Source organism: Eumetopias jubatus, unplaced genomic scaffold, assembly GCF_037043125.1.
Source record: "Eumetopias jubatus isolate StellerSeaLion01/CBP00866 unplaced genomic scaffold, mEumJub1_p1.0 scaffold_1, whole genome shotgun sequence".
NCBI lineage: Eukaryota > Metazoa > Chordata > Mammalia > Carnivora > Otariidae > Eumetopias > Eumetopias jubatus.
The window spans coordinates 148,952,772-149,096,950 of NW_028274807.1; the positions used below are offsets into that span (position 1 = coordinate 148,952,772).

The 144,179-nt window shown below is 42.1% G+C and overlaps 1 protein-coding gene across 5 annotated transcripts; it reads left to right on the forward strand.

Moving 5' to 3' along the window:
• Nucleotides 1–7,395: 7,395 nt before the first annotated feature.
• Nucleotides 7,396–100,452, forward strand: SCN10A (sodium voltage-gated channel alpha subunit 10). Of its 5 annotated transcripts, none has more exons than XM_088021408.1 (27): nt 7,396–7,665; nt 8,925–9,052; nt 12,071–12,151; nt 29,282–29,410; nt 29,981–30,072; nt 32,041–32,262; nt 32,661–32,724; nt 36,382–36,523; nt 36,664–36,861; nt 37,578–37,748; nt 40,972–41,265; nt 43,588–43,699; nt 53,485–53,723; nt 56,723–56,896; nt 66,826–67,185; nt 68,697–69,143; nt 70,524–70,661; nt 72,341–72,464; nt 73,520–73,674; nt 76,753–76,926; nt 81,053–81,175; nt 82,435–82,719; nt 83,436–83,489; nt 84,343–84,480; nt 86,844–86,948; nt 91,812–92,082; nt 99,239–100,452. In XM_088021408.1, exons 1-27 carry the CDS (start codon nt 7,396–7,398, stop codon nt 100,450–100,452), a joined length of 5,904 nt encoding a protein of 1,967 aa, XP_087877534.1. The 5 variants fall into 5 exon arrangements, with proteins under 5 accessions (XP_087877534.1, XP_027962894.2, XP_027962896.2 ...); XM_028107093.2 differs by having other exon boundaries at nt 32,041–32,232; nt 32,658–32,724; nt 70,521–70,661; XM_028107095.2 differs by having other exon boundaries at nt 32,041–32,232; nt 32,658–32,724.
• Nucleotides 100,453–144,179: the final 43,727 nt, after the last annotated feature.

Consider the following 144,179-nt stretch of genomic DNA (forward strand, 5'->3'; position numbering starts at 1 on the left):
TAACTCGAAGTCTCTAAAGCTGACTCAATCCACCATCCTCAGTTTCTAAGTCCACAACACTGCCAGGAACTTTTGATGTGATAAGGAACTTGTTTTTCTCCCTTAGTGATGAAAATATTTTTCCTCCTTCTAATCCCATTTTCAGCGGGTTGGGGGAGATGGAAGGGAGGCAAATATCATTCACAAAAGAATATTTTCCTCCTCTTTAACTTCATTTGGATATTCATTCTGTTGGGTAGAGATGTTTTGATTAAATGCTTTTGGGGCACTTTCTTCCCAAAACTCCCAGATATCTTTCTTCCTTTAATTATTCCTTTCTTCCATTTTAGCCCCCACAGAAACTCAGTTTTCTCAGCATTTCAGCCTGGCACACCGATTCAGCATTACAAACATATCAGTTATTCACCACACCTCACAGAAAACCATTCCCACTCAGCTCTCACCCATCCCCACTGGTCTTGTTCAGAACCACGGACAGCTCAAGATCATACCTGACAGTCTTGCTCTTTCAGAACCATGGACAGTGCATGTACATTCTCCCCCTCCAGATATACTTGTACTCCATCCCTGGACAACAGATTAGCTAGCTATTATCTCTGAATTATTTGGACGTAAATTACGTTCAGCAAGGATTTCCATAACTCCATTCTTTTAGCACCAGGGGCAACTCAGGACTATTCAACTTCAAAGATGGCTTAGTGATATTTTCCTGGTGCCACAGATAGCCGAGGCTCAATCTTTGCCTACTGGGCAGGATCATGGATAATGTGGTCTTGCTTTCATCACTACAAACAGCTTATTACACTTTCCCAGTGGCATAGTTACTTCAAATTCTATCTCTTCCCTGGCCAACTTGCTCACGTGTCCAGTGCCCTGTTGCTCCAATCAGGTTCCTAATTATTAAAATTTTCAGGGTAATGGGTGGTGCAGATAGGCACATGTCAATATCACTGATGATCTAAAATGCTGACATCTCAGGGACTTTTCTAAGTCTTGACTAGTCTGGCCACATCCCCCCAAACAGGGACATTTAATTCCATGCTCCCATTAGCTTAGAGAGTCCAGCAATAGCACCAATGCAAAATCTAGCTTGGTTGCTCATTCCATGAACTAGAGAGCCTAACCACACTCTCAGCACCATGTGCAACACAGTTTCACTCAAATGTGTCAGTAGCATGGTTACTATTTCTCACCACCAACTCATCATTCTCTCAATCTAGTGCCATGAAAGGTCCAACTACATTCTCAGCCTTAGTGACATACATGCTTGCTGTTCCATCAGGCAGCCAAGTCATGGAAGCAGAAGATGGAGCAGTTCATTCTCACGGTCCTGTTCTTTGGGTACCCCATGTAATTAGTTTATTCAAGTTTACAGTTACACCCATACCCCAGTTAGTCTCTTTCAACAACTCAAACAATCTAGTCACATCCTCTCAACTCCATGGTATTATTTACACTCTCCCTGACTAAAACCATTCTCAGTACTAGAACAAAGCTCAGCAGTTTTTAAAACTTTTCTTCCTACTATTTCTATGACACCAATATTTCCTCGTTTTTCTTCCTTTTTGGCTACAGCATCTCTATAATGTTCAGTGCTTCTCTGCCCCCACAGCCCTCCAGGTTCCAGCCTTCATTTTTCTCCTCTAACCCTGGAGAACAAATTTTATCCAAATCAGGGTGGGTTTTAGGAATCTTAAACCTTAAGTTGCTATTGAACAGACAATCTTTTTTCTTTTTTTCCCAGCAACATGGAAACTGGTAGTTTCTACCCACTCTGGTCTCACAGTTGTGCTTGTTTTACCCAAACTCAATTCTGCTTGCCAATGAAAATCTAGCAATGTTCTGTAAATATCTGATACCCATTCGGGATCCCTTGAGTTTATTCATTCATGTAATCCACAAACATTTGTTAATCATCTAGTATGTGCTGAGCATTGTTCTCAGTGTTAAGAGTTCAACAGTTAAACAGACAAAATCCATACTTTCGGGAAGGAAAAATACTAGTTTAAGGAAATAGTGAATAAATAAAAATGTTAATATTAGTTAAAAGTGCTTTGAGGAAAAGTGAAGGGAGGTAAAAGCATAGAGACTGTCCAAAGGCTGCTGTTTGGGAAAGAATGGTCAGGGGAGTCTTCCCTAACAGGTGATATTTGAATGAGCCCTGTGTTCATAAATGGGAAGAGAATAGTAGGCAGAAAGAATAGCAAGTCCAAACACCTTGAGCAAGAGTGTGCTTGTTGTGTCCAATAAACAGCTAGGTGGTCTATGGGCCTGGGTTTCAGTGAGCAAGGGAGAGAATGATATGAGGTGAGCTCAGAGATGAATTTTATGGAAATACACTTCAAAGGATCACTCCTATTGCTTCCAAAAGTGTAGGCTGCAAAGATTTGAGAGAATCCTAGCAGTGAAACATGTTGAGAAGATAAAATAGTGGCCTAAGAAGGACACGACAATGGTTTGGGCTATGGAGGTAGCAGTAGTTTAGACCATGACAGTAGCAGCAGAGGTGGATGACAGTGGTTTGGACCATGGATGTAGCAGTGGAGGTAGTTTGTACTATGGAGGTGACAGTGGTGGCAGATGATAGTGATTTGGGCTATAGAGGTAGCCTTGGAAGTGGGTCTTGGTGGTTTGACCATGGCAGTAGCCATGGAGGTGGATGATAGTGGTTTGGGCTATGGAGGTAGCAGTGGCTGTGATAAGAAGTAGACAGCTGTACTTCAGATGCAAGATCATTAGAGTTTTCTGGTCATCTAAATGTGAGATTTGGGAGAGAGAAAGTGAAGTAACGGATAATTCCAAAGTTTCAAGACTCAGGGTTTGAGCCCTTGGAAGGATGAAGTCTCAATTTATTGAAATGGTCATGACAAAGGGAAGAGCACATTTAGGATAAGGATATCAATAGTTAGGCTTTACACATCTATCAGACATCTTTGTAAGGGGTAATGAATGGTTAGCTAAATATAACAATTTAGAATGTAAGTGAAAGGCCTCGGCTGGAGATATAGATTTAGATTTATGTTTCCAGTGTGACTCCAGACTTCCCATGATGTCATCATAATTTCAATCTTTTCTGGAAAGTCTCTCTCTAGGAAGCTGGCCTAAGTTGGCTGAGTCCCAGAGCTACATTTAAGCTCCCAAAAGTCTATAGTTTTTTTTCATTGCCGTATCCGTGGAGTCGAAAACAAAAGGGAGGAAGACTTGTAGGCAAAAGAGGCATAAAGAGGGACCCCTAAGCTTCCATTCTGGAAAAATGGTTATGTAATTTATTGAGATAGGAACAAGGAGGAGGAAAAGTTGGGGTGGAGAGAGGATGGAGATATCATGGGGGACAATGACTTTGAGGTGTCTATGGAGCATTCAAAGAGATATATGTCAAAGATACTGGATTAGCGGGTACAGAGCCCAGAAGAAAGGTCCAGATTTAGGACTCACATGCATAAAAATGATGTTTTTGTTGTATATAAATAGATGAGAACAACCATAAGAAGCATGAGAAGATGCAATCCTACATGGGATGGGGGTGATACTTTCACCTACTAATCAGGTTCTGGAAAAATTATAATTATCTGTTTGCTTACATCATATCTGCCCTATAGAGACAAAAGCTACATTAGTGGGGAAAATCCTCCATTGGTTTCTTAAGAGCATCAATGAACTACATAACACAAAGAGGCTGTTCTCTGAGACCCCTTGAAACTTCATCAAATCTGAGTGCATTCAGATCAATCCATACCTCTTAAGACCCAGAGCCCTCCATTAATGCCGCAGTCAGTAAGATTCCAGAACTGCTCCAGCCAGTGGGACCCATCCCAGAAATAGGAGAGCACTGGGTATGGAATCAAGACTCAGAGACAAGCTTGTTTAGTCCAAAGATATCTTTATAACCTATGGTAATCACTGGTTATAAATTGTCTTGTATGTAAGAAAATGCCTTCTACCTACTCTATAGGATTTTTGTTGGGATTAAAAGAGATAATTGTAGGGGTGCCTGGGTGGCTCAGTCGGTTAAGCATCTGACTCTTTCTTCTTAATTTTTTTAAATTTTATCTTATTATGTTATGTTAGTCAGCATACATCATTAGTTTTTGATGTAGTGATCCACGATTCATTGTTTTCGTATAACACCCAGTTCTCCATGCAGTACCCATCACCAGGCTAACCCATCCCCACAGCCCCCTCCCCTCTAAAACCCTTAGTTTGTTTCTCAGCATCTGGCTCTTGATTTCAGCTCAGGTCGTGATCTCAGGGTTGTGAGATGCAGCCCCGTGTTGCTGAATATTCTCTCTCTCCCTCTCCCTCAGCCTCATGCTCTCTCTTTCTCTCTCTAAAAAGAGAGAGAGAGATAATTGTGCCCACTCTTGTCACTGTGGATTGGTAATTTAAGTAACTCTTCTCATGAGGCTCAGCCATCTTTGTGAGCAACTCAGACTTGGGCATGACCATAGAAACATTTGTTCTACTAACAACAACAGAGACTGGAAGAAAGAACCCTTTGTCCTGCTAAGATGTTCTAATACCCAATTCCAATGTGTGTTTGTGTATTGGTGATGGGGGGAAGGGTTCCCACTCCACCAAGGTGCAATTCTCCAGCCACCAGCTGGGTGTTCTGTAGTTCAACTAGCATCAGATCCCACAGATTAAGGGCTCAGTTTTACAAGTCTGCCTCTTGCCCACATACACAAAACTTCAGATGTCAATTGCAAGCCCATGTTGTTCCCTGTGCTTCTGAACAATTGGCTATAAATCAGAGGTTTCCGTGACCTCCTCCTTGGGTTTAATTTACTAGAATGGCTCACAGAACTCAGAGAAACATTTTACTTACTAGATTAGAGGTCTATTATAAAAAGAATAACTCAGGGACAGCCAGATGGAAGAGATGCATAGGGCAGAATATGGGGAAGGAGTGTGGAGTTTTCATATCCTCTCTGAGGTTATGAGATACATACAATACAAATCTCTATGTATTCACCAACCCAGAAGCTCTCCAAATTCTGTCCTTGTGGGTTCTTATGAAGGCTTTATTACATAGGCATGACTGATTAAACCATTGATCATTGGTTATTGAATTCAACTTCCAGCCTCTCTCCTCTTCCTGGAGGTCAGAGGTGTGGTGGGGAGCTGAAAGTTTCAATCCTCTAATGTTTGGTTCTGCTGGCAATCAGTCCCCATCCTTAGTTGACTTTCAAGAGGTACCTCATTAACATACAAAAGACCTCAGTTTGGAAATTCCAAGTGTTTTAAGAGCTCTGTGCCAGAAATGGGGACAAAGACTAATACTTATTTCTTATCATAAATCATGATATCGCATCTGCCCTGCCCACTATAATCTCAAGGAAACCCTCATTTGTACCCTTTTTTATATTCACCTCCATTTAGCAGCCCTGAGTTGGCTGGCCTGCCTAGATCATAGATCTTGATTGAAGACTAACCAGTTATTTCCATCACCAGTGAAATGACAAATGTGAAACACCTGTTGTCTGTTCAATCACCTTTGGTCCTTCTTAGAAACTGCCTACCACCAGGGCTCAGAAATCCAAGTTAAGATGCCTTTATGGCCCATCCAGAGGAGATCCAGTAGGGTTTTGTAGCCCAGAAATTCCAGATACAGGACAAATACCTACAGAAACTTAATCCTCAGAAACAACCAAATTCCACTCTTTGTTCCCATCCCCTGAGTATAAGCTCCCTGAAGTTTCTGGCCAGCAGTTGCTCTAAATCTGATAATAGAAGGGAGGAGATCCCAAGGACTGCCCTACCAAAACCTGTGAGGAGTCAGTTTCTTAGGATGGTCACTTAATAAGAACACCCAGCCACTTGATGCCAGGTCTCTTCTCTAATCCAACCAACACTGGCTTCTGACTTGCCTTTAGAATCCAGGAAGACGTTCCTCCAGATTCTAGAGCTGTGGGAGCAGGTCATCAGATCTTACTCTGATCTTGTAACCCTGACCTTCACTCCATCTCATGTCCACAGTTGCAGTGGCTTCCACCACCTCTCAAAAGTAGAACACCTTCAACAGCTTCAGCTATGAGCCTGCAAAATGCAGGTTCCTAGATCTCACCTTAGAAGAGGGGTCCAGCAATCTGTATCTTAACTCACACCCCCTGTGACAATGACACAGCTGGTGCAGCACCACACTGTGTACTGGCATTTGAAGATCACTGCACTAGAGTAGGTGGGAAAACTACATTATCCAGAGATCCAGTGGTGACTGCAGAGAACTAAGAGGATGGATGCTTGTTACAGACTTCAGATCAAACTTCCCTAGAGTAAGTCAGGAGAATGCCACATAGATACTGCTCTATCCATCTGTGATGGCAAGCTATCCTGTTTGCCTCCAGACTAGTGCTAGGGGTGATAAACTTCCTGAGAATATTGTAGCCCATAGAAAACCTAGTCATTGGAGTGCCTTCCAGGCTTTGTTATGGACCATGGTGGACCAGAGTCCCAAAGACCCTGTCTGGCAGCATTAGAGACCATGTATTAGATCAGGATTTTACAAGCTTATGAACAATTTTTAAATCATCATGACCTGTTAAGTCATCGATAGGCTGTCAGGAAATGTGGGTGCACTTAGATTAAAATAAGCTGCAAAAATGGGCCCATGAATCAATCATTTGAAAAAGGAAAATTCAAAATCTTATTCATATGATTTTTTAAAGAAAAACTTTACATTAGAAGAAAAAGCAACCAGTTAGGAAAATTAAATAATGTATTTTATTAAGAACAACAACAAAAAAATACAAATATTCTGCCAAGCTTAGAGCATTCAGCAGACAGCACACTCTCAGCTGGCAAGTGCAGCCATGTGCTCAAGGTCCTGGGCCTTCTCCTCTTTCTTGCTGTTATGTCCAGGAATGGTTGTCACTTCTTAAAAGCATATCATTGCATAATAAAAGAATAATAAAAATGTTAATGCCTTCCACACTTTTTAACAAATGCTTTTCAATGGGGAAAATTTTACTAGCATTGTTTTTGCCACAGACCACATGAAGAGTCTTTGATGAATGTAGGAGAGTACCTGTTGCTCAGTGGTCATAGAATTGAGAAGAGAGGGCAGTATGGCTAAATCTGGTGGTGGTGGTGGTGAAGGAGCAATAGATGAAGGAGCCATGCCTTAGAAGCTCATGGAGAACATAGCTCAACCCCGAGGTGCCTGGAGGAGGATCGAATAAACAGCTTCCCCTGAGAGTGCCACAGGAGCAGTGAGACTCTGGGGAGAGCTCAGTGTGAGTTAAGGAAGGAAATGGGTTGGGGGGGTGCTATTCCATCAGGGCCGCGTGAGTTAAGGAAAAGACCTGGAGGGAGAGGGCCAGTGGGCAGGCTGTTACCTCTCTGTGGTGATGTCCACTTTCATAAGAGTATAAATTCTTCCTGAAGAAGAATGAGAAGATGGAACTCCCCTTTGGGTCCCTGGAAACTACCAACTTCCATCGATTCACTCCGGAGTCCCTGGTGGAGATTGAAAAGCGAATTGCTGCCAAGCAGGCAGCAAAGAAAGCCAAAGATAAGCACAGGGAGCAGAAGGACCAAGAAGAGAAGCCTCGGCCTCAGCTAGACTTGAAAGCTTGCAACCAGCTGCCCAAGTTCTATGGTGAGCTCCCGGCAGAGCTAGTTGGGGAGCCCCTGGAGGATCTGGACCCCTTCTACAGCACACACCGGGTAAGGGTGATTGGCTGGGAACGCTATTCTCAGCTCTGGGAGAGGAAGCCTCTGCACCACTCAGCCTAGGGAGTTCTCCTGACCAGGATGATGTGGCTGTGAGCTAGACTCAGTTAATGACAAATATATCCAACTCACCTCTTTGATATTGTCTTCACATTTTTATAATATTTATGGTGGAGACTAATTAAACTCAAATCCTCAAAGCAACAACAACTGCTATGAAATTTTTAGAGGAAGTTGGCTGTTCTCTTGGATGACCACTAGCCCAGGATCTCCAAAGATGTTGGCTGTCTTTGCAAATGGGGAACAGAGATCCTGAGTCTGGGGGTTGGGGATAGAGTAGAGAAGGGGAACAAAAATCAGGATGATTTAACGAGTGGTCCTCAAAGTATGATCTCAGAACCCCTGGGGTTCCCAAAACCCTTTTAGTGGGTTCAGGAAGTCACACACACACACACACACTCTCTCTCTCTCATACACACAGTATAAGCAAAAGGGTATAAACAGTAACAAAAATTCTTTGAGGTCCTCAATAATTTTTGAGAGTATAAAAGGGTCCTGAAATCAAAACATTTGAGAACCACTAGTTTAAGTGAGAGCTATTTCATGACAATTCCCCCATTTGTATTGTGTCCTAGATGGTCCACACAGCACCCCCCAAAAAAATGATGTGTGCATTTTTGGATGTTGGGAGGGATAGGAATCAGCTGTCTCAAATATGGTTTGTAGAGAAAATAAAAAGACACCAAAATGTCTTTCTCCCTCCTCTCACGGGTCAAGAGCCCTCACCTTCCTAGATGCTCAGAGGGAGCCAGTAGATAGAGGGCTTAAAAGGGGAGACCTAGAAGGTGGAAAGCAGAGGGAGCATCCCAGCACCAGGAATGATACACTAATCAGAAGAGGAAGTTAATGCAGCCAGAACCTTATCACCCTGCTGCCAGAATCCTGGCCCTGGGGCTGATGCATCCTACCAGCCCCAGGTCAGATTCCTGCCCATTGAGTACTCTCAGTGGGCTCATCTTGATGCACAGTCACTGACAGGGCCTGGGGTTTTGCTAGGAGGGTGAGGATATGGCTCCCAGTCCCTGATCCTCACTAACTCTGCCCCTCCACTTGGCTCTCCACTGATGGATTCATGGTTCCCAGAGCCCTTCTTGCTCATAAGCCTGAAATGATGCCATTTGTGCTCAAAAACATGATTGTGTGAGGATATATGCTTCTCACTTAGGTCCACCTTCTGCTTTGTTTTGTTGTAGACATTTATGGTGCTGAACAAAGGAAGGACAATTTCCCGGTTTAGTGCCACTCGGGCCCTGTGGTTATTCAGTCCTTTCAACCTGATCAGAAGAACAGCCATCAAAGTGTCTGTCCACTCATATCCTTTGCACTGTTGCTTCTTCCACATGATTCCTTTTAGAATCAGGCTTTGTCCACTGTGCCCAGTACCTTCTTCAGAGGTTAGCAGAATACATGTCCTCTAATTGAATCCTGAAACAATGAAATCATTACATTGAAAGAAAAATGTTTGTGGCTTTAATGTGTCCAACACCTGAAAGCAGTCCCAAGACAGGGGAAGGGCTCATGCAAGCCAGAGGTGGGTTTGGGTTCACCTAGACTAGTCTGGATACACCTGTGCATGCACAACCTAAAAAATGTCCTCCTTATGAATAAGCTTTGCTGATGCACCCGGGTACACTCTTACCATATGAGACCAGCTTGTCTCACAACATAATAACCAATAAGAGGGCCCCAAGGCTTCTTTGGGCAGATGAAATAGGCATGAGTTGTTACTCTGTTACATCTAGCCATGATGAGAACTGGCTGTTTATTGGGCAAAAGAGCAGCACCTGACAGAGGACAAAGAAGACAGACCACAATGGGCAGAGCAGAGATTGTCTTAGCAGGATCACATTGGTCACAGGCGCTGCCAATATCCCAAGTTACCCCCAACTACTAGCAGGTTACACAGGTCAGTAGTCCAAGAAATGTTAATAGTTCAAGGTTCGTGCCACTGGGGAATATAGTAATGATCAGAGACAAATCGGTCAAATGTCTGTATTATATCAACGGCTTTAGGTAGCTTCAGAATCTGCCTTCAGTTTTTGTTTTATTTTGTTTTGTTTTTCAAGGCAAGCCAAACTAGGACAAAAAAGAGACTTTGGCTTAGTTTCCAAGGATCTTCCCTGGTGACTGTCCAAATTGGAAGTTCCTAATGACAAATTCAGCCCTGGCTCCCAGGAGGTTGATTTGCAAGAACAGCCTTGCCTCAGCTGCCTGACAGATGGTAGCCAGACTCTTCTTGGGAGGCTCCAGTAAAAGGAGCTCTCTCCCCCCAACTCTGGGGAAGCTTGCTGGTTTGCTGGACGGCACTCAGTGAGCTGGTAGCTCTGGCAAAGAGTCATCTCAAAATGAAACTGCACTGCTCCATGTAGTTTCATTGCATTTTCCTTTTACATATTTTATCTTTATGGCCAAGCAGTGGGAGTTATATTTTCTTAATTCAATCTTGGATTTTCTGATCCTATAGAAGGATATTTAACGATAATAGTAAGCTACCGTTTGCTAATACCTCCAAACTGTCATCACTGTCATAGGTACAGAAACCTTTGAAGAAGGGATTTGCATCCCCATCTTACAGATGATGAAACTGTTACTCAAAAGCATTAAACAAATTGTTCAAGGTCACAGAGCCAGTTAAGAGGTCCAGCCTGCACCCTGCTTAGAACAGTATCAGCAATAAGGAAGTAGGCAGTTAATGGAAATGAACCGAGGTAATTTATTCTCTCAGTATGTCATCTCTACTTGGGTGTTTTTTTTTTTAAATATATCCAATTATATAAAAATTACAAATAAAGAAAAATAGCATATATACAAACTCCTCTCCACACATCCTGGTTGAGTTACATGCTAATTAGCTTTAAGAAACAGCTAATTAGAAATAAAATCCCTTTAAAGAACCAAGTGACCAGTGAATATTCTTTTCATCTTGAGATTTGATGAATCATAATTGCTGGATGGAGTCATAGCCGGACAGAAAAGCTGTTAGGTGTCTTCTCACAAAAGCCTGCATTTATATATTTAAATCTTATGAACTTGGTAGCTCTACTCCAAAAGATATTCTTCAAGGTATGGAATTCTCAGTGTCCTATTATTAATATTTCACCAAAATTATAATTCTAATCAAATTTGCTATGAATTTTTCCACAAGTAATATTGTATGTAATATATTATTTTTAAAGGTTTGTGGAGTTGGAGATATGATTTTAATTTAATCCTTGGGTTAACATTTTCCCCCCATGTGAACACATTTCTTAATTTAATTGCAAGTCAACAGGAAAATGTGGTTTAATTAGCAGAATTTCCCTTTTCAAAATAGATGTGTTCCTAAGTAACTGTAAAACAGGGCACATTAAAGACATTTACAGAAAACTAAAATAGATTTAAATACTTCTGCTCAAACTGAAATTATGAGAGATGAGTGGTTCACTCTCTCTGTAGGTCAAGCTTATCTTCAGGTTTTGTTTTTTTTTTAGGACGTAATTGTTAGGAACCCAAGCTAGTCCTGAGAAAAATGTCCAGTGGGAGAAATGTCTCTTTGGGTTTTCTCCACCAACATTTCTTCCCATCAGTTTACCCCTTTCCACTCACCTTCTTCAGTGTCTCCTTCCCCCTGTGGTAATCCCTTGGCTCAAGCTTGAAAATTCTTCTCTCTGATTAGACGGAGTTCTCCACCCCAGCCTAATTCCATCTGGAATTTTCTCCTTGAGCCAGCATTTTACTTCCCTGTGCCTGCCCCCACCATTCCTAGCCAGGGGCCCATTTCCTCCTCAAAGTGACTGATCTCAGCTAAGTCGGGAAAACAATCGGACTCAACTAATTCCCACGACAGCTGGTAACCCTCCCTTTACCTCTAACTTCCTAGAAGTTGTCTCTTTGTTTTTTAGGAAAAAAGAGACACTTGCTGGATGAAATTTCAGGCTACATTGTATAGTGAAGTGAAGGTGTCAGCGCAGAAGGACATTTTGGAGAAGGGATTCTTGTTTCCTTCCATCTTGCTGAGGGTTCTGTTATCAATCTGAGGTCACATCTCAGCACCATAGCTGACTAGCTTGTATGACCTTAGAAAAATTATTTAAGTTATTTTCAGTCTGTTTTCTTAGCCTGAAAAGTATAGATAAAATATTTACCTGCAGGTCCAGTTGTATTAGAAATAATTTGGATGAAGTAACCAGCCCAGGTTAGGCACTCAGTAAATGTTAGCAGCTGTTATGTGACAAGACCGAAAAGCTGATCCTAGCTAAAAGCTATGAATTTAATCTTAATCATTCAGCGTCAAGGTGATCATAGGTGACATCAGAGAAACATGGCAACTCTTAGCTTTTCCTTAACACAGTCCTCTCAGGTGGTTCAGTTTATTTATTACAGTCACTATTTTGGTCAATTGTGTGGGCATGACCCAAACTGAGCTTCCAGAAGGAATCGAGTAAGTAGATTTGCTGTCACTGTCATTCCTGTGCCTCCTCTTTCTGTTCTCCTTCTCTTCCTTCACCTGGCAGCTTTTTTCTTTGATTTTTCTTTGGGGTGGTTAGATATTTCCTTCTCTGTGGACTTTGGTGCATAGACACACATATTACTTTCAACTGAGGAGAACTATCAGTAGTGGTTCTCAACCTTGGAATCCCTTGGGGAAATTTTAAAAATATTAATGCCTGGGTCTTGGTCCCAAAGGGTCTGATTTCATTGGTCTGGGGTAGTCTGGGCAGATGCGCTTCCCCCATATACCCCCACATTCACCTGCTAAGCGCACACATGAACCAAGTTTAGGGACAGCCTACTCTGAGAGGCAGGAGCAAAACTGAGACAGAACTAAGAACAAATGGTTCTGGAGCATATTCAGAAAATTATCCAGAATAAAGCTCTTTATGTTATAATGGCTCATATACTTCAAAGTGACCTTAATATTCCCAAGAGAATTCCAATTCCCTGGGTTAGCAGATGGAACCTCTGTACTTTTGGAACATGGGGACTTCCCCAAAACACCTGCACCAACACATCCAGGAGAGGTGCCCCCAGCTCAGGGCAAGACTGATATACCTTTGCCTCAAGAATAGGAACTCTGTAGAATTTTCTCTTTTTCTACCTTTTAAATTTTAAAAAACTTTTTTTGCTGATCATAACATTAATACATGCCACAATAGAAAATATAGTTGACCCTGGAGCAACATAGGTTTGAACTATGTGGGTCCACTTTTACATGGATTTTTTCTAAAAATAAATATGCTACAGTACTGTAAATGTATTTTCTCTTCCTTAGGATTTTCTTAATAACATTTTCTTTTGTCTAGCTTATTTTACTGTAAGAAGACAGTATATAATACATATAACATACAAAATATGTGCTAATTGACTGTTGATGTTATCGAAAGGCTTCCTGTCAACAGTAGGCTGGTAATACTTAAGTTTTTGGTGAGTCAAAACTTATATGTGGGTTTTTATTGTATGGGAGGGGTCAGTGCCTTTAACCTCGGAGTGGTTCAAGGGTCCATTGTAAGTTGTATTTCTATTAATAAAGAAGAATAATCATGTGGTCACCTTAATTGATGCTGACAAATTGTTTGATAAAGTTTGATATCTGCTTGTGATTAGAAACACCTAGAAAAACAGGAATAGAAGGGAATTGCTGCACTCTGATAAATGGTAATTACTTTGAAGGAGGTAGCAAATATCATGCTTGATTGTGAAACATGGCCAACTTTCCCTTTGAGATCAGAAACAAAAAGAAAAAAAGGAAAGATATCTGTTTCATCAGTTCTATTTAGCTTTGTAAAGGACAGCCCAGCCCGCATAGTAAGGCAAGGAAAAGAAAAAAAAAGTATAAGAATAAGAAAAATAACAAAGATGCCATGATTTACAGTTAATACAACTATGTGATACAACAGCCAATATAATCTAGAGATAAACTATTAAAGTTAACAAGACAGAATAGAAAGGTAGCTGGGTACAAGTTAATATACCTAAATTAATTGCATATCTATATACTGGCAACAAACATAAAATAGCATGGTTTTTAAAAATACCAGTTACACTGGCATTTTAAAATATCAAGTATCTAGAAACAGGATTATCAAAGTATGAGTAAGATCTCTACAAAGAAAATTATGAAAAATATTGAGTAATATTACAGAAAACCCAATAAATGGAGAGATGTATTATATTCCTGGATTTGAAGTCACAATATTGTAAGACTACCCAAAATGATTAATAAATTTAATGAGCCCAATCAAAATCCCAATAGGCTTTTTTTTTTTTTTGCATTACTCAACAACCTGACTCTAAGATTTATATGAAAATGCAAAGCGCAAATTATAGCCGAGACACTTTTGAGGAAGAAAAACAAGGTGGGAGAAGAGAACTGGCCCTACGGGATGTTAGGATGTACTGTAAAGCTCTAATCATTGAAACTGTGTGCGACTGGGGTAAGATCAGTCAGACTAGCGAGACAGAATAGTTGGCTCATCAACAGGCCAGTACACACGCAGACATTGAATTTGTGCTGAAGGTGGCACTGTGGATCAGTAGGGAAAGCGCAGTTCTCAATAAATGATGCTGAAGAATTAGGAATCTCAATAGAAAAATTACTTTGCTTATCACAACAAGTGTCCTTAATGCCCATCACCCAGCTCCCCTCCAGCAACCCTCAGTTTGTTTCCTAGAGTTCAGCGTCTCTTATGGTTTGCCTCCCTCTCAAATTTCATCTTATTTTTCCTTCCCTTCCCCTATGTTCATCTGTTTTGTTTCTTAAATTCCGCATATGAGTGAAATCAAATGGAATTTGTCTTTCTCTGACTGACTTATTTCACTTAGTATAATACCCTCTATTTCCATCCACATCATTGCAAATGGCAAGGTTTCATTCTTTTTGATGGCTGCATAATATTCCACTGTGTGTGTGTGTGTGTGTGTGTGTGTGTGTGTGTGTGTGTGTGTGTGTGTACATCTTCTTTATCCATTCATCCATCGATGGATATCTGGCCTCTTTCCATAGTTTGGCTATTGTGGACATTGTTGCTATAAATATTGGGGTACAGGTGCCCCTTTGAATCAGATTTTTGTATCCTTTGGATAAATACCTAGTAGTGCAATTGCTGGGTCAGGGGTAGCTCTATTTTTAACTTCTTGAGGAACCTCCATACTGTGTTCCAGAGTGGCTGTACCAGTTTGCATTCCCACCAGTTGTGTAAGAGGGCTCCTCCTTTCTCCGCATCCTCACCAACATCTGTTGTTTCCCGAGTTGTTAATTTTAGCCATTCTGACCAGCATGAGGCAGTATCTAATTGTGATTTTGATTTGTATTTCCCTGATGCCAAGTGATGTTGAGCATTTTTTCGTGTGTCTATTAGCCATTTGTATGTCTTCTTTGGAGAAATGTCTGATGAATCACTAAATTCTACCCCTGAAACTAATAATACACTATATGTTAACTAAATTGAATTTACATTAAAAAAAGAAAAATTACTTTGAACATCAAACTTTATGCCACATACAAGAATCAATTCTAGGTAGATTAACATCTAAATTTCTTTGTGAAGGACAAAAACATAAAGATTTTAGGGAGAAAAAAAGAATTTCTGCATGACTTCAGTTTAGGGAGAGATTTATTACATGTGGCACAAGAAGCAATAACCATAGAGGAAAAAACTGATACATTTTAGCATACTAAAATTAAGTATTTCTGTTCATCAGAAGACAACTTTGTAAGAGTGAAAAAGCAAGCCTACTGAGTAGGAGATATTTGCAACACATATAGCTAAAAAGTGTTTATATCCAGAAGAGTGAGCCCCTACAAATCAATTAGAAACACATCAGAGCAACTAATTTTGAAATGAGCAAAAACTTTGTATAGATATTTCACAAAAGCAGAAACTCAAATTGTCAATAAACATAAAAATATTCTTAATCTTTTTCTTAATCAAGGAAATGTGAATTAAAATTACACTGAGAGATTATTATATATGCATCAGATGAGGAAATTTTTGAATTGTGACAATACCAAGTATTAGGAAAGATATGGAGTAACAGAAACTCATACACTGCTGTGGGAATGTAAATTTGTACAACCTCTTTGGAGATCGGTGGATATCATCAAATACAGGTGAAGACACACATATACTGTGATTCTTAATTATACTTATAGGTACATACGCTCAACAGAAATATGTGTGGGTACCAGGATATGGCTATGAGAAAGTTTACGAACACTGCCCATAGAAGGCCCCAATTGGAAACAACCAAATGTCCAAAGATTTTTGAATATGTTAAATATCTCTCTTACATTCTTAAAATGGGATAATGTACAGCAATGAAAATGAATAAGCTATAGTTCTACAAAACAAAGATGAAAAAAGCCAGACACAAAAGTTTGTGTAAGTATGATTCCATTTATGCAAAATTCAAAAACAAGCAGAACTTAACTATTTTGTTTAGAGATGCTTACTTAGGAGGTAAAAAATATAAATAAAACCTCTAGGGCAGAGGAAAGAGGACATAATTGGGAAGGGGTTTGTGGGGTACTTATAATGTTCCATTTAGTGACATGAGTAGTTGCCACATGGCCACTATGGACTGGATTATGTCCCCCCAAATCCACATGTGGAAGGTCTAACCTACGTGACTCTACTGGCCTTTAAGGATGGCACTATGGTTCAATAAAGTCATAAGGGCAGAGCCGTGATCCAGTAGAACTGGTGTCCTTGTAAGAAGAGGAACGGAGTCCAGAACTCTCTCTCTCTGCCATGTGAGGACACAGCAAGAAATCAATCCTTAGCAAGTTAAGAAGAGGGCTCTCGCCAGAGCCTGGCCAGGAAGCACCCTCATCTCCAATTTCCAGCCTCTGGAACTGTGAGAAGTCAATTTCTGTGCTTTAACCACTCAGTCTATGGTACATTGTTATGGTAGACTGAGCTAATATACAAGTGTTCGTTTTACAGTGAATTTATGGTGCACATGCATTTCTATTATGCACATTACATATCATAATAAATAGCTTAAAAACAAAATGATTTTTGGGGTGCCTGGGTGGCTCAGTCATTAAGCGTCTGCCTTTGGCTCAGGTCAGATCCCAGGGTCCTGGGATCGAGCCCCTCATCGGGCTCCCTGCTCGGCGGGAAGCCTGCTTCTCCCTCTCCCACTCCCCCCGCTTGTGTTCCCTCTCTCACTGTGTCTCTCTCTGTCAAATAAATAAAATCTTAAAAAAAAAAATGGCCATTGCATAAAATGCAGACTACTGAAAAATATAAATCAGAAGAGAGTAACTAGGTAGAGAAATTGCTTTTGGTATTTTAGCTTATTGTCCTCTCTCCCTCTCTTAGTCTTTCTCTCTCTCAATCTCCCTCACTCTTTCTATGTATATAAATAGATATATACATCTATCTATCTATATGTATTTGAAGATTTAATTGGCTTTATCAAATGATTCATGCACCAGGCAGCAGCCCATCTAGCAGGTAGAGAAGCATTGAGAGGAGTTGTACAAAATGGAGGGTTTTTATAGGTAGGAGGGTGGGGGCAAGAAAGTTGTGAGCAAAGGAAAAGGGTTCTTCCAGAGGGGTCAGTTTGCTAGGGGAAAAAGCAAGGTGTCTTCTCATGCAGACTACCTCATCTTTCTTTGGGGGATGGAGAGGACCCAAGTGAACAACTCTTTGATTTCAAAGGAAAGAACAATTTCCTGACTGACCAGTCAAGACCACATTTCCCGGGGAGGCTGAAACTGCCAATAGATTGGGTTTTAAGCCCCCGTTTGGGAACTCGGTCTAAGTGGCATCACTTTGGGTCTGCAGTTTTCTTAACTATATATAGGCTGAGATCATATAGCATGTAAAATCTCTATCCTTATTTTGAACTTTTAATGCAAAGCATTTTCTCTCAAAAGTAAGAGTTATTTGGGGATTCTGGTTAAATATGGAAGATAGCATGCATATGTTTTACCCCAACCCTCTCAGAACGCCAATAAAATGACAGCATGGGAAAAGAACGGTATAAATATACAAGAACAAAGAGAAGGAGAAAGAAAAGCGCAGAGGACAAAGATGTCATAACAATCTCGGAAGGCCAAAAGTGGGCGGAGGCCTGGTAAATGACTCAGCACATCGGGGCTTGTTAACCGAGGTGCCTGCAGAGAGAGATACAAATGATGATCAAGGCATTTTACCCCTAAAACCTCAGAGGCCCTGAAAATGTGGACATGATACAAATAGCAATAAAAGGAAAGTGGAAAGAACGTGGGAGCAGAGTATGCTCACTTACTGCTGCTTCTATAATAGCAAGGAGTTAAAGAGTATTCTTTAAAGTAGATAAATCAAGGAAAGGAAAATAATTATATTTAACAGTGCAAAGGTTAGCACGAGAAAGATACAACTAAGTACAATCAGATGATGCCTAAAACAGAGGGGAAAAGAAAATTACCAAATGGAATGTAAAGAGATAGCACACTAAGGGCAATACATTACACAGTTTTAGTTATAATTACGAATTTATACTTATAAAGGCAACTGCTAGAATTAAAATAAAAACTGTTCTAAATTTAGAATCACACACACAAAAAGCAAATAAAACATACCAGACAATGAAATATTTTTTAAAACTATTAAACACATAACTTAAAGTTATATAAACAAAGATCAAGCAATTCTGTCATGTTAATAAATATAAATGGATTGGACTCATCTGTTTTCAGAAATTCACACATATTCATATATAACAAAGCAATATCCAACTTTATGTTGAGCAAAATATACTGTTATGGAAAGGTCAAAATTAAAGAATGGACAAAGATAGAAGCCAAGGCACACAGAAAGAGAGCAGGAAGTCAGATGTGAATATCAAAGAAGGTGGTATTTAGGTCCAAAGTCATTAAACAGGATAAAAATGACACTTTGTAATGCTAAACAATCCAAAACAGTAACGTATATCTTTGCAATAAATAATATGGCATAAAATATGCTCATAAATTGAAAATCATAAGAGTATAAGGGTAAATAGACAAAAACATTACAGGGATTGGAAAGTGTAATTAATTTCTTTCAGTTCATGACAGATCAAGTGTATAAAAAGGTATGTAAAGATATAGATCACCTGAATAATTGACACATCTGATTCATCTATATCAAACCTGTATTCCCTAAAATAGAGAATATACCTTCATACAAACTGACCAAATATTAAATCACAATAAAACCTCAATCAGCTCCAAAAAGTAAAAATAATACAGGAAACATTCTCTGATCACACAGCGATAAAGTAAAAACAAAATTAGAGGGAAAAAAAGCCCTTTCCATTTGGTAATGTTAAAAACCTTTCAACTCTTAAATAAAAAAATACTACAAATTAAAATTATAGAATTTCTAGGGAAGAAAAAATTTAAAAAGCACTTTAATCAGAACCTATAGAATACAGTTCAAGATGTGTTGACGGGACAATCCGAATAAATAATAATAAAAATAATAATCTGCATTGAGACAGAGAATATTTATTTCAGTACAAAATGAAAGTAATTATTTAAGCACCTAATATAAAACTAGAAAAAGAACAATAAATGAAAGGAAAATGGGAAGAAGAATTAACAATTTCAAAGAAAAACTTAACACGTTAAGAAATAGAAAAACAGGGGTACTGGGTGGCTCAGTCAGTTAAGCATCTGATTCTTGATTTCAGCTCAGGTCATGATCTCAGGGTCCTGGGATCAAGCCCCACCTTGGCCTCCACGCTCAGTGCAGAGTTGGCCTGGGATTCTCTCTCAACCTCTTCCTCTACCCCTCCCCTTGCTCATGCTCTCTCTCTATTTCTCTCTAAAAAAATAAATAAAATCTTAAAAAAAAAGAAATAGAAAAACAGTAGAAATAATGAATCCAAAAGCTGTTAGAAAATATATGTGCAAGACTTTTATGCTGAAAGATAACAAAACACAACTTAGAGAAATTTTAAAGTATCAAATAAATTTAGCGGTATCTTGTGTTCAAGGATTAGACAACTCACCAGCTGTTTAAATGCCAGCGCTGCCTAAATTAATCTATAGATTCGATGAAATCCTAATGAAAGTCCTAGCAGCCGATGTTCTATAGAAATTGAATAGGTTTCACTTATATGGATGAAGCAAAATTTATTTAACTATTATCCTCTTGATAGGCATTTCTGTTGGCCTTAATCAACCTAATCCTCATATTCTTCAATCATGATTTTTCAGTGAGTATCCTTCCTTACACACACATCTTTGCACACATAACACGGGTACCTGTGAGAGATGAATTCTCAGAAGTGGAGTTGCTGGGTTAATTTTTGACATATTACCAAATTGTTTTCCAAAGCTGTGCCAATTTCCATTCCCGCTATTACTAAATTCATTCTTCATCAGATTTTATATGAACTGAATTGTTGACAAAATTTGCTTTATAAACACACTTTGAAAAAATATAAAAGATAAAAAATCTACCTATCTGGTCTCATTTCTAGAAATGTATGTGGCAGTTACTGGATGATGTTCAGCATCTTTGGCCCCATTAAAATGATCAGATTCTTGGTGATCACAGCTTTGTAATATAGCTTGACATTGGGCAATGTGATGCCCCCACCTTTGTTTTTCTTTTTCAACATTTCCTTGGCGATTTGGGGTCTTTTCTGATTCCATACAAATTTGAGGATTGTTTGTTCCAGCACTTTGAAAAATGTCATTGGAATTTTGATCAGGATGGCATTGAAGGTATAGATATATAGACCAATGGAACAGAATAGAGAACCCAGATATGGACCCTCAACTCTATGGTCAAATAATCTTCGACAAAGCAGGAGAAAACATGCAATGGAAAAAATGACAATCTCTTCAATAAATGGTGCTGGGAAAATTGGACAGCCACATGCAGAAGAATGAAACTCAACCATTCTCTAACACCATACACAAAGGTAAACTCAAAATGGATGAAAGACCTCAATGTGAGACAGGAATCCATCAAAATCCTAGAGGAGAACATAAGCCGTAACCTCTTTGACATCGGCCACAGCAACTTCTTCCTAGAAACATCTCCAAAGGCAAGGGAAGCAAGGGCAAAAATGAACTATTGGGACTTCATCAAGATAAAAAGCTTCTGCACAGCAAAGGAAACAGGCAACAAAACAAAGAGACAACCCACAGAATGGGAGAAGATATTTGCAAATGGCACTACAGATAAAGGGCTGCTATCCAAGATCTATAAAGAACTTCTCAAACTCAACACCCAAAAAACAAACAATCAAGTCAAAAAATGGGCAGAAGATATGAAAAGACATTTCTCTGAAGAAGACATACAAATGGCTAACAGACACATGAAAAAATGTTCAGCATCATTAGCCATCGGGGAAATTCAAATCAAAACCACACTGAGATACCACCTTACACCAGTTAGAATGGCAAAAATGGACAGGGAAAGAAACAACAAATGTTGGAGAGGTTGTGGAGAAAGGGGAACCCTCTTACACTGTTGGTGGGAATGCAAGTTGGTACAGCCACTTTGGAAAACAGTGTGGAGGTTCCTCAAAAATTTAAAAATAGAGATACCCTATGACCCAGCAATTGCACTCCTGGGTATTTACCCCAAAGACACAGATGTAGTGAAAAGAAGGGCCATATGCACCCCAATGTTCATAGCAGCAATGTCCACAATAGCCAAACTGTGGGAAGAGCCAAGATGCCCTTCAACAGATGAATGGATAAAGAAGATGTGGTCCATATATACGATGGAATATTACTGAGCCATCAGAAAGGATGAATACCCAACATTGGCATCAACATGGATGGAGCTGGAGGAGATTATGCTAAGTGAAATAAGTCAAGCAGAGAAAGTCAATTATCATACGGTTTCACTTACTTGTGGAACATAAGGAAGAGCATGGCGGACATTAGGAGAAGGAAGGGAAAAATGAGGGGGGGACATCGGAGGGGGAGATGAACCATGAGAGACTATGGACTCTGAGAAACAAACTGAGGGTTCTAGAGGGGAGGGGGGTTGGGGGATGGGTTAGCCCGGTGATGGGTATTAAGGAGGGCACGTACTGCATGGAGCACTGGGTATTATATGAAAACAATGGATCGCGGATCACCACATCAAAAACTAATGATGTATTGTATGGTGACTAACATAACATAATAAAATTTTTAAAAATGATCAGATTCCAGATTTTATTTTTGAAAGGCAAACTGATAACAGCCATTGGTTGTTTACTATGTTGCTGGGAGCCCAAAGGAAAGGAGTAAATGTCCCTGGCACAGTCTGGGATTACAAAGATCATGCTATGTATTCTTGAGTAGAAATGAGATCACAGCCAGTGAGGAATCAGAAGCCAGTCCTATCACCATGTTCTTGATACAGTGTTTTGGACACAAGCAGTTCCTATCCCTTACTTCCCCTCCCAGCCATGATCGCTCCCTGAAACATTAGCTTTGCACTGCTACCTGCCTCTCTGTCTGCTTGTGGGAAGATTTCATATACATATTTCATTTTTAAATCCCTTCTTGGGCTCTGAAAGAAACTAGAGATTCACTGCAGCCAAAGAAGGGAAGAATATATCAGATTGGGCCCCAGCTGGAGATGAAAAATGCAGGGGGGTATCCCACCATCCCCATCCCCTGAGCTCACAGAGAATCACCGAAGCGGCCCTTTCATGGCCCTAGGACACTCATCACTAGCCATACTGAGAATCTGGAGAAACATTTGACAAAATACAGCAATTTGGTTGCAGAGAAAAGTGCAGTGGAAAAATAAATTTTTTCTCACCAGGAAAAGAACACATGAAATGAAATGGAACCTGTGGTGAACAGGGGAAGGGGTACCTGGCGCTGCATGCATAAAGTAATGTTTTGAGGGGCGCCTGGGTGGCTCAGTCGTTAAGCGTCTGCCTTTGGCTCAGGTCATGATCCCGGGGTCCTGGGATCGAGCCCCACGTCTGGCTCCCTGCTCCACGGGAAGCCTGCTTCTCCCTCTCCCACTCCGCCTGCCTGTGTTCCCTCTCTCGCTGTCTCTCTCTCTCTGTCAAAAAATAAATAAAATCTTTAAAAAAAAGTACTGTTTTGTGTCTTTTCAAATATATATGAATGACATCATATTGTATGCACGCTCTAGCTGATGCTTTTTAAAAATCAATATTGTGTTTTTGAGATCGGTCTAAGTGGATACATGTAGACTTATTTCATTCATTTTTTACTGCTATATAATATTCCATAAAGGTTTTCTGTATTTTCTTCTAAAAGTCTTAGTTTCTTTCTACATTTAGATATCCCATCCCCCCCCCCAAGACTTTAGTGTGTATGCACATGGCTTGAGACAGGCTCTGATATTTTTCTGTATGGATTATCCCACCATTTTTAATGGATCATCATTCCCTGAGTGATTCCTTCTACTACCTCTGTCATGCACGAGATTCTTGTGCATACCAGGTCTGTTTCTCCTGGTCATTGATTTGTTATTCCATCAGTCAACACCACACTGGTCTAAATGTTTGATAATAAAATTTGACCTGTTGATTAGAACACCCCTCCTTATTTGCCCTCTTGAAAATTATTAGTCCTTCTCTTTACTCTTCTATATCAAATTAAGGGTCACATTTTCAAGCTTTTCTCTTATTCTGTTGAAACTTTGATTGTAAATTTACTGAATTTATTTATTACCACTGGAAGAATTGCCACATTTATGATATCAAGTTTTCCCTCACATCAGCATGGGATATCTCCCGATTTATACAGGCCTTCTTTTATATTCTTCTGTAATATTGTCTTATGTAAAGTTCTTACATTTCTTATCCCTAGGTACATTATAATTTTGGTTATCCTTTTGAATATTTATTTTTATTGCTAAAATATGTTAGTGTTACTAATGTCTACATACTGGTTTTGCACCCAGCAACCTTGCTGAACTGAACAAGTTCAACATTTTTCTATAGATTCGCTTAGTTTTCTATTTTAACAATTATATCATCTGCAGATAATGATGAACTTGTTTCTTTCTTTATGCATCTCATATGACTTTTTTATTTTTCTTATCTTGTTGAACTGGCTGGACATTCAGCATATTGCTGAATTGAAGCTACAATAGCAAGCATATTTCTTTTGCCCTTGATTTTAAAGAATATGCTTCCAATTTTCACTATTATCAGGATGACTAAAGGAATCTCATAATTAGCCTTTATCAAGTTATGGAAATTTCTTTCCACTCTTGGTTTATTAAGAGTTTTATTATGAATGGGTATTGGTTTTTATCAATATTTCTATTTCATTAAGATTATCATGTCGTCTTTCATCTGTTAACATAGTAGGTTACATTAATAAATTTTCCAGTCTAGTTTTAATAGTTCCAGCTTGATCATTGCTGGATTCAACTTGCCAGTATTTCATTTGATCTGTCTTGGTAAATGAGGCTGATTTATAATCTTCTCTCATAAATTGTCCCTTTGGGTTGCTTTTCTACCTCTCTGCCTCACTGTCTTCCTTCTGTATTGTCCCCAGAACTCCAAATTCTTCTCTGTTTTGCATAGCAATTCAGGTATCTCCCTCTCCTACAATGTTTCTCAGTAAGTTGTCCAAGGATCTCTATTGGTCCCTAGTCTCTCAGTAGCCTCTATATCATTTGACAGATACAGAAGGAAAAACAATGCAAACCTTTCATGCATAGATAGTTTAAAAATCTGAAATGTAAGATTGATCATAATTTTCATAGAATTTCTGATTTTTTTATGTTCTTAAAAGCAATGTATGTGTTTCAGGGACTGACAGTTCATAGTGGTTAACATGAAGTTAGTCATACGTAGTTTATCCTACCTAATATGCTTTATTGTCACCTGACAGTTCCTGTTTACATTTGTTAAACTTGCATTTATCACTGTTACCATTGAATTGCATAATATCACAGTTCAAAAAAAAATGAATCCTATCAAAAGTGGTTTGCAGAAATACAACAATGGTGATGAAAGTAGAAAAGTAAACCTCACAATATGAAATAAGGTCACAAATAAAAATAATAAATGGACTCTCTCATAAATACAAAGCTTGAATCTGAGACAAGTCATGAGACAGAAGTAAAGAAGTTCTGGAGATGGATAGTGGTCGTGGTTGCACAATATTGCGAATACACTTAATGCCACTGAATTGCATACTTAAAATGGTGACAGCAGGGGCACCTGGGTGGCTCTGTCATTAAGCGTCTGCCTTCGGCTCAGGTCATGATCCCAGGGTCCTGGGATGGAGCCCCACATCGGGCTCCTTGCTCAGCAGGGAGCATGCTTCTCCCTCTCGCACTCCCCCTGCTTGTGTTCCTGCTCTTGCTATCTCTCTCTCTGTCAAATAAATAAATAGAATCTTTTATAAAAAATGGTGACAGCAGTAAATTTTCTATTATGTATATTTCACCACTCTTGGGGAAAAAAGAAAAGATATGTTGAACTGGTATTGAAGAAGCTCCAGCCATGGGGTCAGCAAGGAAAGGCATCACAATACAAATGAAAGATGCTGCTTCCCAATGTACTACGTTCCTCATTCGTGGAAAACAATGGGGGTCCATAGCATGCCTTCAGACCCTGAATTGCCTTTGAGGGACACAGTGGAAATTGTGAATACAAACTGACTGTGGCCGCTTAGTATGAGTCTCCTCAGCCTACAGGGCTGAGATGAAAGTGAGTATAAGATGCTGCTTTCCCACACTCAGTTGCTGTGACTGGCAAACAGAAAAGGCTTATAGTGTTTAAAATAAGGAATAAAATATTTTTAAATTCCCATTTCTGCTAATACACGTAGTGGGTCTCAGTGATACATTCAGGATTTTGAACAGTATGGATCTTTGACTTTGGGGCCTAAACATCAGAATTTTTTCAGGATTAGACACCAGGATTTCTTAAAACTGAACAGTGGGGCAAATGGCTTGATGGCTGAGAGTTTGACTTTTGCTCAATACCCAGTGATTTTCTTCCTCCGTCAGGAGTGTCTTTTGCATATTAAAGATCGCATGCAAACATTGCAACAGAACATGAAAAAATACCTTGTGAGCCAAATGCCACCAGAAAGAGGATGTGACTGTCAGCTACTGTCCCCCGAGTTGAGACCTTTAACCCTCCAGCTTCAGGTGGTGCTAAAGCCTCTGCTCACGTCCTCTGGTAAAACACTGAAAATAGTCTTCAGAACTCTCTCCATAATTTCTGGATCTGCACTTGATCTGAAAAGCCAGAAATATCCGTCAAAGCTTCCCAACAACCTATAATTCTGAGTTAAGATTTTCTAATTTAGAAAACATAAAGAGTTGGTGGGGGGGGGAACCAACAAGATATGAAAGCTGACAGCTCAAGCAGCCATCCAGCCAGATATAGATATCTTCGTGAATAATTTCAAACACTATTTCCCTCTCGCAGATATGAAAAGACATCACTGCTATTCTCTCTTTAATGTGATTTTTACTTTTATATAAGATATACAGGTTTATGATTTAAAAGGTCTCAGAGTTCTACAAAAATCCTAACGAAAACAACAATTTCATGCTTCTCATCCCCTCTCCCCTAATCCTGTATTTCCAGAGGCAAATGCTCTCAGCTTTTTTACCTCTTTATTCTGATCCTTCCTCCTCTCTGATAAGATACTCGTACTATATATTTTATTCTTCCACTTTAGATATTGTCTATTGGCTTTCTGTTATGGAAAAAAAAAGAATTAGGTGCACATACCCACACACAATTCCGCTCACACTTATCTTCATATTGTAGTTATACTATCATTTTGGGTTAGGTAATCAGATGATATGTACGTCTTCTGACTACATACAGCTGTGCCATGCAATGTCCTTTGAGTACCTGCTCCTTTTTGCTTTCTCTGGAGTTAATAAAGATCTCATTGCTTCATTTTCTTCATTTTCTCTGTTTTCTATGTCTTTACCCTAATTTTTTCCCAACTCTTCTCCAGAGTTTATTCATTGCTTCAATTTAGTCAAACATATCAGGCTATCCATCAGGTTCCATTTTTCTTGGGGAAATCACTCCTGGAGTCCTCCATCTCCTGACTCAATATGACGTAGGTGTTCTTGAGGCATGATGCACAGCTCTTTTCTGGAGATTTTCCCTTCTCCATTTTCTTTTGGATTCCATTTTCTCTCCCCTGCATCCCCAGATCTTCCTCTTTGTTGGTTACTTTCTTATTTGGGTGGAGCATCCTATGGTAACTTTCTCAGAAGGGTAGATGGAAAGTACATTTCTGAGACTTGGTATATCTGTAATTGTCTTTATTTTGCCCTCATTATAACAGTTTATCTGGGGGAGAAATTCTATATTAAAAATTATTTTCCTTCAAAAAAAATTTTGAAGGTATTTGTTCCATTGTCTGATGCTGTCCAAAGTTGCCATTGAGAAACCTGATGATATTTTGATTCTTAATCCTCTGGATGTAACCTGTGATTTTCACTCCCTCCAAAAAAGTTAGGGTCTTCTGTCTGTGTACAATGTTCTGAAATTTGGTGATGTTATGCCTTGACATTCATTCTTTTTCCTGAACACTTCTGAGTGTTTCTAACTGAATTCTTAGATCCTTTAGTTTGCAGAAATTTTCTTGAATTATTTCTTTGATAATTTTCTCTAGTCTCTCTGTCTATTTCTAGATCTCCTATTGGTCAGACATTGTACCTGCTGGTCTGACTCTCTAATGTTCATGCTTATAAACTACCTCTCATCATTTTTTTTGGTCCCACTTCCTGTAAGATTTCTTCACCTTTTTTTTCAGCTCTTATATTAATGTTTTATTTTGCTATCACATTTTTCTTTTCAAAAGTTCTGTTTTGTTCCTTGAATAGTCTTTACAGCCTTCTGCTCTTGTTCTATGTATCCCATATCTTCTCATCTCTTAACTCTCTAAAAATATTCATGATGATTTTTTCCTAACTTTTCTTCTGCCCCCTGCATTGTCTCTTGCTTTTCTTTCTTTCCTGTTTGGTTGCTTTGGTCTTTGGTGTTAGAAGCATCCTTCCAATTCCTGATGCTCATTGCCTAGTGGTTCACATTAAGAATACAGCATCTTCTTGGGCTATTAACCTGACTGCCAGGCTTCTAGAAACTAACTGAAAGGCAGAAGGGAGTAGGTGGTGGAGGGTTGCCTGCCCTTCAGTGTATAAAGTGTCCCTTACACTCCTGTTTCAGCATGTAACTCTCCCTCTTGTTCAACTCTCGAAAGAATGAACATCCAATCTATTTCCAGAGCAGAGGAGGCAGTTCTTCACTGAATGGGTTCCTCAGTGAATAGCTGTTTCTTGTAAAGACTTTCAAGCAGTATTCAGCTCCACCTGACAACCTCTCCCAAAACCCCACTTTCAGAAGTATTTAGTGTCTCTACGTCCTCAGCAGTCCTGCAATGTGGGTTGGCTTGCTTCTGGGAACTCCCCACTTTCCAGCTCAGGTTTTAGCTTTCTTGGGTCTGCTCTGTCAGTTACTACCCATCCATCTGCTTCCTAGTTCCCAAAATGCTGTTGTTGTGTTCTCCATTATCTCCCTCCTACTGGGTTTATGCTTTAAAAAAAATAAAAAAGGAAAAATCCTTCTACTAACATTTAAGAAGGATTTCAGAAAGGATAGAGGTAAATACATATGTTCAATCTGCCATATGTAATCAAGTCTTTCCATTTTTAATACCAGTGTTTATGTTTATGATTTTTAATTTAAAAAATTAACTGTACCCAAAATTATGTGTGCATCTGAATCCCTTTGGTTCTGGAAGGGTAGTTCCCTCTGGCCAGCAGCATTAGCATCAGCTGGGGAATGTGTTAGAAATGCACACTCTTAGGCCCTATGCTTGATTTACTAAATAAGAAACCCTGGGGGTAGAACCCAGAAATCTATGTTTGAACAAGCCCTCCAGGTGGTTCAGGTGCTTGCTAGAGTTTGAAAACTCCTGCCATAGGTGACTGAGGGATTCTGAACATTTGAGAAACACTACCTTACTCTCAACCTCAGCTCTAGATCCATCTCTTCACCTCCAAAGCCACAAAGTGCCCAGCAGACTCAAAGGACTGTTTGAGATGACTTCCTCTGGCAAGACCCATCCTCAAGAGAAAATGTTTAGGTGGTTTTTTCTTAAATGACACCTAGTTGTTTCCTGCCTTATATGGCTATTAGACTGGGATTCCTGAGTCCAAAAACACTTGCAGACCAAGGATGGTGGGCAAAGAAAAGACAGTTGGAAGTAGAGAAGTTTGGAGAGGAAGGACATAGCAGGGCCTCCACCTCTTTCACATGTCAGCCAACAGCCGGTTGGGAGAGGAGCTTTCAGCTTCCCCCTGGGCAACTTAGCAAACAGGAGCATCCTTGTTCTGAACCTTCTGGTGGTTCTGCACCTACTATTGCCCTCTACCCACGTTTTCAAGCCAAAGATGCTGCCAACTTTCTCAGCTGCACACATCCGTCTCCATCTGTGTGACTTCTCTGAGTTCCCCAGTCTTGCCTCCTTACCTTAACTTCTTCCTTTTCCCCACCTTGCTGATGATCTTTGCACATTTCCCTATGGAGCCATCCTAGTAGCTCCCCTCTGAACTCCCTCTATGGCACAGTTAATACTCCTTTCCCCCTTCCCTCTCAGGTATGTCTTCACTGTCATTTACACCTTTGAAGCCTTGATAAAGATACTGGCAAGAGGATTTTGTCTAAATGAGTTTGCTTACCTGCGAGATCCTTGGAACTGGCTGGATTTTAGTGTCATTACCCTGGCGTGAGTATTTCTCCATGCTGATGTGTATGTCTGCATGGGGCTTCTGGGTGGCTCACAGTCTGAGGATGTTTCCTCATCTCTATCCAGCTTCCTCATATGAAACTGCATGACCTGGGGTTTCCTTGCTTCTAAGTGTCACGTTGATGGTCACTTTAGGATTAGTCCCATACCTTCAGGTAGAAGTCAGAGACCTCAACTCTGAGCTAATAAACAGCCTGTCAAAGTGAGCAGACAAGGCTTAGCCTTGCACCTACCTGACCTGAAGGTCTTTGCCTGAGGAACCAGTGTTTGAGGAGACTTGTTGGCCAAGCCCACATGCTTGAATGCCCATCCATACATGTAGTGCACAGAGCCCTCAGGATCATAATCCATCTTCTCAAAGGGGCCATTTTAAAAACTATTGCAATAATTAAATCAGTGTGTCAGTCTATAGGTGGAAGTGCCACTAGATTTTGTGTCTATTCTGGATCCTTCTTAGGCTCTTATTACCCAAAATTGTCCTTATTTATGCTGCATACATTCCCAGGACCATTTCCTTGCAGAGATACTGACCAACTTCTGGTCCTACAGATACATTGGTGAAGCGACAGATCTCCGAGGGATCTCAGGCCTGCGGACATTCAGAGTTCTTAGAGCTTTAAAGACAGTTTCTGTGATCCCAGGTGAGCTCCTTTAACCATTACATGTTTTCATAGATCATATGCTGGTTTACACAGCCTAATGTCCTACTTTGATTTTTGCAAGAGTCCTATAAAGCTCCAGGGCATAAATTGTTGTCCCCATTTAAAAGACAAAGAAACTGAGGCCCAGACAGTAGAAAACACAATCCCAAGTCCTCACCACTAATGAGGCAAAGTGTCACCTGGAGATCTAGTGTCCCAATTCCTAGGCCAATGCTCTGTGCATAATACCTCATGACATCACCATAATAAATGACAAGAAGGTCGTGTCCTCATTTTATGTTCTTGTTGTGGGGTTCAGGCAAAACTCCAGTTGGAGGTTCTCATTTATACCCTAAACTAAAGGTATAAACTTGAATATAAGGAGGAAGAGTGTAGACAATCCTAGGCTCTTGTGAGTGTCTTTGCCATTTCCATATACCTGAAAGCTTGAGCCTCACTCTTATCTTTGGACCCACAGAGGAGAAAAGAATTGGGCAATTCTTGATTACAAATCAAGATTACAGAATTCAGAAACAAAAGTGTTCCACCAGAGTTTATCTTATCAGTCCTTCAAGACTTCTGTTGGCACCAGTAAATCAGGGATACACCTTACCCCCCACTGGGTTGATGGAAAGGATGGTGAGGCCAGAGACCAGGCAAACCATTGAGACAACTTCCACCTTGTGGCCTGATGGATTATCTCCTTTCCCTTACCCCTGAGAATCCATGCTTTCATCTGGAAAACAAAAACAATCAAGCCATGGGGGAAGTCCTTTCTACCATTCCATGTCTGGCTCTGCAGTGAAGGACTTCCACTGGACAAGCTTCCTCATGAAGAGAGCCATAGCGAGAAGTAGTCAGTGCTGCCACCTGTTATCTCTCTCACCTAGTCTTAGCCAGGAAGACCCTGAGTCTTGTTTATAAGACCTGTCCAGTCCAGACTCCCTCTCTAATCTCATCTCTCTCCTCTACATGCTTTGTATCTTGTTCCAGAATCTACCTGTGGTTCTACAAATAGTCCTTGCCTTTGCTCATCTCCCAGGCTTTGGCCATGCTGCTTCTCTACTAAGAGAGTTCTTTGTCTCTTCATTCAACTCATACTCATTCCTCAGGCCTTTGCTAAGTTTTGACCTTCTCAAGGAGACTCCCTGGTCTCTCCCAACTTCCTCACATTCCACCCCATCCCATCCCCACCCTAGGCTTCAGTTAGGAGTTGCTTCTATGTGTGCCTACTTGCTCAATAATGCAATGGCATTCCCCCTCAGTTGTTAAACAACCCCATCACATGCCCTTGCCTAGCCCCCTGCTCAGTTCCCAGCCCAAGGACCAACAGAGCTAGTGCACAATAGGTTATTTGTTAACCAAAATGACAAAATGACTGAGATCAGTCTCAGACTGCTTCCCTGTTCAGAGACCTTTCTGCTACTGTGAATCTGCTCTCTGAAAGAAGCTGATATTATTCTCCACAGTTACAAATCCTCCCTCCTTAAACAAGCAGAGACCCCCAACTTTACAGCCAGCTGTGCTTGTCCTAATGCCTCTCATGGTCTCATTCTATTGCTGTGTTTGTCTCTCTGTGTCTTTGTGTTTCTGTCTCTCTTTCTCTGTCTCATTCTATCTCCCTTGCATATCTCTCTCTCTCTCAACACACACGCTGAGGTCCATGTGTTTCCATCCTCAAGCTGCCTCCTAGGACTGAATCATTATTAGCCTTACAATGATAAGAAATACATCATCTGTGTATGTTGTCTCATTCTTGCAAGGAATAATAATCTCTGTCTCCATCTCAGGGTTACTGCAAGGTTCAAATGGGGAACTATGCTTGGAACTGCCCTAAAGTTTGTAAAGTACCTCACATCTATATGTAGTGAAAGGATATAATGGTTAAGATGCAGGCATGCCAGACATGCAAGTGTGCTCTGTGTGGTACCTCATCCATGTGGGAGTGTTGTTGTCATCTTCCCACAGGACTGAAGGTCATTGTGGGAGCTCTGATCCACTCGGTGAGGAAACTAGCAGATGTGACCATCCTCACTGTCTTCTGCTTGAGTGTCTTTGCCCTGGTGGGTCTACAGCTCTTCAAGGGCAATCTCAAGAACAAATGTGTCAAGAATTGTGCAACTCTCAACGAAACGGGCAATTACTCCTCTTACGGAAAACAAGAGTGGAACTTCTGCCATAGGGACAAAGGTCTGGTTGGCAAGGGTGTGAAGCCCCTGCATACCTATATAGAAATATATTTTCATTCCTCTTTCCAGCTGAAATGCTTCTCCTGAGCTATGTTTTACTTTTGGGTCCCCATTTTCTGTTGTCCAATGTCCCTTTTACAAGAAAATTAACTATAAATCTAGGGGCAAATCATTCTGCTGGGGGAGACTCAGAGCTACAGTCACTGCTCAGCTTTTCTCTTCCCAGATGGGACTTTCCCACTTCCAAATGTCCCAGCATGCCTGCTGAGAGCACATAGCCAAGGGAACACATCTTGCTCAGGCAGAAGACTTAGGAGATGTTGCCTCCACCACATAAGGCTTGAGCAAGAGGGATTCAGAACTATATTCATGGCTTTCATTTCTTCCTTTCTCCTGCAGATTTCTACTATAATAAGCCTGGCACTTCAGATCCCTTACTGTGTGGCAATGGATCTGATGCAGGGTGAGTGCTCAACCCATGACAAAGCACGAATGCCCAGCAGTCCTTTCTCTTTGTCATTATCATTTTCTGGATAGAGACTGGTTTGCAGACCCCAAGGGTGATATAGAAATTAGTAAGTCATGGCTTTTGCCATCCCAGGCTCATGGGGTGGGAGTGTAGGAGTTAGCTTTTGCTATGTAACAAAGAGCCCCAAGGTTTTGTGGCTTACAATACTAGCCATTTATTTAGCTCAGGATTCTGCACATTAGCATGTTGAACTGAGATCAGCCTGGTGTTCTGGCATTGCCTGAGCTTTCCACACATCTGCAAACAATGGACAGATTAGCAGGGGCCAGCTGATCTAGGACAGTCTCAGCTGGGGCAGTTTTTCTGCTCCATGTGGTCTCATCTTCCAGCAGGCTAGCCTGGTCTTGTTCTCAAGGGCAGAGAGAGGGTTCCAAGAGAAAGTGGAAGTGTACAAGGTCTCTTGAGACCTAGGTTCAGAACTGGCACAATGTCACTTTCACTGCATTCTATTGAACAAAGCAAGTCACAGGCCAGTGCAAATCCAAGGGATGGAGAGATAACATTTACCTCTTGACTGGAGGAGCTATGGCAGTTTTATGGCAAAGGGGTATGGATACAGGTAGGAGAAGAGTTGTGGCCATTTTGGCAAATAATCTACCCCAGGAAGGAACTAATATAAATACGTTTTGTGTCAAATGTTCTACATTTAATCACCACAACTCAATCACATGGGTTTTGTTATCCACACATGACAGAGGAAGAAACACGTGCATCAGCCTTTGCCATTTCAAATTCTTCCAGAGGCTAGATACATAACAAATGAGAAGATTAGGCTGGATGGGAACTAGGCAGTTGATAGTTTGTGCCCCATTTAAAAGGGCCAGCCACTGCTCAGCCCAGCTTTTGGTTGCCACATGGAAATGTGGGTCCACTGCTTCCAGCTCTTCTAACTTTTAGAAAAAGAAAGACAAGAATTCAGATTTTTATGTGAAATCTCCCAACTACAAACATTGGCTACCAATTCCAAAAAATGTCTACATATTGTGGGCCAAACAAAATATTTCTGCAAGCCAAATTCAGCCTGCAAGCTGCCAATTTTTGAGCTCTGATGCATATACATAAAGATGCTAACCTGTGAAGAAGCAGTGCTATGCTAGAGGCTCCATGGGCTGAAGGGACACAGTGAGGTGATGGTGGGAGGCAGTGCAGGAGGTCAGGGAAGGTTTCCTGGAGGTGGTGGTTGAGGTGAGCACTGAAGCACAGGCAGGATGTCTCCAGTTTGGCTGAACAAGAGATCATTTGGATGGAGGCCATTCCAGGTGGCAGAACAGAATGTGAAACAAAGCAAAGGGGTTGATGTCCCCTCAAGCTTGCCTGCTGCTTTGACCACTGGAGCAGGCATGAGCAGAAAGTTCAGGCAACAGATCAGCAAGGCTCATCTTTCCCATCTCCATGTTGGGGGTCTGGAGCCCAAAGCCCATATGACCCCACTCCCTGAATGGCTAACTACCCCCGATTGCCCAAGGGGAGCTGGGTGGGACCTGTATGGAGCTTTGCCTTAATCAGCTCACTAGACAAACAATCTCAGATAGAGCTGAGAATTTGATCAACATAGGGTCCTTGGCCTCTTTCTTCACAAATGCTCTTGGCATTTAGTTCTTTGGTTCAGAGATAGGGCTGTTCTGATGTCGGTTTGCCTCTGACTTAAATCTAAACAAAAGGCCTCCTCAGTGTCTTTTTTCCTGTCCGGATAATGGTATTTCTCATGGCAAGGGCTCCAGGGTAGCCTAAGTGCTATCTGTGGTAAAGTTATGGGGTCCACGCATGGCCCACAACCCAGCTCCAAAATAGGCCAGACATCCTGCTGGGCAGGTCCTGGCCAGGAAATAAGTGTATAAGGCTGGGATGGCAAGGGAGGCCAGCTTAGGGTGATGGGCAGAGTGAGCCCTGAAGGGCATACCATGAAGATGGAAACTGGGTCCTGTACTGGGCCACACAGAAGCCAGAGCCCTGAGCTAAGGCCCTCACTGACCAGTGGCACTGTGGGAGGAAAGTCCGGGGTCTCACAAGCACTAGGAAACACTTATTGATTTCCAGCATTCTTTCACATGTATTTTTCCAGTCCATTCTTTTGGTCCCTTCAGGTTAAAAATAGCAGGAATTTTAATTTGCAATTTACATATAATATTTACTATGCTGAAGGCACCATGCAAGAAGCTTTGTAGTATCATCTCATTTAATTCTCAGAGCAGTTCATTATTGATGTGTAGCAACTGTAGTGGAGTTTAATGGAAGGCATGGAAATAAGGCTACCCTTGAGTTAACTAGCAAACCTACAGGTAATGTGTTGACTAGCTCCTTTGGAGAGCAAATCAAAAGACTGTCTGTTTTTAAATGTGAGTCTAGAGAGTCTAGGAACTCACAAATCTCCAATCAAGATTGGAGATAGAATTGGTGTTAATTATAGTCAAGTTGCTGGGACCCTAATCAATTGTATGGGTCCCAGGACTGTGTGTTTACATGGATGTCTAGAATAAGGACAGCCCCAGAGACTGGTGTTAGTGGAGGCATGCTGGAGTGGTAGCATCCCAAACTACAAGGTATTACTGTTTTCTCAGCAAAGCCATCCCACTGAGGTAGATGCAAACACCTCACATGCCTTTAGCTTAGAGATACTTCTTGACATCAACTTACTCCCTTATCATGAGAGAGTGAAGAGTCAGTCCAGCACTGCCCACCCCAATACTCACCATGTGGTCATCTTAAATTTGGCCTTCCTTCATAAGTCAGTCTTCATAGGCTACTTGACAGTTATATTTCTCCTTTTGAATGAATACATTGGCATCTGTGTGGTTTTAGCAACTGACTTCTTTTCTCTGAACCTCAGCTTCCACATCTGTAAGAAAGGATGGTTCAGATGATTAATTTATAGCATTTGTAAAGCACTTAGGAGAGAGAAAGAGGAACACAGTAAGTGCCCAGTAAGTGGAAAGTGTTGTTTTCATTGTTATATATAATTGGTGAATGAACTTGACTAATGTGAGTCCTCCTTGGATGACAGATTGGCAGATGATGCCAAATGGCTCAGGTTTTAAGTTTGAATTATTGATACTGACTCTCCCTCCCTTGGTGTGAACAGGCAGAGAGTTTGCCGCCTTATGGGATCAGGTCTGGGCAGTCAGCTGGCCTTCCCAGGCCACTCCCCTCTGCATGAAACTCTGAAGTGAAAGTATTATCATCCCCATTTAAATGGGCAAGAGGGGGGCACCTAGGTGGCTCAGTCAGTTAAGCGTCTGCCTTCTGCTTAGTTCATGATCTCAGAGTCCCAGGATTGAGGCCCTTGGTAGGGCTCCCTGCTCAGTGGGGAGCCTGCTTCTCCCTCGGACCCTCCCCCCTCTCATGCTCTCTCTCTCTCTCACTCTTTCTCTCAAATAAATAAATAAAATCTTTAGAAAAATAAAATAAAAAACAAAGGAGCAAAAGGAACTGAGCCTTAGAGAGATCAAGGTCATCCAGCTAACAAGAGGGAAGCCAGGCCTTGAGCTCCAATCTTTACTTCAAACCCTATGGTCTTCCTATAGCCTTGGGCTGCCTTGCCCCCAAGAAGCAGGGGGGCTATGCAATTGATGACCTTCTCTATTCTTGCTGCAGCCACTGCCCTCAAGGTTATCTCTGTCTTAAAACATCTGACAACCCAGATTTTAACTACACCAGCTTTGATTCCTTTGCTTGGGCTTTCCTGTCACTGTTCCGCCTCATGACACAGGATTCCTGGGAACGCCTCTACCAGCAGGTATTGATCTGCATGTCCCCCTACAGATTTGTTTGGAAGCTGGGGAGTCAGATGCATGCCTACGTTTTTCCTGGAGGAGCCTGGCAACGTCAGGGGCCCATAAACTCTGGATACAGATCTCCTTTCTCTTGAATCTGCAGACCCTGAGGGCTTCTGGGAAAATGTATATGGTCTTTTTCGTGCTTGTCATCTTCTTGGGGTCTTTCTACCTGGTCAACTTGATCTTGGCTGTGGTCACCATGGCATATGAGGAGCAGAACCAGGCAACAATTGACGAAATTGAAGCCAAGGAGAAGAAGTTCCAAGAGGCCCTTGAGATGCTCCGGAAGGAGCAGGAGGTCTGTGAGGGGTGGATGCTTTGTGAAGTCTGTTGCAGGCTGCAATTCTGGGGCAGAGATCTGGATGAGCCACTTAGATTAAGGCTGTCATTCTAGGGAATTATAAGAAGATTCATTGTACCTTAAGGACCATCTCAGGTCAGGTTTTCTTTAAAAAGAACCCAACGAAGATCTTGTGCCACTGATTTATTGAGGGGTGCTCTCAGGAAAAGGAGAGAGCAAGAAGTAGGATGGGACAGGAGAAGAATTAAACAAGAAGGTGGCCTCACCTAGAGATGACCTTCAGCCTGATCCCATGGGGAGCTCTGGGGCATGCCTTGTACCGCAAAGTTAGCTGTACCTTGAGGCAAGAGGGTTGGCCTTTTATACCCCCATACCTGCCCCAGCCAAATGTACAGTCAAAGGAAATAGTCTACAGAATACTGTAGCTGTGATCCATTAGCAGCTTACACTCAAGCAGCTGAAGATGAGTATACTGACCTGGTAAAATGGATTCGGTCAGGGCATCAGCAGGGCATACTACAAGGTGTGAATGAAAGGGATAACTCAGAGGTGGCTCTTCCTGCCATGCCTCAATCCCACTACCACCCAGGTTCTAATCCTGACCTCCTCTGTTTCAGATACCCTCATCTCTGTGACATCGCATGTGTAAGGGACACATTCATGTTAAGCTCAGTCACATATTGTTGGCTGCAACTGCTGATCTGTCTCTTCAGGTGCTGGCAGCGCTAGGGATTGACACAGCCTCTCTCCATTCCCACAATGGATCACCTTTAGCCTCCAAAAATGCCAGTGAGAGAAAGCGCAGAATGAGACCAAGGGTGTCAGAGGGCTCCACAGACGACAACAAATCACCCCAATCTGATCCTTACAACCAACGCAGAATGGTAAAAGGCTCAAGTTTGTTCTCTAAAGATTACCCACCTTTGCAGCTGCCATGGACAATGATTGGAGTGGGAAAATGTCTGTAGCAGGGAGACAGTTGGAGGCACAAAGATTAGGAGGATGTTATAGTAATCCAGACAACACACTGACCCCCCACCAAATGGTGGCCTAAACTAGGACAGGGGCATTATAAATGTGAAAAAGGGGTGGATTGTGACTTCTATTCAGTGTAGGGGACAATAAGACTGGAACTGTGGAATGTGGAAAAAGGAGAGAGAAGTCCAAAGTGACTCCCAGTTTCCAGAACTGGGTAATTAGATGGGTAGCGATTCTAAGGCAGGAGCACTGGAGGAAGAACCCAGTTTTGTAGGGAAAGTGGTGAGCCCATATTGGACACACTGACCTTGAGTTGTCCATGGACCTGTGGACATCAAGGGTTAGCTTCCTCCTAACACGCTGATCTGCAATTCTGTCCAAGGTGCTGAAATCATTTACAACCTTTTCTAACCTCATGCCTCAGCCCCCACAACCCAAACTCTCACCTGTTTTTGGCACAGAGGATTCCAGATCCATCTCTGATGCAGTCCAGCCTAGGAAAAACTTCAGTACCTCACTTCAGACCCTGTAACAATTCTGTTCACCACCCAAACCTTCTACATCCTACTCCAAGATTCCCTACACTCACCAAGGTTCCTCCCGCCACCTCACTCTCCCTTGAAAGTCCTGTGTACTCCAAACATGCCCTTTCCAGAGACCTAAGAGATGATAACCCTTTTGTGGAAGAGTAGTTCCCACACTAACAGTATGGAAAAGGGAATCAACATGGCTATTTTTCAGGCCTCCTGACTGTCACTTCCCTCTCAATCTCTTTTCCTATGCTCATCTGAAGGATGTTCTACTTTCTATAACACAGTCTTTGTAGTCCCCAGACTTATGTGTGCCTATATGTGCACAGACATGCTCACATGCACACTGGCCTCAGTGACATACACACTTCAGCATTTATCAGATTCTGTGCCCTTCCCTTCCTTGCTCTGCCTCTTTTGAACAGCACCTGGCATGCACAGGGTACAGATCAGAAGATGTTTGAAAGAGGATTTGACTAGGGCTCTGACAATCACAGAACAGGATGAATCACAGCTTCCATGTCAATGATACTGTGAATTGGGCTTTAATTCCCCTCATTCAGTCAACCCCACATGGATTAGCACCTTGATGTCCAATAATTGTTTGGTGTGTATGTGCTTCACTCTCCAACTAGATTCACCTTCACGTGGACAAAAGAGGAGCTGTGTCTTGTTAATTCAACAATACTAGGTGCAATGGTGTAAAGAGATAACTAAAACATGGTCCATTTCCCAAGGACTTCCATTTGGTGGAGGAGACAGATATAAAAACTATGTGTTATGTACTATATTAGGGAAACATACATGGTGTTTGGGGGATAGAAAAGATACCCTCTCTTATGGGGGTGGAGGTGTATCAGGAAAGGCTGCATGGAGGAGGAGATAATTGAAATGAATAGTAAATAGTGAGTAGGGGTTCCTCCAGTAATTGAGGACTGCAAGAGAGGGGAGGAGGAGTATTTTTCAGGCCTAAAAGAAAACATGTATGTGCAGAGGCAGGGAAGCACTATTTGGGTACGTTTTAATGCTCACTAATGGATTGGAATTCATTCAAGAGGGCATCCCCTTCCTCTTTTCCCAGGTGTGTTCATGTAGTAAATAGCCCATAAGCAGTTTTTATATAAAGTCATTTTCTAACCAGCAGCAGTGAGTGAAAGTTTGGGGGTAGCAACTAGGAGAGACACAGCAAGGGTTTCAGGGAAACCACAGGACACCAGTTGGTCTGCCTGGATGACACATTTTAAGGCAAGTCTAGTGCTTAGATTCAGAGGTCACTGCCACCATTTGTCAAATAGGTTAATTCTGAAATATTAACTGGTGGCCAGGGAAGCAGTGCCGTCAAATATGGGACCAAAATCTTCTTCTTAGTCTCTTCATTGGTTTGTTTAGTGCCCAACTGCAAATAACTCAGCCATCCCATTTTTAATAAAGATTTGCCAGATCTGCTCCTTTACTGCAAAAGTGGGACTGATTTGTGGATTTTTTATGAGTTCCATACTCCTTGGACATATGTTCTAAGTAAAGAGTGCCCTGTTTATAATACTGAGATTGCAAAGATTGTTGCTGAACAGGATTGGGCTCCAAATAATCAAGAAAGAAGACGTCAGTTCCGTGGGATAGGGGGATAAGTAAACAGGACTCTAATGGACAAGATGTCCCAACTTCAGTAGTTTAATAAATAAAATTAAGGAAGGGGGAAACATTCAGCAATATGATCAGAGTTTGCTAGGAAGTCAGTGTGTAGATCTTCAGAAATACTTCATATGGCCTAGGACAGAACTGACAACTTGTTATGGTCAAGCTTCCACAGTGGTCATGGGTACTAGCCAACCCAGGCTCCAGCAGCTCTAGGCCTGTGAATTAGCTCCTTTCCTCTGGCAACTGTAAGCCTCACAGTTCCCTCAGCGGGAGATTTTGATGGGAAATGTTTATTGATTTGGAGGAATGGCATTATTCTTCCAGGAAATTAGGCTGTAACTCTCCCTTCAATCTCTCCATTGTTGACTATTCAAAGTTTGCCTCAAGGGATCCTGGAAGCTCATTACATTACAAAGCTCTTGTCTCCTCCTTTGCAACACAAACTCTCACGTTTATATAGGCTGGATCTAATGAATTGCAGAACCTAATTTTCAGACAATAAAGTGCACTTGTTCATTCCACAACCATTTACCAGGCTTGTTCCAGTACTGGTGTGCATAACAGTCTCCTTAGGTCTCAGCTTTACATGTCGAGCAGGGAATTTAAGACAGCTTTGTCCAGCCCTATGGGCAAATGCTGGTAAAGAGCTGATCCTTCTGGGTGACAAGGTTGTCTTCTGATATTTTTGCCCATCATCACCTATTTGATGATCTTAAGCACCCTATAATCTCTCATCTCTCTTGGCCTTTTCCCAGGCTACATCAAAAATATTCTTCTCCATTCTCTTCCCATGTTTACCTAGAATACCCCTCAGATCTGTGTCTTTAATTTTCTTCTGGAAGTTCATGAGAATAAGGGCAGGGAAATGGGAGTGGGTGGAAGAAGTGTTGAACTCCAGATTTGCCTATAGGCTCAGCTTCCAGCCTGCCTTTATCTCTTGCTCCTTTGGGGCAATGCCCAGTCTTTCCTAGGCCTCACCTCTGGGAGACGCCGGGCTAGCCATGGCAGTGTGTTCCATTTCCGTGCCCCTTGCCTGGATACCTCATTCCCTGATGGAGTCACAGATGATGGAGTCTTTCCTGGAGACCGTGAGAGCCATCGGGGCTCCATGCTCCTGGGTGGAGGTGCTGGCCAGCAAGGCCCCCTCCTTAGGAGTCCACTGCCTCAACCCTCCAACCCTGGCCCAGGACATGGAGAAGACAGACACTCCACATTGTCCACCGGTGAGCTTGCCCCTGGGGGCATCGAAGTCTCGGTAAGTTTGTCTATGCTCCAGATTCTTGGGCTGCTCTCCAGGTAGAGACCAAGAAACCCTGAGTGTCACCCAGGGAGGGATTGGGTTTACCTGAGGTCAAACAGGTTTTGTGGTTTACTCTGCAGTACATAAATACAAATTATTTTCCAGTTGATCTCCCCCTTTTTTTTTTCAGTGTTCCTCTGTCCCCACTCACTATCACTGCTTTAGAGACAGGCCTGCTTGTTCCCTGGATGAATATGAGAAAAATGGAAAGTTCTCTTCTGCCTGTAGCTCTGTGCAAACTATGCTGGTCTTAGCACATGGGATCCAGTGAAATTCTGGGAGTTGCCCTGGACAGATATTAGCAGAAGCAAATTATCCCTTGCTTTACTCAGAGAAGCAATAACTTGCCAAAATGTACAAATTAGGCAACAGCGACTAACTGGCAAGCACTCTTAATAGAATAATGGCAGAGTGTAATGGCAAACCAGGGACTCCTTATTGGATTGTGAGCTGTGATTTAATTTGAGCTCTCCCTTTAGTTTCAGTAATGATGCTTCTAGTGTTTTTCATTTGCCCTCTCTGTCTAGCCAGGGACACAGAGCAGTTTGCAAAAAGACTTGTAAACCGACCATGATATGGCTCTACTGACTTGGATAAGTCCTACCAGGTTACCTTAGCTCCATCTCTGACTGGATGCCATATGATCCCAGCAAGAAACAGATGAACCACTCCAATGGGCAAGTGGGAAGAGTTTATTGAAGTATTTACAGAGGTGTACACTGGGCTCTGAACTAAGGAGGGACAGTGAAGCACTTAGAGATGAGCAATAGTAGGGAGCTGTTACATGCCTAGGCTGAAGAAGTGAGAGGAAGGACCAGAACCAGAACCCAGCAAGAGCTGGGCAGCCCAACAGAACTTGTGAGCCAGGTGGAAGACCATAGCCACTACCCAGCCACAGCCTAGCCGGGAAGAAACCAGGTGACAGCCTACTCCTCTCTCCTTCCAGACTCTGATCTTCTGTCTGTGCCTCCCATTGGCCAAGCCTGACCAGAACAGGTTGGTGAGGGTGATGCTGCTTGTACAGACCACCCTCCGCAGGCACAGAGCAGGGTAGAGAAGGTGGAGAGTGGGTCTCCAGGAGCCAAAGGAGAATCACCAACACAAAGAGGTGCTTTAACACTCTAGAAAATACCTCATTCAAGAATTTCTCCCTAGATTACCACTCTCCTAGATATTCTGACTTTGATTCATTTTAGTTAAATTACTTGGCTGGTGCAAGATTAACTCTTTAAGCCCTTCTGTGTCACAAGGTTGTGGGTTTCAATCACGGGTGTGCCACTTACCAGCCAAGTCACCTGTAACAAGTTCCTTAAATTCTTCAAGCCCCCAAGTCTCCCATTAAAAAGGTTTCTAAATAGCTGAAGCATTAAATAGAATCATAAAGTGCCTGCATCGATACCCATGTGTCTGACAAATAATAATAGCTGCTAGCATCTCTTGTTGAGTCCTCATGGTTGAAAACTTTCTGAATGTTTTTTATATGTATTAAGGCACTTATTACTGTATACCTATGAGCTTCACCTATGGCAGGTGCTCAATAAATGCTTGTTGGATTTGGATTCTGAATGGTTGTGCAGTGCCGAATCAGCTGCTGTGGGCCTCGGACTTCCCACATCCAGGGTAGTGTGTGACTAAAGTTAGGGGAATGGAACCCAGATGGAACTTCCAGTGAAGGCCTGAAGAGGGAAGGCTCAAAGGATTGTGTCAGACAACTAACACTGGAGAATCAAGACACACAAATATTCCCTCAGAAAAAAAAGGACTGTGTGGAGTTTAGAACTGGGTTGTATGCTGGGGAGGGAAATGAGCCTATTAGAAAGGTCAAGAAAACCTGTCCTGGAGAGGAAGTCTTTGTGAACCCATATGCACAGCGCAAAAGAAGTCTTAGAATGACTGCTTGGTCCACTGTTCCTGCAGCTCTCACTTACCTTGGGTAGAAACCCAAGGTAAGTGAGATAGCCCTCATCCCCACCCTGGTGCCCAGGGACCTGTCCTCAAGCAGGAGTTTGCAGAGTCTCAGGTGAGCCTGGGTTATAGAATTAGCTACAAACCTAGACTCTGCTTGCACCCCCAACTCTGTGTCCTGGTCTTCATGCCTAAGCTCTTACCCCAAGTTCAAGAATCAGCCCCATTTCCCAAAGCACAACTGCAGAGGATCATAGCTTCACCAGGCAACTTGTGACCACACAAGACTGGCCAATAAGAGGCTAAGTGACCTGTCTTTGCCACTGATGACTTCAAGTTGGAGGAATATCCTGACTGTTTGTGTCCCAGCAGGCATTTGATGCAGGACAGAAGAAGACTTTCTTATCAGCAGAATACTTGAATGAACCTTTCCGAGCCCAAAGGGCAATGAGTGTTGTCAGCATCATGACCTCTGTCCTTGAGGGTAAGTACCACTCATTGGAATATCCAGCCACTGTGCTACAATGAGTCTGCATTTGAGCAGCAGAGGAGTTGCCCCAAATCTGTGTCAAAGATGTCACCCATCTGTGTCCTTGGATCCTAAATACTGCTCCTTTTTATGCCCTTGGTCCCATTACCCTTTATCAATGTGTTTTTTTTTAAAGTATGGATAATTTTTTCAAAAACAATAGAATCCAATGAGTTTTTAATGCCCTAGTTTCATCTCTTGTTCAAATTTACATCTGCTTCACATGTATTCACAAAACGAAATTTGAGAAAGTGATCTGGCAGGCACCAGAGAATTTCAAGCTACTTCAGGTATGCAAGAAATTTTACAGTCCTTAATTTTCAAATACAGCAGAATTATCCTGTCATTTTTCATGGTTGTAACTTTTATGGTTATAGCTTAATTTTTGTCTCAAGCCCCCATTATGCTGAGCATTGGAAGATAATTTAAGTAAATTAATCAGTCAATTTAACTAAATTCTTGTTAATTCAGGGCTCCATCAATCAAATGGGAATCCACTTAGCCTCCTCAGGGATGTGTTCCAATTGCTTACACCAAACCAGGAGCTGGAGGAAGACAGTGGCACTGGTTCAAGGCCACCTGACACTCAAGTTCCCAAAGAGCATGACTGCACCCTCCTTACCCTGAGTATAAAGCCTTGTCTTCTTATCCAGCCTTTATTTTGCCTCAGGGTATGGAAAATATGGCCTTTGTCCTGTCCAGTTACTTGTCTCCCCTAGACAAATTTAACATGTACTGGGCTAAAGGAGGGAGAGGAAGCTTGGATGCTGGTGTGTTTCTAAGAAAGGGCTCTCTGTGTGCTCCCCCACCAGTCCTGGGCTGAATCCTAACTTTGAGGGAGGGCACGACAAAACAAAAAAGGAAACAAACAAAAAAAAGATGTTTGAGGGATTTGAAAACAGAACCAATCTATGCTTTACTTTCTAGGTGAAGCGAGAGGTAGCAAGTCTTAGGAAAAGACCCACATACCCAGCATGGCACAGAAACTGTACAGTAGAGCAGGCAGATAACCCACCTGGGTAGGAAAGACCTGAAGCAGCCCCAGAGAGTGCCCTGTGACCTGCATGGCAGGAGAGTAGCTGGATGATGACCTTGCCTCCACTGAGGGCTGGAGAAGGAAGTGAGTAAGAGGCAAAGAGGGAACAGCCATCTGGGCGGCTCTCCCACCAGAAACCACATGGGAACTACGATGACTCATAAAATACACTTGGCAATGACCAAGGACCAGCTCAACACTCCACTGTTGGTGAACCCTGGGCCCTCCAGAACTCAGACACAACTTAAGAAGGTGAAGTAGTAGCAGACATTGAATTAACTAAAACAAGGTCCCCAGGTTGGGGACTTGCAGTATATATTGAATTCAATCATGGGGGGAAAAAACCTTTAAGTTACATTTCTTGCATATGTGAGTTTTTTGTGAAATGTGTACACATTTCGGTAACAACGGTGTGTACATATTATACATATTCTCTCATATTATTTTCCCTCATTAGTCATTATTTAAAAATCACATTTCATTGTAATAATGTCTGTATGCCTAGCATTTTTCATGGCTGTTTAGAATGTAACCATGCTGCTATGCTTGTGATTTTTTATTGGCCAGGTGTGTTGCTTGGATTCTTTTTTCTTTTTGCTATTAGCCATCAAACAGTTAACGTTAAATACAAACAGCTTGCTTTTTCATTTATTCCCCAGAATTATCAAGCTTCCTCCTTTTTTTTTTTCATTTATTTACTCTTCAACAAGCATTTGTTCAGCACCTACTATATGTCTGGCATTATTCTGGTGCTGGGAAGTCAGTGGTGAACAAGATAGAAGCCTGCACACATGGAATTTACATTCTGGGGACCAGGGTATACAGATAATAAACACAAGTAGATATTTAGGTAGTAATAAGAACTAGGAAAAAAATAAAGTAGGGAAGGAGATGGGGAATAGAGGCCTACAGAGGGGCTATTTCAGATAAGGTAGGTGCAGAAGGCCATTCTCCCTAAGGAGACCAGAAATCTGAATGAAGTAAGGGATTCAGACTTATGAGAACCTAGGGAAGAGAGTTCTAGACAGATGAATGGCAAATGCAATGTATTTTGCAGGAATGAGACAAGAATTTTAAAAATGAGTGTTCCAAACACAGCCCAACTCAGGTAAGAGCAAAAGAGGTCTCAGAATCAATGAGAAACAACAGAGGATAATAGTTAAGAACACAGATCCTGGAGCTAAACTGCCTGGGTTTGCATCCTGGCTCTGCCACATAGGGTAAGCTGTGCAACTTTGGAGCTCCATTAACTGCTCTATGCTTCAATTGCCTCACCTGTAAAATAGTGAAAATGTATTTATCTTGTAATGTTTTTTGAGGATTAAGTGAATTAGCATAAGTAAAGTGCTCAGACCACAACGGGCACTTAGTAAATATTCAGCAGATGTTGGCTATTCTTGTTTACTCAATTGTAAACGAGGGCAGAGATGTGTTTGTTTTGCTCACAGTTAGATTTCCAGTACCTGGAAGAGCAGTGCTTGGCATATGGTAGGCATTCAACAAACAGTTGTTGAATGAATGGTGAATGAGAGTGATACACAAAAGTGACATTTGGGGATGATGCTAATTATAATGACCTGCACTGATAAATAGGAAGAGAATAAGGAATGGTCATATATCCTGAGGTAGGACAGACTCCCCTCAAGGAAGATGCTGTGTGAATAGACTAGGAAAAGCAGGAGACACACTGACATTTTTGAGAAAATCTGGGTAAAGACAACTTCACATTAGGGCAAAGAGGTCAAAGTTGTTTGAGTGTAGGGCATTCTTCTCTGGCTGGACATAATACACACGACACTCACAGAGTACATGAAGGATGCTTGGCACTGTCTGAGTTGTGATAGGATTTACAGAGGCCACCTCTTTGGGAGTGATTGTGCCTGAGAAAGCTTGGCTCAAGCCAATAAGAACTTGGCAATTCACTGAGCTCAGGGTACGTGAACCATCTATGCTTGGCACACAAGCTAAGACTTGACAGTTGTCCAGACCGGAAGACCAGAAGCAGGAGCACAGCAGTAAGTACAACACTGTCTCTGCCTTCATGCTGAGTGGGAGAGAGGGACTTGGAACAAGTTATTACCAGGGTGCTGAGTGTCTTGAAGGAGAAGTGCAGGATGCTAAAGGAAATATGGTAAGTTTAACCTGGAGTTGGGGAAGTATTCCAAGCAGAAAGGACAGCAAAATCTCTGAAGAAGAAAAGAGCATAATATTTGAAGAAATGAAAAATCCTGATATGGCAGGAACACAGAGAGCAAGGAGCAGAGGGCCTCAAAATAAGGCTGGAGAGATGGACCAGGGCCAAACCTACAGAACTTCCTATACCAAATTAAGGATTTTGGACTTCATCCTAAAAGCAGTGAGGTGCCATTAAAGGATTGGAGGCAGGGGAGCTAGATTTGCATTTTGTAAAGGTTACTCCGAATACATGTAGAGAATGGAATTAAGAGGGGAAGAGTGTTGGCAAGGAAACCAGTTGGGAGGAAACCAGCTGAGAGATGGCAGTGCCTGGACTTTGGGGTGGTAGCAGTAGGAGTGTTGGGAAATGGGGGATTAAGAGCTATCTAAGGGACATAAGATTCAGGACTTGGTGGTTCACATGGTTCTGGCATAAGCAACTGAAGGGATACTGGTGCAACAGCTCATAAAAGGAATACTTTAGGGGGATTCACTGGGGAAAGATGAGAGGAAAGATCATAAATTGAGTCTGGGACATAGCAGGTTTCAGGGACCCTTGAGAAATTCAGGTAAGGATTTCCAGTAGGAAGTCAGATTTGCAATAAACAGGTCTAGAACTTAGAAGATGAGGGTGACCTAGAAATACATATTTGAAAGCTGTTTCAATGTAGATGGTAATTTTGGAAAGGTGCAAGTGGATAAAATGACAAGGGAATTGAGTAAGAAGAGAAGACCTGGGTCAGATTTCTAAAGAAATTATAATGTTTAGTGATTGAGCAGAAGAGACAGAGCCAGCAGAGGAAGCTGAGAAGGAATGTTCAGAAATAGGAGAAGACCCAGAAGAATACAACAGAGACCCAGGGGTCTGAATTCCTTCAGGAAGAATAGAAAAGTCAAAAGAGGCAATGCTGTAGAAAAATCAAGTAAAATCAAGCCCAAAAAGAGTCCAGGGGCTTTAGTTACAAGGATGTCTTTGGTGATCCAAGAAGTGAGGATTGGCAGAGTAGGGGAAGAGTTGACGAATGGAGGTGTGGTGGGAGGAGAAGGAGACACTGTATATAGACAACTTTTTCAAAAATTTGTCTGTGAAGGGAAGGAAATAGTAAAACGTCACCAGGGTGTAAGTAGCATTGCTTATTTATTTTCTTGTATGGAGTTTTAAAAAAGTATACTTACATGCTAATGGGGAGGATCTATGAGAATGGAAAAGACTGAAGATAAAGGAAAGAGAGAGAATATTCAATAGACTCCTGACGTGGCAGGAAAGGATGCACAAGTGGAGAGTATTAATAGGAGAAATGGCATCTCTAATTGTAGCAGAAGGAAAGGAAGAAATTTCTTTCTGGATTAGCTTTCTGCAGGAGATTCTTTTAGGGGAAAAGCTGTGATCATGTTCCAAGCTAGCAAATGCATGATTCTCTTAGACTCTGTATCTCCCCAGACATTCAAGATCAGCAATGTGAAGGCTGTTTACAAGGCTGAGTCTTTTCCTGTCCTGCCTCACAGACAGGCGCTTCCTGCCATAATGGCGCATCTGCAAGATTTCTCATGCAACACTGCTTCCTGTGCTTTTTAGTGCCAAAAGAGGTCCAGGGAAGTGCTTGCTTTTGTTTCAACTAGAGATTGTTGATTTTGTCCCCAGGATGTGTCAACTGCTTTAGAAAACTATGCTTTGCCAGTTTACATATCTATCATCTCAAGTGTCCTTTCAGAGCATTCTCCTGTACTCTGACTGACCTGTGCTTTATTTGATAACCTTTGCACAGAACTTATGATTTGAGTTCTACAGATGTTTCCTAGTTTCATCAAAAATAGAGTTTGCATTTCTATTTCTCAGGTTTGATGCCTTTAGTGGTTTCTGGAAGCAGAGGGGCAGCACATTCTTTTATTTCTTATTTTCAGTTTTGGAGGAATAATTGACAAAACTGTAAGATATTTAAAGTGTACGTTGTGATGATTTGATACATGGATATATTGTGAAAGGATTTCCCTATCTAGGTAATGAACACATCTGTCACACCTCACACATTCATCTTTTTTTTTTTAAGATTCTACGTAGAAGTGATACCGTGTAGTATCAGTATTTACCTTGCTCTGTCTGACTTATTTCACTTGGCATAATGCCCTCAAGTTTGAGGGCAAACACCAAGATTTCCTTCTTTCTCATGGCTCAATAATATTCCCGTGTTGGGCGGAGGGGTGTGTATGGGTGGGTGGGTGTGTCTCTCATCTTCTTTATCCATTCATCTATTGATGGACACTTAGATTGTTTCCATATCTTGGCTATTGTGAATAAGGCAGCAATAAACATGGGGAGTGCAGATGTCTCTTTGAGATAGTGATTTCGTTTCCTTTGGATATACCCAGATGTGGAATTGCTGGATCACATGGGAGTTCTATTTTTAATGTTTTGAGGAATCTCCATACTGTTTTCCACAGTGGCTGCATCAATTTACATCCCCTCCAGCAGTGCACAGGATTCCCTTTTTTCCACATCCTTGCCAACACTTATTATCTCTTGTGTTTTTGATGACAGCCATTCTAACAGGTGTAAAGTTATATCTCATTGTGATTTTAATTGCATTTCCCTGCTGATTCGTGATGTGAGCACCTTTTCATGTACCTGTTGGCCATTTGTATGTCTTCTTTGGAAAAAATATCTATTCAGTTCCTTTGCCCATTTAAAAATCAGGTTATTTGTTTTTCTGCTACTGATTTGTAGGAGTTATTTGTATATTTTAGATATTAACTCCTTATCAGATAAGCGGCATGCAAATATTTTCTCTCATTCCATAAGTTGCCTTTTCCTTTTGTTGATGGTTTGCTTTGCTGTGCAGAAGCTTTTTAGTTTGATGTTATTCTATGTGTTTACATTTGCTTAGATGACTTGCTTTTGGTATCAAATCCACAAAATCATTGCCAAGAATTTGCATTTCTATTTCTCAGTCTCCTGGATGCTTTTGTTGATTTCTGGAAGTAGAAAGAGCAGCACATTCTTTGTTCCATTATTTTAAATAAAATCTCTTTATCAAATTTTTATTTAGAACATTTTTGTTTGAATAGGCAATATGTTTTTTTTAAGGTTTTATTTATTTATTTGACAGAGAGAGACACAGCGAGAGAGGGAACACAAGCAGGGGGAGTGGGAGAGGGAGAAGCAGGCTTCCCGCGGAGCAAGGAGCCTGATGCGGGGCTTGATCCCAGGACCCTGGGATCATGACCTGAGCCGAAGGCAGATGCTTAATGACTGAGCCACCCAGGCGCCCCTGAATAGGCAATATGTTATACAGGTTTTAAAACATACTAAAGGACATATAAAAAAGGGGAAATATTCCTCTGTCTATCCAACTCTCCTCTCCAGAAACATGTCCAAACCAGTTTTGTGTTTCCTCCCAAAAATATTCTATTATGTTCAATCAAAAAATATATAGTCTTTCTTCTCCCTTGCAAATGGTAGCATATCATATATGCTATTCTGTGCCATAATTTTTTTCTATGAATATATTTTGAAAACCATTCCATGTAAGTACCCTTATACTTTCCATTAACTGTTAGTATTATGTTGTATAGACATACCATAATTTAGTTAGCCATTTCCTTCTTGATGGGAAGTAAATTCTGCGGTCAATACATCACTTTCTACATGTACTAAAGGTTAAATGCCTCGAAGTGAAATTGCTTTGTCATAGGGGGTAAGCATTTTTAGTTTTGAGCAATGGATGTTCTGCATAAATATATCAACTTTCACCCACCCAAGCAATGCGTGATACTGGCTTTCAATCCACATCCTCCCAAACACAATTTTCAACTGTCTTATCTTTGTTAATCTGTTCTATGAAATAATATCTTCTTATTTTGCATTTACCTCATTTTGAGTATTATTGGACATCTTTTCAAATATTTATAAGCCACTTGAATTTTCCCTTTAGAAACTGTGTAATCATTTTTCTATTGGTTTGGTCTTTTTCTCATTGATTTTTAAGAGTTCTTACATATTAATGAAATGAGCATTTTGTCTATGACATGAGCCACAGTTATTTTTCTCAGTTAATTTTTTACTTTATTTGACAAAATGTTTTGAAGATTTTTAAGGCTTACAAGGATTATAAGTCATTACAACAGTGTGATAGTAAAAATAAATAGTTTGATCTATGGAAGAGAAATGGACACTTGCTTATGAAAGTATATGGGCCTATATGGAAATAACTTATGACCAAAATGAAATTTCAAATCCTTTGGAAAATGAGATATTATGCAATATACAGTGTGGATGTAAATAACCAGAGGTTTGAAAAAAATAAACTGGATCAATATCTTAATCCTTACTCAAAATAAACTCCAAATGCACTAAAATTTTAAGGGAAAGGTAAAGCTACAAAAGAACTAGAAGAAAATGTGAATAGGTATTTTTTTAAATCTTGAGGTAAGAATAGCTTATATGCAAGGCATGAAAGCAAGAAAACACAAAGAACAATGCAGAGAAATTTGACTACACACAATTTTTTAATTTACTTCTGGGAAAATAAAACAGCAAAATTTGGGAGCATATATTTATTTGTATAAATTCCTTTCTTTTGAAAAAATATATATAGCAAAAAAATTCAAATACTACAGATGCATATACAATGCAAACTATGTCTCTCTCCTACTAAAGATTCTTGCTGCTCCCCAGTATCCTAGTGCACTCTCAGTTTCTCTTGTATCCTTCATGCAATATTCTATGCATTCACACACACACACACACACACACACACACACATCACATCACATATATATAGTTTTTTTTTTACGTCTCCATAGATAAATCTGTCTCATCTTTTTTCATAATGGACTTTATCAGTTGTTTCTATTATTATTATTATTATTATTTAGATTTTATTTATTTGACACAGAGATAGAGAGCATAAGTAGGCAGAGCGGCAGGCAGAGGGAGAAGCAGACACCCCGCTGATCAGGGAACCCAATGCGGGGCTCGATCCCAGGACCCTGGGATCACGACCTGAGCTGAAGGCAGACGTTTAACTGACTGAGCCACCCAGGCGCCCCAGTTGTTTCTATTATTATTATTATATTATTTTTATTATAAACAATGGACATCATCTTTCCTTGCCACGTGGTCTGGTATATCTGCAGAGTGCATATCTTACAGGGGAATTTATAGATAGACCTAAAGCTACATAGTTGTCCTCTGTTGAGGACACATCCACATGGAGATTTAAGTGGGAGCAGCTAGAGATGAGCCTGGTACTTAAGGAAAAGATCAGAAACTCGACATATAATCTGGGGGCAGATAGCATAGGGACAGGTTTTTTAAGATTGGGATTACCTAGAGAGAGAAAAAAAGAAATATCAAGGAAAGAATGCTTGAATCTCTAACATTCAGAGACAGGAAAAGGAGAGACAGGAACTTAAATTGAGAAGAAGCAGTCACTGATATGGGAGAAAAACCAAGAGGTTGTGATGTCTTGGAAGATAGACAAGGGATTTCAAGGAGAGCATTACAAATTCTGTCCAATGCTGTGAGAGGCAGAGTAAGGGGATAACTAGAAATTGATAATTTGAGTGTGGAAGAGGTAAAAGTCTGATTCCAGGGGTCAGGGAGGGAACAGAAGTGAGAAAGTTAAGTGTAGAAAACTCTTACAAGGAATTTTGCTGTGAAGGGGACAGTAGATGAAGAATAACAAGGGTTCCAGGGAGACCTTTTGAAGAGATACACTTAAAGCATGTTCATGTGCTGATGGGAATAGTCTAGAGGGCAGAGAAAGGGGATGACAGAGGCCTTGAGCAGGTACACAGGTAAGAGTAGAGTGAGCTCATGTGCTGGGCAGGGTACAGAACATGGGAATGGACTTGTAGATTCCTTGGAGACTCAGTGAAAGGAAGAAGGGGAAGTTCTTTTGTGAGTGATTCTATATTCTGAAGGAAATCAAAAGGAGCTGGTCAGCAAAGAGAGAGTAGATAGGGGGAAGTTGGAGGAGAGAGAGGAAATGAGAAATGTTAGCCTGGAAGACTGAAGAAGTGGACTGAAATGGAGAAACAGCAGGATTTCTGGATTGTGACAAACTGGGGCTCATGAATTGCTAGTGGGACCAGTCAGCATGGTTGTATAGTTTTTCTATATAGTTTTCTATACAACCAGGTTTACATAGTTGGGTGTAGGTGCAGAGGGGGTCTGCATGTTCAGGGAGTGGAGAAGGGCAAAGGAACTGAGGGTGTCTGCAAGGGGGTATATGGAGGGGTGGACGTGAAATCTAAGCCAGGTAAACTGAGAACTAAGAACATGATGTATAGGTGATGGGCAATTAAAAAGTGTAGGGTCCATGTTTTGGGGGACTAAATGGGGACAGAGATCAGGCTGCACTTGCTGGACTGAAGGAGCTCAGAAAGTAGGAAATGGTCATCAGAGCAGGGTGCTGGGGTGGAGACTACAAGTGGTATTAGTATTGACAAGGTCTAGGGGATGAACAGGGGATGGGAGTCTGAGGGGATACATGGCTGACAGCTGTCATCAACCACATCTGTGATACAGAATTCGAGGAGTCTGAATGGAGGTGCCCACCCTGCTTGACCAGCTTGGCTCAGAAGTATCTGATCTGGGAGTGCTGCCCCATGTGGGTGAAGCTCAAGATGCTTCTCTTTGGGATTGTGACAGACCCCTTTGCGGAGCTTACCATCACCTTGTGCATTGTGGTGAACACAGTCTTCATGGCCATGGAGCACCACGGCATGAGCGCCGCCTTCGAAGCCATGCTCCACATAGGCAACATTGTGAGTGCACTGGCAGCCTTGGCCCAGCTGTCATGGAGGGGGGGCTTTGGGTGGGTTGGCAGCGTGCCTTCATTCACTGGAGTGTTGATACAGCTAGCTGAGAGCAGAGGGGTGGTGTTGGACATGTGGTGGCACTAAGAGCGGGAAGTCAAGTCTGGAGAGCCAGGCTAAGCTGGTGCAAATTGCTTTTGGACAAACCAGCACAGGGAAATGGACTTAGAGAGTCCTGACTGAGGGGCAGCTAGCTCCCTCTTTATAGAACTTAGGTCAGGCCCTTGAATTCTCTGGATCTCAGCTGCCTCTATGTTGAAATTAGGATAAATGTCACTTCCCCATCTAAAGACAGCCTATGAACTTGAAGAGTTTCCTCCTAGTTCTATTGCTTTTATGACTGCAAAACACAGTGGTGGTGGTTTTTCAATGATGTTATTTAAGGGCAGACAAAGTGGGGGTGGGGCGGGGAAGACAATTGGGAGGGAGGGAACATGGAAATGTTGCTGTTGTAGCAAAAGCACCAGGGAGTCCAAACTTTTCTTTTGTATCTGGTTTGGACAGTATGCTACTTTAAGTTGTCCTCCATTATTTCTTTTTAGTATTATTTGCTTTTAAAGATAAAACCCATACCGGACTTCACTACATGGCAAGCAGAAGCTAAGAAGGTCGGGATCCTGCCTCCATGTCCCCTGCAGAGTCCACCCCACTAGATGTGGCCATTTTGGTCTGCCAGGATCGTCCCTCTCTTCCAACTCCGATAGGCTATAGACTTAGGTAGAAGGAAGAGTCTCAGGGGAAATGTGACTACTCTTCCCTAGAAACCTCCCGTTCTCCCAGAATCCAGTGATGTGAAGAGGATTCCAGCAGATCCTGGGACACTATGGAACCAGCATAGCATGCCTTATGTTTTGGCAGCACCTGGGCTGAGAGGCCACGTTCTATTTAAAGTTGATATGAAGAGGGGAAGTGGAAAGAGAAGAGCCTATTTTCAAGAAGTCAGCATAGACCACAGAGGGTCTTATGGAAGAGACCTCAAAGCTCACACTCTCATTTTATAGCTGGAGAAGTTGTAACAAGAAAGGAAAAAGGCTTTTACCATTGGGACAGAGCATAGTGCCATGTTTTAAAAAGAAAGCAAGAAAGGCAGGCAGAGTTTGGTGCTTTGTAAGTGTTATCTTTATGACACAACAATGCTATGAGGCTATCACCACTCTCACAGCCCAAAGAGGGCACTGAGACTAAGAGAGATTGAGTATCCTGCCCAAGATGGCACAGCCTGTGATGATGGAGCCAGTTGACCCAGGTCTCAGTAGGACACAGGACCTCAGCGCTACCCTACCACACCTCACTTATCTACAAAGGGCACTCTGTGCATGTTCTTTGAATTACACAGTTGCAGTCTGTGGTATTAGGCAGATCACTTAAACTCCCAGCCTTTCCTTCTCTGTAAAGGGTATGCAACCACCTCTGTTTCCCAGGCTGGTGAGAGGCTTTGCTAAGAGCAAATGAGAGAATAGCACCCAACCCTTCTTCCTTACTTGTCTCCCTTCCCTGCTACTTTTCCCGTGACCTGAGCCTGGGCTTGACCTCTCTCAGTGTCAGAATCCTGTCCTGTTTAAGACAAACTAAAGACACTCAGAGCTGAAAGAATCTTAGAATTTATTATTATTGTTCTAGTTTAACAGCTATTATTTATTAATGAGTTACTATTGGCCAGGACCTTTGCTGAGAATTGCATATGCATTATCTCATTTTATGCCCATTATACAGATGAGGAAATTGACTTGTGTCTGCTTTCACAAGCTCAGACATGGCTAAGTTGGATTTTTATCTGGGTCTGTGTTGCCCTACAATCCAAGGTTTTTTTAAATAACTGAACCAGATTGACTTCTCATTTAGATAATTACATAATAATTATTATCCTAATGATTATCCATCTCTACCACCATTCATATGAAAACACTGAAGCATGGGTTCTTTTTTTTTTAATAAGATAACTTTAATATTCAGATTGGAAAATGTTAAGAATTGATATTAAGTAGTATGTGCAAGTAATAGGAAAATGAACATGCTTGTGCATTACTGATGGGAACATAGATCAGTAGCACCTTTTAGGAAAGCATTATGGCATTGTCAATTAAATTTTAAATTTACACACCAATTATTCCCATTCTAAGTGTCTTTAGAAATACACAAATGTGTCTACCAGGATATTCTTTTTTAAAAAATTTTTTATTGTTATGTTAATCACCATACGTTACATCATTAGTTTTGGATGTAGTGTTCCATGATTCATTGTTTGTGCGTAACACCCAGTGCTCCACGCGGAATGTGCCCTCTTCAATACCCATCACCAGGCTAACCCATCCCTCCACCCCCTCCCCTCTAGAACCCTCAGTTTGTTTTTCAGAGTCCATTGCCTCTCATGGTTCGTCTCCCCCTCTGATTCCCCCCGCCTTCATCCTTCCCCTCCTGCTATCTTCTTCTATTTTTTTTCTTAACATATATTGCATTATTTGTTTCAGAAGTACAGATCTGTGATTCAACAGTCTTGCACAATTCACAGCACTCGCCATAGCACATACCCTCCCCGATGTCTATCACCTAGCCACCCCATCCCTCCCACCCCCCCACCACTCAGCAACCCTCAGTTTGTTTCCTGAGATTAAGAATTCCTCGTATCAGTGAGGTCATATGATACATGTCTTTCTCTGATTGACTTATTTCCCTCAGCATAACACCCTCCAGTTCCATCCACGTCATTGAAGCATGGGTTCTAATGCATATCTCCTAAGCACTGGTCCAGAGATTTCTCTATGCTGTCATGCTGAGTGTTCCCATCCCCAGTCCTTCAAGAGCCCACAGAGTATATAGAAACTGAATAAAAACAAAATAAAATTATTTGTTATTTTATTTTTAAAGTAGACATTACCCTGTGGCCCTATTTGTTATTACCCCCTGACCCCACAGACCCTGCTGAGATGGATCCTTGTTTCCAACCACAGGTCTTTACTGTGTTTTTCACTGCTGAAATGGTCTTCAAAATCATTGCCTTCGACCCCTACTATTACTTCCAGAAGAGATGGAACATCTTTGACAGCATCATTGTCACTGTGAGCCTGATAGAGCTGGGTGCGGCCAAGAAGGGGAGCCTGTCAGTGCTGCGGACATTCCGCTTGGTAATGTTCTGTCTTGGCAACTTGGGGAGACTCCTTCCACATTCAGGGAGCCACACCCCTCAGAACAGATACTGTCCTTTGGGAACCTCACCAGCCAGCAAACTCTTCCTCTCCTGTCCCTGTGCAGGAAGCTGGAGACTTGATCCTTTCTACTTACTCAAAGTGAGGGCATGCCTTCTCATTTCTGGGCCTGGGACCCTTCATCTGCACCCTCCTGTTCTCTTATCAAATAACAATAACAATGATAATCATAGCAGCTATTGTTTCTTGAGCACTGACAATGTGTCAGGCACAGTGCTAACCCCTTGACATAACATGGCATGGCTTGTTAGCGTGGGCTAATGACCATCCTCAGTATTCTCTCAGTGCCAACTAGGGTCCAGTGTCCAGCTTTGGAAAGAGAGGACAGAGTGAAGGAGAGAATGCCCAGCAATCTCATCAGGTCCACTTCTAGGCCAGAAAGTCTGCTTGGGACCTGTGGGAGCCACAAAGCAGCACTGAGCTCCCCGAGTTGGTTTACCTGCAGGGGGTGGCAAACTCAAAGGCCTGCAGGAATCAAGCAGGTAATGACATAAAGCCGGCCAAGCAAGAGATCTTGGCCCTGGATATTTGTCCCACGTACACAGGTAGGCAGACCCAACACAGAGCATGACTCCAGAGAGAGGCATTTACACAGGAGTCAGGGTGACTTATGCCAAAGAGGTGGCCCTATCCATCATTGTCATAGTTTGCAACTTTTCATGAGAAACAAGAAATCCAGATTTTAATACTGGCCACTAATCCAATTTTTAAAAAGGCACTCTAAAAGCCAAAATGAAGCACGTCCTGGGACACATTTGTGTCATAGACCACCAGTTAGTGAAATCTGTCTGAGATGATGTCTTTCATTGTCCTATGGAGAGAAGGGCATAGTGGGCCTATAGGGCCCTTTACCCGTAACTTGGAAACTTGAGAAGATAGGAATTAAAACACTTTTTTTAGTGTTTTCGAAGGACAGATTTTTAGAAGGACATTTTTAGAGGGACAGATTTCTCTAAATATCTAGAAAACGATGTCAAGAGCCAGGCCACCAGTTGATGGTCTGGGTAAGACACCCATGCACAAACTTTGAGGGAGTAGGATTCCATACTCCCTATGCCCTGGGAGGGTCTGAAGTTAGTTTCCTACTAAAATATGAACATTTTTGGCACACTTGGGGAAATACAAGCTTGGTGTTTCAAGTCTACATGCTTCTTTTGCCAATTCCATGAAGCCTGTATTCTCAAACAACCACAAATTGACAGGTTTACTCCATAGCCTAGGCCTACAGAATTCTCCAGGCACCTGCCCCTCTACCCCCACCTTCCTGATCCTGACATGCTGCTCATCCCACCATTCCCTAACTATGGCCACCAACCCCATGCTTTCCTGGGGCCCTCCAGTCCTCCTCCTCCACCATCTCCCCATTTCTCATTACCTGACTTAGATACCATGCTTCATCAGTATTACTGTACCCTTGAAAGAAACTCAACCACCTTTTGGCTCTAGCCCTTCACATTTGGCAAAACCCTAGCAAATATTGAAGTTGAAACCAAATATTCCCTCTGTCTATCATTCTATCCCAAAGCCCAGCATGTAGTAGGAACTCAATAAACACTGTTGACTGAAAGAAAGGAGGAAAAAAAGGAAAGAAGGAAGAAATGAAAATTCTGTGTCTTCTTTCTTGCTTTTTGCTCCCTCTCAAAGTAACGTTGCCTAACTTCCCATTGTTGAAATCCTGGCTCCATGCATCCACTGGTCTGTCCGTGTAGCTATACCACATGTCTTAAATACTGCCATTACCTTGAGGGTGTCTGTGTTTGTAAGACAAGTAACCCATCTTGTTTTACTTCTTCAAGAATATCTCAGCCCCTGCACCTCCATATATTCATTTTAGAATAAACTTGCCAAGTTACATCCCCCACATACACACAAAACTATTGTTCTTTCTATTGGGACTATAATAATTTATACATCAATTTGGGAAGAAACACAACCTTTACATTATGTAGTCTTCTGACCTATGAAAAGAGCACACTTTCCATTTTTTTTAATCTTTCAATAGTTGTATAATCTCTCCCTAAAGTTTTATAATTTTTTCCATAAGGAATTTTCTCCATCTTTTGTTAGATTTATTCCTAGATATTCCCTAGTTCATTATGCTATTATAAATGAAATCTCTTTTTAAATGTCCTTTACTGAGTGTTGTTTTTTTTTTTGCTAACATTTTGCTACTTAGTACTTTTGTATCCAGAAATTTCTTATTAATTCTGATTTATCTATATAATCTCTTAAATTTTTTAACACAATCATATCATATGCAAATAGTGAGTTTTGTTTCTTTTTTTCTAATGCTTATAACATTTGGTTCTTTTAACTACACTATTGTGATGATTAGGATGTCCAGCATACTGTTGAAAGGAAGTGTGAATAGCAGACATCCTTGCTGATGTTTTCCTGATCTTAAAGAGAATGCTTTCAATATTTCACCGAGTCTAATTTTTTTTCAAAGATAAAAAAGAAACCTTATCGGTTTAGGAAATTCTCTTTTGTTAAGAATATTCATCATGAATGGATGTTTAATTTTATCAGACAATTGTCCTGCATGTATTAAGATAATCAAATGATTTTTGTACAATGGAAGATTCAGTTTGCTTATAATTGCTTAAAATTTTTTCATCTGTATTGATGAGTAATATTTGGCTTGTAATTTTCCTTCCTACGTTGCACTTGCCAGGTGTTAGCGTCTAGGTATCAAGGTTGTGCTAATTTCCATAAAAAGAGGTGACAAGTAGTCCTCTTCCTCTACCCCCAGTCTTTGGGTAAGATTGGAATTACTTATTCCTTATAGGGTTAGTAGAATTCACCAATGAGGCCATTTGAGGTCAAGATTTTTCATGACTGACTTAATTTTCTTACTGGCTGTGGGACTAGTCAGGTTTTCTGTTTCTCAAATTGGTTTTGGTAAGTTATCTTTTTCTAAAAATTTCCCTTATCTAAATTTTCAAGTTTCTTGGCATAAAGTCGTGTATGCTATGCCATTATATTTTAAGGGTCTATATCACCTGCACTTATGTTACCTTTTTTTCTTTAAAAATGCTGATTTGTGTTTTCTCTCGTCTGTTCTTACTAGCCTTGCCAAAGGTCCTCAATTTAATTAGTCTTTTCAAGGAACCAACTTTTAGCTCATTGGTCTCCTCTCCTTCATTGATTTTTTCTATTTCAAGTAATCCTGCATCTTATCTTAATTACATCCTCCATCCTACATATTTTACGCTTTTCTAACTTCTTAAGATGGAATTTTCAACCTATTTTCCTTTCCAATATATTCATTGAAGACTTCATTTCCTTCTAAGAAATGCTTTAGTGTGTAGAATTTTCCTTATTGTTTGGGTCTAAATATTTTCTAATTTCAAATTTGATTTCTTCTTTGACTCAAAGGTTAATTAGAAGCACGGTTTTTAATTTCTGGTTATTTTATGCCATCGAGTTCTAGCTTAATTTTATTATAGTCAGAGAACATACACTGCATGTTTAATGTTTTGAAATTTATTGTAATGTTCTTTTGACCTAGCATGTTGAAAATGTTCCTTATTCACTTGAAAAGGTGTCTTCTGTGGTTGTACGGTACAATACTCTCTGCATATATCCATCGGGTAAAGAAAGTTCATTGTGTGGTCCAAATATTCCAAATCCCTGATTATTTTTGTCTGCCTGTTCTAGCAATTACTGAGATGGTAGTGTATAAAAATATCTCCCACTATGATTATGGCATGGTCTGTTTCTCCTTATGGTTCTATCTTGAGGCTGTGTTATTAAATGCATACATATTTTAAGTTGTTATATCTTCCCTGTAAAGTGAAACTTTTATCAGTAAGGATTGACCTTCTTTCTCCCTAAAAATGCTTTGTGCCTTAAAAAAAAATCTCAACTGCTTCATATTAATTAAATAACCCTGTTTTCCTTTGATATAGAATTTTCATGATGTATCTTTATCCATCTTTTTTCTTGAGAACTTTGTATACATTTAGGATTTCTGTATAAGTCTTGTAAATAGCATACAGTCAGATTTTAGATTCTTATTTACTTCTGACAATCCAATCTTTGTCTTTTAACCAAAACATTTAGCCCACTTACTTTATTGTGAATACTGATATGTTTGGATTTGTGTCTATCATTATATTTTGGGGTTTCTATTTGCTTCATCTGTCCTAGTATTTTTGTATTCTCTTCTTCAATTATTTTTTAAGATTTTATTTATTTATTTATTTGAGAGAGAGAGAGAGAGCATAAGTGGTGGTGGTGGGGGAGACAGAGGGAGAGGGAGAAGCAGGCTCCCTGCTGGGCTTGGTCCCAGGACCCTGGAATTATGAAATGAGCTGAAGGCAGACGCTTAACCAACTGAGTCACCCAGGCGCCCCCTCTCTTCCTCAATTCCTGATTTATTTTGGACTGTTTATTTTTCCTGTTCCATTTTTCTCCTTTATTGGTTTGCAAACCTCTCTGCTTTTATTCTTTGAGTGGTTACCTTAGGAATTATTTAATTAAAGTCAAAAGTTAGCTAAGACCTTTACTTTCCAAGACCACTTTTCACTCCAGTTATCCCTTCCCAACTTACTACTGTGCTAAGCATTTTAATTTTATCTTGCTTTTAAAAAGCTATATGATTTAATCAATCATAAATAATTCCCAACTTACTATTATGTTAAGTATTTTAATTTTATCTTGTTTAAAAAAAGCTATGTGACTTAATCGATGATAAATAATTCTAGCTGTTGTACAAATAATCCCCAAAACTCCATAGCTTAACCCAATCAAGGTTTATTTCTCACTCATGCCATCTTCTGGTGCAAGCCAGTCAGCTCCAGGTGGGACTCTCAAGAAGTGACGTTGCCACATCCAAGGAAGGTCTGTACATTCTTCGAAGCTTGCCTCCTGCTTGTGGAAACATGGCCAAGACTAGTCTTCAGCTTTAAACAGTCAAAGGCTTTTTCAATCAGGGCTCATGGTTTCTTTTGCAATGCAATTCCTTCAAAACTTAGGTGGCTTCAGACCTTTCTGTGGTCTGTGACAAAGTTCTCAATTCCTCTTTTTTTCTTTGCTTTCTCATCCCCATGCCTTTCTCTTTAAACTGGTGGCTCTCAAATGGTGGTTAGGGCATTTAGAGAAACTTTGCTAAGATTTGCTTCATTTCAATTGAAAGATTTAATTGGTCTTCAATACTTAAAGACTTAATCCTATTGCTTAACTGATTGGGATCTAAAACAGTATACTTTCCTAAAACTTCAAGGCTCTAAATTTCTGGATTCTATTTCCTTTTATTTCTTATTAATCAGCCAAATATTCTCCAAGCTCATCTCTTTCTTGTAACAGCTTGACAGATGTAACCATCTACATCTGACCCACAGTACTAAGGTTCTGTTTTATAAACCCTTCCCCTAGGGCTACTGGCCCACAAGGCTCATGATCAGCCCCAGAATTATCACAGGCAATAGTTCTGCCATTGCAACACAGATCAGCACTTTTCTTCTTACATCAGTTTTCTTGTTGTCCACAACATGACCACAAAGCCAGTGCCACACATTTGATGTCTTGGAATGGCAACAGCTCTTTTCAATGTACCAGTTTCTACATTACTCAAGATAAGTACAACTAGTTACTGTGACAATCTTTACATCTGTGAGTTGACATAATAGAGGTTTCTGTTTCACAACATATTCAGTGCTGGTTGGGAAGTTCTCCTGGAGTGTCTGCTCCATGGAGTGACTCAGGGATTCAGGATGATATGATGTCACCATCTTCAATGGGTGACCTCTACAGTGGCCGTGGGAGGGGATGAGAAAGTGCATTGGTGTTTTATGGCTATGCCTGAAAGTAGCATATACTACTTCTGTCTCCATCTGCACTCCATTAGCCAGAATCCAATAACATGACCTCAACTATTTGCAATTAAAGGTGGAAAACAGTCTTCCTTTGTGTCTGAGAGGAGCAGAAGTGAATGGTGACCATATAGTCAGTCTCTGCCATGCCCCATGAGACTTTATTGTTGTATCCACTCAATGCTTATTTAGATTAACCCTCATGCTTAGCACATCCTTGCTTTTTTTACATTCTTGCATGTGATACTTTCCCTCTGCCTGAAGTAGATTTTTTAGAGTTTCTTTAAGTGAAGGTCTTCTGGCAGGAACCTCTCTCAGTTTCATTTGTCTGAAATTTGCCATTCAGTTTGCTTTTGTCTTTAAGAGCAATTTCTAATGAATGTAAAGAAAGTTGATAGTTCTTAGTTACTTTATCTCAGTTCATTGAAGATATTATTTATTCCACAGTGTTCTAGCCTCTATTGTTGCTGATGAGCAATCAGCTTTCAATTTAACTGTTGTTTCTTTCTCTCTGGATGCTTTTAAAATCTTCTCTTTGTCTTTGCTGTTCTATAATCTCATTAGCATGTGTCTAGGTATGGGTTTATTTATTTTTTTCATTTTTAATGCTTAAAATTCTTCGATTTCTTGAATCTACAGATTTGTGATTTTCTTCAGTTCCAGAAAGTCCCTAGACATTCTATGGGCAAACCTAGACTCCATACCACTCTTTTTCTTCTCTTGCACTTTTATTAGATGTATATTAAACTCTCCCACTCTATTCTCTGTGTTCTTATGTCTTTTTGATATTTTCCATCTATATCTTTCTGGCTACCTCCTGGATAATTTCTTCTGATATATCTTCAATTCATTAATTCTTTCCTAAACTGTATCACATCTGATGTGAAACTCCTCCATAGAGTTTTTTAATGTTGTATTATATTTTTCATTTCTAGAAATTCTATTTAGTTATTTTTCAAAACTTATTATTATTTATAGTTTCTTGTTCTCTTCACATATCTTCCAGTTTGTGTTTTATTTCTTTAAGCATATTATATCTAATTATACTGTTATCTCTGGCTAATAATTTTATTACCTAAGGAAATTGAATGGCAGTTTCCACATACACATCCTGGATCTCAGTCCCTCGTGATGACTCATTATTATGTATTTGTTTGTTTTACTGCAACTCATAGACACTTTTGGGTGGGGGTGCTTTGAGACCTGGGATGCAGGCTGGTTTCTTCAGAAAGTATTTGCATTCACTTTGGCAAGGCACTTTGTAGGTTTGCTCTAAATTAAATTCTTAGGTTGAAATAACTTAGTAATGTGAATTCTAGCCAAAATCCTGTGTGAGCACCACTTTGGGGTCCAAATTCTCAGTGTCAGTTTCCCACCCTCTACCTGGACCAGACATTTAATTTTCCTGGCATTCTCCTGGGTTTATTTCTGGTTTGTCTTTACATGGAAGTTAGAGCTCTTTGGGATCTAGTCCCAATTCCAGGACCCTTCGGATCAGGACCTGAGCCAAAAGCAGACACTTAACTGACTGAGCAACCCAGGCACCCCTATCCAGCATTTTTAATAACTTTTTGATGGAAAGGAAAACCCAAGGGGGATCCAGTATAGTCTACCATATTACCCTCTGTATTGATATTTGTCATAAGGCCCACTTCATCACCAAGTGGTGACCTCCCCAGGAGAGGACAGACTTACCTTTAGACTTACTTTTCATTCTATTCTAAAAGCAAAGCATCTTAATTAAAGTAAGTTGAAAATATAAAGAAAAGCTTAACTCTAAGATTCGAGATATTTGGATATATTTCCATACAAATATGTCCATGCTACCAACTTGGTTTATTTCCTTCCAGTCTTTTCCCCTCTAAATAGAAGTTTTTGTATTATGAGATTAACTACAGAAATGGTTAATTAAATGCGAAGCAATATTCAGCAGCATATAAAAGCAACAATTTATAAATCTTATGTGATATTATAAAGAAATTCTTTTTGAGGTGCCCCTGGGTGACTCAGTTGATTAAGCATCTGCCTTTGGCTCAGGTCATGATCCCAGGGTCCTGGGATCCAGCCCTGAATCAGGCTCCCTGCTCAGCAGGGAGTCTGCTTCTCCCTCTCCCTCTGCCTCTCTCCCCAGCTTGTGCTCTCTCTCTCTCTCTCACTCACTCTCTCTCAAATAAATAAATAAAATCTTAGAAAAAAAAGAAAGTCAATTTGATGTAATGTTAAGCTGGGCAAAGTGTAGAGAAAGCAATTGCATGGGGGTGGAGGTGAGATTCTCGGGAATCATGGACGCATGTGGGGCTGCTCTCCTGGACCACTCACTCTAGGCACCAACAAGAGCCAGACAGCTCATTCGGGGACTCTACAGCAGACACTCTGTAATTGTGTGTTGACTGATAGCTAACACTAGGGGCCCCCAAGCCCAGATATCTCTAGAACAGCAAGTAAAGGGACCTTGTTCTCTTGCCTTCTGTAAAGACAATAAAAGAATTCATAGAGGACCATTCGATTCATGCCCTCTAATGACAATTACACACAACTTGCTTGCAGTTTAACCTAAGCTTAGTTATGGACAATAAATTGCTACCTAACAGGACTCTAATATTAATTTCTAAACTCCCCACCCCCACCCCAACTAACTAAGGAACCAGTGGAAACTTCTATTCGATTAAGGCAAGAGTCAAAGCCTGGTCCTTTGCTTATGGCCAGTGAGCATGCCCATGTGTCCCTCATTGTCCCCAGTCGTGCCCCACAAGGGCCCTACTCCAGTCTCTGCCTTTGTACTTGTCCAGAGTTTACTGTAAAAGTGGAAACCTGTAGCAATGATATTGCTAAGGAAACTGGCATTCTCCCAATACCCTCCACAAAACGGCTCCATCTAGTTTCCAACGCTCAGTGTTTGTTTGGGCTTATGTGCTGCCTCTATGTTTAGTCTACGAAACTGGTGTCTTAGGCTCTGCTTCCAGTATGAGGAGAATAACTTCCAGGTTGGGTCTAAGGTGAACATAGACCATTGCACGCCCCCTACCCCACCATCACAAAGAGAGGTGGGAATGGAACTTCCTGTATAAGAGGATTAAACCTCCCTTGGGGCTTACTGCTGTGTGACTTCTAAACCTACTGTTGCTCTGTTCTGTTCAGCATTGCATCTTAACCCCTAGGCCAGAGCCACACTCCTGTTAGGTGCTCCATAAATACCCATGACAGCAGAACCCAGATATTTCTTTCTAACAAATTAAAGAACCACACAAATGTATTTTTGTAAATGTCTACACATTTATATGCATAGTGTTTATGCTCCCTTGTGGGACTTAGCACGTTCGGGTTTATAATGAAGGCTCTTTGGATCTTTGCCTATTCTTCGTAACTAAGCCATTAGTTCCATGAGGGCAGGAGGCCACATATCTCTCTCCGTACACCTCACAGGTTCACACAGAGCCAGGCACATGCGTGGCTGACATTCAATGACATGAGTAGTTTGGTTGGCCAACTAAACAAACATGTGAATCCTGGGTCCATGAAATCATATACTTGCCATTTCAGAGTTGGTGGTGGCAGCAGAAGTTGTCCGTGGCCCCAAGATGAGAAATGCCCTAAGATATGATTCACCAATACCTCTCAAATACAGTGGGTCCTGATCTCCCTGCAGAAGGCTAAGCTTACTTCCGGTCAAAAGCAAGTCATTCTCATTTATTTGTGAGTTCCATCATACCCCCATAGAACAGGCCAACATTCAGGAAGCCTGTGGCTACAGAATAGAATACATAAGGCAAGACCACCACCCCACTATAAAACTCCTGACCGCCACAGTTGTTGAAGCATGTTGGTACATGAGGACCCACAGAAGGCTGGTCATATCTTTGAGTAACTGTTGACAGAAAGAAAGGACTCAAAAAGCAGCTTCCTGGGAGCACCCCCATCTTAACGAAATGAGCTGCCTTGTGCTCCTCCCTGACCCTCGGTTTCAGGTCAAGACTGGAGATGAAAGGTGATGAAAACTGCAGCCAGGATGTGACAGTCTCTGTTTCTCTGCAGCTGCGGGTCTTCAAGCTGGCCAAGTCTTGGCCAACCTTAAACACGCTCATCAAGATCATCGGGAACTCGGTGGGGGCACTGGGGAACCTCACCATCATCCTGGCCATCATTGTCTTTGTCTTCGCTCTGGTGGGCAAGCAGTTACTCGGGGATAATTACCGGGACAACCGGCATAATATCTCTGCACCCAACGAAGAATGGCCGCGATGGCACATGCACGACTTCTTCCACTCCTTCCTCATTGTCTTCCGGATCCTATGTGGAGAGTGGATTGAGAACATGTGGGCCTGCATGGAAGTTGGCCAGAAATCTATATGCCTCATCCTTTTCTTGACAGTGATGGTGCTAGGGAACCTGGTGGTAAGTGCTGAGCCCCCCTGAGGGCACTGTCTTGGGGGCCATGGAGGAGACTTCTGGGTTATTCTAAAAAGCTTTGAGGTTGCACATTTTTATGCCCCCATCATGCCTCCTGGACCGTAAGTCTTCAAACTTTGCAAAGTCATGTGGGGCATGTTCTAAGAACTGTCCCTTGGGAGGTTACCTGACTTGCTGGCATGAGCACATAGGAGAGGGGTGGAAAGACCTGTTTAGAATCCCAGCTCTAACACTAGTAAGGCTGGAAGACCTAGCACAAGAGACAATCTCCTCCAGCTTTAATTTCCTTAAAATCAAGAAAATAGTGCTTGCTCATAGGCTTACCCAGGGAATGAAATTACAGGAGATGACATATGCTAATTGCCTAGGCCACAGCAGGAACTCAGTAAATGTTAGCTGTTAGTTGTTGAAGAAAAATTTCCTTCCCCACTCTAGGGGGTCTCAGAAGATATTTTTCTCTAGGGGCATGAAAGCTGACTGGTTTCTCTAAGTGACACAGGTCTTAGCTATGAGCAGGAGGGTGGGCACAATGGGACAAGATGAAAGAGAGAAGCTGGGTCATGGACAACATCCAATGCCACAATGTCAATAACAAAATCCACTCCCACATTTGGGGGAGCCCCAATTGGCCCAGCACCCCTTCACTATCCTAGTTGGCCTCTTGCCCTCAGCTTACCCCCACCCACTGTGGTTCTGGGCACTCTTGCTATACCAGCGCTGGCTACTGTAGGGGGACATATGGACCCTCAGAAGCCCCTTTCTTACTGCCCTGAAAGTCAGCCAACTTGGATTCTTTTCCTGTAAGAGTTTTACAGACACAAGAAAGCTAAACCAGGAGAGATGAAATAACAAATTCAGACTTTTCAGTCTTTCCCACCCAGGTCATTGGAGCCAGAGATGCCTTTCCCCCCCATTCCTGAGTTAGGGGGTTAACAGAAGATCCTTTCTTCCAGGCTGAGCTCAGCATGCCTGCAGAGCTACAGGGGCTCCTAACCCTCAGGCAGGAAGTTTCCCTTTCTGAGCACTTTTACAGCCCTCAGGTAGTTTCCTCTTCACAACCATTCCAGAAGGGAGGGAGTCCCCACTCCCTGCTCATGGGGGAAGAATATGAAGTTGGAAACAGCAAGGAGATTGCCCAGGATCCCAGAGTGAGGAAAAGAACCCAGGACTTTGGCAGATGACAGTGGTCCCAGGGCAGACCCATATGTATTCCTCTCCATTATCCCTGAATGTCCTTGGTTCGGCAGGGGTGATCCTTCTCTATGGCAGAAAATGTGCTTCCAAGCCTCGTCCACATGAGGCAGGTCACTTGGGACATCCCCAAGACTCCCCTCAGTGGCTCTCAAAATGTCCATTCCCCCAAGAGGGAAAGCACTTTGGGTGGGCAGGGAGAGGCCCAGGTGTGGTGGTCCTGCCCTCCAGCTGCCAACCTGGCAGACTATGGAGGGACTCAGTTCGTTGGTCGAGCCATCTTTGCTTCCACTCCTTCTCTCCAGGTGCTCAACCTGTTCATCGCCCTGCTGCTGAACTCCTTCAGTGCTGACAACCTTGCAGCTCCAGATGAAGATGGGGAGGTGAACAACCTGCAGATCGCCCTGGCACGGATCCAGGCTTTTGGCCATCGTACCAGGAAGGCCATTCGCAGCTTCTTCACCAGGCCTTGCCTGCTGCCCTGGCCCAAGACAGAACCCCAGCTGGTGGTGAAGCTCCCACTCTCCAGCTCCAAAGCTGAGAACCACATTGCTGCTGGTGTAGCTGTGGGGAGCCCTGGAGGGCTTCCAGTGTCCAGAAGCCCCAGGGATGACCACAACGATTTCATCACCAATCCTAACATATGGGTCTCTGTGCCCATTGCCGAAGGTGAATCTGACCTCGATGACCTGGAGGAGGATGGTGAAGAGGAACCTCGGAGCTCCCAGCAGGAAGTGATCCCTCAAGGGCAGGTGAGAGTCCTCTCATGGGACAGCCTCAGGGCTGGAGTGACAGGGGCAGAAGGGAAATTAGAATAAGGAGGTTTTCCAACATCAGGACTGGCATAGCCTTGATGAGCCCCAGGCAAGCCAAGCACAGGAGCACTTGATGTCAGGAAGCAAATACCATGCCAAGCTTTCTGGGGGAGGTGGCATTTGAGCAGGGCCTAGAAAAAAGGGTCAGAATTCCCCAGGCAAGCAGAGACCAGGGGCAGCACCTTAGTCCCAGGTCATTTTGATGTTCTTGGGATTGTCTTTCACACAACTGCCCCACTTACTTCGCCCAGCTCAGGCTCTGTGCCTAAGATGCTAACGAGACTCCTCTAAGAACTAACAAGACTCCTCTAAGAACAGATGTTGTCCAAGAACGAGATTTATCTGATCTTCATCAGAAGCCTAGGGAGTCCTGCTCATTAGGTGACTCATTTATCCAGCTTTTCCTAACAAAGGGTGTCACAGGGAAATGACACTTGTTCTTTTTGGCACCAAAGAACTTAAAGCACATTTAAGCCTTTTGGTAATATACATATTTTTAAATACTTTGTACAGTTCCCTACTACCTTAAGCTGATATATCAACCCTCTTTGATCTCTTCTTGGTACCTCAGGGCATGCACTTCTGCACAGTATGGGAAGGCAGGGGTTCCCGGGAGGTCTGGAGACAGGCAGGGCTGCTGGCCAGGCCACTAAGTGGCTTCAGACAGCTGTGCTTTGAGTCTGTAGCTCTACCACAGCCTTTTCCCCCTGCAGCTGTCACTTCTCTTGTGTCCCAGCAGCTGCTATTATCAGCTGCCATATTTTACATGCCTTTGTATGGGTGACAGCCGAGGGCAGGGCGTCACCATCCCCAGAATAAAGGACATGAACTCTGTGATGACTGTCTCCACTCAGAGGCATTTTCAGTTACTTTGGGGTTCTTGGAGGACTTCAGATGGCCAAGTTTGCTACCACTCTGACCTCTGGACAAGTAATAATGGTCATGGCTAACATCTATTGAGCCAAGCACTTCATGCCAAGTGTTTTACAAGCATCCATATATTTAGTCATCAAAATCACTGAATAAAGTAGATTTTGCCTTCTCAATTTTGCAGGTGGGAAAAATGGAGATCAGGTTGAATTTATTTACCTAAATCCACATAGCTTGTAAGGAATGGAGCCAAGCATTAAACAGATCTGGTTATAGAGACTCCAGGCTCACTTCCCACAAGCGTGTGTGTATGCATGCATGTACATATGTTGCAGAGATTAGGTCCTTAGCTCTGGCAGACTATGAGGGGCAAGATGTCTTCAAACTGAGAAGCAGTCAACTGAGGGTGGGCACAGGTGCCCAGATGGGACCCTCTCTCACTAGCAGGAGCAGCTGCAGCAAGTTGGGAGGTCTGAGGGCCACCTGGCACCCAGGAGCCCAGGCTCTGGAATGTCCTCTGAGGCCCTGGCTTCCCACGCAGGTGAGAAGTGGAAAGACGAGGCTGCTGTCCAGGCCCCTGCAGAGGTAGGTATGTGAGCTTCCAGGAGAGGCTGAACAGCCTGCCGGACCCTGCCCGGTGGGATGGTAGGGGCTGGCGGATGGGGCTGCTCAGGAAATGATGTTTCAGAATGCAGTCAACCACATAACCTCACGTCTCATCATGAGTAGTGTTAAGGTCCGTCCTAACCTCTGGGCTGGTCAGCACAATTTCACTGGAAAGAAGGTAGTTCCACAAGTTGGGGGTAGGGGTTGATGAGGACGAGAGCCTCCACTTCTCTGAGTCTCCTTGTCTTCGTCTCTGAAACTGAATGGTAATGCCTACCTGGTAGGATTCTTTTGAAGCTTAAATGAGATGCTGCTTGTCAAGTGTTCTGTTCTTTCCTGAGATGGAATAAGTGCCCAGAATATGACAGCCAAGCAAAAAGGGAACAAAAGACAATATGAGCGGAGAAAGTATATTTCTGAGCCAGCAGATGAAAATCAGAGTCGCTCGGGGGTGAGGAGGTCTTCCCTGTGACTCCCCCCGCCCCCACTCTCTTTTGTCCACATCCTAAATCCTTTTTTCCAGCCCAAAACATTCTGGTGCTCTGGAGAGGCAGTCTGTGTGAGTACTGTACTGACAGCCTTACACAGAGCGGGCAGGAAGCAAAACTGGGGTTTAGGAGTGTCTCACAAGAGCTAAAAGGAAACTTGGTGGTTTCATTACAAATCTTTGAAGAAAACAAGCTACAGGGAAGAGGCATCAAGAAAGATTTAGCATTGTTAATACCATGGCATTAAATTCAGGAATTGAACTTGACACCTAGCCTCTGAGAGCTGACGCCGTGACAGGCACCGGGCTGGGCAAAGATAGGGAAGACATCATTCATGCCCAAAGTTATCACGCCCTTCAGCTTGAGGAATGTCAGCCTCTGGCTGTGTGCCCCTGGGCAGGGATGACCACAGCAGGGTGAGAGGAGAGGGTGGGCTGAGAAGGGGTTGGGGGACCCTGGGGTGAACAGAAACCGCTTGGTTCCTGCTGGGCGAGGATTGCCACCTTCTACACATGGACATCATGTTTCCTTCAGAGCATTCTCAGGATTCCCCTGGCTAGTCGTCTCTACTCGGTGTTTTCAGTACACAGCTGCTGGGTACTGGTTTTGGTTTTGGTTTGGTTTTGTATTTTTTTGTCCACGACCCTGGCCAGGCAGAGAAGGGCCTGACAGTGACAGATGGGGACCCACCCCACCATTTGGGTCCATTAGCCGAGCTATCGGGTTTACTAATATGAGAGCAGCTTCAACTCCTAATTGAATTCATCTGGAGACATTACAGGGTTGGAGCTGCCAGGAGGGCAGCAGGGCTCCTGCAGCATTGCTCCGTGATTAAATATTCAGGCCCAGTGAATGCCACGAGTCTTTATGGGGGTAATTATGGTGTCTCGGGCCCTCGCCAGCACTCCATCAGGGGCCTGGAGGTTTAAAGCCTCGCACAGCTAAACCTCTGGGGCTCCGTAGAGAGCATCACTGTTCTGGGCCTCAGCTGGCGAGGCACCAAACACACAAGGATCACTGTGGGGGGGTGGGGGTGGGGATGGGGCCCGGCCCTGACGGGCTCTCCCTGCCTCTCGAAGCCCTTGGCCGGGCAGACCTGTAGAGACCGTGTGCAGACTCACTGGGCCCCTCAGAGAGCCGAGTTCACTGCCCTGGGCTTCTGCCCTGCAGGGAGGGGATGAGACAAGCTCCTCAGAAGGCAGCACAGTGGACTGCCTGGATCCTGAGGAGATCCTGAGGAAGATCCCTGAGCTGGCAGACGGCCTTGAAGAACCAGATGACTGCTTCACCGAAGGTAAAGCGGCAACCACAGGCCTCCTCACGCTGACCTTCCTTTGGGCCGGAATCCCGCTCAACAAAACAAGCTCTCATCTGGGCACCTGTGTGTCCAGGGCCCTGGCCTGGGGTCCACGGGAGACAGACACACAGGGCCCCTTGTTGCCTCCTCCCCAAGCCAGAGGGGCCGGCATCAGACACAAACAGCACGCTCCCAGCAGCCGAGCAGGGCCACGTCAGACACGGCCACCAGGGCTGGGCCTTCCTCCTCATGCTAGAAAACACCTCAGACTTAAAAACCAGGCCTCTTGAGGCTGAACAGGATAAAGGTGAACACTCTTGTTTGGAGACATAAAGGATGCAGAGGAGGGCCAGGCCACACCTGTGTCCCTCAGTCTTTGGGGTAGCTCTGAAAGGCAGACCAACCGTCCACGGCCATGGCACCCTGAACGCACCCCACCTTGTCCTAAAGGCACAACATACATCTTAGTCTGTTTTCCCTCCATGTTTAGAATAGAGAGGCACATTGTGTTCTCACTAGATCTGCCTGCAATAAGGGGATATACATAGAGTTCACACTAGGAAAGTCATTGTGGCTTCAATACTAAAAAATCTATACATTAAAAAGCAACTAACTCTTCCTTGAGTTTCCAGTACTACACAACCCAGGGCTGGACTGGACCCAGGCCCCATCCCAGCCATGCGGTGGCCTCTCAAGTGAGCAAGGACTCAGGACATAGCCCCTCAGACAGCACTAGGCCCAGACCGCACGGCTTGTCAGGCTTCCAGAAATGGGTGCGTATAGGACAGGGGTCACCCGTATCCTCTCCAAGAAGGACGATAATCGGGGAGGAGTTGAGAGTGGGGGAGACCAATGGTAGGGAGGAACACCCGAAGGGCAGGATCGAGAGGCTACCTGAGAGGGGTGCAGCTTCTCTCATATTCCAGAGATTTCCTTTCCTATGGAGTGGCAAATAGGTTTCCCAGCAGAGTGCTTTCCCGGCAGGGCTAGAGCAAAAATGCTCCTCCCTCCCCAGGGGGACATCCCTCGCCATCAGTCACCTCTCCCCACAGGCTGTCTTCACCACTGTCCCTGCTGTAAAGTGGACGCCAGCAAGTTCCCATGGGCCATGGGCTGGCAGGTGCGCAAGGCCTGCTACCGCATTGTGGAACACAGCTGGTTTGAGAGCTTCATCATCTTCATGATCCTGCTCAGCAGTGGGTCTCTGGTAAGGGGAGGTGGGGTCCCTGCCCCAAAGCCCTCCAGATCGCGTCTCACACAATCCCAAGGCCCTGGAGCTGGAGCAATGAGCTCCCCTGAGTCCTAGCCTGAAAGCCCCCAGCCGACGGCCGGCAGGAGATCTACAGGCCAGCACACGGGCTCTACTTAGCAGCAGGGGAGGGTAGGTTCTTGTGGTCCCGTGTCCCCGCCTGCTAAACCTGGCTGCAAGTATTTCAAGCGGTGAGGGCATGCTTCCCACTTTATAGATGGGGAAACTGACACTCAAAGGGCCTGAGGCATTTGTCCATGTTTACCCAGCTTGTCAGCAGCAAAACCTACCTCTGCCCTCATTTGATCCCAAAGCCCTGGGCTTTCTACCCCCTGGTCTCCCAAACACTGGCCTTCTCTGAAGGCCCAGTGCAAAGACTGCCATCCTTCTGTCTTATCAAGCCACTTGCAAAGGCTATTACTCGTTGAAAGCTCACAGCAAATCATTGTATCAGCACTTCTCAAAATGTAATTACCTGGGGAACTTGTTAAAAGGCAGATTCTGAATCAGATCTGGGGTGGGGCCTGAGAATTGGCATTTCCAACAAGCTCCAAAGACCACACTTTAAATAACAAGGCCTTACAGGCATAGAAATTCTGACTTAGGAGCCACTTCCTTAGCCCCTTGCTGAATGGTCAGCTTTGTAGGACAAGGAAGGATGCTTCTGATTGCGCCATGGCTTATGCTCCCTGCACAATCTCAACTAATCTTCCCAGTGGACCAAGGCAGCTGTAGATACAGGAAGGGACTCATCATCCCCAGTTGTCTGCCTCTTATGGGATGAGGAAGGCACAGCCCAAAGACATGAAGGGGCCTGCCTGGGGTCCCAGCTAATTAGTTAAAGGGAAGACGAGAAGCCCTCACTCCTGACTCATGGCTCCAAGTGTTTTCACTTGTTTTGCTCTTCATGTGTCATTTACTCCCTAAAAACAATCTACTGGATATCTGGCCACCTACTTAAACACCAGATTTCCCAGGAAGGGTGCCCAAACCGCTCCGTGTATGGCCCACATGATCTGGGGTGGGGGTGGCCAGGCGGGCAATGGCACTAGGCCAAGGGCGAAGAGAGTCTCTGGGAACAGGGCTGCTCTGCCACCAAGGGGGAGGGGGAAGGGGGTGGCAGCATCCGAAGGGGCCCACTGCTGGGCAGAGGGCGGCGATTGTCCCCAGCCCTAACTGGCTCTGTATAGCTCTGGTGCTCCGGGCACATCGCCAGGCAAGAGGGGGCTGGGTGCTGATTTCTCCCTCCCCTCCCCTCTTTCCTGTCCTGCTTGATGAGGACAATAGTCCCATCTGCTGTTGACAAGGTGCTTCCCTCATTACCTCCTCCTCTCCTGTCTTTCCCCATGGGCCTCCTCTCCTCATTTCTCTTCTCCATGCTCCCCTGCTCCTTCCTTTCTCTCTGTTCCCCTACTCCACTCACCCCAGCTGCTCCCCTCCCTCCCAGCAGGGGGCACAGATCCGGCACCAGCTGCTGGGCCCTCACCTCCCCATCTCCTTCCCCAAGGGACTGAACAGGCTGGCACCAAATTTAGTCTTCCTTATGCTTTTTACTTTGAGTACTTTAAAAAAAAAAAACATGAGTTTTCATCTGACAAAGTAAAGTGCAAGAAAAAAAAACCTTGGAAATTATGGGAAGATGCAAAGAAAAAATATCACCCATTTTCCTATCACTCAAAGAGAATCTCACTTTGAAAACATTTTGGTATACTTCCTTCCCATCTTTCTTATGCATATAATACATAAATATTACAAAACTGAAACCACATTTATGCATTCTGTAATTTCTCAGTAAATTCTCACAGTAAATATACTCCTACTATCTGACTTAGCCACTGCAGTGCGTTCCGTTACGAGAATGCACCACCATTTATGTAAATAATGCCGGTGTTTCCTTCAAATAAGCATTGAATAGCCTGTGTCGACTCCTTTGAGGACATTTGCTTCTTTCCTGTCTTGGGTCTGATTAGAAGCAGAATCTGAAGCAGGGATTCTTGGGCAAGCTGCTTGTGGAGGGCGTGCTCTGAGGTGGAGCCTGTGAGGGAGGCAGGACCAGGAGAGGACCGGCTGCTAAAAGATGCAGATCCCACGAAGTCCACCTCAGCCTGATGTTGCAGGACTATGGAGCATAAAGAGTGTCACAGAGCGGTCCCACCTTGAGGCAAAGGGGGCAGTCACTGGCTACGGCTGCCCCCAGACCAGGCATTTAACCTCCTAGGCATTTCTGCAGGTGGAGGCAGTTCCCCTCAGCTCAGGGAGGTCCTCAGGAAAAGGGGGCATCCGCCAGCTGATAGCAGCTAACATCGCAGCAGCTGGGGGATAGCTCCCTGGCCCCTCCAAGGGCCTCTGGAGGGGGGGCACTAAGAACATCCAGGGTCCTTAGGCTAAATTTGTGAAGGTGGAATTGCTGGGTTCCTGAAACCTTTGAGTCCTCTTGCCAAATTGGTCTTCCAAAAGACTGGACTGGTTTTGAGACCCTGGTCAGGTATGAGAGGAGCGACCTTCCCACAGCCACAGCAACCCTGGCCTTGCCTTCGTTCTTTTCTATCTTTACCAATCTCATGAGAGAAAAATGGTATCATCTTTTCCTTAATTACCAGTGAGATAGAACATTCTTTTTCAGAGGTTCATGGGCAGTTCTTACTTTCATTTTTTGGGAACTGCCTGTGAACATCCTTTGATGCTTTTATTTTTAAACCAAGTTGCTGTTAGGATCCCTTTGGTTCACTTCCAAACCCCAATTTGAGGTTTCCTTTCTCCCTTGCTTTCAGCTCCCCTGCAAAGAGTGAGCCAGGCTGCAGGCCCCATTGGCTCTAGGGGGTCCTGGTTTGTATGTCACAGTGCATCTTCCACTATCCCTCTGAGCCCCCCCACACACACATACTCTAAGCGGAGAAAACAAAATGATACAGGCAAGATGGTTCCCAAAGCCCTCCCAGGGGCTGAGGGCAGGGCTGGTGGGGTCCTTCCCTATCACTGGGCACCAGGGCTGCGGGTCCAGGCAGATGACCATTCTGCTCCCTTTCTTCCTTCCAGGCCTTTGAAGACCATCACCTTGACCAGAAGCCCACAGTGAAGGCTTTGCTGGAATATACTGACAGGGTGTTTACATTTATCTTTGTATTCGAGATGCTGCTCAAATGGGTGGCCTATGGCTTCAAAAATTACTTCACCAATGCCTGGTGCTGGCTGGACTTCCTCATTGTGAACGTGAGTGGCTCATTGGCACACATGGGGTTTGGGGTCCTCACATCTGATGGATGGCTGCAGCTAGCACCAAGGAAGCTGTGGCCTCGCCTCATGGGCCACTCCAAAGTCTTGAGCACTTAGCAAGGTCTCTGAGAATAGCCTGCACACTGGTGAATGGTAAGATCAGACAGTACACAATTCTGGCACAGTGGTGACGCTCAGGTGAGTCCTCGGTTCCTAGGCCTCCGTCCAGAAAGACCACTGACTGCCTTCTGTATTTTATATCCAAAGCAAGATGACATGTGAGGCTCTCAAGGGTCTTATGACCTTGCATCCCTTGATAGAGCCTCTGGACTGAGGGGAGCCGAGGACTGCACAGCCCAGAGACTCTTCCCACCTGCTGATTCAGTGGTCCTCAGCCCTGGCTATACTTTAGAATCACCTGGGGACCTCTTAAAAATACAATGAACCAACACTGCTCCTCTCGGAGATTCAGATCTCTCCAGTCCTAGGAGGAGCCCAGGCATCAGTATCTTATAAAAGCTCCTGGGCATTGTCCAATATGTGTGCAGCCAGATTGAGAATCAGTGAGCTTGCCCAACCAGCTTCTCCCCAGTGGCACTAAAAGGGACAGAGGGTCCCTTTGGAGAGATGCTGAGTTGAAGCACATGTGTTCAGACTCACACTAACCTGGGGCCACTTACCACTGCACAAGGGGATTGACCAAGTGCCTCTCCTCACTGCTGTGAGGAGACCATCCTCAATGAAACCTCCTAAGACCCTTCCTAGCCCCCAAAAGCCAGGAGAGATCTCTCCCTCATCCTGCCCATGACCATTCTCTATCTCTGTCCAGGTCTTTGCCCTCTTGGCTTTGCAGGATGGCTGCCTGAGTTATTTGCTCACTGTGGCACAGCTGAGGGTCCCCACAGGCAGGGGGAGGTTCATGCTGTGTTTGTCTCTGCCTCCCACACTCCAGCAGCCAACCAGGACCAATGTCTGCACATCAGAGGTGTCAGGAAATGGGTCTGTATTCAGTGCTCACCTCCTGAAGCTGGACGGGGTCCAGTACAGAACATTCTGTCCAGCCTCCTGTCCTGGCAGGTCCCCCACAGCAGGTCTGTGTACTCAATTCTCTTCTTTCCTGATACCAAAGTGCTGGCAGCATCGGGATTGTATGTAGCTGCAGACCGCTTTTTTAATCCCTGTATCACAGGGATTAGCTGTGAGGCCTGAAATCTGAGTCACAGGTGTTAACTTTGTGCATATAAAATAATCATTCATAAATGAAGGAAAAGTGTTTTATTCTGGCTTCACAGCCCTGCTAGGGGCACAGTCGCTCTTACCTACGTACGTCTCACTTGTTTAAGTCCTGATCACCATAAATGCTCACCCTCTCATTCCATCCATCTTCCTCCTAATTCTTCCTCTGATCACTCATCCTTCCTTCCATCTACCCACTCATTGACCCTTCCTTTTCCCTTTCTTCTAAACATCCATTCATCTTTACTGCTTCCATCTATCCCTTCAGTCCTCTCCTTCCTTCCGTCCATTCTCATTTTTCTTTCTCTCTTCTCTTCTGCCTAACCATTCATCTTAACCTTCCTTTCATCTATCTATCAGCTGGTCCTGAATCCTTCTATCTTTCCAGCTTTTGGTTCACCTTTCTGACTATTCAGTCATCTAACCCTCCATTCACTCTTTCATGCACATTTGATCCAAGCAACCTCCTAGCCATTCATTCTTCTGTCTTCCCATTTTTCCTTTAATCATCCTCCTATCCTTCTTTCTTTTTTAAAAGATTTTATTTATTTATCTGAGAGAGAGAGAGTGCATGCACAAGACGGGGGAGAGACAGAGGGAGAAGGAGAAGCAGACTCCTTGCTGAGCAGGGAGCCCAACATGTGGCTCCATCCCAGGACCCCAGAATAACCTGAGCCAAAGGCAGGCCCATAACTGACTGGGCCACCCAAATGCCCCCATCTTTCCTTCCTTCCACCCATCTGCCCGTTCATCTCTTTTCCTTCCACTCCTCCACCTAACCAATCAACCTTCCATCCATTCTCAAATCTCTTCCATTCATTTATTCTACCCAACTCTCTTTCCATTCATATATCAATCATTTTATCCAGCCATCCATTCTTCTCCCTTTCAGCCATTCCATCCATCCACTATGCTATGCTTCCATATTTTATCCTTCTTCTTTCTTTCATCCTTCCTTTCAACTGTCTGTCCTATATCCATCTTTGTGTCCGTTTAATCCATGATTCTATTCAACCATCCTTTCATCCACCTTCCTTCTTTCTCTCCTTCCTCTCATCCATCCCAACATGCTTCTATCTTTTCTTAAATTTATCAAATGTTTATTTATGACTACTGAATATAAGATTGTCTTATGAAATGCTCTGGAAGAGGCAGAAGCCAAGAAACAAAAACTCCCTGTCTCCAGGAGTTTGTGCTATAATCTTTCAGCAGATCAGACACACAAAGAGAAATAAACCTATTATAAGGGGGGATGTAGTGAGCACTGCTGAAAATAATTTGTGTCTTAGGGACACAGAGACATAAGCCTGTGGGGGTGAGGTAGTTGGGAAGGCTTCATATAAGAAATGACATTAAATGTGGGGCTTAAAATGAGCAGGAGCACTGAGGTGCAAAGAGGACTGGGGGGGCAATTTTAATTAAAAGATGACCCTGAGCAAAAGTACAGACACAGGTATGTTTAAGGAACAATTTTATTTGGGTAGAAAATATGAGTGAAACATGGCTGAAAAAGCAGTCTGCAGCCACATAACACAGGCTAAGGAATCCGGAACTTAACCTGAGGGTGATAAAGCACCAGTGAAGTCTGGGAGTGAGAGACACACATGATTATAATCAAATTTGCATTGGAGAATGGATGTAGTACTAGAGACCAGTTGGGAGGCTAGTAGCCCAAGCAGAGGGAGTGGATCTGGGCTTGGGTGGAGGGCTTTGATGGAGAGACCCCAGACCCTGATTGCTCCAACTATAGATTTTTCACATGAGGCAGCTTTCCCAGGAGGCTGAACAAAAGACTGAATAGGGTCCAGCATGAAACTGGCCCCAAACCTCCCCACCTTCTGTCAGCCAGACTGCTAGGTGCCACCTGCTGGTGTCTGGAGTCCTACATGGATGAAGAAAGGTTTTTTGTTTTGTTTTGTTTTGTTTTTCCATTCCAGTTCTTTGTCCTGGTGGAATAAGCCACCCATTCAGAGAATAGACATTGTTTGAGGCTCTAGCACCCAAATGTAGACCCCTTTCTTTCTGAAGGTCTGGTGTACCTCCTCACCTAGTTGCCAGGATAGGCTAAGCCTGAATTCAGGTGCAGTTGGGACCTTCCAGGATTGGGTCACAGTCTCCAGCAAGCCAAGCCCATGTGTATGGTAACACCCCGGCACCTTCAAAGTTCCCGGAAGGTGTGAGCATTTGTCCATGTCAATTTGTGTCCTTCACAGTCCTTGGTCCAACACTTTAAAAGAAGACCAACAGGGAATCACAACCCAGTTATTATATCTCAGCCATCTGTCAAAGCTGGATTTCATGAACCCATGCCACTCACTCTTCCTTTGACGCCCTCATTTTATACAGGGGGAAAATATGACCTGGACTAGCAAAGTACTGACCCAAAACCACACAAAAAAATCAGGAGTTGAGAGGGAACTAGACTCCACTGAGAGCAGGACTCTTTGCCCTCCACTTTTATGAGCTAATACAATTGAGACTCACTTTGTGTTCTTCAAAATAGACTTTCAGCATAACCCCCATGAAGGAAATCATCTCTCCAAGTCTCTGAAAATCAGAGTTTCAAGCCTGTTGAAGTCTGGCTGGTGCCTCTGGAGGGGAAAAGGAGGGCTGATGTAATACATTGGGAGCTTGACCACCTACACACCTCAACATGGTGATGTGGAAGACTGAGGTTTTCTTTCCCAGAGGTTCAGAGAAGTGATGAATGAAATCTTTAATAAGGGAAAGAGACTGAACTCTCTCTAGACCTTTCACTGGAGTTCAAAATAAGATGGAAGCCAGGATGATGGCCTGGACAGGGTAGAGCATAGGAGGGATTCCCTGTCTCCTTCTACCAGTAACTTCTGGAACCTAGTGTAATGCTTTTCTCTCTGCCTGCACTCAGATCTCCCTGACAAGCCTTATAGCGAAAATCCTGCAGTATTCTGATGTGGCATCCATCAAAGCCCTTCGGACCCTCCGTGCCCTGAGGCCCCTGCGGGCTCTGTCTCGATTCGAAGGCATGCGGGTAAGACCTATCTCCAAACTGCTCTGGTCTGCAGCATTTGGTACCCTTCCCCCCTCCCACACCTTCCATGCTCCTGAACCTGAGCTCTGGACCTACCCTAACAGGTGGGCTCTGGGTCCTCGCTTCCCGCTGGGATTTTGGTGGTGCTGCTGTGTCCTAATGCTCTGGTTTTCCTTCGTGTCCCTTTATGAGCACTCTTTCCCTTCTCAACTCAAATATCATGTCTATCAACACTCAGACTCACACTTTCCTGCTCATAGTGAAGTGATCCTGCTTCAACATCTCTTACCTCCATCTCCCCACCCTGCCTATTGTCCTTTTTACCAAAATCTCCAGAACAACCCAAACCCTTCATTTTCCCAAGACAAATGAGCCTTTCCTCTGACACTCCATTTAAAGGTGGTGGCACCATCAGCTCCAGCACATGGCCACCATCCGCTGGAATGCATCCTCTCCAACACAACGTAGTCATGAGGTCCTATGGATTCTTCCCTTTCATCCACCCCTTTCCTTGCCCATCACTGTCACCTCCACCTTGCCCTCACTCTCTTCCTCACAATGGAATGCTCACAAGCCAGGCCCTTGAATTACTGGGGGGGGGGGGCAAGGGACTGTTAATTTGTCCCCCTCCCCTTCTTAATTACAAAAGGCTCCAGGTACTAAAAATGAGGTTTTGCTTTCTTCCACCATTGACTCAAAGAAGACATTCTATCTTCAAAAATAAAAGTGGACTTTAAAAATTCACTTGTGCCTTCACAAACACTAGGAACTTATGACTGAAATAGTTTGAAATTTGTTTTATTTTATCTCTAGTTTGCTGCTTTACAAATAAGCAAGTTTGTGAATATGGATTTCAATTTTCACTGATTCTTGACTAAGGCATACCTTGAACTATATTTTTAAAAGTCCTTTTAAAATAGTATTTCTTAAATACTATAAAGCAAGGTCCTAGAAGTCTGTATGTGCAAGCACAACACACATACTCATACCCCTAAAAAGCATGTGTGTACTATAAGTTCATCCATCTTCTCAATCCTGGGAAAATACCCTAAAACCTGCCCAGAATGTTTAGGGAGAAGATCGAAACCCATCTTCAGCTGCCCAGTATCTCTCAGTCTTCTGAGTCTGAATTATTGCCCTAATTAACCCACTTCTCTTGCTGCTTCCAAAGGCCACTGGCTCATGAAGCAGATTGAGTGTAGACAGAAGTGGGATCCAGCAAGAAGGGTTCCAGATCCTTTTGCATTCGCCCCGCACAGGTGGTGGTAGATGCCCTGGTGGGTGCCATCCCATCCATCATGAATGTCCTCCTCGTCTGCCTCATCTTCTGGCTCATCTTCAGCATCATGGGTGTGAACTTCTTTGCGGGGAAGTTTGGGCGGTGCATCAACAAAACCAATGAGTACCTTTCTCTTGTGCCTTTGTCTATTGTGAATAACATATCTGACTGTAAAGATCAGAACCACACTGGCAGCTTCTTCTGGGTCAACGTGAAAGTCAACTTTGATAATGTTGCAATGGGTTACCTAGCACTTCTGCAGGTGGTAAGTCTGGAGATCAACCATGTCTCTTCCTTTGGCTACTTGATAATGTAGAGGGTCTGGTGTCTTCCAGAAGTTGCTATGTAGAGACTTTGCAAGGGGTAGCAATCAGTGTGAGCTGAAGTCACTACCTATTCCTACAGACTAGCATGAGGCTAAAGGACCTTACCCATGAAAGCAATGTCACAGTGGTACAATTAGACAAGTGTGGGCTGGCAGCATAGAATAAAGGGATGAACCTGCAGTGCAGTTGTATCAGGTGATGACTTAGAATTCACTATTTGTACAAAACAGACATGATATAGCCACCTGTTCAGTCTTCTACTACAGATCCTCTCCTAGACAGTAATAAATTGTATTACAGGTCTATTATAATGAAAGAGAGTGCTGGTGGTGATGACAGGCAAACACATTCACACTCCCATTCATTCATCCATACCTTGCCTCCATCCAGTCAGGTGTTGATGCAATTGCTTATACATTTGTCATGCAGTTACCCACACCTTCCTACATCCCACTGTTTGTTCATGCATTGGTTCAACAAATAATCCCTGAGTAGCTGTGGTGGGCCAGGCGCTGTGCTTAGCCCTGGCAGATATAGAGAACTGCCTCCAGGGGGGCCCATGCTCTGTGAGAAAAACAGACAAATAAGTGAATCAAAACAGAGTTCAGTGTAGACAATGCGCAGACACTGAGTGACCTCTGCTCCTTGTTCCTAGGCAACCTTTAAAGGCTGGATGGACATCATGTATGCAGCTGTTGATGCCCGAGATGTGAGTCTCAGCCTGCTGTGCCTACTGCCTTCCCTTCGGTGCATCCCACTCATATCAGTCTATTTGAAATAGACTGAAGGTGGCTTTGGTACCAGAAAAAGCAGTCCCCTGACAGCCTGGCTTTATCCCTCCCTAGAGCAGTGTCCAGCTGGCCCTCTATTGAATGTTTAAGCCAACCTCACCTGTTTCCCTACCAGGCACACTCCCCAGGCTTTTCAAGTTCTCCTGCTCACCATTGAGGAAAATATCAGATAACATCTCCAGGACTGTGTGTGAGGGCACTCCCTGGGCAGAGGGAGGAGTAGGGTGGTGGCTACAACAAGGGTATGTCATGGCAGCAGGGCGAGGAGATGGGTGCTGTTGAGGAAAGACCCTTTGCTGCCGTGGCAGAGCTGATGCCCTGCTCCAGTCCCCTCAGCCCACCTCTTGAGTTCACTCCCATGCTGTGCTTCTGATTCTTTGAGACTTGACTTTCTTCAGTGCATCAGAGCTTGCTCAGCAGCCCCTCCCCCAAGGGTGGAGGATTGAATGTCCACAGGGGCAACCCTCACAGATAAGTTTGGGAAGTCTATAGGTAAATGCTCCAGCTTCCCAATCCCTTAGAGGTACAATTCTGAGGTGCATTCTACACAATTCATTGGAGAACCCCAACAGGATGGACCGTCAGTTGCCCCGCAATGATGGCCTGCTTATCAACACCCTCTTTGGCTTTTCTTCTGCTTACCCTCTCCCTCCCTCAGTCCTGCTTCCTGACTCCTGAATAAACCACCCACCCATACCCAGGTTCTTGTCTCAGGGATGAACACAAACATACACCCACCTGCTCCTCATGTTTCACCTTGTCTGTTCACAGGTAAACTTGCAGCCCAAGTGGGAGGACAATGTGTACATGTACTTGTACTTCGTCATCTTCATCATTTTTGGCGGCTTCTTCACACTCAATCTTTTCGTTGGGGTCATAATTGACAACTTCAATCAACAGAAAAAAAAGATAAGTGGGGCTCAGGTGTTTCCACGAATCTTCCACTCCCTATCCCCTGGCTTCATAACTAAAGCCAACACTATTCCTAGCCCTCACATCTGACCAGGAGCCCAGTTTTAGCCTTTAACACCAATACCCACCTTTGCACCCTGATTGCAGCCCTCACCCCTGCCTGGTGTCCTGGGCTGCTGTGCTGGAAGAGTTGCATTTCTCTGTGTCAACAACATCCCTGATTCCGTCCGGGTCCCCTTCCACTCTCCCAGAGTGCCCAAAGTTCTTCCCAGCTGGAACCAGGTGTGCTGGGTATATCCCAGGTGACCTTCAGAAAACATCAACAGGGAAAGAAAGGGCTCCAGCACTTTCTGCCTCTGTCTGGAGCTCTGACCACCAGAAGCACTGGGTCAGGAGGCCTTGGCAAGGGCTAGAGCGCCAGTGTTGGCAGAATCCCAATCCTTCTTGGGATGGGGAGGAAGACCCTTGCCTCCATGGATCCTGACTCTGATGAAGAGGAACCGAATCCCAGATAACCTTTCATATTTACATTAAAATATTAGGGCATTAAAGGTGTAAAATGCTTTTTTGTTACCTGTATTAATCCTTTCATTTAACACCCTCCATTCCTTTGAGGTAGATAAAGCACCACTTTGGACTAATGTAAGCTGAGATCCAGAGGAAAAAACAGGGTCATATGGATAAGTCACATAGCATAGCACTGAGAGCCCAGCATTGGTTTTGGCATCATACAAACCTGGGCTTGCATTCCCAACTCAGCCACTCACTAGATAGCTGACCCTGGCAATTTCTAAAAAATCTTTCTCATCCATTCAATGGAGTTAATAATACTCATAGGATTCTGGTGAGGGGAAAGTAAAAACCTGTACAAGAAGCACCTAGTTTAGGGGTGCCTGGGTAGCTCAGTCAGTTAAGTGTCTGCCTTCATCTAAGGTCATGATCTCAGGGTTCTGGGATTGAGCCCTGAGTTGGGCTCCCCACTCAGCAGAGATTCTGCTTCTCCTTCTCCCTCTGCCCCTCCCCCTGCTCTCTCTCTCTCTCTCTCTTTCTTGCGCCCACGCGTGCGCTCTTGCTCTCGCTTTCTCTCACTCTCTCTCTCTCAAATAAATAAATAAAAACATTAATAAATAAAAGAAGCACCTAGTTTAGGACTGAGCTACTAAACTATTATAATTTAAAATAAATGTCTAATGGCATAGGCCTCCCACCTCTAGAAAGTCCTTGGCCAGAGTTCTGGGCATAAGAAGTGGGCAGCCCTTCTCTACCCCAGAGGGGCTCAGCAAGACAGCTGTGAAGTGCTGATCAATGTCATCAGCACCCTAGAAGGCTCTGAGACCATTCAAGCAATCCCTTCTCCCATTTTATAGATGAGGAAATTGAGTAAGACCTTGACAGGGAGTTGGCCATGTTAGGTGATAGAATGAGATAAGCCAGTGATGAAGTTGGGGAGGGGGAACTATATTTGCTGACTCCTTGCCCAGAATTTTCAGTGTGGCTCCACCCAGTGCTCGCAACCCTCTGCCCCTGCCCCACTGAGATGTCTCTCCCTGGAGGCTCTCTGTATGCACAGATTTTCTAAAATCTCCTCTCAAATCCCAGAGATCTCAGCCCATTTCCTGAGCATTTGCAGTGAACTCAGTTACACAAACATGCTATGGAAATGGGAAGAATTCAAATTATGCCAGGAAGTGAAAAGTGAGGGGTTGAATGAAGGAGGTCTAGAGGGTCCTCAAAGAAAACCCAAAACTAAGGGAGGAAGGCATTTTCGATGGTGGAAATTCTGGCACTCTAACAATAGAGGCAATGCAAATGGCAGGGCCTCAAGAGAGCCAATGAAGAGTTCTCCCAAGACCCTTGGATAAGGCAGGAACTGTCCTTAGCTCCTCCTCACCAGGAAGGGGTCAAGGGTCTGGATCTCAAGGTCTTTGCTGCAGAAGGCCCTGAGGGAAACTCCTGCCCCTGACAGCAACTATGCTTCCAGAAGCCCAGTGGATTTGACTAAAATGATCAGGCTGGATGCAAGGCTCAGATTTAAACTGATATTTACCTTCCCCTTAGGTTCTGCTCCCAAATTCTTCCCACCCTCTGCCCAAGCAGCACCTCTGGGTTCCTGCCAAAGAGAAACAAACAGGCTTTGTTCCAGAGACTCAGGCAGGGAGTCAGAGCTGAGGCTCAGTCCCACCCACTCTGTCACTGGTTGTGGCACCTGGGCAGGACACTGCTTGATTCTGGCCTTGACATTTCTTTCTGCAGAAAAGGGAGAAGGTGGAGATGTTCTTCTTCTCCAGCATGCTCTGATTTTGGTATCCCTGGGAGTTCTTGTTGCTTTAATAACAGTGGTGTGTTATCCTTTCCTGTACCTAGGGGGCCAGGACATCTTCATGACAGAGGAGCAAAAGAAGTACTACAATGCCATGAAGAAGCTGGGCTCCAAGAAGCCCCAGAAGCCTATCCCACGACCCCTGGTGAGCCCCAGAGCTTCCCTGAAGCAGAGTGTGTCTGGAAATCCAACCGATAGCTTATGCCTATGGTGGGTAGGGGTTAGCCAGCACTCTCTGTGAAGGGGGAAATCTGGGTTGAATTTGGGGATGACATAATGAGAGTTCCCAGGCCCAAGGGAGGAGAAGTCTAAAAGAAGAAACTCTGGTCTTCTGGAGTGTATATATCTCCCACAGGTACTCCAGATAGACCTGTTTAGGGAAGTACTGAGTTCCCCAACCAGTTTAAGTTTAAATCACAGGATTGAAGGTTAGGCTAAATGATACTAAAGGTGGTAAGAGCCCTGAGATGAAGTGTTTGTGTGGTTATGCATCATGATCTAGGTTGCAGTAAATCTCCAGCCTCACCCTACATTCCACACCATGCCTACAGTAGACAGGAAATGGACAAAACCCAAGCCCCTGGGATCCTGGCCCCTGGGATCCTGGCCAGTCATAGTCATGGTCAATAGGAACCAAAAGTTATCCCATTATTGTGTTTAAAGATTGACCAAAACTTAGAGCTATACTCGTTTGATTCCTTTATTCACAAAAACCCTAAGAGACATGCCCTTTTATTCCCCCATGAAATGTAACACTCAAACCTTACGTATTATCACCTAAGTTCTTCTCAGTCTTTCTCAGTGGAAAATGTCAAACCTCTAGTTGGCCTCTGCTGAGAGTGGATGAACAGGTTTGAGAGTGGGAGTATTGCTATGTAGGAAATGTACAATGGAAACTCTTCCAAGAATTTCTGAGCCATCAGAATGGAATTGACATCTTGTCCATTTACGTAACCTTTCTGTGGTTAAGATGCAGTATCTGTGAAGAAAACTACAGGTGCTGTCTAGGACACTATGCCATTAGGCCCTACCACCACCACTACCAGGGCAAAGCCTAAGGACCTATAACAAAGGAGAGGACCTTTCCCTAGAATTAGGGAAACATATATTCTGTTGGTCAAGGCATTAGGATTTCTAAATCAAGGCATGGAGTTTGTCTAAGTTACTAAAAACTTCATGAGCACATAGTCTTGAAAACATTTACGGGAGAAAAAAATGCTATGACCTTTGGATATACTTTACTTGGAAACAGTGGTCATAAATGTATCACTGTGCTCAATTCTGATAAGAGGTGTTATAATGAGGGGTGATAGGACGTTCACACCTCTGTAGGGGCAGAGATTTCCTTCCAAATCCCCCATCAGATCAAGATAACTGAGGTTGAGTGAGCCTTAAGGCTCAGGGAGTACCCCTCTGTCAGCCAGTCTAATGGGCAGGAACAGGCTCAGAATTAAAAGATGTAGGTAAATGGCTGAGTCCAACCAATCAGCATCAAGTCAGGGGAGGAGGATCCTGAGACTTACAGAGAAACAAGCAGCTGAGTCCCTGCTGGCCTTCACTGGTGGCTGGACTGATGCTGAATCTACTCCTGAACCGGACACTAAGGAGTCTGTGCTAGGGACATCCCTTGGCAAAATCATGGCAATTGTTAATACCTTGCCCTACACACTGCTCAGTCTCTCTATAACATCTCAGATTCTCCTCTTTTATCAACTAACCCCACAGGCCACCATAGCTTCCTCCTCTCAAGGAGGACAATTTCACTGGGATAGGATGAACTGCATTTCAAAAAGTGACACTGGAGAGGACACTATCTTAATACAAAGGTAGGAACCTAATGTTGAAATTCCAGGCACTACAGTAGGAGTGGAAGTCAATGGTTGGGCAGGAAGACCTATGACAAAATCACCATTTCTCCTAATCAAGCCATAACCAAGACCCTCCAAGGATGGCAATGGGGGAGGCCCACCACATAGATAAGGGAAGTGAGACCTCACAGCCCAACTGTGTTTCTGAGATTCATCATCCCTTTGGATGGGAAGGGGTGTATTACTAATTAACTATCAATACTGTACTAGCTTTAGTGGAGGGATGTGGCTCTCTCCTTAATACTCTATTCCTAGCATAACCAACACTTTTTTTCCCTTTGTTCCCCTTATCATAGCCGAGGCAAGGCTGGAACATTTAAACAAGACTTTGAAGTCTTAGGGGTCCCAAAGGACCCTATGCATCTGACTAGCAGAGCAGGGGCCCAAGCAGCAACTGCATTTGGCTCATCTCCAGGGCCTACAAATCTTGGCCCATCCTTGCTCCTGGCCAGTATCCATATGGCAGGCAATATCTTGGCACCCACCACCCAGTGGGACAAGCCTGATCATCTGCCTTCCTCAAAGTCCAGAACCAAGAAAGAAACACAAGGAAAACGAGAAATTCCCACTCCTACCTAAGATTCATCTTCCCAGATCCAGCTCGCTTTTCACTAGATTATTGGCACTGGAATGCTCATCTTCTTCCCTTAGCAGTCCCAACAGGTTGAGCTGGTCAGATAAGCTGAGCATTGACACAGGAATTCTGCCCCACAGATTCATGGATGCCGTTTCACAGCAGGACCAACCTGGAACACACACACACACACACACACACACACACACACACACACACACACACACACACTCCTCCTCACCACTGGCATAGCTCAAGTTCTAAATTGTATGCTTCATCCATAGCAAAGACTACAGCTTCCACAAGACTGGGAAATTTTATTCTATAACATTCCCTGCTATAGAAATTACTAAAAGCAGGTTTCATATACTTCACTTTATAGGAAAATAATAGGCTCTAGAATATCACATCATCAGTCACTCACTTCATCATCTCTGAGAGCACTGAGGGTTGCAAAGAAATGAACCCTGCCCACAGGTTAAGCCAAGAGCAGCCAGCAAGCTGCTCCATTCCCCAGCATCCAAATATCCAGGGCAAACTCAATGCCTACAACTTAGTAATGTTGTCACCTGCTCTGTTTAATTAACGGTTGTGTGGTCACGAACGGCCCTTTATTTTTTCACCATTTTCAGTGATGAAATGGAAGTTATTGGTGGTTCTTCAATACCCCTCCCACTCCAGAAAAGACATGGGCCAGCAGTTATGCCCAGAGCCAGACCAGACCCACTTGGGTCTGATTCTTTGCTCTAACCCGCAGGATAGCAACTTCTCCCCACCAGGAAACAGAAAGCAAGACCCAGCCTCTGTCACAGCCCTTCTCCCCCATGTCTGCTTTGCAGCTCCTGTGAGCTCCCTGATGAGACTCATGACAGGGTCCTCTCTGCCTCCACTCATGCAGAGCCCAGCACATAGTATACATTCAGTAAGTGCCTGTTGTATACAATAGAGTGGCCTTCTAATTTTATTTGAGGTGTGGGTAGTTCAGAGCTGTCCATTCTGTTATCCATTCATTCATCTATTTATTGAGCATCTATTGCATGCCAGATACTCTGCAGACACTGGGGATAGAGCAGTGAGCAACACATACAAAGTTCCTGCCCTCAAAGAGACTATAGTCCTGTGACATTGGGAAAAAATGGGTGTTATACACAAACAATGAATCATGGAACACTACATCAAAAACTAATGATGTACTTAATGGTGACTAACATAACATGATAAAAAAATTATTCTTAAAAATTAGTGAAAATCACACACATACCAATTCACAGGTTGGAGAGAGTCCTAAGAGAGAGAATGGGATGAAGAGCAAATGGTGCCTAGGACTGAGCCTTGAGGTTCTCTAACATCTAAGGGTTGCATAAAGAAGACTCAAAACAGAATAGCCAGAAAGACAAGAAAAGAACCAGGGAAGTAAGGCATGATGGAGACTAAGAAAGGAGAGTTTCAAGGTGGCAGGTGTGGCAAGCAATGCCAAAAATGTGTCCTTGAACTTACATTCTGGAGGTCATTGGTGATCTTAACGAGAACCATCTCAGTGACAGGATGGGGACAAAAGCCATTTGGAGGTGAATTGAGGAGTAAGTGGGAACAATGACTGCACAAAATGCCTTCAAGAATTTGGCTGTGAAAGTTTGGGGAGAAGTAGGGTGGTAGCTGGAGGGAGAAGTAAGGTTCAGGAAGATTTTTTTCCTTTAAGCTAGGAACAGGTAGGTCATTAGAGATTTAGCTAAGGAACCAAGAGGTAGTAGCCAAGAGTGGGCAAGTCTGGCCAAAAGCCTCACTCCTCAGTAATGAAGCCGAAGGACCAGGAGGTTGGTAAGTGGCAGCAATGAAGAGGAGGTGATGGTGAACTACTTAGATGACACAAGCTTTGAAGGAGGAAGGGTTTTGCAAGATGCAGGAGGAGCAAAGGTCTGGAAGTTACAGTGGGAAACAAGAAGGACTCCAAGCTTACCCTCTTGCCCTGGAGTACCTGGGGTGGGGGAGAATGAGCAGCCACTGAGTTTGCGGTTCTTGAACTCATGCTGTGCAGGCACTATGGGAACACAATGTTAAATAAGACATGGCCCCATCTTCAAAGAGCTCACTATTTAGTAGAGAAGAAGAGAAGCACACATGAAATGCTAGAACTCAAGACTGACTACAAAGGCTGTGGAAAGAGAGAGGAAATAGGCAATATGGTGTGATGTGATTAGGTGATTAGGGAGATCTCCCTGGAAGGAGTGGGGCTTAAGAAAAATGGATCACTCAGGACTATTGGATTTAGATAGCCAAGAGATGGGATGGGAAGAGCTTGCAAATGGTGCACCAGTGAGGAAAAAGTGCCCGGTGACTTCAAAGGGGTGGGAAAGGCAACGAGGACTTGAATTGAGGCACTGAAGTAGAATCAACTAAGAATAAGATTTTGGAAGTAGTAAGGACAGGACTTGGCTTCTGTTTGGATGTGGTGTGAGGAAGATAAGAGACAGATTTTAGAAAGCCATCTATGGAGAATGCAGCCTCTCCAGATCCCTCTTGTATGTTGGCCAGAATGGCCCTGATGGACCAACTCTTGTTTTTTCAGAACAAGTACCAGGGCTTTGTCTTTGACATTGTGACCAGACAAGCTTTCGACATTGTCATCATGGTCCTCATCTGCCTCAACATGATCACCATGATGGTGGAGACTGATGAGCAGAGTGAAGAAAAGACAAAAATCCTTAACAAAATCAATCAGTTCTTTGTGGCTGTCTTCACGGGAGAGTGTGTCATGAAGATGTTTGCCTTGCGGCATTACTACTTCACCAACGGCTGGAATGTGTTTGACTTCATTGTCGTGGTCCTCTCCATTGGGAGTAAGTGGGCTTACATGCGGTGGGGAAGTCCAGACTCTGTCTGGGGTTGTTTGGGTTGCTTTTTTTTTCAAAACCAAGAGGGCAACAAACAAACTTTTTCAATACACATTATATGTTAGAGGATCCCAGTATTTGCTGCTTTCCAAGAGTGGCAGATTTAAAATGCCCCGTCCTCTCTGTGAAGTGGAGAGTTTCCACTGGCCTTCTCCATGCTGTCTCAAAGTGTTTTTAGGCACCTACTGTGTGCATAGCCCATTGCCTGAACTTTGGGGCTGATGGGGACAATCACTCCTCCAGAGAATATAAGATGATAGAACTTCCAGTGGGCCTTATCTTGATGTGAGGTGAGTCATTAAATACTTTCTGGAAAAGGAGGTGGCCAGAAGAGTGAGCAAACACTAAGAATGTTCAAAGGAGATTCTTAAGTCAAGGATCTGCAATTAAATCTTTATATAACTGTCCACTTAGGGAATGTGAGTGATAGATAAGTCAAAGATCAATGCCAAGAGATCAATGCTCTTAGGGCCTAGTCTGGGTGTTTGAATGATAGGCCCAGTATCTGGGGTCCAATGAATGTTCAGAGAAAACTCATAAAGTCAGAAGCTAAAGTGGGGAATGGAGCCACCACAGTTGAGTGCTTGCTGGTACTTCTGAGGACTGGGCTGGGCTCCTTGGATCTTCACAACAGCTCTCTGAAGGAGTGTTATTATCCTCATTTTATACATTTAAAATTGAGCCTCACAGATTAAGAAAGTTATGCAAGGTCATATAGTTTGTAAAGGGTAGAGCTGAATTTAGACCAGACTAATGTCCTTCTTTTTTAATAATTTTTTATTGTTATGTTAATCACCATACATTACATCATTAGTTTTTGATGTAGTGTTCCATGATTCATTGTTTGTGCATAACACCCAGTGCTCCACGCAGAATGTGCCCTCTTTAATACCCATCACCAGGCTAACCCATCCGCCCACTCCCCCTAGAACCCTCAGTTTGTTTTTCAGAGTCCATTGTCTCTAATGGTTCGTCTCCCCCTCCGACTTACTCCCCTTCATTCTTCCCCTATCTTCTTTTTTTTTCTTAACATATATTGCATTATTTGTTTCAGAAGTACAGATCCATGATTCATCAGTCTTGTACAATTCACAGTGCTCACCATAGCACATACCCTCCCCAATGTCTATCACCCAGCCACCCAATCCCTCCCACCCCCCACCACTCCAGCAACCCTCAGTTTGTTTCCTGAGATTAAGAATTCCTCATATCAGTGAGGTCATATGATACATGTCTTTCTCTGATTGACTTATTTCACTCAGTATAACACCCTCCAGTTCCATCCACATCGCTGCAAATGGCAAGATCTCATTCCTTTTGATGGCTGCATAATATTCCATTGTGTATATATACCACTTCTTCTTTATCCATTCATCTGTCGATGGACATCTTGGCTCTTTTCATAGTTTGGCTATTGTGGACATTGCTGCTATAAACATTGGGGTGCACGTACCCCTTCGGATCCCTACATTTGTATCTTTGTGGTAAATACCCAGTAGTGCAATTGCTGGATCGTATGGTAGCTCTATTTTCAACTGTTTGAGGAACCTCCATACTGTTTTCCAGAGTGGTTGCACCAGCTTGCATTTCCACCAACAGTGTAGGAGGGTTCCCCTTTCTCCACATCCCCGCCAACATCTGTCGTTCCCTGACTTGTTAATTTTAGCCATTCTGACTAGTGTGAGGTGGTATCTCATTGAGGTTTCGATTTGGATTTCCCTGATGCCAAGCGATGTTGAGCACTTTTTCATGTGTCTGTTGGCCATTTGGATGTCTTCTTTGGAAAAATGTCTGTTCATGTCTTCTGCCCATTTCTTGATTGGATTATTTGGTCTTTGGGTGTTGAGTTGGATAAGTTCTTTATAGATTTTGGATACTAGCCCTTTATCTGATATGTCATTTGCAAATATTTTCTCCCATTCTGTCGGTTGTCTTTTGGTTTTGTGGACTGTTTCTTTTGCTGTGCAAAAGCTTTTTATCTTGATGAAATCCCAATAGTTCATTTTTGCCCTTGCTTCCCTTGCCTTTGGTGATGTTTCTAGGAAGAAGTTGCTGCGCCTGAGGTCGAAGAGGTTGCTGCCTGTGTTCTCCTTTAGGATTTTGATGGACTCCTGTCTCATATTTAGGTCTTTCAACCATTTGGAGTCTATTTTTGTGTGTGGTGTAAGGAAATGGTCCAGTTTCATTCTTCTGCATGTGGCTGTCCAATTTTCCCAACACCATTTGTTGAAGAGACTGTCTTTTTGCCATTGGATTCTTTCCTGCTTTGTCAAAGATGAGTTGACCATAGAGTTGAGGGTCCATTTCTGGGCTCTTTATTCTGTTCCATTGATCTATGTCTCTGTTTTTGTGCCAGTACCATACTGTCTTGATGATGACAGCTTTGTAATAGAGCTGGAAGTCCGGAATTCTGATGCCGCCAGCTTTGCTTTTCTTTTTCAATATTCCTCTGGCTATTCGGGGTCTCTTCTGGTTCCATACAAATTTTAGGATTATTTGTTCCATTTCTTTGAAAAAAGTGGATGGTATTTTGATGGGGATTGCATTGAATGTGTAGATCGCTCTAGGTAGCACTGACATCTTCACAGTGTTTGTTCTTCCAATCCATGAGCATGGAACGTTTTTCCATTTCTTTGTGTCTTCTTCAATTTCTTTCATGAGTATTTTATAGTTTTCTGAGTACAGATCCTTTGCCTCGTTGGTTAGATTTATTCCTAGGTATCTTATGGTTTTGGGTGCAGTTGTAAATGGGATCGACTCCTTGATTTGTCTCTCTTCTGTCTTGTTGTTGGTGTATAGGAATGCCACTGATTTCTGTGCATTGATTTTATATCCTGCCACTTTACTGAATTCCTGTATGAGTTCTAGCAGTTTTGGGGTGGAGTCTTTTGGGTTTTCCACGTACAGTATCATATCATCTGCAAAGAGTGAGAGTTTGACTTCCTCTTTGCCGATTTGGATGCCTTTGATTTCTTTTTGTTGTCTGATTGCTGTGGCTAGGACTTCTAATACTATGTTGAATAGCAGTGGTGAGAGTGGACATCCCTGCCGTGTTCCTGACCTTAGGGGAAAAGCTCTCAGCTTTTCCCCATTGAGAATGATATTCGCTGTAGGTTTTTCATAGATGGCTTTTATGATATTGAGGTATGTACCCTCTATCCCTATACTCTGAAGAGTTTTAATCAAGAAAGGATGCTGTACTTTGTCAAATGCTTTTTCTGCATCTTTTGAGAGGATCATATGATTCTTGTTCTTTCTTTTTTTAATGTATTGTATCACGTTGATTGATTTGTGGATGTTGAACGAGCCTTGCAGCCCAGGGATAAATCCCACTTGGTCGTGGTGAATAATCCTTTTAATGTACTGTTGGATCCTATCGGCTAGTATTTTGGTGAGAATTTTTGCATCCATGTTCATCAAGGATATTGGTCTGTAATTCTTCTTTTTGATGGGGTCTTTGTCTGGTTTGGGGATCAAGGTAATGCTGGCCTCATAAAATGAGTTTGGAAGTTTTCCTTCCATTTCTATTTTTTGGAACAGTTTCAGAAGAATAGGTATTAATTCTTCTTTAAATGTCTGATAGAATTCCCCTGGGAAGCCATCTGGCCCTGGGCTTTTGTTTGTTGGGAGATTTTTCATGACTGCTTCAATTTCCTTAGTGGTTATAGGTCTGTTCAGGTTTTCTAGTTCTTTCTGGTTCAATTTTCGTAGTTGATACATCTCTAGGAATGCACCCATTTCTTCCAGGTTATCTAATTTGTTGGCATAGAGTTGCTCACAATATGTTCTTATAATTGTTTGTATTTCTTTGGTGTTGGTTGTGATCTCTCCTCTTTCATTCATGATTTTGTTGATTTGGGTCATTTCTCTTTTCTTTTTGATAAGTTTGGCCAGGGGTTTATCAATCTTGTGAATTCTTTCAAAGAACCAGCTCCTAGTTTCGTTGATCTGTTCTACTGTTCTTTTGGTTTCTATTTCATTGATTTCTGCTCTGATCTTTATTATTTCTCTTCTCCTGCTGGGCTTAGGCTTTATTTGCTGTTCTTTCTCCAGCTCCTTTAGGTGTAGGGTTAGGTTGTGTATTTGAGACCTTTCTTGTTTCTTGAGAAAGGCTTGTATTGCTATATACTTTCCTCTCAGGACTGCCTTTGCTGTATCCCAAAGATTTTGGACAGTTGTGTTTTCATTTTCATTTGTTTCCATGAATTTTTTTAATTCTTCTTTAATTTCCTGGTTGACCCCTTCATTCTTTAGTAGGATGCTTTTTAGCCTCCATGTATTTGAGTTCTTTCTGACTTTCCTCTTGTGATTGAGTTCTAGTTTCAAAGCATTGTGGTCTGAAAATATGCAGGGAATAATCCCAATCTTTTTTTGTACTGGTTGAGACCTGATTTGTGACCTAGGATGTGATCAATTCTGGAGAATGTTCCATGGGCACTAGAGAAGAATGTGTATTCTGTTGCTTTGGGATGGAATGTTCTGAATATGTCTGTAAAGTCCATTTGGTCCAGTGTTTCATTTAAAGTCTTTATTTCCTTGTTGATCTTTTGCTTAGATGATCTGTCCATTTCAGTTAGGGGGGTGTTAAAGTCCCCCACTATTATTGTATTGTTGTCAATGTGTTTCTTTGCTTTTGTTATTAATTGCCTTATATAATTGGCTGCTCCCACGTTAGGGGCATAGATATTTACAATTGTTAGATCTTCTTGTTGGATAGACCCTTTAAGTAGGATATAGTGTCCTTCTTCATCTCTTATTACAGTCTTTGTTTTAAAATCTAATTTGTCTGATATAAGGATTGCCACCCCAGCTTTCTTTTGGTGTCCATTAGCATGGTAAATGGTTTTCCACCCCCTCACTTTCAATCTGGGGGTGTCTTTGGGTCTAAAATGAGTCTCTTGCAGACAGCATATTGATGGGTCTTGTTTTTTAATCCAATCTGATAGCCTGTGTCTTTTGATTGGGGCATTGAACCCATTTACATTCAGGGTAACTATTGAAAGGTATGAATTTAGTGCCATTGTACAGGCTAATGTCCTTCTAATGAACTAGCTGCCTTCTACCAACAACCAAGAGAATGTCCTTAGCCTTCTTGTGGTTTAGGCAAAGTTTGGCCCTACAAAGGCCAAATCCCAGTGCACCAGCTTTACTTTGCATTATAAATATATCCTGACCTGTTATATCATGACCTGCTTACTTTTCATGTCAGAGCATAGCTGTAGATTTAATTTTCCATTGATTTACCATCAAGAGCTAACAGCATCTAAATAAAACTTGGCAGCTCTTAGTCAATCTCCCCACCCTGGTGCTGAAACACAGCCTTGGGTTGTGTTTATTTGTTTGGGAGGTTTATGTTTATTTTTGTTTTCTGTTTTGTTTTCCTGTTGCTGGCTGTTTTTGGTTGGAGGTTTGTTTTGTTTGTTTGCTTTCCAAAGTGAGAAACTCTAAAGGTCATTTTGACTTTATAGTAGAGAAAAGAGCTTGCTTATGTGACTTCCCATGTCAACACTATAGAAATAAAATATACTCAAAGTACTCCATTCTATGCTGGGGACACCTTAACTACCAGTTCCTATGACCTACACAGCAACACCATCCACTGGTTAGAAATCAGTCATAGAGACAGCTGGAAAACAAGTGAAAGAACCCACCTCTTCATCCTTCTGCCCTTCCTCTCTCCCTTTCTTCTTTCCCACTAGCAAGACATGGATTGAGTATCTAACTGTTGCAAGTATGAAGATTCACACTCCCTTGAAGTATTATGTAGACTGGTTGGCTGGCAGGATCTTAGTAGATTATACAGACACATACCCCTTGCTGTGGAAAAATATCCCTGTTAAACTAGCTTTAAGAAAGGGGCTTTCTTAAAGATTTTATAATACAATATTATAATTACTTCCCAAATCTCTTCCCATTTCCTTCTTCCTTCCAACACAATACTGTGACCACCCATATTCATATGACAAAAGGCAAGAAGGGGAAGAGGGTCAAGGGAAACCTGGCAAGGAGAGAGAGCTTGCCACCACACTCCTCACCATTTGTCCTAAGAGGTTTTGAATCCTGTCTGACCTAAAGGCTTCACCTAATCTTTTGTGGTCCCAATAGGCCCCAAGATCAAGCTTCACAAATCTTCAAGTTAGATATCACATAGGGAGACATATACATTCTTCATCTTTCCAACTTTGTTCATAGTTGGGGGTGGGAGGGCCATAACTGACCCTAAACAAGCCCATCTCCAGGCCCTAACATAGAGTTCAAACCCAGCTGGAGATGAATGAAACAAATAAAAGCCATTATGCAGACAGCTAGCCATTCAAAGCCAGTCTACTTTAGCTGTCAGCAAGTTGCCTGACTCTTCAGACTCCCTTATAATTAACACCAGGCTCTGTACAATTATCCACAGGACCATGTGCCAGGAACTGAGTCAATCTTCACAGTAGGAGAGGGGGAGAGGAATCACAGGGGATCCTGGCCTTCACAGAGCACAGGACCAGAAAAAGGCATGTCCCAAGGCTGAATTCTCAGGGAAGAGTAGGGCCTGTGTCATAGACAAAAAACAGACAAGGGCCGTGTACATGTGGAATATGGGGCAGTCACTTCCAGTTAAACTAGGCTGCAGAAGATAGGGTTTTGACCATGGAAGTTGACTAAGAAGACATTCTGGGTGGAGGGAAAGAAAGATAAGAACATGGTGGGAAGTGTGGGACTTACTTGAGAGAGAAAAGATTTATGCAATGAGCACATACTGAGCTCCTACTTTTTTTTTTAAGATTTTATTTATTTATTTGACAGAGAGAGAGAGAAAGCACAAGTAGGCAGAGCGGCAGGCAGAGGGAGAGGGAGAAGCAGGCTCCTCGCTGAGCAGAGAGCCAGATGTGGGGCTCGATCCCAGGCACCTTAACCCAGACACTTAATTGACTGAGCCACCCAGGCACCCTGAGCCCCAACTTTATGCCAGCCACTGTGCAAGGCTCAGAGTGCCCAGAGTCCTTGAATACAAATGCTTACATGGAGAGCAGAGATGGGAGAGTGTGACTGCAGCCAGCTTTGTCAGGGCTCATGCTTGCAAGTACTAATTAGATCATTTCCCCCTCTTCTAAAGGCCTGATATTTTCTGTGATTCTTACGTCACTTGAAAATTACTTCTCCCCAACACTCTTCCGAGTCATCCGCCTGGCCCGAATTGGTCGTATCCTCAGGCTGATACGAGCAGCCAAGGGAATCCGCACACTGCTCTTTGCCCTCATGATGTCCCTGCCTGCCCTCTTCAACATAGGGCTGCTGCTCTTCCTTGTCATGTTCATCTACTCCATCTTCGGCATGGCCAGCTTCCCCCATGTAAGTTGGGAAGCTGGCATCGACGACATGTTCAACTTCCAGACCTTCGCCAACAGCATGCTGTGCCTCTTCCAGATCACCACATCGGCTGGCTGGGATGGCCTCCTCAGTCCTATCCTCAACACAGGACCCCCTTACTGTGACCCCAATCTGCCCAACAGCAATGGCTCCCGGGGGAACTGTGGGAACCCAGCTGTGGGCATCCTCTTCTTCACAACATACATTATCATCTCCTTCCTCATCGTGGTCAACATGTACATTGCAGTGATTCTGGAGAACTTCAATGTAGCCACGCAGGAGAGCAGTGAACCTTTGAGTGAGGATGACTTTGACATGTTCTATGAGACCTGGGAGAAGTTTGACCCAGAAGCCACTCAGTTTATTACCTTTTCTGCCCTCTCAGACTTTGCAGACACCCTTTCAGGCCCCCTGCGAATCCCAAAACCCAATCGGAATATATTAATCCAGATGGACCTTCCCTTGGTCCCTGGAGATAAGATTCACTGTTTGGACATTCTTTTTGCCTTCACTAAGAATGTTCTGGGAGAATCTGGGGAGTTGGATTCTCTGAAGGCAAATATTGAAGAGAAGTTTATGGCAACCAATGTTTCAAAAACATCCTATGAACCAATAGCAACCACCCTCCGGTGGAAGCAGGAAGACATTTCAGCTACTGTCATTCAAAAGGCCTATCGGAGCTATGTGTTACACCGTTCCGTGACAATCTCCAACCCCCCAGGTGTGCTCAGGGCTGAGGAGGAGGCTGTGTCACCCCCAGGTGAAGCCTTTGCTGTATTCATGGCAAATGAAAATTGCACACTCCCAGACAAATCTGAAACTGCATCTACCACATCTTTCCCACCATCCTATGACAGTGTCACTAGAGGCCTTAGTGATCAAGTCAACATGAGCACATCTAGCTTAATGCAGAATGAAGATGAAGCTACCAATAAGAAAGCAATTGCCCCTGGGCCATAGTGAGGACACTCCAGCACGGACCTACCCAGTTCTGATGTGACCTTCTGCTCTTTGATAACTCTTTCCCACTGCAGGTGGCACCCAGTTACCACCTCATCAATGCATGCCACTGGTCACAGTGTCAGAACTGGGCAGAGAATGCATTTGGTGCCCACCTTCGGAGAAGCCCTCAAAACCAATGGGAGTCAGGAGCCAAGAGCATCTCCACTGTGGCAACCCTTTTGATCTCTCTTACTTTCCAGAAAATGTCCCTGGTCCTTTTATTTTAATTGTGACCAGAGCTTACATTTACTGTGATAAACTTCTCAGGACCAGAACTTCCAAAAATATATGGCAAGGATGTTGCTGAAGGTCCATGTTAGTCCTCTGTGAAACACCACACTGAGATTGACAATGTTATTTAGGATTTTTGCATGACTGCATGTTGAGAGCTGCCAGACAATTGCTCCTGCCCAAGGTAACACCTGTGGTCTATGTCATGAAAGGCCTTTGAGATATCCATTAAAATTAATATTTTTAAAGGTATATCAAGACCAATGTTACATCTTAAAGCATCATTTTTAAAAATTATGTGATACTGACATGTGTCATAAATCATTTCTTCATTTTCAGAGTTCCTGATATTATTTTGCAGTTTGAGCTTGAATCTGGGTGGAGCAGGAAGGAACACTGTCCTGAAAGTTTGTTCTAATCCTAAGTATTACACCAATTGCCATGCTGCCTGCACCACACTCTTTCCCCTCTGACGCTCAGTTTCCCCAGTTGTAAAAGTGGTGGGAAGTGGGAAACAAAATGGACATTCTCTATAGCCCTTGCATTTCTTGTTGTAGAACTCATTGGTGGTCTGCCCTAATTTAGAAAAGGAAAACACTCTCTCCTGAAGTTACAATGGCCAGACTTTTCTGCTGTGTAGCTAAAGAGGTAGCTTTTGGATACATTCCAGAACCTGTTTCACATCTCATGGTCAGACTTTAAGAAGGAAAATTTTCACATTGCCCTTGGGCCAAGATTCCATAATTAGTATAATCAAAAGAAAAGGAACATTTTGAAAAAGATGATCTGGAAGATAAAAGGTATGGTCAATATTTTCTTAAATACATCCTACAATTAAGTACCTTTTATATGACAGGCACATTCTAAGTACAAGAGATAATGGAAACTAAGCCCCAAATGATTAATTGGATTTATACAGTGAGTGGAGAAAGGGTTGTCAGAAAAGAATATTCAGGCCAAAAAATGTGGTGGGTTTTAAGATGAAGGAGAGCAAGGAGTTTGTGTGACAACATAGGACATAAGGATCATAGTGACAGCCATGATCTTCTATTAGCCCTTGGTACATTTCCTGCCACAATGACAAGGATCAGGTCAATTTGTTGACATATATTTGATCACTTCATAAGATTCCCCATTTATATGATTACAAAGCCTAAAGACTAGTCCACCATACATGCCTCATGGGTACAGATTTTCTGAGGTCTTGATCTCCTTTCTCTGTTACTGTTGGCCTATCAGAGGCTGAAAGGCTGTCAAGATGTTTGTTGGGGTTTGTCAGCACCCACAAATGTAGGTTAATAAGACAATGATGGAATAGCTGAGGGTTGGGCTGTCCCAGCACAAATCAGATGTTTGGTTTGTATCTTAAGGATGAATTCAACAAAATGGCTCTTCCTCACTGGTTCCACTGAACAAGGGAGCACAGATATTAATGGTGTCACTTCAACATCTAAATCCCATGCAGTCAATGAAAATGCCATCTAAGACAGCTGGATAGACAGAGAGCTTGGGGACTGGCTTATTTTTATGTTATGTGGAAGAATTAAATGTACCCAATCATCAGACTAGTTTTATTAAGTAAATGATATTATTCTCAGAGATATTCTTGATACATTTTTTGTCCCAGGCTGTAAGTTGAATTGTGCACCCCCCCCACCAAAGAAAAGAGACGTTGACGTTCTAACCCATGGTACCTGCATATGTGACCTTATTTGGAAATAGGGTGCAGACCAATCAAATTAAAACACAGTCATACTGGATTTAAGTGGGCCCTAATCCAATGATAAAAACATGAAGGAAATTTGGACATAAACACACAGGGAGAAGAATGTCATGTGAAAACACACACAGAGTGAGAAGGCAGCTTTGTGAAGACAGAGGCAGAAATTGGAATGATGTGGTTGCAAGCCAAGGAATGCCAAGTATTGCTGGCAAGTACCAAAAACTAGAAAAGGGCAAAGAAGGATTCTTCTCTGGAACCTTCAGAGACAGCATAGCCCTATTAATTCTTGATTTTGGACTCTGGCCTCCAGAACTAGGATAGAATACATTCCTGTTATTTTAGGCCACCTAGTTTGTAGTACTTTGTTACAGCACCTAGCAAACTAACACACCCCACGTTTACTTCCATACAGATGCATTTCCCAAATTATCATGGGAACCACTGAAAAAGTGATGCAATATACACAGCTTGCATTGCCCAGAGTTTTCAGAAATTTATTCAGTGCAAATGCCCTTGAAAATTTCACTAGTCTAGTTTCAAAGTTCACCTGGTGGTCCAATTACAAGATAGGAGCAAATCTGAGAGGTCCAGGGCAGATGGAGAGTCAGAGCTAGCTTCTCAGCCTCACCCATAAGAAATGGCACTGGAATCTCTCTGACTGAGATTATGTGAGTATATCTAAGTGCTGAAGGGAAACAAGAGACAGAACAGTGTTTTGACTATATAAATATCTGGAAACTGTAGGATCCTTAAAACGTCTCCACCATAAACACTCCCTGATGTTTTTTTAAAGGTTTTATTTATTTGACAGAAAGAGAGAGCACAAGCAGGGGGAATGGCAGGCAGAGGGAGAAGCAGAAGGAGAAGCAGGCTCCCTGCTGAGCAAGGAGCCCAATGCAGGGCTTGATCCCAGTACCCTGGGATCATGACCTGAGCAGAAGGCAGTTGCTTAACAGACTGAACCACCCAGGCATCCCCTACCCTGACATTTTAATCCATTAAACTGTGTAACACACAGACATAGATGGCCAAGAACATTCAGGAACATTCAGCCAAGAATGGTTGATGGGAAGATGTAAGCAGAGCCTTGGTTTGCTAGAGTGTTTGCCTTAGGTGAGGTCACTTTCCTAAGTACTGGGGATGTAAAATTAGTAAGACACATCCTCAGCCTGGAGCTGAACATAGGCTGAGGTTTAATTAAAAAAATTTTTTTTTAAAATCCCAAGATTTCCAACAGTTACAAGCTAGGTTATTTGAATCATCCCTCCTACTAAAAACAATGAAAATGCTAGATAAATACTAGACAACAATAATATGTAAGTTGGGAAGATGTGAGTCGAGTAATTGTTCTAAAGCTTTACTTTTATTCAAAAGGAAAATAAAAGTTTGTATTGTTATTAGACTTTGATAAGTTAAGAATTCATGAATTAATTACTAGGATTGCCACTAGCAGAACAGAAACAGAGTATATTCCAAACTAGGATGGGAGAAATATGCTAATAAATAATTAGACAATCAAAAAAAGTAAGATAAGAAAGAAGATAAAAGAGAAATATAGAACAAGAAGAAGGAGTTCAAAAGACAGAGAAATGTAGTATATTTGAACACAAGTATATCAACAATTGTATTAAATGTAAATGGACTAAGCGCTTCAAAAAGTCAGCAAAGATTGTAAGACAGAATTTTAAAATTCCAATAAATAATATTTATAGAAAGACACAACTAAAATCTAAGATTATCAAAAAAGATAAAAAGAGGGGAAAAGATATACCATGTAAATATTTAACAAGTAGCTGCAAAATACATGGTGGCTTTTTTTTTTTTCAAGTACTTGGGGAACATTTAAAAAATAGTCATTATAACTAGACATAGAATAAGATTTTGAAAGTTTTCAAGAAATTAAAAGCATGTAATGTGTTTTCTGACCATAATTTGATTTAGCTGAGAATCACAAAAGCACATATGGACACTTAATATATGACAAAGATGGCATAACATAGCAGTGAGGAAAAGATGACCTTCCTACAAATGGTAATAGGACAATAGTGTTTTCATGAGAAATAAAACAAAATTGGACCCCTACCTAAAACTGTATTTAAAAAATCAAATTCAGGTGTATCCAAATGTGAAAGGCAAATCTATAAAGCTTTTAGAAGATAATAAAGGAAAATATCTACATGACCATGGAATAAAGAAAAGACTGAGAAATTTCACCACATTAAAATTTAGAACATCCGTTCATTAAAATAGATCATTAAAAGAGTGAAAAAGCAAACTTTATAGTGGAAAAATATTTGAAATGTTTAGACCCAACAAAAGTCTAATATTCAGAGGAGACTTTTATTAATTTCTTCAAATCAATACAAAATAGACAACACAGTAGAAAAATGGCAAGAGACTTAAAAAGGCCCTTCACAAAAGAAGAAACCTGAATAAGCAAGAAACATGAGGGTGCACAACCTAATTAGTAATCAGAGAAATGCAAAGTAAAACCATAGTGAAATACCACTACTACGCATCTATCAGATGTGCAAAGCTTTTGGAGTCTAACAAATATCAACTGTTGGCAAAGATGTTGAGCAACAAGAACTGCACCACTGGAAAGTAATTAAATTGGCACAATCACTCTGAGAAACAGTTTACTAGAAGACTTGAAGATACATATACCCATGACTCAGGTTTCCCACTCTAAGGTATGAAACCTAGAGAAATCTATGCACATGTGCTCTAGGAGACATGTACAAGAAAATTTCTTATCAATATTGTTCATAATGGACCCAAATTAAACACAACCTAATGTCCACCAGCAGTAGAATAAATCAATATATTGTGGTGTATTTTTGTAAATGTAATTTTATGCAGTAATGAAAATGGGTGAGATATAGCTACAGATGAATCTTAGAAGCATAATATTGAGTGAAAGAAGCCAGACATAAAACTGCACATACGATGTGATGAAAAGAGGTTCAAAAACAGGCAAAAACAAATATATTGTTTAGGAATGCATAAAGAAAGCAGATTACCATATAAAAGTTAGGGTAGAAGTTCCCACTAGGGGGAAAGAAGCATTTGTGACAGGGTTTTCGGCAACATTCTTATTCATCACGCGGGTGGTTCTCTTTATGAGTGTTGCCTTTATAACTAAATGTTAAGATAAACATATATGTCTAATGTACTTTTCTGTGTGTATGTTATACCTCACAATTAAAAACAATTAATGACTTAGCTTAGATTCCCCTCCCTCACACAGAAGCAGTTACTATCTGCTACTCTGAATCATGGTGTTTTTATCTTGGACTTGGATTATCCGAGCTGAATTATAAAAGGAGGAGTAGGAGTTCAATACAAGCATACCGTGTTTTGTTGTGTGTCACTTTAGTGCACTTCACAACTATTGTTTTTTACAAATTGAAGGTCTGTGACAACCCTGCCTCAAGCAAGTCTATTGGTGCCATTCTCCCAATAGCATTTGCTCACTTGATGTCTCTGTGTCACATTTTGGTAATTCTCACAACATTTTAACTTTCTCCTTGTCATTATATTTGTTATAGTGATCTGTGATCAGGGATCATCGATGCTACTATTGTAATTGTTTAGAGGTGCCACAAACTGTGCCCGTATAAGATGGCAAACTTAATTGATAAATGTGTGTATTCTGACTGCTCCACCAACTGGCCATTTCCCCCAACTCTCTCCCACTCTTCAGGCCTCCTTATTCCCTGAGACAATATTGAAATTAAGCCAATTAATAATGCTTCAGTAGCCTCTAAATGTTCAGGTGAAAGGAAGAGAGAGTCATAGGTCTCTCACTTTAAGTCAAAAGCTAGAGATGATTAAGCTTAGTGAGGAAGGCATGTTGAAAGCCAAGAAGGGCTGAAAGCTAGGCCTCTTGCACCAATCTTTCAGCCAAGTTGTGGCTGCAAAGGAAAAGTTCTTGAAGGATATTAAAAGTGCTATTTGACAGCAATGGCTACAATAACCAAACTGTGGGAAGAGCCGAAATGACCTTCAACAGATGAATAGATAAAGAAGATGTGGTCCGTATATACAATGGAATATTACACAACCATCAGAAAGGATGAATACCCAACTTTTACATCAACATGGATGGGACTGGAGGAGATTATGCTAAGTGAAATAAGTCAAGCAGAGAAAGACAATTATCATACGGTTTCACTTATTTGTGGAACATAAGGAATAGCCTGGAGGACATTAGGAGAAGGAAGGGAAAAATGAGGGGGGGGATATCGGAGGGGGAGATGAACCATGAGAGACTATGGACTCCGAGAAACAAACTGAGGGTTTTAGAGGGGAGGGGGGTGGGGGGATGTGTTAGCCTGGTGATGGGTATTAAGGAGGGCACATATTGCATGGAGCACCGTGTGTTATACACAAACAATGAATCATGGAACACTACATCAAAAACTAATGATGTACTGTATGGTGACTAACATAACAAAAATTTTTTAAAAAGTGCTATTTCAGTAAACACAGGAATGATAAGAGAGCAAAACAACCTTATTGCTGATATGGAGAAAGTTTTAATGATCTGGACAGAAGATCAAACCAGCCACAATATTCCCTCAAGCCAAAGCCTCATCCAGAGCAAGACCCCAACTCTATTTAATTCTGTAAAGGCTGAGAGAGGTGAGGAAGCCACAGAAGAACAGTTTGAAGCTAGCAGAGGTTGATTTGTGAGCTTTAAGGAAAGAAGCCATCTGCATAACATCAAAGCGCAAGGTGAAGCAGTAAGTGCTGGTGTAGAAGCTGCAGCAAGTTATCCAGAAGATCAAGCTAAGATAATTAATGAAGGTGGCTACACTAAACAGATTTTCAATGTAGATGAAACAGCCTTCTATTGGAAGAAGATGCCACCAGGACTTTCAAGGTGAGAGAGTAGTCAGTGCCTGGCTTCAAAGAATAGAGTGACTCTCTTTAGGGGCTGATGCAGCCAGTGACTGAGTTGAAGCCAATGTTCATTTACCAATCCAAAAATGCTAGGGCCCTTAAGAATAATGCTCAGTCTACTTTGCCTATGCTCTGTGAACAGAACAACAAGCTTGGGTGAGAGCACATCTATTTACAACACAGTTTACTGAATATCTTTTTTTTAAGATTTTATTTATTTATTTGACAGAGAGAGAGACACAGCGAGAGAGGGAACACAAGCAGGGGGAGTGGGAGAGGGAGAAGCAGGCTTCCCGTGGAGCAGGGAGCCCGATGCAGGGCTTGATCCCAGAACCCTGGGATCATGACCTGAGCTGAAGGCAGACGCTTAACGACTGAGCCACCCAGGCACCACCAGTTTACTGAATATCTTAAGCCCACTGTTGAGACCTACTGCTGAGAAAAAAAGATTCCTTTTAAAATATTACTGCTCACTGACAATGCACTTGGTCACCCAAGAGCTCTGATGGAGATGGACAATGAGATTAAATTTGCCTTCATGCCTGCTAATACAACACCCATTCTGCAGCCCACGGATCAAGGAGTAATTTTGACTTTCAAGTCTTATTATTTAAGAAATACGTTTCATAAGACTATAGCTGCCATAGATAGCGATTCTTGTGGTGGATGTGGGCAAAGTAAATTGAAAACCTTCTGGAAAGAATTCACCATTCTAGATGAAATTAAGAGCATTTGTGATTCATAAGAGGAGATCAAAACACCAACATTAACAGGAATTTAAGAAGTTGATTCCAATCCTCATGGATGACTGAGGGGTTCAAGACTTAAGTGGAGGTTGTACTTGCAGATGTGGTAGAAATAGCAAGAGAACTAGAAGTAGAAGTGGAGCCTGAAGATGGGACTGAATTGCTGCAATCTCATGGCAAAACTGGAATGGATGAGGAGATGTTTCTTACGGATGAATAAAGAGGTTTTTTTTGTTTTGTTTTGTTAGAGAGAGAGAGATAGCGAGAGCAGGAACACAAGCAGGGGAGTGGGAGAGGGAGAAGCAGGCTTCCCGCTGAACAGGGAGCCCAATGTGGGGCTCAATCCCAGGACCCTGGGATCATGACCTTGGGTGAAGGCAGACACTTAACAACTGAACCACCCAGGCGCCCCAAGAAAGTGGTTTCTTAAGATGGAATATACTCCTACAGCTCTCTCTTTCTCTCTCAAATAAATAAACGAATCTTTTAAAAAATGGGGCACCTGGGTGGCACAGTCAGTTAAGCATCCGACTTGTGATTTTGGCTTAGGTCACAATCTCATGGGTTGTGTGATCGAGCCCCACCTCAGGCTCCACTTTGTGGGGACTCTACTTGAGGTTCTCTCCCGCTCCCTCTGCCCCTCCCCCCACTCCCCCACTTGTGTGCTCTCTCTCTCTAAAATAAATAAATAAATCTTAAAAAAAAAGAAGGATGGAATATACTCCTGGTGAAGATGCTGTGAAGATTGATGAAATGACAACAAAAGATTTAGAATATTATATTAATTTAGTTGATAACACAACAGCAAGGTTTGAGAACACTGACTCCCATTTTGAAAGAAGTTCCACTGTGGGTAAAATGCTATCAAACAGTATCGCATACTACAGAGAAACCATTCACCAAAGGAAGTCAATAAATGCAGCAAACTTCATTGTTGTCTTATTTTAAGCAATCACCACAGTCACCCCAGCCTTTGGCAACCACCACTCTGATCAGTCAGCAGTCATCAACATTGAGGCAAAGCCTTCCATCAACAAAAAGACTCATTGGAAGCTGTAATGATGGTTAGCATTTTTTAGCAATAAAGTATTTTTAATTAAGGAATGTACATTTTTTAGACATAATCCCATTGCACACTTAATAGACTACAACATAGTGTAAACATAAGTTTTATATGCACTGGGAAACCAAAAAATTCATTTGACTCACTTTATTACTATGTTCACTTTATCATGATGGTCTGGAACCAAACCTGCAATGTCTTTGAGGTATGCCTGTAATGAGTAATAAGAAAGGAAATTTTAGAGGAAAGGAATAGCAAATGCAAAAGATGAAGGAGACGTGAGAGTAGAGGAAGAGTTTGAGCAAATGTAACCAAACTATTGTGAACCAAGCTCAGCAGGAAATGGAGGAGTTATATGAGCATAACGGGGACAAAATTTTGTATCTCTATAAATTATTTTGGATGGTATCATGGGTGATATTAAAATACTTAACAACCTGCCTGGCACAGGGCACCAACCAGGACTGACCATATTGCTAAAGCAGGCAGCAGCACCCCGACCTCGTTGTGCCAGACCCTTCAGTTGTTGCATCAAGGAGAAGTCTAGAGGGAGGTCCCAAAAAAGGACCAGGGAAGCTGGGGAAAAGGTAGGAAGCACCTGAGGCAGCAGCTATTTACCAATCAGCACAGAAATACTTTGTTTTACCTGTGCCTACTAATGGAATATTATTAGCCCTGGTTGCAAGTGATAGAAATCCAACCCAAATTAGTTTATGGGGGGAAAAATATCTTCATCTACTAAATGGGAAGCCAAGAGATACAGTTGGATCCAGGCCTACCTAGATCCAGGAGCTCAAATGATGCATCAGGATATTATGTCTCTCCTTCCAGGTTCTGCTTTCTTCTGTATTAGCTCCAATCTCAAGCAGGCTCTCTCCATGTAATGGCAAAAGATTACTCTGCAAGTCCTTTACATCTGTGATCTCAGAAGGGAAATGACTCTTTCCCAATAATTCTAACAAAATTCCCAGGGAGGCATGTCCCTGGCCCAGATCATATCACATCCCTTTCCTTAAGCAAACACCATATCCAGACATGCAACTCATTGACTATTCCTGGATCATATGCTCACCCTGGAAGCCACAAGCTGAGCTGGGAGCAGTTCCCAAATAGAAAAGTTCTGTGGTCATAAGAAGAGAGAATGGATGATGAACAGACTAAAACAATAGCTATCCACTCTGTCCATCCCTAAGCCACCCAATATCGATACACATTCTTCTTTCCAGACATGCAATATCAAAAACACCTTCCTAACATAATGTAGCTATCCTACATACAACTGCACTCCCCCTCTTCCCAAAGAAAGGCGGCCCAGAACTTTGTCCAGTTATTGCATTCAGCTTCAACTGAAGACTGTTTGAATAATAGATGAGCAAATCATGCCAGCTCTACTTTCCCAAAACATATCCAAGAGGGGAGGAGTTAAGATGGTGGAGGATTGGGGACCCTAAGCTCCTCCAATCCCTGGAATTCAGCTACATCATTACCAAATCATTCTGAACACCTATGAAATCAATCAGAGATCAGAGAAAAGAAATGTTGCAATTCTACAAATAAAAAAGCAACCACTTTTTGGAAGGTAGGAGGTGCAGAATCAGAGCGATAAATTGGAGGATATGGCAGCAGGGAGGGAGCCAGCTTAAGGAGGCTGCCACAAAGTATTATAAGCAGCAGAGCACAAAACTAGAACTTTCAGAAGTCTGCTACAGTAGGAGATATCCCTGGCTTAAAAATGCTCAGGTGGCAGAAGCAAGATGGAATTCCATGTGGGACAGAGTGGTCTCAGGATCCCTGGAGTCACAAGAGGAAAAGGGGTGCCTGAGTGAGGCAGAGTTCCCAGGCGTTAGAGTGGGGAAGCTAGCTGAAAATAACAAGTCTAGGCACTGGCTCTCTGCTCGGTGTTGCCATAAACTGTGAACCACTGCAGTCACATGACCACTCTCTGATCAGCATCCCAGCAAAAGGAAGAAGCTTAGGGGGACATCCCTCCCTCACCTGGGAGGAACGCTGCAGGTCTGAGCCACAGGAGTCCATAAAAGTTTAACAACGTGAAACTCAGTCACATGCCTGAGATAATAATGCTCTGTCATGGGCTGGGTGAACACAGAGTTCAGTGGGAGACCAGGGAAAAAGTGATTGACTACTTTTCTGTGAGGGCTCACTGAAGAGTGTGGGGTGTGAAATTTCAGCTCTGGGGCTAGAGTTTGGGGTGTTGTCATTTTCATCCCTCACATCGGTGCCCAAAGCCTTCAGGGAGAAGAACAGTGCCACATAGTGCAATCCAGAGCCACCTACACAGAGCCCAGCCCCCTGGTAAGGGAGGCACAACTCCACCAAGGCAAGGACACTTGAGAATCAGTGCAACAAGCCCCTCCCCCAGAAGACCAGCAGGAACAACCTGCTAGCACCAAGTTCACCCATCATAGAGAACTGCAAAACCTCAGCTTTTGGGGAAAACAGTATATAGCATTTTCAGGGTCTTAAATTATTCTTCGGTCTTTCAGGTTTTTTTCACTTACTTTCTTATTTTTTTAATTCTTTTTTGATTTTTATTTTTATATATACATTATATATATTTTTTCTTTTTGGTTTCCATTCATTGTATTTTATTTTATTTTACTGTGTGTGTGTGTGTTTCTTTCTTTCCTATTTTGGGGTCATTTCTTTTAACAAACTGACCAAAATACACCCAGGATCTAGTATTTTGTTTTGTTTTGTTTTGTTCTGTTTTGTTTCTGGTTTGAGTTTTTTCTTATTTTGTTTTGTTTTTGTTTTCTTCTGGTTTGTTTTGTTTTGTTTTGTTTTCTGTTGTTGCTAGTATTGTTGTCTTTTCTCTCTCATTGTTCTATTCTTTTCTGGACATAATGATGAGTTGGAGAAATTCACCACAAAAGAAAGAACAGGAGATAGTACTCATTGCCAGGGATTTAATCAATATGGATATAAGTAAGATGTCTGAACTAGAATTTAAAACAACGATTATAAAGATACTAGCTGGGCTTAAAAACACCATAGAAGAGACTAGAGAATCCCTTACTGTAGAAATAAAAAAACTAAAATCTAATCAGATCAAAATTACTATTACTGAAATGCAGTCAAAAATGGAAGCTCTGATAGCAAGAATATGAGGCAGAAGAGAGAGTCAGTGATACAGAAGACAAAATGATAGAAAATATGGAAGCTGAAAAGAAGAGAGAAAGACAACTACGGGAACACTAAGAGAGACTTCAAGAAATCAGCGATTCCATAAAACAAAATAATATCTGGTTAATAAAGGTCCCAGAAGATGAAAAGAGAAGGGGGGGCAGAAGGTTTATTTGAACAAATTATAGCTGAGAACTTCCCTTATGTGGGGAAGAAAACAGGCATTCAAGTGTAGGAGGCACAGACAACCCCCCTCAAAATCAATAAAAATAGGTCAACCCCTCAACATGTAACATAGTAAAGCTTGCAGTTTCAGAGATAAAGAGAAAATCCTGGAAGCAGCTCAGGACAAGAGGTCTTAACCTACAAGGGTGGAAACATAAGGTTGGGAGCAGACCTGTCCACAAAGAACTGGCAGGCCAGAAAGGACTGGCATGATATGTTCAGTATGCTAAATGGGAAAAATATGCAGCCAAGAATACTTTATCCAGCCAGGCTGTCATTCAGAATAGAAGGAGAGATAAAGAGTTTTCAGGACAAACAAAAACTAAAGGAATTTGTGAACAAATCCTGCAAGAAATATTAAAGGGGATCCTTTGAGCAGAGAGGGAACCCAAAAATAACAAAGACCAGAAAGAAACAGAGACAAGCTACAGAAACAGTGACTTTACAGGTAATACAATGGCACTAAATTCATATCTTTCAATAATTACTCTGAATGGAAATGGACTCACTGCTCCAATCAAAAGACATAAGGCATCAGATTGGATTAAAAACAAAAACAAAAACAAGACCCATCAATATGCTGTCTACAAGAGACTCATTTCAGACACAAAGACACCTCCAGATTGAATGTGAGGGGTGGAGAACCATTTGTCATGCTAATGGACATCAAAATAAAGCTGGAGTAGCAATCCTTATATCAGACAAACTAGATTTTAAACCAAAGACCGTAATAAGAGATGAAGAAGGACACTATATCATAATAAAAGGGTCTATCCAACTAGAAGATCTAACAGTTGTAAATATTAATGCCCCTAACTTGGGAGCAGCCAAATATATAAACCAATTAACAAAGTTAAAGACACTCACTGATAATAATACAATAATAATGGGGGACTTCAACACCCACTCAACAATGGGCAGATCATCTAAGCAAAAGATCAACAAGGAAACAAGGGCTTTGAATGACACACTGGACCAAATGGACTTAATAGATATATTCAAAGCATTTCATCCTAAAGCAACAGAATACACATTCTTCTCAAGTACTCATGGAATATTCTCCAGAATAGATCACATAATGGGTCACAAATCAGGTATTGGCTGGTACAAAAAGATTGAGATTATTCCTTTCATATTTTCAGACCACAATGTTTTAAAACTTGAAGTCAACTACAAGAAAAAAATTGGAAGGACCATAAATACATGAAGGTTAAAGAGCATCCTACTAAAGAATGAATGGGTCAACCAGGAAATCAAAGATGAATTTAAAAAATACATGAGAGCAAATGAAAATGAAAACACGACAGTTCAGAACCTTTAGGAAGCAGCAAAGGCAGTCCTAAGAGGGAAGTATATAGCAATACAGACCTTCCTCAAGAAACAAGAAAAGTCTAGGGGCGCCTGGGTGGATCAGTCAATTGGGTGTCTGCCTTTGGCTCGGTCATGGTCCCAGGGTCCTGGGATCAAGTCCTGGGATCATTGGGCTCCCTGTTCAGCAGGGAGTCTGCTTCTCCTTCTCCCTCTGCCCCCCCTCACTTGTGTTCTCTCTTAAGTGCTCTGTGCTCTCTCTCTCTGTCAAATAAATAAATAATCTTTTTTTTATTTAAAAAATGGAGCACAGGGTGTTATATGCAAACAATTAATCATGGAACACTACATCAAAAACTGATGTAAAGTATGGTGATTAACATAACATAATAAAATAAAATTTAAAAAAAAGTAACAAGAAAAGTCTCAAATACACAACCTAACCTTAGTCCTAAAGGCGTTGGAAAAAGAACAGCAAAGACAACCTAAATCCAGCAGGAGAAGAGAAATAATAAAGATTAGAGCAGAAATAAATGATCTAGAAATTTAAAAAATAAAACAGTAAAACAGATCAATGAATCTAGGAGCTGGTTCTTTGAAAGAATTAATAAGATCAATAAACCCCTAGCCAGACTTATCAAAAGGAAAAGAGAAATGACACAAATAAATAAAATCATGAATGAAAGAGGAGAGACACAACCAAAACTGAAGTAATAAAAACAATTAGAATATTATAAGCAATTATATGACAATAAATTAGGCAATCTAGAAGAAACGGATGCATTCCTAGAAACATATAAACTAACAAAACTGAAAAAGGAAGAAATAGAAAACCTGAACAGACCCATAAGCAGCAAGGAAATTGAAGCAGTAATCAAAAATCTCCCAACAAACAAGAGCCCAGGGCCAGATGGCTTCCCAGTGGAATTCTACCAAACATTTAAAGAAGAATTAATACCTATTCTTCTGAAACTGTTTCCCAAAAAATAGAAATGGAAGGAAAACTTCCAAACTTATTCTACAAGGCCAGCATTACCTTAATCACAAAACCAGACAAAGACCCCCACTAAAAAGGAGAATTACAGACCAATATCCTGATGAACATGGATGCAAAAATTCTCATCAAGATGCTAATAGGAACCAATAGTACATTAAAAGGATTATTCACTGCAACCAAGTGGGATTTATTCCTGGGCTGCAATGGTGGTTCAACATCCACAAATCAATCAATGTGATAACACCACATTAATAAAAGAAAGGACAAGAACCATATGATCCTCTCAATAGATGCAGAAAAGGCATTTGACAAAATACAGCATCCTTTCTTGATAAAAACTCCCTGCCTTGTAGGGATAGAGGGTACATACCTCAATATCATAAAAGCCATATACAAAAAACCCACAGCGAATACCATCCTCAATGGGGAAAAACTAAGAGCTTTTCCCCTAAGGTCAGAAACACAACAGGGATGTCCACTCTCAACACCACTGTTTTTCAACATAGTACTGGAAGTCCTAGCCTCAGCAATCAGACAACAAAAGGAAATAAAAGGCATACAAATCAGCAAAGAAGTCAAACTCTCACTCTTTGCAGACGACATGATACTCTATGTAGAAAACCCAAAAGATTCCAGCAAAAAATTGCTAGAACTGATACAGGAATTCAGCAAAGTTGCAAGATATAGAATCAATGCACAGAAGTTAGTTGCATTTCTATATACTAACAATGAGGCAGAAGAAAGAGAAATCAAGGAAACAAACTCATTTACAATTGCACCAAAAACCATAAGGTATCTAGGAATAAACTTAACCAAAGAGGTAAAGGATCTGCACTCAGAAAACTATAGAACACTTATGAAAGAAATTGAGGAAGACACAAAGAAATGGAAAAACATTCCATGCTCATGGATTAGAAGAACAAATATTGTTAAAATGCTTGTGCTACCCAAAGCAATCTACACATTCAATTCAATCCCTACCAAATTACCATAAACATTTTCCACAGAGCTGGAACAAACAATCCTAAAATTTGTATGGAACAAGAAAAGACCCCAAATAGCCAGAAGAATGTTGAAAAAGAAAACCAAAGCTGGAGGCATCACAATTCTGGACTTCAAGCTCTATCACAAAGCTGTAATCATCAAGACAGTATGGTACTGGCATAAGAACAGACACATAGATCAATGGAACAGAATACAAAACCCCAAAATGGACCCTCAACTCTATGGTCAACTAATCTTCAACAAAGCAGGAAAGAACATCCAATGGAAAAAAGACAGTCTCTTCAACAAATGGTGTTGGGAAAACTGGACAGCCACATGCAGAAGAATGAAACTGGACCATTTCCTTACACTATACACAAAAATAGACTCAAAATGGATGAAAGACCTAAATGTGAGACAGAAATCCATCAAAATCCTAGACACGAACACAAGCAGCAACCTCTTTGACCTCAGCCACAGCAACTTCTTGCTAGGCACGTCTCCAAAGACAAGAGAAACAAAAGCAAAAGTGAACTACTGGGACTTCACCAAGATAAAAGTCTTTTGCACAGCAAAGTAAGCAGTCAACAAAACTAAAGGGCAATCTAAAAAATGGGAGAAGATATTTGCAAATGTCTTATCAGATAATGGGCTAGTATCCAAAATCTATAAAGAACTTATCAAACTCAACACCCAAAAAACAAAAATCCAGTCAAGAAATGGGCAGAAGAGGGGCACCTGAGTGGCTCAGTCAGTTAGGTGTCTGCCTTTGGCTCAGGTCATGATCCCAGGACCCTGGGATCCAGCCCCACATCGGTCTCCTTGCTCAGTGGGGAGCCTGCTTCTCCCTCTCCCTCGGCCTGCCATTCCCCCTGCTTGTGCTCTCTTTCTCTCTGTCAAATAAATAAATAAAATCTTAAAAAAAGAAAAGAAAAGAAATGGGCAGAAGACATGAATAGACATTCCTCCAAAGAAGACAAACAAATGGCCAGCAGATGCACGAAAAAATGCTCAACATCACTAGCCATCAGGGAAATGCAAATCAAAACCACAATGAGATATCACCTCACACTAGTCAGAATGGCTAAAATGAACAACTCAGGAAACAACAGATGTTGGTGAGAATGTGGAGAAAGGAGGAACCCTCTTACACTGTTGGTGGGAATGCAAACTGGTACAGCCACTCTGGAACACAGTATGGAGGTTCCTCAAGAAGTTAAAAATAGAGCTACCCTATGAACCAGCAATTGCACTACTAGGTATTTATCCAAAGGATACAAAAATACTGATTCGAAGGGGCACATGCACCCCAAAGTTTATAGCAGCAATGTCCACAATAGCCAAAATATGGAAAGAGCCCAAATGTCTATCAACAGATGAATGGATAAAGAAGATGTGAGATTATATATATATATATTTATTATAATATTTATACATAAATATACAATATTTATATATAAATATTATATATAAACATTATAAATATATAAATCCAATATATATTTATATATTATAAAGTTAAATATATATTAAAATTAATATTTATGTTAAAAAAATATCCAGGATTTAACCACTTCTTACCACCTTAACAATCAACTGTATCCAAATTATCACCTCTCACAAGTGTTATTTCAATAGTCTCCCAATTCGTTCTCCATTTCTACTTTTGTCCTCAAAAGTCTATTCTCAAACAGCAGTCAAAGCTCAAAATCCATCCATAATACCTATGGTTCTCCGAGTAGATGTCATTACAATGGTTTTACATAATTTGGCGCTCTCACTCCTCTCTGACCTCATCTCCCAGCCACATTGTCCTTCCTGCTGTTCCTTAAACACACCGGGCATGCTCTTGCCTTGGTATAAAGGCCCTTGTAATTGCTTTTGCCTCAGCCAGTATATCCACATGGCTCATTCCTATACTTTGTTCAGTTCTTCTCTGACCAACCTGTCAAATTACCAGCTATATCCATAGCACTTACGGCCCTCCCAGATATCATACATGTACTTGCTTATTGTCTGTCTTCCCCACTGGAATGTAAGCTCTATGAAGGCAAGAACTCTACCCACTTTGCTCACTGATAGATCCCCCATACCTAGAAAAGTTTCAAAGTAGATTCACAATATTTGAAAATGAGTGAAATGCTTTTTTCTTGATCAGTTCACAGCTAGCTTCTCATAGCCCACTACCCGAAGGCTAGTCATCTGTTATACAATAATATAGGACAAACATCTGGTTCTGGTAAAAAAAAAAACTCTATTCAGAAAAGAAGAAACCACATCCAGAAGTACAAGTCCACAGTATACACTGGAGCATGTACTGTTTGTCCTGACCGTGGAAGGATTCTTGGTTCTGCTTCTGGGAGAATCCCTCATCCACTGTCCTACTCCCTCATGAGAAGGAGCACTGGGAAGAGACTCTTTCTGAGGAATGGGCAACTTATTGCACTTTCTGTTGGCACCAGTGGGCTCTGGAAATTGTCTTCATGTTTGAGCAATCACAAGCCATTATTTGCCTGAACTGAAGTCTCTCTGGCAATACAACTCCCTTAAAACAATAATATGATTTCCATTTCTTGTATTTTGCCAACTCAGTAGTTTTTGTTGGGTATGGTCCTTCAATCTAGACTTGGGACTGGATATCTCTGCCTTTTAGCAATAGACAACTTGCCCTCTCTTCCCACCCCCACCCGCAGTCCTTGGCTGAATGGCCTTCGTCCTGACCTCAACCAGCCCCTGTATACAGATATTATTGGAAAACAACTGGCTTGGGTGTGGAGGCACATCTCACCCGCCCAGCCCCAGTCTATATCCCACTGGGGCAGCTCTATAAATTGGAGTCCTGTCTCCTTTGTTCTATAGAGAGTGGAGGGGCAGGATCACTCAGGGGCAGAGATGTGGGGAAGGGTGTCAGGCTTCTCCCGGCTCCCATTCTTACCATCATCTCTCTGTTTCCAATCACTGGTGTGCCAGCAGATGCTTAACAATTAGCTCTTCGGGAGGAAAAATCTCTGGCTTGTAGCACTTTCTGATTTATCTGGTATAAATACTCCCACGATGGCCCATGTCAACCTACCAACATGACATTCCTGAAGGCAGAATGGAGAAGAGATGTGCACAATCAACTTGAGGCAGTATGAGCTGGCTCCAACACACCCCTGTTTCCAACCATGATGCCCTTTCCCTAGCAATATCAGTCTAGGACAGAAATTTGTTTTTCCACTCTCCAAGGCCTAAGACTCTAAGACCTTAGGGTACTAGCCATAGGCAGAAAAGGCCTCCCTTTCTGCTTTCACATCGAGCAGTTGAGGCAAAGTTCGTCTTTCTTTATGTGCCTTATTAGCTGGCAGGAAGGAGCCCACAGCTTTCCAAATCCTAGAGGTTTTTTGTTTTTTTTTTTTTTGTTTGTTTGTTTGTTTTTACAAAATCCCTTAAACTCCTGCTGCAAAGGGCAGGTGATCTGAGTCTCCAGATACAACAAGCTGTAGCTAAAAGCATAACAGAAACTTCCAGATTCAGGAGTGCCTGAGTGGTTCAGTTTGTTAAATACCTGAGTCTTGATTTTTGGCTCAGGTCATGATCTTAGGGTCATAGAATTGAGTCTTGTATAGGGCTCCATACTTAGCAGGTCTCCCTCTCCCTCTGCCTTTCCCCCTGCTTGTGCTCTCTCTCTGAATAAATAAGTAAAATCTTTTTTAAAGAAAGAAAGAAAGAAAGAAAGAAAGAAAGAAAGAAAGAAAGAAAAAGAAAGAAGAAAGAAAGAAAGAAAGAAAGAAAGAAAGGAAGGAAGGAAGGAAGGAAGAAAGGAAGAAAGGAAGAAAGAAAAAGAAAAAGAAAGAAACTTCCAGATTCAGATCTGGCATAGGAGAGTCTCAGTATCCCACCACTTCTCAACATATCCAATGCCACACTGTAAGGTCTATTAACAGCAATACCCACCTCCAGGTATCAGTTTCTATGTTAGAGTTATTTGGTTACAAGCTACAGACACCAATTCCAACATAAAACAAATTCACTGGAAGGCCATGGGGAAGCTCAGAATGGAAGTAAATGCTGAATAATCAGCCAGAAAAGCAGCCAGGTCTGGGTAGATTTCTGGGCAATAGGCACCAACAGACAATCTCTTCAGGGAGCCAAGACCAATTAGTCCCAGCCTTTTTCCGCCCCCCCCCCCCCCCCCGCAGGTGTCCAGTCAGGGATTTGATTGGCCCAGCTCCAGCAAGACAGGGGAAGGGCATTTTGATTGATAGCCCCAACAAGACTCAAGTCAATTACCTCCCCCCACCATCATGCTCCCATCCCAGAAACACACACACACCAAAACCAAGTTAAGGCACGCTTACCAAATAGGAAGAAGTGACTAGACAGGCAAAAATGCCCAATGAAGGTTACAAATTAGGAGTTGGATTTGCGTGTTATAGAAATCGCTCTGGCCACAGTGATGAATCATGGAGAAGCTGAAGTTTGGGACAGAGAGATTAGGGAGGAGGTTGTGACAAATGGGAACCTCTCAAGCAAATTGACTAAAGTTGCTAAGTATGCTCAGCTAGATGCCCCCAACACACGACATGGACCGGAATGCTGGCTCCCATCTTCATCTATGGTGATAGGTCCAAATCCTTTTCCTCCAGACAAATACTTCCTAGAACCCAAATATCAGCAATACACTCTGTCTCTGGAAAATCACTCATATATTCCCTGAAGTGGAAATATGTTTGAAGTGTGTTCTCTTCAGTGGCCCCAAACTCATCCAAGAGAGTTCAGGCAGAGAAATCAGGGTTTGCCTGTAGACATCGAATCTATACCAAGAAAGTTCATGTCTACTGTTGACCCTTTAAAACACCAGTTCTGACAATAGAACCAACACCAAAAACAAAACTCAGGGGATATGATTCATTGTATGAAGATAAGAAATTCTAAAGGGTGAGGACTCATTTTTTTTTCCTGACCAGAACTAAGTTAATTTATTACTGGAAATGTGGCTGCTTCTGCTTACAGATTTAATCATATTATAAAGCAATATAAAGGCATGTGTGTGTGTGCCTGTTGAATAATGATGCTTCCTGTAGTTAGAACAGGGAGCCCCAGAACCACTTGGAGGCTGAAGATGTCTGCAAATGATCCACACAAAAACACTCAACTCGTCAGGTAACCAATATGGTGCTCTAGTCTGAGCTCTGGAAGAGAGGGCAGAAGGTTCCAATTTGATTCCAGACCTTCCCTTGCTCACATGTCACAACCTCTCTGAACAAATTTCCTTGCCTATACAATGGGAGTAAAGATTCCTGCCCTACAGAACCCACCAAGAATGTTTGAAGGAGATAAAAATGCTCTCTCTGTCCACTGAAGGAAGCAGAAAAATAACAGAGGAGAAAATCAGAGAACCCATCCCACCATGTGCCCTAGGAAAGTTCACAGAAAGGGCAATGCTGCAGCCCCTCCCCCATGGAGTTTAGATGTGTACATGTAGAGGTAGGGTGGGTAACACTGTGCTTCACATGCAAAGGAGCATCTAACCACATGCAGGTTCCTCCCTGGACACATCCAGCACTTTGAATGGTACACAGGCTGGAGGATAGCTTCTCTAAAACCCATTTTGGGAGGCCATGCTTGGATCCTACAATTTTTTACCCTAGAGCAGATACTTCACACTACGTTCCTTGCCTCATCTGACCTTGAATACAACCATGTGGCTTTCCACTCTCAGGGCTCTCTCCAAAGTCACTGAGCTTTTCTGCACACAGGCACAACAGGCACAACAGCCCAGGTGTGCAGAGAGAAGGACAGATGTTGACAGCCTTCAGCACAACTCTCAACCAATGTAGGACAAGGTTTGGAAGACCAGTAAATACCCAGCCTTCCAGGCCTCAGAGGGACAGTTCAGAGTCAGGTTGAGCAGAGAAGCCCAGAAAGTCTGAACCCTGGTTATAGAGCCAGGTTTTCACAAACCTGAGAGTTAGAGCCCCCTTAACTTTTGTGCCTTACGTGGTTCTTTTGGCTCACCTTGTGAGTTATCTCTTGTGCTGCCCATTTACCCACAGCATTAATTGGCTTTTTGGAGTGTTTCCTTTCCTTAGCTAACTCTCTCTGCTTCTTCACTTTTGTCACCTTCCAAATACTACCTGCCCCCAATTCTTTGTCTCAGCTCCTGACTTGAGGGAACCCCAATTAAGACAAATTCCCAGATATCCCATCGCTCAGAATTAGGAAGGTGTTTTCTCATGCTGTCCACATAGCCATTGTCCTTTCTACAGGCTTGCCGTATATCTTTCCTGGATAAAAGACTGCAGGAAGGGAATCACTTCCCCTAGGTTATGTGAGGCATATACAGGGTCCTACCCAGAAGTGATAATGTCATCTCCCTGTTCTAGCTTCCTACCCATCACCCCCTACTCCTGATTGATGATGATGGTGAGGCTCCTCTCCCCATCCTCTCAAAGTACTACCAAAGATTTGATTTTGGTGGGAAATGCCTTAGGACTAAGTGGATCCTTGCATCCACTTCAAACCTTTCTGTGATAAATAAAAGGTTCATTACAAGCTCAAGTTTGGGCTTTTCAGTGCATCTTGTAAACTGACAAGATTCTTGATGAGTCTTTAACCACTTATGGTCCCCTTTTCCATCACTGTATTGTACTGGGCATCTTGGAAGTTCACAGTTTGCAACAAGACCCTCAGGTTGGGACTTTACCCAGAAGTTGTCATGTGCCTTTTCCTGGCATATGGCATTATGGCACGTGGCACATGCTAAGTGGCCATCAGTTAATAAGTAGCTTAATTTGTGCCACTCAAACAGAAGACTATGAGAGACACTTCCTGGTTTCCCCTTTGTTATCCACCTCATAAAAGAAGTCAATGAGCATGTGAAGCTCTCTCCTGAACACCAAGAAATAAGGAATCAAACTGGTGCCTTCAGTCCAAGTGGCATCATATTTGTGGACTGTGATGTCCAACTAACCCATTTACTATCCTGTCTTTGGACAGTCTGCCCTGTGTTTTACAAAGTTCTATATCTCTGAATACAAATCTCCTTGAGGAAAAGAGAGAGCACTTCCAGATGTCTTTATCCTGCCAGTTGAAACATTCCCTATAGCAACCAGTTCTCAAAATCCCTCCCTGGATCTCTCCAGTAGAGAATCTATAACCAAGACAAACTTCTCTTACAACATGATGGGGAGAGGACTTTTGTGTCAGTCTTAGCCCTCCAAGAGCTGATGTCAAGTCATAACTATATGTGCAAGAGATTTATTGAGTAGACCTTTATGAAGAATAAAAGGGAGGAAACAGGAGTCTTCAGGGAGAGCCTCAGATTGAAATGCAATTCTGATGCTCTGGAAGGAGAAAGGGAAGGAAGTAAGATTGGACAGGAAGACCCTCAGACTCCAGTGCAGCTGTGAGAGTTGGTGGGGAGTCCCAGAAAAAATATTGCCCAGTGGAGGACAATTTGTTGAGCAAGAATGGCCCAACTCTAGTTCCCCCACCATCTTCAGTCATTGGTGGTAGCAGCACAGAAAAAGTAGAGCTTCTGCATTGCAGTAGATCCTGAAGGTGCCACAGCTGGACCCCACCAGAGCAGATATCCTGCAATGTATTGTCTCAGAATCCTTAGTCATATTAGACCAGAAAAGTTGTTTTCCAGTTAGATCTAGCAATACCTCCCGCCAAGTGCCTACTGTTCTCATGGATTGCCGTCAGTACTGTGGAGCAGGGTTTCTGAAGTAGAAGTCCATTCAAGAAGCCCCCACACAGTAATCTTGGCCTTTCTCAGTATGCAGAGTACTCAAAGAGAAGGCTAACTTCCTCCCCTCTTTCAAGGATGTCCTTTCCCCTCTAGTACCATCTACTGGGTTGGGACTAGAATGAGGCAAGCAAGGTGATCTGGGGACAAAATTTAGGGAAGGGCTCATTCTCAAGTGCTGATCTTGTACTTGCATTAACCCAAGAGTGAGTGCCTCCTTAAATTTTGCACCCTGGGAACTTTTTTGCCTCATCTTAGTCCTGGCCCTAATGACCAGTGCTTCTGATCCATCCACTGAACTCTGGGGTATCATCGACAGTAAGTCTGAGGTTATTCTTCACCATTCATTAATGCCACAGCCTCTGGCTCACTGTTCCCAACTCTTTATCTATCCTCAGGCCCAGAATGTTTCATCTAATACACAGGTTTCTCAGGCCCGGTGATGATATCCTCCATTCTACATTCACCACCCACTCAGGCGGTCATACTCTGAACCTTGTCATCACTCGTAGCAACACCAATCTCCTAATTTTGCCAACTACTTCCTCTCCAGTACACTTACCTTATGATCCCCACTGAGACAATTCTCCCAGTGCTATAGGTCTTCTGTAGGTTTTTGACTTTCCATCACTTACCCACTTTGTTGTTGTTATTTTAAGATTTTATTTATTTTTAGAGAGAGAGGGAGAGATTAAGAGAGAGAGAGAGAGCAGGGGGAGTAGCAGAGGGGGTGGGAAAGAGAGGGGAAAGAATCTCAAGCAGACGCTGAGCTGAGAGCAGAACCTGATGGCAGCTCCGTCTCATGACCCTGGGATCATGACCTGAGCCAAAACCAAGAATCGGACATTTAACCGACTGAGCCACCCAGGCGCCCCTCCTTACCCACTTTGATGTCATGGTCTACCTTTGTACTCACTTGTTTGCAAACACTTTCACATTTTTGCCACCTTCTCTCTGCATCCTACACATCTAGTAAAACCTTGAACTGCTCCTGTTAAACCTAAATTGCTACACTCTCTGCTCCTGCTCCAGACAGTTGCTGGTCTCACTTCAATTTCATGACCACAAACTTTAGAAGGGTTCTAAATACTGTACAATGATTCCATTGCATTTCCCTAGAAAGTTCATTTTCCTTCCCACCAAAATGATATTTTTGTGCCTCTTCCTCTCTTCTCACATCTCCAATCCTCCTAACCCCTGCCTTCTTCCCCTCCTTAATTCTCAGGCTATGCCCCTAACGCTTACTTCTTTGTTCAGTGATGCAACTTCATTTGTGTCATTAATTGTCCCTTAAATTTTATTCAGAATGGAAATTGCAATACTTCTGAATAAAATCTTGGATTGTCCCATAACTTTTCTGGTTGCTTTTATGTAATAAGAAGTCTATTGATTAAGTCCAAAAACACAGTTGATATGATTTTTAGAATCTTGGTCCCATGTAATAGCCAAGGCTTCCAACTTCATTCAGAGTTCTGACTACTCCCCCTCCCTCAAGTTGAGGTCCACTGCAGTATGCTGCCTGCTGCCTGGGAAGGGGCTGCTGATTGCTGTCTCACTCATTTTCCTTCCCCCCTCTCATAGATGCTCTGTTTGACTCTTACAGGGCTTGGGACTGGAGACACAAGGGAAGTAGAAAATTCTCTGCTTTCTGAGCCTAGGCAATGTTTAAAGACCACTTTTGGGGAGTTTTATAAGTTCATCTAAAAGCTCTCATTCCTGGAGATCTCTCAGCTGTAGTTCCTTTGTTTGGAGTAATGTGCTCTTCTCCAACTCATCTGCCCACTCACTTCTTTCCTCAGCCCTGAGAAGCCCTGAGGTGGTCCACCTCCAGATTCTGTCTGCTTAGAGGCCCTACTACTAGATGATCTCTCTTTCTCTCTCTCTCTCTGATAACTCATATTTGATGCATGGGAACACACAAGGTCCTCTATATGGACAAATTCTGGGAGGGTGTGTTTATCATAACTCCTTCAGTTTCTCTGCCAGCAGAGACACAGCCCATCTTTAGCTGTTTAATGTCCCAAGCAGGAATCAAACACTACATCTCCCATCCACATGGCTCTCAAAATGGACCTCCTCACACAGTTCAGATAAAAGACGGGTACCCCACAAAACACCTCTCCAGGGCATTGGTCTCAATACACTGTCTCAGTACATCCAGTCTCCCCATCAAAGAATCATCCTCAAAAGTCCTTCTACCTTCATCCTGACAGCCTTACCTCTTCATCCCTCAATGTGGGTGGAGTTTAAGAGTCATGTAACTGTTTCTTCAAAAATTTGAATCTTGGTCTAATACCTCACTTCGGCATATCAGTTCTATTATATTTTGGTGTCTCAATCAGCACTTCCAATTGAACATCCTGTTACACTTCACTGAAAGAATAAAGTTATCAGATGTCTTCCCACTAGCAAGTAGATTAATTTACTTGGCTCTATGAGCACATTCTCTGAATTCCCTGCTCTTAAAATGGAAAAAGAGAGTTTCATCTCCAGTGAAGTCATTCTGTGCCCTGATCACATTATACCCTCATCTGCACTATGGTTACCCTTTTCCTTCATCATCAATGTCGTCATTCCCATCAGCAATCCAGTACGTTCTATATCCCATCTTAAAACACACACGCTCCCTCTCCCTTGTCCCCACATCTCCCTCCCGACTCATCTCCCTGCAACTCCTTAACAGCAAAATTGGCCAAAGAATTGTTTAGACTTGCTCTCTGCTCACTTAACTCTTGTTTGTTTGGTTGCTTTGGAGGATTTCTAATTCTTATTCTAACTTTAAGATATAGAGAAAAACACAAAGAACAATTCCACAGACAACCACTCATTTACCCCCACCGCTCTGAATAGCAAATGCCAGCCCTTCAGTGATTAAGGGCAGGGCTCTGGAGCCAACCTGCCTGGAATCAAATCCAGATCTGCCCACTTGGGTCTTTGGGTGAGTTATCTAACCTCTCCTGTCTCATCTTCCTCTCTGCAAAAAGGGCTAGTAGTTGCATCCACATCATAGTATTGTGAATACTCAGGGACTGAAACAAAGACTCAGATCTGTGCTTGGAGCACTGTAACTGTTTAGCAAATGTTAGCCATCACATTTACTTCGGATCTCTTCCTTTATTCTTGAAAGAATTAAAACATTAAAGATGAGTTGAGGTGCCCCTTGTACCTCTTCTCAATCTCGTTTTCCTCCCTTCTCAGAAGCAACCATTTTCAGAGATTTAGAGCACATGTATTTTTTTGCTGGGTTTTTATATTTATATTACATAAATTTGTTTAATGAATAAGATACGACATCAGGTATTTTTGTAAAATATGTGTAAGTGACATTTCATGTGACTTTCTGCATCTCACTTTTTCATTCATCATTTTTTTGAACTCATCATTCATTTTAACTGTCATTTTTCATCTTATGAATATACCACAGTCTAATAAACTATTTCCAATTGGTGAACATTTACATTGTTTCAGATTTTTAGTATTAAAAGCAGTGCTGCTCAGAACAATCTTAAATACACTTGTTTGGGCATATATGTGAAAGTTTCTTTAGGGTACATACCCCTCAAGGGTTGTATATACTCAAACCAAAGTGTTCAAAGCAAATTCTACCTGTAGTGTAGAAAGTTCCTATTTATCCACATCATCATCCACACTTAGATGTCAGAAATTTTAATTTGTATTAATATGATGAAGTAATAAATCATTGATACTTTAATCATACTTTCCTGGTTCCTTTTTTTTTTCTTTTCACTTGGTATTTTTATTTTGTACCTATTGTAATAGCTCTTTTAGATTTTTTTTTCAAGTAGTCTCCACACATTGCATGGAACCCAATGCAGGGCTTGAACTCACAACCCTGAGATCAAGATCTGAGCTGAGATCAAGAGACAGATGCTTAACCAACTGAGCCAAAAAAGTACCCCTAGATTTCTTTAGACATGAATTATGTATCACTTCTATGAATACATGAAAAAGAGTATATAAGCAGAACTTTTGTACACCCAAAACTAATATAACACTATATGTTAATTATGCTGGAATTTTAAAGAAATAAGCAAAACTAATAATTTAAGTTATTCCTAAAAATTCTTGAGTCCAACTTTTCCAAATCATTTTTTTAAATTTTATTTTGAGATAATTGTATATGCACATGCAGTTATAAGAAATAACTCAGAGAAATCCCTTATGCCCTTCATCCAGTTTCCCCCAATGGAAATGCCTTTCATAACTATAGTACGATATCACAACCAGGAAATTTACATTGATAGAATCCACTAACTTTATTCAGATTTCACCAGTTTTTCAAGCCTTCATTTGGGTGTGTGTATTTTGTTCTATGCTTATAGTGATTCATATGACAGCCACAGTGAAGGCACAGAACAAATTCATTACAAAGATTTCTTGTGTTCCCCTTAACAGCGCAGTCACCACCCTCTCTATCCCACCCCTAAACTCTGGCAACCACTAATCTATTCTCCCTCTCTACAGCTTTGCCATCTCAATAATGTTACTAAATAGAATCATGCAATATGTAGTCTTTGATTGATATGTAATTTGTTTTCTTTCCTTCCAAATCATTGGGTGTATCAGTAGTTTATTCTTTTTGATTGCTAAGTCACATACCATGGTATGGATGTATCACAATTTGTTTAACCACTTACTCATTGAAAGACATCTGGGTTGTTTCCAGTATTCAGCTATTAAGAATATTATGCAGCCTTCAAAAGGAATGAAATCTTGCCATTTGCAATGACGTGGTTGGAACTAGAGGGTATTATGCTAAGCAAAATAAGTCAATCAGTATCACATGATCTCACTGATATGAGGAATTCTTAATCTCAGGAAACAAACTGAGGGTTGCTGGAATGGTGGGGGGCGGGAGGGATGGGGTGGCTGGGTGATAGACATTGGGGAGGGTATGTGCTATGGTGAGCGCTGTGAATTGTGAAAGACTGTTGAATCACAGACCTATACCTCTGAAACAAATAATACCTTATATGTTAAAAAAAAAAAGATAATAGGAAGGGAGAAATGAAGGGGGGGAAATCGGAGGGGGAGACGAACCATGAGAGACTATGGACTCTGAGAAACAAACTGAGGGTCTAGAGGGGAGGGGGGTGGGGAATGGGTTAGCCTGGTGATGGGTATTAAAGAGGGCACGTACTAAATGGAGCACTGGGTGATATACGCAGACAATGAATCGTGGAACACTACATCAAAAACTAATGTTGTAATGTATGGTGATTAACATAACATAATAAAAAAAAGAAAAAAAATACAAAAAAAAAATAAAGCTGCTATGGGGGGGTGCCTGGATGGCTCAGTTGGTTAAGCATCTGACTTTTGATTTCGGCTCAGGTTATGATCTCAGGGTGATGAGATCAAGCCCTGCTTGGTATTCTCTCTCTCCTTCTCCCTCTTGCCCCGCCCCCACCCTCACTCCCTGTAGCGCGTGTGCACTCTCTCTCTCTTTAAAAAAAAAAAAAGAATAAAGCTGCTATGAACATTCACGTACAAGTTTTCATATAAACATAAGTTTTCATTTCTCTGGGATAAATGTCCTAGAGTGCTTCTATAGACTGAATGTTTGTGTCCCCCCAAATTCGTGTGTTGAAACTTAATCCCCATTATGATGGCATTTGTAAGTGCAGCTTTTGGGAAGTGTTAGGTCATGAGGGCATAACCCCTGTGAATGGGATTAGTGTCCTTATATAAAAGATCCCAGAGATTTCCTTTGCCCCTTCCACCACATGAGGACTCATTGTGAAGACAGCCATCTGTGAACCAGGAAGAGGGCCTCACCAGATGGCACATCTGCCATGGCCTTGATCTTGGACTCCCCAGCCTCAGAACTGTGAGAAATAAATGTTTATTGTTCATAAGCCATCCAGTCTGTGATATTTTGTTATAGAAACCCAAATGGACTGAGGTAAGTGCCATTGCTGGATGATATAAATGCATGTTTGCTTTTGTAAGAAATTACTATTTTCCAGAGTGACTACCATTTTACATTCTTACCAGCAATGCCTGAGTGACCCAATTTCTCCACATTGTCATCAGCATTTGGTGTTATCACTATTTTGTATTTAGCCATGGGAATAAGTATACAGTGATATCTCCCCATGATTTTAATTTGCATTTCCTTATTGATTAATGATGTTGAACATCTTTCATGTCGTTATTTGCCATCTGTAAATCTTGTTTAGTGAAATGTCTGTTCCTGTCCTATGTTCATTTTTCATTTTTTTTCTGGTGTTTTTTCGGTATTATTCAATGTTTTTGTGTTGAGATTTGAGAATTCTATACATATTCTAGGTAATAGTCCTTTGCCAGATATGTGGTTTGCAAATATCTTCTCCCTGACTGTAACTTATCTTTTCATCCTCTTAACAGGGTCTTTGGGGCTGCAAAAGTTTTAAATTTTGATGAAATGCAATTTATCAAGTTTTCCTTTTATGGATCATGTGTTTGGTGTCAAAGTCTAAGACCTGAAATCTGACATATTTTTCTAAGGTTTTTTAGATCTACATTTACATTTATGTGTGTGATCTATTTTGAGTTATCTTTGTGGTTTAGGTTCACATTTTTGCCCACAGATGTCTAATTGCCCCAAAACCATTTGTTAAAAGTCTATCCTTTCTCCATTAAATTGTTTTTGTACCTTTGTCAAAAATCATTTGGACATATTTGCACAGGTCTATTTCTGAGTTCTCTGTTTCATTTTGTTGATCGATGTGTTGATCCCTCCACCACTGCTATACTGTCGGATCACTGTAGCTATGCAGTAAGCCTTAGCATCAAGTAGAATGATGCCCCCACTCTTTTTTTCAGAGTCGTTTTAGCTATTTCAGATCCTGGGTCTTTCCATTTAAAATTTAGAATAAGCTTGTCAATGTCTACAAAAACTATTGCTGAGATTTTTTTATAGGAATTGCACTAAATTTATAGATTAATTTGGGCAGAATTGACATCTTTACCCTATTGAGTCTTAAAATCCATGAATAATGTATGTGTCTCCATTTATTTAGATCTTCTTGAATTTTTTTATCCATCATATTGTAATTTTCAAAATCTAGATTCTGTACTTGTTTTGTTATATTTATACCTGAGTATTTCATTTTCTTTGGAGTAATTATAATGATACTGGGGTTTTAATTTCAGTCTCCATGTGCTCATTGTTAGTATATAGAAGTGTAACTGAAATTTGTGTATTGATCTTGTATCCTGCCATCTTGCTTAACTCGTTGATTAGTTCTGGGAGTTTGTTTTTGTAGATTCCTTGAGATCTTTTACTAGACAATCATGTCACTTACAAATAGGGACAGTTTTCTTTCTTTCTACTCTGCATGCTTTTCTGTTTTTTGGGTTTTGTTTTATTGCCTTATTGTACTGGCTAGAACTTCCAGTATTATGTTGAAAAGTGTGGTAAGAGTGGACATTCTTGCCTCATTCCTAATCTTAGAGGAAAAAGCATTTGGTCTTTCACTTTTAAATAGGTTAGCTGTAGGTTTTTTGGTAGATGTTCATTATCAAGTTGAGGAAGTTCCCCTCTATTCCTAACTTGCTGAGAGTTTTTACCATGAATAGGTGTTAGATTTTGTCAAATTCTTTCTTCTGCATCAGTTGATATGATCATAACATTTTTCTTTTTTAATGCCTGTTGGTATGGTGATCACGTTAATTTATTTTCAAAGATTCAAATTATTTTCCAACCAGCTTTGAATACCTGGAGTAAATCACACTTGGCAATGGTGCATAATAATTTTCATGCATTGCTGGGTTAAATTTATTAATTTTTTTGATGATGTTTGTATCTAAGCTCATAAGAGATATTGGTCTCTTTTTTCTTTTTTGGTACTGTCTTTGGTTTTGATAACAGAGTAATACTGGTTTCATAAAATGAGTTGGGAAGTATTCTCTCCTCTTTCATTTTCTGGAAGATATGTAAATATGATTCCTTTTTAAAAAATTTTTGCCATTCGGGCCTCCTCTACTATGGACTGCCTCTTTGTATTTTTTGTCCCCTTGTCTTTTGCATTGTTTGTCTTCTTCTAAATTTGTGAGAGTTCTTTGTGTATTCCAGATATAAATTCATTATCTACACTGAAAACATCTTCTCGAGGCTTATATTCTCTCTTTCTAGTCTATTTAGAAATTAATTTAGAGAAGCATAATATGGTGATCATGTATGTGGCCTCTGGCACATCACTGCCAAGGTTCAAGCCCCACTTCTACTACTTACTAAGCCTATGACTATGGGCAAATGGCATAGCCTGTCTGTGCCTTCATTTCCTCATTGACAACATGAGATAGCAATGGCACAGACTTCAGAGCATTGTTTTGACCATAAATATGTAATAACTAAAAATAAATTCAGAACAATCACTTGCAAAAAATAAACCCTCACCATACATGTTAGTTATTATTTCTTTATTTTAATGATTTTTGTAAAAAAAAAGATTTAAATCTAAATGTAGTCATATATGCCAATCTCTTCCCTTTTTATGATTTATCTAAGAAATTACTCCTTATATGATAGAAAATATAAAGATATTTTTCTGTGATTCTTCTAAAGGTTTAAATTTTTGTGTGTTTTGTTTTTATGTGTTAGTCTTTAATTCACCTGGAATTTTATTCTTTGATATATGAGGAATGGGTCTATGTTGGTTAGGATATAGCCTTGGCTTCTGTAACTGAGAGAACCATATTAACAGAGGCTTAAACAGTTAGAGGTTCATTTCCCTGTCACATAAAAGTCTAGGCAAGTAGTGTGGGACTGGAGGGCAGCTAGAGAATGATCAGGAGCCAAGGCTCCTTTTATCATGCTGTTCTGACATCTTCACCATGAAGCTTCCATCTCATGGTCCAAAAGGGTTGCTCTGGCTCCTGCTGTTACATCCACATTCCAGCCAGTGGGAAGCAGGAAAAAGAAGGACACATTATCTCCTCTAAATGCATAACTTGGAGTTGCCCACATTTCTTCTCTCACAGCCCCCCACACAGCTAGAAGTTGCCACATGACTAGGTTCTAACAAGAACACATTCCTTTCCAGGTTCTGGGCCTCCATTATAATTATTCATCACAGAAGATCAGCTCTGGGGCACCTGGGTGGCTTAGTTGGTTAAGCGTCTGTCTTCAGCTCAGGTCATGATCCCAGGGTCCTGGACTCAAGCCCCACATTGGGCTCCTTGCTCAGTGGGAAGTCTGCTTCTACCTCTCCCTCTGCCTGATGCTCCCCCTGCTTGTACTAGTGCTCCCTCTCACTCTCTCTCTGTCAAATAAATAAATAAAATCTTTTTTAAAAATGTTAAAAGAAGGAGGAGAAGAAGAAGATGATGAAGAAGGAGAAGAAGATGAAGAAGGAGGAGGAGGAGGAGTAGAAGGAGGGAGGAGGAGAGAAAGAAAGAAAGAAAGAAAGAAAGAAAGAAAGAAAGAAAGAAAGAAAGAAAGAAAGAAAGAAAGAAAGAAAGAAAGAAAGAAAGGAAAGAAAGAAAGAAAGAAAGAAAGAGGAAGAAGAAGAAGAAGAAGAAGGAGGAGGAGGAGGAGGAGGAGGAGGAGGAGAAGGAGGAGGAGGAGGAGGAGGAGGAGGAGGAGGAGAAAGAAGGAGGAGGAGGAGGAGACCAGCTCTGGCTACACCCTTGGGCAATGGCACACCATCCATTAAATCACTTCTTCAGGTCAGGTCTGGCCTACCGACAGTCTCAGCCAATGGTGACCAATTCTGAAGACCAACTCCAAACCCACACTCTATGGTAAATTTCTCTGCCACCCACAGGCTGTGTGTTCCTGTGGTAGCCATTATCATCTTCAAATAACCTTGGGGGTGGCATGCTCCTAATAATTTTTTTTCCAATATCCCTCTGTCCTATTGTAGCTATTTGTCACATCTGCTACTTTTGGATCCATTAAAGTCTTCTTTACTCCTTTTAGTAGCTAAGCACTTTCTACTACTTCATAATACTGTGCTTTTCCCTATGTGAATAAATAGTGTAGTTTCTGTCTGCTAACAGGAACTTGACTGATACAGTGACAATGTGCCCAACTGAAAATTCTATTACTCTGAAAACAGATTATCTCTATCATAGAATTCAATGTTTTCCTATATTATTTATCATTTGTTCCAATATCATTTTTCATTTTATTTATTTATTTTTTAATTTGATTTTATTGTTATGTTAATCCATACATTACATCATTAGTTTTTGATGTAGTGTTCCATGATTCATTATTTTGTCTATAACACCCAGTGCTCCGTTCAATACATGCCCTCTTTAATACCCATCACCAGGCTAACCCACCCCCATCCCCCTCCCCTCTAGAACCCTCAGTTTGTTTCTCAGAGTCCATAGTCTCTAATGGTTCATCTCCCCCTCCGATTTCCCCCTCTTCATTTTTCCCTTCCTACTATCTTCTTTTTTCTTTTACCATATAATGTATTATTTGTTTCAGGGGTACAGGTCTGTGATTCATCAGTTTTACACAATTCACAGCGCTCACCATAGCACATACCCTCCCCAATATCCATCACCCAGCCACCCCACCCCTCCCACCCCCCACCACTCCAGCAACCCTCAGTTTGTTTCCTGAGATTAAGAATTCCTCATATCAGTGAGGTCATATGATACATGTCTTTCTCTGATTGACTTATTTCACTTAGCATAATACCCTCTAGTTCCATCCACATTGTTGCGAATGGCAAGATTTTGTTTTGTTTTGTTTTGTTTTGTTTGATGGCTACATAATATTCCATTGTGTATATATACCACATCTTCTTTCTCCATTCATCTGTTGATGGACATCTTGGCTCTTTCCATAGTTTGGCTCTTGTGGACATTGCTGCTATAAACGTTGGGGTACATGTACCCCTTCGGATCACTACATTTGTACCTTTGGGGTAAATACCCAGTAGTGCAATTGCTGGGTCATAGAGTAGCTGTATTTTCAACTTTTTGAGGAACCTCCATACTGTTTCCCAGAGTGGCTGCACCAGCTTGCATTCCCACCAACAGTGTAGGAGGGTTCCCTTTTCTCCACATCCCCACCAACATCTGTCATTTCCTGACTTGTTAGTTTTAGCCATTCTGACTGGCGTGAGGTGGTATCTCATTGAGGTTTTGATTTGGATTTCCCTGATGCCAAGCGATGTTGAGCACTTTTTCATGTGTCTGTTGGCCATTTGGATGTCTTCTTTGGAAAAGTGTCTGTTCATGTCTTCTGCCCATTTCTTGATTGGATTATTTGTTCTCTGGGTGTTGAGTTTAATAAGTTCTTTACAGATTTTGGATACTAGCCCTTTATCTGATATGTCATTTGCAAATATCTTCTCCCATTCTGTCGGTTGTCTTTTGGTTTTGTTGACTGTTTCCTTTGCTGTGCAAAAGCTTTTTATCTTGATGAAGTCCCAATAGTTCATTTTTGCCCTTGCTTCCCTTGCCTTTGACGATGTTTCTAGGAAGAAGATGCTGCACCTGAGGTCGAAGAGGTTGCTGCCTCTGTTCTCCTCCAGGATTTTGATGAACTCCTGTCTCACATTTAGGTCTTTCAACCATTTGGAGTCTATTTTTGTGTGTGGTGTAAGGAAATGGTCCAGATTCATTCTTCTGCATGTGGCTGTCCAATTTTCCCAACACCGTTTGTTGAAGAGACTGTCTTTTTTCCAATGGACATTCTTTCCTGCTTTGTCGAAGATTAGTTGACCATAGAGTTGAGGGTCCATTTCTGGGCTCTCTATTCTGTTCCACTGATCTATGTGTCTGTTTTTGTGCCAGTACCATACTGTCTTGATGATGACAGCTTTGTAATAGAGCTGGAAGTCCGGAATTGTTTTTTTGTTTTGGTTTTTTTTAAAGATTTTATTTATTTATTCATGAGAGACAGAGAGAGAGAGAGAGAGAGAAGCAGAGGGAGAAGCAGGCTCCCAAGGAGCAGGGAGCCTGATGTGGGACTCGATCCCAGGACCCTGGGATCATGACCTGAGCTGAAGGCAGACGCTTAACCATCTGAGCCACCCAGGTGCCCTGGAAGTCCGGAATTGTGATGCCACCAGCTTTGCTTTGCTTCTTCAACATTCCTCTGGCTATTCGGGGTCTTTTCTGGTTGCATACAAATTTTAGGTTTGTTTGTTCCATTTCTTTGATAAAAAAGTTGATAGTATTTTGATAGGGATTGCATTAAGTGTGTAGATTGCTCTAGGTAGCATTGACATCTTCACGATGTTTGTTCTTCCAATCCATGAGCATGGAACGTTTTTCCACTTCTTTGTGTCTTCTTCAATTTCTTTCATGAGTATTTTATAGTTTTCTGAGTACAGATTCTTTGCCTTTTGGTTAGATTTATTCCTAGGTATCTTATAGTTTTGAATGCAATTGTAAATGGGATCGACTCCTTAATTTCTCTTTCTTCTGTCTTGTTGTTGGTGTATAGGAATGCCACTGATTTCTGTGCATTGATTTTATATCCTGCCACTTTACTGAATTCCTGTATGAGTTCTAGCAGTTTTGGGGTGGAGTCTTTTGGGTTTTCCACATAAAGTATCATATCTTCTGCAAAGACTGAGAGTTTGACTTCCTCTTTGCCAATTCGGATGCCTTTTATTTCTTTCTGTTGTCTGATTGCTGTGGCTAGGACTTGTAGAACTATGTTGAATAGCAGTGGTGATGGTGGACATCCTACCATGTTCTGGAACTTACGGGGAAAGCTCTCAGTTTTTCCCCATTGAGAATGATATTCGCTGTGGGTTTTTCAGAAATGGCTTTTATGATATTGAGGTATGTACCCTCTATCCCTATACTCTGAAGAGTTTTAATCAAGAAAGGATGCTGTACTTTGTCAAATGCTTTTTCTGCATCTATTGAGAGGATCATATGGTTCTTGTTCTTTCTTTTATTAATGTATCACATTGATTGATTTGTGGATGTTGAACCAAACTTGCAGCCCAGGAATAAATCCCACTTGGCCGTGGTGAATAATCCTTTTAATGTACTGTTGGATTCTATTGGCTAGTATTTTGGTGAGAATTTTTGCATCCATGTTCATCAGGGATATTGGTCTGTAATTATCCTTTTTGTTGGGGTCTTTGTCTGATTTGGGGATCAAGGTAATTCTGGCCTCATAAAATGAGTTTAGAAGTTTTCCTTCCATTTCTATTTTTTGGAACAGTTTCAGAAGAATAGGTATTAATTCTTCTTTAAATGTTTGGTAGAATTCCCCTGGGAAGCCATCTGGTGCTGGGCTCTTGTTTGTTGGGAGATTTTTGATTACTGCTTCAACTTCCTTAGTGATTATGGGTCTCTTCAGGTTTTCTATTTATTCCTGGTTCAGTTTTGGTAGTTGATACATCTCTAGGAATGCATCCATTTCTTCCAGATTATCTAATTTGCTGGCATATACTTGCTCATAATATGTTCTTATAATTGTTTGTATTTCTTTGGTGTTGGTTGTGATCTCTCCTCTTTCATTCATGATTTTATTTCTTTAGGTCCTTTCTCTTTTCTTTTTGATAAGTCTGGCCAGGGGTTTATCAATCTTGTGAATTCTTTCAAAGAACCAGCTCCTAGCTTCATTGATCTCTTCTACTGTTCTTTTGGTTTCTATTTCATTGATTTCTGCTCTGATCGTTACTAATTCTCTTCTCCTGCTGGGTTTAGGCTTTATTTGCTGTTCTTTCTCCAACTCCTTTAGGTGTAGGGATAGTTTGTGTATTTGAGACCTTTCTTGTTTCTTGAGAAAGGCTTGTATTGCTATATACTTTCCTCTTAGGACCGCCTTTGCTGCATCCCAAAGATTTTGAGCAGTTCTGTTTTCATTTTCATTGGTTTCCATGAATTTTTTTAATTCTTCTTTAATTTCCTGGTTAACCCATTCATTCTTTAGTAAGATGCTCTTTAGCCTCCATGTATTTGAGTTCTTTCCAACTTTCCTCTTGTGATTGGGTTCTAGTTTCAAAGCATTGTGGTCTGAAAATATGCAGGGAATGATCCCAATCTTTTGGTACCAGTTGAGACCTGATTTGTGACCTAGGATGTGATCTATTCTGGAGAATGTTCCGTGGGCACTAGAGAAGAATGTGTATTCCGTTGTTTTGGGATGGAATGTTCTGAATATATCTGTGAAGTCCATTTGGTCCAGTGTGTCATTTAAAGTCTTTACTTCCTTGTTGATCTTTTGCTTAGATGATCTGTGCATTTCAGTTAGGGGGTGTTAAAGTCCCCCACTATTATTGTATTGTTGTCAATGTGTTTCTCTGCTTTTGTTATTAATTGCCTTATATAGTTGGCTGCTCCCATGTTAGGGGCATAGATACTTACAATTGTTAGATCTTCTTGTTGGATAGACTCTTTAAATAGGATATAGTGCCTTTCCTCATCTCTTATTATAGTCTTTGGTTTAAAATCTAATTTGTCTGATATAAGGATTGCCACCCCAGCTTTCTTTTGGTGTCTGTTAGCATGGTAAATGGTTTTCCACCCCCTCACTTTCAATCTGGGGGTGTCTTTGCGTCTAAATTGAGTCTCTTGCAGACAGCATATCAATGGGTCTTGTTTTTTTATCCAATCTGATAGCCTGTGTCTTTTGATTGGGGCATTTAGCCCATTTACATTCAGGGTAACTATTGAAAGGTATGAATTTAGTGCCATTGTATTGCCTGTACGGTGACTGTTATTGTATATTGTCTCTGTTCCTTTCTGGTCTATGTTACTTTTAGGCTCTCTCTTTCCTTAGAGGACCCCTTTCAATATTTCTTGTAGGGCTGGTTTCGTATTTGCACATTCTTTTAGTTTTTGTTTGTCCTGGAAGCTTTTTATTTCTCCTTCTATTTTCAGTGACAGCCTAGCTGGATATAGTATTCTTGGCTGCATATTTTTCTCGTTTAGTGTTCTGAATATATCATGCCAGTCCTTTCTGGCATGCCAGGTCTCTGTGGATAGGTCTGTTGCCAATCTAATGTTTCTACCATTGTAGGTTACAGACCTCTTGTCCCAAGCTGCTTTCAGGATTTTCTCTTTGTCTCTGAGACTTGTAAGTTTTACTATTAGATATCAGGGTGTTGACCTATTTTTATTGATTTTGAGGGGGGTTCTCTGTGCCTCCTGGACTTTGATGTCTGTTTCCTTCCCCAAATTAGGGAAGTTCTCTGCTATATTTTGCTCCAATATACCTTCTGCCCCTCTTTCTCTTTCTTCTTCTTCTGGGATCCCAATTACTCTATTATTGTTTCATATTATGGTATCACTTATCTCTCGAATCCTGCCCTCATGATCCAGTAGTTGTTTATCTCTCTTTTTCTCAGCTTCTTTATTCTCCATCATTTCGTCTTCTATATCACTAATTCTCTCTTCTGCCTCATTTATCCTAGCAATTAGAGCCCCCATTTTTTATTGCCCCTCATTAATAGCCTTCTTGATTTTGACTTGGTTAGATTTTAGCTCTTTTATTTCTCCAGAGAGGGTTTCTCTAGTATCTTCCATGCCTTTTTCAAGCCCAGCTAGTATCTTTATAATCGTCATTCTGAACTCTAGTTCTAACATCTTACTAATGTCCATATTGATTAGGTCCCTGGCAGTTGGTACTGGCTCCTGTTCTTTTTTTTGAGGTGAGTTTTTTCATCTTGTCATTTTGTCCAGAGGAGAATAGATGAATGAGAGAACAAAATGCTAACAGGGTTACAATGACCCCAGAAAAATGTACACTAAACAAATCAGAAGAGACCTGAAACTGGGGGGAAAGAAAGGAAAAAGAAAAAGAAGAAGAAAAAAAAAAAGAATATGATCAAATACGATCAGGCTGGTGAAGAGATCAGTGCCACACACTAGATTTTGGGCATATTTTGGTCTGTTAGAAGAAACTACCTCCCAAAATTTTGAAGAAAGAAAAACTTATATATGTACAAAAATAAGGGTAAATATGATGAAGGGATGGAATATGACTGTAAAGATGAAAATTATAAAAGATTTTATAAAAGGAATTGATAAGACAAGTTGGTTGAAAAAAGAAAGAAGAGAAATTTAAAAAAAGAGAGAGAGAATGTGATCAGGCAGGAGACTAGAACAAAGCCATACACTAGAGATTTAAGGTATATTTTGGTCTGTTAGAAGAAACTGTATCCCAAAATTTTAAAGAGAAAACAACTTATATATATACAAAAAATAAGGTTAACTACAATGAAGGGATAGAATATGACTCCAAAAATGAAAGATAAAAAAGATTTTTAAAAAAGGGATTGATAAGATGTTGGTTGAAAAAGGGAAAAAGAAAAATTCAAAAAAAAATAGAAAAAGAAAAAAGAAAAGAAAAAAATTAACTTTGAAAGACTAAAGAATCATGGGGGAAAAAAGCCATGAATTCTATGTGCAGTATTCCCCTAGTGCTGGAGTTCTGCCTTTCTCATTGATCGGTAAACTTGGTCTTGACTAGCTGTTCTTGCTGATCTTCTGGGGGAGGGACCTGTTGCCGTGGTCCCCAAATGTCTTTGCGGGAGGAGGAATTGCCTCGCCCTTGCCGGTCCGGGCTAAGTAATCTGCTGGGGTTTGCTTTTGGGGACTTTTGTTCCCTGCAAGGTTTCCGTCCAGCGTTGGAGGACGAGAGTGAAAATGGCGGCCTCCCAATCTCCACCCTGGTGGAGCCAAGAACTCGGGGCCCCATTCCTCAAGGCGCCCCCAGAGAAAAGCAGTCAATCACTTCCATAACCCCGGTCTCTGGCTGCACTCCGTGCTCACCCGGCCTGTGACTGAGTATTTCTATTTCTGGCACCCGACCCCGTGCGGAGTCTCCAAACCCAGCAGATCCCTGCAGTGCGCTCCCATGCCACTCCTCCTGGGGGAGGAAGGGGAGTCTCCCCGGATCTGCCGCTTGTTGGGTCCCTGCTGGAAGAGCAGTGGCCCGACCGTGCCCCGGATCATGGTTTATGGCAACCCCGAGCTGAGAGCCCATGCCTCGGCTCCGTTTCTGCAGCCAGCTTCCCCTCTCCGATACCTGGGAGCTCTGCTGCACTCAGGCACCCCTGGTCTTTCTGTGACCCTGAGGGTCCTGAGACTACACTGTCCCAGCAAGTGTTCCACCCCCTGCTTAGCTACTGGAGTGACGTCCCTCAGTACAGCCAACTTCTAAAAGTTCCGATTTTGTGCTCTGCTCCTCTATCACTTGCCAGAAGCGGCCAAGGGAGGTCCCCTCCCCTGCCGTCTATCCTCCCGAATATCGCCTCGGATTCACTTCTCCGCACGTCCTACCTTCCAGAAAGTGGTCGCTTTTCTGTTCAGAGAGTTGCTGCTATTATTTTCTTCGATCTCCTGTTGAGTTCATAGGTGTTCAGAATGGTTTGATCCCTATCTAGCTGAATTCCTCGGACCAGACGAAATTTGGGTCTCCTATTCCTCCACCATCTAGCTCCTCCCCCCTCAATATCGTTTTTTTTTTGAGAGCCTTCCACACCCCAAGTGATTTGAAATACCACCTCTGACATATATAGTATCAAGTTCCTACATATGCTTGGATCTGTTTATGGGCACTCTGTGCAATCCCACTAACCTACTTCTCTGTCCCTATACTTGTAACACACAATGTAAATTACTATTTACACTATGTAAATTATTCTAGTAACTCTGGCAAGCAGTCTCCCTTTCCTGGTCTTACTCAGAATTTTATTACTGTCCTGGCCTTTTCATTTTCCATATGAATTTTTGAATTATTATTTCTTCCACAAAATCACCTGCTAGAATATTTATTGAAAATATAGTGAATTCATAGATTATTAGGAAAGAAATGGCATCTTGAAAATATTCAGTCTTCCAACCCAATATCAAAATATAGTTATCCATTTATTCAGATCTTTATGTCCTTCAATAATATCTGAATGTTAATTTTCATAAAATACTTGCAAGTTTTTATTATATTTATTACTAGGAAATACTGGGTTGCTATTATGAAAATATCTTACTTCATTCAGGCTGTTGTAACAAAATACTATAGAAGTAGGGCCTATGAACCACAGAAATTTAGTTCAGACAGTTCTGGAAGCTGCAAGTCCAAGATCAGGGTGCCAGCATAGTTAGCTGAGAGTCTTCTTCTGGATTACAGATTTCTCATTGTATTCTCACATAGAGGAAGGGGCTAGGGAACTCTTTGGGGTCTCTTTTGTAAGGGCTCTAATCCCACTCCCAAAGACCCACCTCCTATTGCCATCACCTTAAGGATTAGGATTTCAGCAAACGTATTTTAGGAGGACACAAATATTCAGATGATAGCAGAAAGGTACATTTTACCTTTTATGAGTAACTCCCATGATTTTTGCTATTGGACAGGAATGCTATTGATTTTCAAATGTTGATCTTGTATCTGGAAACCTTTTGAACTCTTACTAGTGCTATGTTTGCACATTCTCTTAGATTTTCCTTGTAGACAGTCTGACTTTTGTAAGTAAATGTTTTGTGTCTTCCTTTCAGCCCTTCAGCCTCCATTTCCTTTCTTCTCTTAATGCATTGAGGGCCTCCTGAGCAATGTTGATCAGTGGCAGTGAGAGTGGGCATCATAATCCTGTTTCTGTTATTAGCAGACAACTAAGAGAATGCAGTTCACAGGCAACAACTAAGCCAATATCTGGATTGAGACAGGCTCTGTAAGGAAGAACAAGATCTGAGCGTTTGTGTAACAGGGACAGATCCTTGAAATATAAGCCAGTGAGAAGCTTGAGGGTGTAAAGTTCTTGGAGGGGCCCAGAAATAGGGGTTCACATCCTCTTGCATCTTTTTTCTACAGGAACTCCACCTGACTTTCACAAGGGAGACTAAGAAGAATCTTGATAAAGCTCCTTCCCTAGTGCTGGCTGGGGAAGAAGAACAGCAGCCACTACCAAAACTCCACCCAGACCAGTGCTCCCTAATCTCTTCTTAAAAACAAAGGCTTATTCTGCAATGGGAAGGACAAAATATGAACCTGAGAGCATGGTGGAAACCCACTACAGCTGGGAGACAAAACAAACAGACAAACAAAAACTCCATGGGGGCAAGGGGAGACAGGAATATGTGGGAGACCCAGCATTCTATGGAGAGGCAGGAACAATTTTGAAGGCTACATTCCCAAGATCCAGGTTCACATACCCTCCCAAGACTGAGGCTAAGTCAATACATCAAAGGATGTTTCCCTCCCTGCTGCCCACCATCATGCTAGCAAGTGTCCTATAAAAATAACAGTGGAATACAACTGAAAGCTGCAGGAAATTGATTCCCTCAGAAGGACAGCACAAAAGGAAGACATAAAGCCAATAAAAGAAAGCCTCAAACTCAGCCCAACCACTGATTAGACTGCCACCACCCCACCACCTCTAGCTGACAGCCTGGCAAAAGGAGAAGAATGCTCAGCCTGTGCCACTTGGAGTCAATGGTGGCCTACATCTAATAAAGTTGAGATGACAGAACTTCCCTAACATAATATTAGAAAGTTCCCTAGCATGAAATGTTGGAGTAGATTTATTATGTGTGACCTACATATCAGCCCTTCCCAATCTAACCCTCCAAATAGACAAAGAGCCTTCCCTTCTCCAAGGCATTGAAAAATACACTAATGAGGGGGGAGTACCAGCATCTTTGAAAAGCTCTGTAGTGTCTGTCTTCTGCAATCAGGTATAATGATGGTATATGCTGTCAGTGACCTGGGTGCCTTGATTTCAGTGGGATGATGGAATTCCAGAGTAGCAGAGGCCAAAAGGCAGTGTGTAACTGCCCTAATTAAAAGACAGGGGAGTGTACTTTTACTATAATAGGCAGCAAAGGAGAAGAGGTAATCAAAATAATTTTCAACGTAGCAATCATTGAGGATGGCTAATTAATGGGAATGAAATAGATGGGAAGCCTACTAAAATTCACTTGATCTATTTAACAGGAAAAACTCCAGATCCAGTGGCCAGAATCATAACTTGAGTCACTACAATTAAGAGTCAAGCCTCTCCTCCTTAACACAGACTAAGATCCCTTCACTTGAAAGGAAGACAAATTCTCCTTGAAGAATGGTATTGCAGAGCTCCATAAGTATATACTGTAAATCTTCTACCAGGCTTTTTGATCTGCAAGCATTTACTATAGTAACTGTGTACTGGGAAAAAGGAAATACCCAGACCTTTCAAAGTTTACAAAACACTGACTGTGTTTGACATTAATTTGGGGGGGACACAAAATGCCTCTATGGTCTACTGGTCAAAGTGGGGGTTTATGGGGGTCAGATGATGAATAACATCAAGGTCAAATCATAGTAGATCCTGTAGATTCACTGACCCATTCTCTAGTTACTGAATCTAGATCTATGTAGTTCAATGTAGTCATTACTAGCCACATGTAGCTTTTAAATTTAAATTTCCACTGTCACTGGAAGTTTTATTGGGCAGCATTGGTCTAGACCAGGGATTAACAAAGTATGGTCTGTGGGCCAAATCGGGCCTTTTGCCTTTTTCTTCTTTCTGTTTTGTTATTGTTGTTGTTGTTGGAGTTTCATTTTGTTTTGTTTGTTTTATTTGTTCTTTGGTTTTGGGGGAATCTTTTGGCATAGCCTGAAAGCTAAGAAAGGTTCCTATCTTTTCTTTCTTTTTTTTTCTTTTTACTTCCCTGAAAGAAATCCCATTCAATTGTAGTGAATGATT

Excerpts from the sequence above, each read along its gene's own strand:
- SCN10A (XM_088021408.1), top strand. The coding sequence starts at position 7,396 with ATGGAACTCCCCTTTGGGTCCCTGGAAACTACCAACTTCCATCGATTC. Across the intron at positions 32,725-36,381 it reads GGCAATGGATCTGATGCAGG|CCACTGCCCTCAAGGTTATC; the intron begins GTGAGTGCTCAA and ends TTCTTGCTGCAG. Across the intron at positions 67,186-68,696 it reads TGGTGCTAGGGAACCTGGTG|GTGCTCAACCTGTTCATCGC; the intron begins GTAAGTGCTGAG and ends CCTTCTCTCCAG.